This window comes from Hemitrygon akajei, unplaced genomic scaffold (assembly GCF_048418815.1).
Source record: "Hemitrygon akajei unplaced genomic scaffold, sHemAka1.3 Scf000033, whole genome shotgun sequence".
Taxonomy (NCBI): Eukaryota; Metazoa; Chordata; class Chondrichthyes; order Myliobatiformes; family Dasyatidae; genus Hemitrygon; species Hemitrygon akajei.
The window spans coordinates 11429917-11570819 of record NW_027331919.1 but is presented as its reverse complement, the minus strand read 5'-3'; the positions used below and the strand labels follow the sequence as shown (position 1 = coordinate 11570819).

General features: G+C 48.5%; 3 protein-coding genes and 1 long non-coding RNA gene across 4 annotated transcripts; all 4 read right to left on the bottom strand.

Moving 5' to 3' along the window:
- Positions 1–24457: 24457 nt before the first annotated feature.
- Positions 24458–55369, bottom strand: LOC140719892 (uncharacterized). The gene is made up of 9 exons (XM_073034818.1): positions 55303–55369; positions 52907–52975; positions 51799–51918; positions 45451–45570; positions 31297–31413; positions 29577–29948; positions 25935–26083; positions 25162–25223; positions 24458–24690 (listed from the first exon to the last, which is right to left on the bottom strand). The coding sequence occupies exons 1-9, from the start codon at positions 55367–55369 to the stop codon at positions 24495–24497; spliced, it is 1272 nt and encodes a 423-aa protein (XP_072890919.1). The 3' UTR covers positions 24458–24494.
- Positions 55370–63557: 8188 nt separating this feature from the next.
- On the bottom strand, positions 63558–75205 carry LOC140719862 (uncharacterized). Its single transcript, XM_073034785.1, has 6 exons — positions 75119–75205; positions 70285–70389; positions 66951–67385; positions 66029–66171; positions 65403–65467; positions 63558–64278 (listed from the first exon to the last, which is right to left on the bottom strand). The coding sequence occupies exons 1-6, from the start codon at positions 75162–75164 to the stop codon at positions 64089–64091; spliced, it is 984 nt and encodes a 327-aa protein (XP_072890886.1). The 5' UTR covers positions 75165–75205; the 3' UTR covers positions 63558–64088.
- Positions 75206–81308: 6103 nt separating this feature from the next.
- LOC140719852 (NACHT, LRR and PYD domains-containing protein 3-like) lies at positions 81309–104865 on the bottom strand. Its single transcript, XM_073034772.1, is given in 12 exon segments — positions 81309–81711; positions 81870–82037; positions 82198–82368; positions 82524–82694; positions 82850–82936; positions 84641–86200; positions 86202–86406; positions 91683–91748; positions 91847–92018; positions 97541–97707; positions 99446–99537; positions 104656–104865. Coding segments are annotated over 11 exon segments (2880 nt in total). The 5' UTR covers positions 99456–99537; positions 104656–104865; the 3' UTR covers positions 81309–81608.
- Positions 104866–129163: 24298 nt separating this feature from the next.
- LOC140719861 (uncharacterized) lies at positions 129164–130699 on the bottom strand. The gene is made up of 3 exons (XR_012097030.1): positions 130639–130699; positions 130299–130363; positions 129164–129280 (listed from the first exon to the last, which is right to left on the bottom strand). It is a non-coding gene; the product is annotated as an uncharacterized lncRNA (long non-coding RNA).
- Between the last annotated feature and the right edge of the window lie 10204 nt (positions 130700–140903).

Sequence of the window (140903 nt, the reverse complement as noted above, 5' to 3'; positions counted from 1 at the left end):
GTGTGTGATGGGACTGTGTTGAGGGAGATTCACTCTGTATCTGACACCGGTGTGTGAGGGAACGGTGTGGAAGGAGATTCACTCTGTGTCTGACCCCGGGAGTGGTTGATGGGACGATGTGGCGGGAGATTCTCTCTGTGTCTGACCCCGGTATGTGATGGGACGGTGTGGAGGGAGATTCAATCTGTGTCTGTCACGGGGAGTGTGTGATGAGACGTTATGGAGGGAGGTTCAATCTGTGTGTGACGCCGGGAGTGTGTGATGATTCCTGTGTTACTGTAGGATCCTCTCGTGCTGTGACACGTACCGCTTCCTCCCTTGAATTGATTTCCAGCAGCCTTGAGTCACGGTTTGAACATTCTTGAATCGCTCTGTAGAAAGATATTTCAAACGTGGATACGTAATACCGCCGGTCTCTACTTGTGACACAGTCCTTAAAACACGTTTGCTCTGGAAATCAGGAACATGGAACAGTGAGACAGAGTGAATCTCTCTTCACACTTAACCATCACACACTACCGCAGAGACTCATAGAGTGAATTTCACTCCATGCGATCCCATCACGCACACCTGAGTTCAGGCACAGAGTGAATCTCCCCCCCACACCGTCCATTCGCATATTACCAAGGATCAGGCACAGTGACCTTCCCTCAAAACCATCCATCACACACTCACGGATTCAAGACACAGAGTGAACCTCGAACCACACTTTCCTGTCGCAAATGCCTGGGAAGAGGCAAAGAATGAAGTTCCCTCCACAACGTCCCATCACAGATTCACAGGATCAGGCACACATTGAGGCTACCTCTACCCCCTCCCATTGATACACTCACTGGGTCAGACACAGAATGATCCTCGCGCCACACCATCCCATCACATACTCAGTGTGTCAGAAACAAAGCGATGCTCCCTCCACACCGTCCCATCGGAGACCCTTGAAGTGGATTGGGGTCCACTCCACAGCGCCTCGTCACACAGCCTCTGGGTCAGGCCCAGAGTCCAGAGTGGTTTCCTCCCCTCCCCCATCTCTCTCTCTCTCTCTCTCTCTCTCTCTCTCTCTCTCTCTCTCTCTCTCTCTCTCTCTCTCTCTCTCTCTCTCTCTCTCTCTCTCTCTCTCTCTCTCTCTCTCTCTCTCTCTCTCTCTCTCTCTGCTCCAACACACACAAATAGGTTTAGACTGCACGTGGTCAAATCACACGCTGTCGCGTACAGACACATAGTTAAGCTCCCTCCACGGTGTCCCATCACACATTCGCGGAGTGAGACTCCGAGTTAGCTGTTGTCACAGTGTCCAATCGCACACTCCAGGGATCAGACACAGGGCAGCTCATTCAGCACCGTCCGATTACTGACACACGGAGATAGACATGGATTGAAGCTCTTTCTCGCTCTCCCATGATACAGGCGCAGGGTCAAAAACAATGTGCGCAGTCCGCACCGTCTCACCGCACTCTCTCGGAATCAGATACAGAGGTAAACTCCCTCCAGTAACTGCATGGCCTCATCACACATTCCAGCGATCAGACGTGGAGTGAGGTTTTCTGTCACACACTTCCGGGGTCAGATTCTGGGTTTTACTCCATCCACACCGTCTCATCACACACACCCGGCGTCAATCACAGGGATCAGACAAATAATAAGTCTCCCTCCACATCGCGCCTCACACTCTCCCTGTGTCAGGGAACAGAATTTAGATCCCTCCACAAAGTCCAGTCACACAAAGCCTTGGTCAGACACAGTGTGAATCTCTCTCTCCATGGCACCATCACACTCTCCAGCGGTCAGACACGGAAATAAACTTCCTCAGCACACACGACAAATGTCAGAGAGAGAGTGATTCTCCCTCTACAGCTTCTCAACACACCACAGAGCAAAGTGTCAGACACAGAGGGAAGCTGCCTCCACACGGTCCCATCACACATACACCCTAGTCTAACACAGTATGAATCTCCCTCCTTACGTCCTATCGCACTTCCTGGCGAGTCACAGAGTGAGGCTTTCTTTGAACCGTCCCATCACACCCTCCCGTGTTCTCACACAAAGCGAAATTCCGCCCATACCCTCCCATGGCATATTCACGTGTCAGACTCCCTCCACAATATTCAGCCACACAGTCTGATGTCACGTGGACACTGTCCCAACACACTCCCGCTGTCAGACACAGATTGAATTTGGATCCATACTGTCCCATCAGACATTCCCGGAGTGAGACATAGAATGAAGCTGTAATGTTACGTCTCACAATCCCGTGGTCAGACACAGAGTGAATCCACCTCCACAACGTCCCATTACACTGTCCTGGATTAAGTGATGGAGTGAAACTTCCTCCATGCAGCCCCATCACACACTCACCGGGTCAAACACAGAGTGAATCACCCTCCATACCATCTCTTCACACACTCCCGAGGTCAGACACAGAGTGAAGCTCCCTCCAAACGGTCCCATCACACAATCCCGAGTCTAACACAGTGGGAATCTCCATCGTTACGTCCCATCACACACTTCCTGTCGAGTCACAGAGTGAGGATCTCTCTGAACCGTTCCAACACACCCCCCTGTGTTCACACACAAAGCGAAGTTTCGCCCACAAGGTCCCATGGCACAGTCACCGGCTCAGACTCCCTTCATAACATCCAATCGGATAGTCTGGTGTCACAGCGAATGAAGGACCCTCTGCACTGTCATATCACACAATCCCGCTGTCAGACACAGTAAAACTCCCTCCACAACTTCCCCTCACACTGTCCTGGATTCACCGATGGAGTGACACTTCCTGCACGCAGCCCCATCACACACTCACCGGCTCAAACACAGAGTGAATCACCCTCCATACCATCTCTTCACACACTCCTGATGTTAAACACAGTGCGAAGCTTTCTCTGTCCATGCCTGCCTGTGACGAGGAGCGGGTGAAAGAGGGAGATGATGTCTCACCTCTTCTGCTGGTCAACAATTCACAAATTTGAGCCTTGGTTTCGTTGACAGATCTGTACTTCGTTTCCATCTCAGTGAACTGGTGACGGAGATCTCTGTGCATTCGTTTAAGATCGGACAGATTCGAGTTGAGCACAGAAAGCTTGGATTTAACGGTTGAGTTTATCTCATGGTAGTTTCGGTCGCAGGTGAACGTAGACTGACGAATCTGTGACACTGAGAGAGATGGTGAAGGATGTTTAGCGTTTACAGTGACACGTGTGTCAGCGTCACGCTACCGAACTGGTCACAGAGAGTGTTGTGTCAGTGTCACGGTGAAGGGTGTCACAGTGAAGGATGTGCTGGTGGCACAGTGAGAGGCGTCGGCGCCACCTTGTGGGGCGTGTCTGTGTCACTCCGAGGGGTTATCAATGTTCCGGTGAAGGTTTTGTTGTTGTTACCATGGGGATCTGCGTCAGCATCGCGCGAGGAATGTCTGAGTTGCTTTGAGGAACGTGTCCGTGTCAATGTGATAGGAGATTCTGTGCCCCGGCGGGAGGTGTGCCGGGTCACAATGAAGTGTATCTCGATGTCAAGGCGAGGAAAATGTCAGGGTGAGGGGCCTTGTTTTGTCACCGTGGGTGGAGTATCTGTGTCACGGTGTGCCGTGTGCTGGTCTCACAGACAGGGGTGTGTCTGTGTCACGGTGAGGGATATGTCCTGGCCACGGTTTGTGTGAGAGGGTCACGCTGAGGTGTGTGATGGTGTCACAGAGAGTACTATGGCGGTGTCATTGTGAATTTAGCTGTCGGTATCACGTTCAGGGGTTTGCCTGTGTCAGGGTGAGGTGCGGGTAATTGCCTCAGTGAGCGGTGCATTTGTGTAATGTTGAGGGGAGATACCGTCACGGTATGGGGTGTTACAGTGACTTCTGAATCTTTGTCACGGTGCGGGGCGGAGTGGATCACATTGAGGAGCGTGAAGATGTCACGGTGTATGGTACTTCAGTGTCACGGTGAAGAGCGTGTCGGTGTCACTGTGAAGTGTGTTTCGGTGTCCCATTGAGGAGTTTATCAGTAACAGCGGCACGGGCATGTCGATGTTACTGAAGGGTACCATGCGGTCAGTGCGACTGCCATGTGCGTGTCACGGCGATGGTCGTGTCAATGTCGCGGTTAGGAGTGTATCTATGTCTCGTTGAAGGTCGGGATCGTGACAGCGTTGTTGTAATGGTAACTGGCGTGTCGGTGTCAGGACGAGTCTTGATTGTGTTACTGTAAAGGCCGTGTTTATATCACTGTTACTGTGTGTCCGTCTTATGGAACATAGAACATAGAGTAATACAGTACAATCCTTTCGGCCCACAATGTTTTGTCGACGCTTAAACCAAGCGTCCCATATAAACCCCCATTTCAAATTCCTCCATATGCCTGTCTAGTAGTCTCTTAAACTTCACTAGTGTATCAGCCTCCACCACTGACTCAGGCAGTGCATTCCTCGCACCAACCACTCTCTGAGTAAAAAACCTACCGCTAATATCCCCCTTGAACATCCCACCCCTTACCTTAAAGCCATGTCCTCTTGTATTCAGCAGTGGTGCCCTGGGGAAGAGGCGCAGGCTGTCCACTCTATCTATTCCTCTTAATATCCTGTATACCACTATCGTGTCTCCTCTCATCCTCATTCTCTCCAAAGAGTCAAGCCCTAACTTTCTTAATCTCTGTTCATAATCCATACTCTCTAAACCAGACAGCATCCTCATAAATCTCCTCTGTACCCTTTCTAATGCTTCCACATCCTTCCTCTAGTGATGGGACCAGAACTGGACACAGTACTCCAAGTGTGGCCTAACCAGAGTTTTATAGAGCTGTATCATTACATCGCGTCGCTTAAACTCTATCCATCGACTTATGAAAGCTAACACTCCATAAGCTTTCTTAACTACCCTATCATACTTGTGAGGCAACTTTCAGGGTTCTGTAGGCATATACCCGCAGATCCCTCGGCTCCTCCACAGTACCAGTTATCCTGCCATTTACATTGTACTCTGCCTTAGAGTTTGTCTTTCCAAAGTGTACCACCTCACACTTCTCCGAGAGGAACTGCATCCGCCACTTCTCAGCCCACTTCTGCATCTTGTCAATGTCTCTCTGCAATCTTTGACAATCCTGTACATGATCCGCAACAGCACAAACCTTCGTGTCGTTTGAAAACTTGCCAACCCAGACTTCCACCCCCACATCCAGGTCGTTAATTAAATTCACGAAAAGTAGGGGTCCCAGAACCGATCTTATTGGGAAACCACCAGTAACAGCCCTCCAATCCGAATGTACTCCCCCCACCACGACTCTCTGCTTTCTTCAGGCAAGCCAATTCTGAATCCACCTGGCCAAACTTCCCTGGAGTCCATATCCTCTGACTTTCTGAATAAGCCTACCGCGTGGAACCTTATCAAATGTAGGTTCCGGTAAGTTTTGTTTCGTTAGTTTAGAGTAGAGAGAATGTCAGGCAGGATGTGGAATGCTCTTCTTGCAGGATGCGGGAAGTCAGGGAGACCTCCGCTGTCCCTGACAACGACACCTGCAGGAAGTGCATCCAGCTGCAGCTCCTAACAAACCGCGTTAGGGAACTGGAGCAGGAGCTGGATGACCTTCGGATCATTCCCGAGAATGAGGAGTTTATAATTTGTCGGTTCAGGCAGGTAGTTACGCCAAAGAAGCAGGGCACAGGTAATTGGGCTATCGTCAGGCGAGGAAGGGGGGAAGGGCAGACAGAGCAGGGATACCCTGAGCCCATTCCCCTTAACAACATGTATACAGATTTGGATGCTGTTGGGAGGGATGACTTACCTGGGACAAGCTGCGGCTACCGGATCTCTGGCACTGAGTCTGGTTCTGCAGTGAAGAAGGGAGGGGGCAGATGAGGAGAGCGGTAGTGATAGGGGTCTCGATAGTTAGAGGTACAAACAGGAGGTTCTGCAGTTCTGACGGACACTCCCGGATGGTTTGTTGCCTCGCGGGTGCCAGGGTCAGGGATGTCTCTGATCTCGTGCACAGCATTCCGAAGTGGGAGGGTGAGCAGCCAGATATCATGGCTCTCATCGGTACCAATAACGTAGGAAGAAAGAGTGAGGAGGTCCTGAAGAGTGAGTATAGAGAGCTTGAATGGAAGTTAAAAAGCAAGACCTCGAGGGTAGTGATCTCAAGATTGCTTTCTGTGCCACATGCCAGTGAGGAAAAGTGTAGGATGCTCTGGAGGATACACACGTGGTTGAGGAACTGATGTAGGGGGCAGGGTTTCAGATTTTTGGATCTTTAGGACGTCCTCTGGGCAGGTGGGACCAGTATAAGAGAGACGGTTTACACCTGACCTGCGGGGGACCCATATCCTTGTAGGTAGGTTTGCTAGTGCAATTGGGGAATTTTAAACTGGATTTAAACCAGGTGTAAATAGCAGGGTTGTCTGGGGTGGTAACAATCTGCAGTGTGCATATTTAAAAACAAGGAGTATTTTGAGGAAGGCGGACGAGCTGAGGGCGTGGATTAACACATGGAATTATGAGTTTATAGCCATTAGTGAAACTTGGCTACAGGGGGGGCAGGATTAGCGGCTTCATGTTCAAGGAATACGATGTTTCAAAGGTGGTAGAGCCAAAGGGATGAAGGTTGGGTGTTGGAATTGCTAGTCAGAGAAGATTTTACAGCAGTGCTCAGGCAGGATAGATTAGAGGGCTTGTCTACCGAGGCCATCTGGGTGGAACTGAGAAACAGGAAAGGTATGACCACATTAATGGGATTGTATTATAGAACACACAACTGTCAGCGAGAATTGGAGCTGCAAAACTGCAGAGAGATGGCAGACAACTGCAGGAAGCATAAAGTTGTGATAGTAGGAGGTTTTAATTTTCCACATATTGATTGGAGCTTCCATACTGTTAAAGGTCTAGACCGGTCAGAGTTTGTAAACTGTGTTCAGGAAAGTTCTTCAAATCAATTTATAGATGTACCAACTAGATATGATGCAATATTAGATCTCCTATTAGGTAACGGTTTAGGACAAGTCACGGTAGTGTGTGTAGGGGAACACTTTGTATCTAGTGTTCATAACATCATTATTTTGAACTTGGCCATGGATAAAGATAGATCAGATCTTCCAGTTGAGATACTAAACTGGAAAAAGGGCGAATTTGAAGAAATGAGAAATGATCGAAAAAGCGTGGATTGGAACAGGTTGTTGTCCAACAAGGAAGTGATTGGTAAGTGGAAGGCCTTCAAAGGAGAAATTTTACGAGTGCAGAGTTTGTGTCTTCCTGTCAGGATTAAATGCAAAGGGAATAAGAATAGGGACCTTGGTTTTCGAGGGATATTGGAAATCTGATAAAGAAGAAGAGATAGATGTATGTAAGTTATAATCAAGAAGGAGAAAATAAGGTGCTTGAGAAGTGTTCAAAGTGAGTGATAAAATTGGTCCTCTTGAAGAACAGAGCATTCGGCTATGTATGGAGCCAAAAGAAATGGGGGAGATCTTCATTGCTTTTTTTTTTAGCAAATGTATTTACTAAGGAACTGCAAGGAGTCTATGGAAATAAGGCAAACAAGTAGTGAGGTCACAGGCCCTCAACAGTTGAAGAGGAGGATGTGCTTGCTGTCTTGAGGCAAATCAGAGTAAATAATTCCCCAGGAACAGACAGCTTGTTCCCTCGGACCTTGAAGGAGAGTAGTGTTGAAATTGCAGGAGCCCTGACAGATATATTGGAAACTTTGGTATCCACGGGTGAGTTGCCGGAGGATTGGAGGGTAGCTCATGTTGTTCCGTTGTTTAAAAAAAAACTGTAAATGTAATCCTGGAAATTATAGGCCGGTACGTTTGACGTCAGTAGTAGGGAACTTATTGGAAGGAGTACTAAGAGATAGGATCTACAGACAGGAATTTATTAGGGAGAGTCAACATGACTTTATGCGTGGTAGGTCATGTTTAACCAATCTATCAGAGTTTTTCGAGAGGGTTACCAAGAAAGTAGATGAAGAGAAGGCAGTGGATTTGACTACATGGACTTCAGTATGGTCTTTAACAAAGTCCCGCAAGTGAGGTTAGTTAGGAAGATTCAGTCGCTAGGTATACATAGTGAGGTAGTAAATTGGATTAGACATTGGCTGAATGGGAGAAGCCAGAGAGTGTTAGTGGAGGATTGCTTCTCTGAGTGGAGGCCTGTGACTAGTGGTGTGTCACAGGGATCAGTGCTGGGTCCATTGTTATTTGTCATCTATATCAATGAACTGGATGATAATGTGGTGAATTGGATAAGCAAATTTGCAGATGATACAAAGACTGGTGATGTAGTGGACGGTGAGGAAGATTTTGAAAGCTTGCTGAGGGATTTGGACCAGCTGGAAAAATGGGATGACAAATGAAAGATGGAGACCCTAATGCAGACAAATGCGAGGTATTGCACCTTGGAAGGCAAAGAAAAACTAATGTAGAGCAAACAAAGGTAAATGGTAGGGCACAGAGGAGTGCAGAAGATCAGAGGGATCTGGGAATACAGGTACATAATTCCCCAGAAGTGGCGTCACAGGTAGATAGGGTCGTAAACAGATCTCTCGGCAAATTGAACTTTATAAGTCAAAGGACTGAGAATAAGAGTTGGAATGTAATGGCGAGGTTTTATAAGACAGTGATGAGGCCGAATTTGAGTGTTGCGTGTAGTTTTGGTCAACTAATTAGAGGAAGGATATTAATAAGGTTGAAAGACTGCAGAGAAGGTTTACTAGGATGTTGCCGGGACTTGAGAAACTGAGTTACAGAGAAAGGTTAAATAGGTTATGGTTTTATTCCCTGGAGTGTTGAAGATTGAGCGCTGATTTGATAGAGGTATATAAAATAATGGTGTGTATCGATAGAGTGAATGCAAGCAGGATTTTTCAACTGAGTTCAGGGGAGAAAAAAGAAACAAAGGACATGGGTTAAGGGTGAAATGTTTAGAGGGCTCAGTAGCGGGGGCTTCTTCACACAGAGAGTAGTGGGAGTGTGGAATGAGCCGCCATTTGAAGTGGTGAATTCAGGCTCACTTTTATCATTTAAGAAAAAGCTTGGACAGCTATATGGATGAGTGGGTTATGCAGGGATATAGTCTAGATGAAGGTCAGTGGTACCAGGCAGTAACAATGGCTCGGCACAGCCAAGAAGGGCCGAAAAGCCTGTTTCTGTGCTGTAATGTTCTATGGTTCTTGATTGTCAGTTGTGTGTCGGTATCACGTTGAGCGCTGTGTTGATGGGGGTTGTGTCGGGATCACGGTGAGGGATGTGTCCTAGTCATTGTAAGCGGCCCGTCAGTACAACAGTGAGGGGTGTCTTGGTATCAGAGTGAAGGTGTTTCGGGTTAATGTTGGGATTGAGTCGTTGTTACAGTAACCATTTTTATTCTCTGCGGCTTGGTCGTTCTGACCGGTGTTAAACTCACCATGAATCCTCCAGCAGATACCCGTGATAATGAGGGTCGCTGTTAAAACGCAGATTAGCCATATGCTTGAGTCTGATCGGTCACTTCCCATGTCGTCTGTGGAAAAATCGTTCCTTGACTTTGTCAATAGTCATTTTCTCTGATCATGTCCACCCCTGCTCTTCCCAATCTCTGAATTCAAATCAGTATCTCCACTCCTGAAGAACAGTGAAGGGAAATTACAGAAACGAACAGGCCCTTCGGCCACAATTTTCTGCTATACCGGTGAAGTCCTTTCGGCCTAAGCAATGTACATCTCCCTCCAATCCCTGCACACGCTCCTGCCTGTCACCGTTCCAGAGAAATACACCGTCTGTCTGGTCTCCCTGTATCTCTCATAATGATATAGACCTGTATCTCCTCCCACCTCAGTCTCCGCCGCTCTAGACTAATACACCGTCTGTCTGGTCTCCCTGTATCTCTCATAATGATATAGACCTGTATCTCCTCTTACCTCAGTGCCCACCGCTCTAGACTAATACACCTTCTGTCTGGTTTCCCTGCATCTCTCATAATGATATAGACCTGTATCTCCTCCCACCTCAGTCCCCGCCGCTATCGACTAACACACCGTATGTCTGGTCTCCCTGTATCTCTCATAATAATAATTGTGGTGGATAATTGTTTATCGGGATGGAGGCCGGTGACTTAGTGGTGGATAATTGTTTATCGGGATGGAGGCCGGTGACTAGCGGTGTGGATCAGGGATCTGTTTTGGGCCCAATGTAGTTAGTAATATACATAAATGATCTGGATGATCGGGTGGTAAAGATTAGTAAGTATGCCGATTATACTAAGGTAGGAGGTGTTGTGTATAATGAGGTGGGTTTTCAAAGCTTGCAGGGAGATTTATGCCGTTTAGAAGAATGGGCCGAACGTTGGCAGATGGAGTTTAATTCTGAGAAGTGTGAGGTTCTACATTTTGGCAGGAATAATCCAAATAGAACATACAGGGTAAATGGTAGGGCATTGAGGAATGCAGTGGAACAGAGAGATCTAGGAATAACAGTGCATAGTTCCCTGAATGTGGAGTCTCATGTAGATAGGGTGGTGAAGAAGGCTTTTGGAACGCTGGCCTTTATAAATCAGAGCATTGAGTACAGAAGTTGGGATGTAATGTTAAAATTGTTCAAGGCTTTGGTAAGGCCAAATTTGGAATATTGTGTACAGTTCTGGTCACCGAATTATAGGAAAGATATCAATAAATTAGAGAGAGTGCAGAGACGATTTACTAGGATGTTACCTGGGTTTCAGCACTTAAGTTGCAGAGAAAGGTTGAACAAGTTAGGTCTCTATTCATTGGAGCGTAGAAGGTTGAGGGGGGATTTGATCGAGGTATTTAAAATTTTGAGAGCGGTATATAGAGTTGACGTGAATAGGCTGTTTCCATTGAGAGTAGGGGAGATTCAAACGAGAGGACATGATTTGAGAGTTAGGGGGCAAAAGTTTAAGGGAAACACGAGGGGGTATTTCTTTACTCAGAGAGTGATAGCTGTGTGGAATGAGCTTCCTGTAGAAGTAGTAGAGGCCAGTTCAGTTGTGTCATTTACGGTAAAATTGGATAGGTATATGGACAGGAAAGGAGTGGAGGGTTATGGGCTGAGTGCGGGTAGGTGGGACTAGGTGAGATTAAGAGTTCGGCACGGACTAGGAGGGCCGAGATGGCCTGTTTCCGTGCTGTAATTGTGATATGGTTATATAGTTAATGATATAGACCTGTATCTCCTCCCACCTCAGTCTCTGCCACTCTAGACTAATAAACCGGTTGCCTCGTTTACCTGTGTCTCTCGTGATGGTACAGACCTGTATCAGTCTCCCCACAGACTCCGCCGGTCTGGAGGATTGCACAGTTGGTCTGGTCTATCTGCTTATAGATTATACTGTCTATTCCAGGCAGCGTCCCAGTGTATTTCTTCTGCATGCTCTCCGAAGACCCCCACACTCTTCCCGTAAATGGGGACCAGACCCCAATGTATGCACTCGGAACCGTTAAACTCTGTCCCAATTCGTATCTGTCATTACGCTCGTTTCCCCGACTCTCCACAGTATTCACAATGTGTGTATCCCAACAGTGTACACTGAAGTCGCCCTCTCACTCAACACTTCCCACCGTTGACGGTCTGGGCCTTTCCTTTGGGCACGGAGTTTAAATGGCGCTTGTGCTTCAAATTACCCGCTATACCTTTGCAGGAAAATAGCCTCTCCCAATCCACTTTTTACAGAGGAGTTTGGCCACAAGAATATTCTTTTCTGGTGTTTATCCCCGTTCAGCCTCCTGACTATTACCCAGTTTCCTCAGTCCTACACGGTGGGTCTAACTCCTTCACAATATGCCCTCCTTATCACCCCCTCAGCTGCCCCAATAACCCGGAGTTCATTCAGTTCCAGGTCCAGCTCCTTAACCCCGAGTGTTAGAAGCGGCATCCGAATGCACTTCTCACTGGTGAAGTCATCAGAGACACTGGAGATCTCCCTGCCGTCTCGTGTCCGACAAAAGGAGTTTTCAAAGCTCCGGCCAGACATTGCCTACTGCTTCAACTGTCCGATTATAAGGAAGGAAACAATAAATTCACTGAAAGAAATCTATAAACAGTTATTTGCCTTCTCTCACCCTGTACTCTCCTTGAAGTTTGAAAGAGCGAAAGCACCAAATCCCCACGATAACACTGCCCACTCCAGTAATGGCCTCTCCGCTTGCACCGGCCATATATTTATTTGCTCTTGCTAATGAATCCCGGACTCTGAGTAGTTGCTGTTTAAATGCAGATTCTTTCTCTAATTGTTGCTTTTCATGGCCACTCGCCGAGCCGTGTGAGTGACATTTATCTGGCTCCTGATCTCTGTTTGGAGACACCGAAATCACCTGCCTCTCTGACTCAGACTCAGAGAGAGGGTCACTCCATACCATCCCATCTCCCTCACGGAGTCGGACACAGTGAGACCTCTCCCACAATGATCCAGTACAAGATTCTCTGGTTAAGCATGCAGTGAAGATCTCTCCACATTGTGCTATCACACCCGTGTACAGACACAGAGAGAAGCTCCCTCTTTCTCGTCCCAAATACATTCTGGGCGTCAGTCAAGAAATGAAGCTTACTACACAACGCTCTAACGCACACACACCCGGAGTTAGACACTGAGTAATTCTCCCTCCACACCGTCGCATCACACACTGCCAGGGTTCAGCCACAGAGCGGAGCTCCATACACACTGTCACGTATCACTCTCTTGGGATCAGACATTTTGTGAAGTCCGCCCCTTTCCCCATGCTCCATCCAGGCTCACGCTATCGGGTTTCAGAAAATAAATGCCGAAGCTCCCTCCCCTCTCACCATCGCCAGCACTTCGGCGTTCCAGCAGAGTGTGTGTGTGTGTGTGTGTGTGTGTGTGTGTGTCTGTGTGTCTGTGAGTGTGTGTGCGTGTGTGTGTGTGTGTTTGTGTTTGTGTGTGTGTGTTTGTGTGTGTGTGTGTGTGCGTGTGTGTGTGCGTGTGTGTGTGTGTGTGTGAGAGAGAGAGAGAGAGAGAGAGAGAGAGAGAGAGAGAGAGAGAGAGAGAGAGAGAGAGAGAGAGAGGATGCTGTGTAGAGAACAGAGGCCGGAATGGTTGGACAGCGCTTTGCTGGGAAGAGGTGATGAGATTACAGCCACTGCAGGAAGTTGGAGTGGAACCACATGATCGGATCAACCGCACAGAGCACTGGAGAGTTTGAGAAGCGAGAGGTCGATATTCGGGTGGAAACAGGGAGGAGTGACAACAGACCTTAACTCTCCCACTCCCTCATCAATCTTCGCTCTGAAGACAGAGCAGGAGGGGTGCCGTCGAGTGGGTCATGGAGGCATGGAGGGGTGCATTGGAGCTATGTGATAACGGAAACGGGCTGGGTTGTCGGAGAGGGCTGTGTGCCGCATGCGCGGAAGGATAAGGAGGTGGTTTCGTTACGCAGACATGGAGTTTTGTTAGCGAGGAGACGGCCAATAGAGGCGGGGAGGTGTGTGTCAGTATTATGACGCAGGCCGTGACGCTGTATCAGTGTCACGATGAAGGACGTGTCGGTGTCACGGTAAAGGGTGTGTCGTTGCTGAGGTGACGCGTGTGTCAGTCCTTTGGCAGACTTTTAGTACACTAAAATCCCTCTCTCCTTTAACACTTCTCACTATTCACTGTATAGGTCGTTCCATTCTACACTGAGATTAAACTGCGCTTGGGTTTCAACTTAACAAAAGCACCTTTACCAGACAAAAAACAACTTGGCCAAATCCACACTTTGCAGATTCATTCTGATCGAAGGTAAAATTCGCCATTCTCCAATTTAGAATCCAAACCCAAGGGCCGGACCAATCCTTTTTCATAACCTCCTTGAAATGAATGGCAATTTGATCACCAGATTAAAGGCGATCCATTGCACAAACCTGTGACACCTGGCTTGTCTCATTCCGCAGTAGGAGATCAAGTATTGCTCTCTCTCTCTCTCGTTGGGACTTCTCCGTACTGATAAAGGAATCTTCCCTGAACAATTTGACAAACTCTCTCCCACTGGTCTTTTGGCATTTTGGGACTCAGTTAACACGTGGAAAGCTGAAATATCCCGCTATTAGAATCTTATACTTCAGCAACAGTCTGCGATCTCTCTACAGGTTTGTTTATCCTAATCCAGCAGAATGTTGTCTAGACTACAATGTAGCCTCATGATCACGGCCATACATTTCTTATTCCTCATTTCCATCGATAAAGCCTCACTTAGACGAGTTCTCTTGTCTGTTCTGACTGTGAACTGCGTGACATTTTCTCTGCCCAGTCATGTCACCCCTTCTCCTGCAATTCCTTCCGCTTTCCCACGCCTAAAAATACGGAACCCCGAAATTACGCGCTGTTCCGCTTTCTCCTCTTGCAACCACGTCTCAGTCATGGCCGGAATACCATATCTCAGTGTGTGGATCCCTGCCCTGAGCAGCTCAGCTGTGTTTCTTTAAAGCTCGTGCTTTGAAATAACCCTTTGATTCCCGTCTCCGTCTGAGGTCTTTACAACATCTATCTCCACACCAACTCCGCTATCTGCTCTGGAACTCTGAATCCCATCCCCCTGCTATTCGAATTCACCAACTCACACGAAAACTCTCATGTCCAGTGCTGGCAAACAATCAGTTCCCCTCCAGTTTATGTGCAAACCGTCCTCCATCTCTTTTGTACAGATCCCACCTTCCTTTGAAAAAACACAATGATGTCAAATTTTGAAACTCTCCCACCTACGTCAACACTTTAGCCACGTGCTAATCTGTAGGGTCTTCCTATGCCTGGCCTCACGGGGACGGGCAGTTGTCCTGTCCTTTAATTTGATTGGTAAATCCCTGATCTCACTCTGGAAATCCACCACTATATTCATACCGATGTCCTTGGTACCGTTATGGACCAGGACCTCTGGCTGCACACTCACCCATTTAAGAATCATAGAGAAGGAATGGTGTGCTGAGGGAAGAGGAAGGAAGGGGAGATAACTGGAGGCCACAGAAAGGGCGTTCTAATTGCAGCCTTTGGAGAAAAACTTGTGAGTTACCATTTCCTTGCTCCCTACATCTGATCGGAGTCTTTTTAAACACCGAAATTCACTGACCCATCACTATGAGTCAGAGACAGAGCGAGATTCCCTCCGTACAACACCATCGCACAGGCCTGGAAACATACACAGAGTAACGCTCCCTGCGCAACGATCCATCACAAACTCCCGGGGTGAGACATGTGAAGTAACTCCCGCACCATCGCAGCACACTCTACTGGAGTCAGAAACAGTTCGCAACCCTCTCCCTCCTCCGTTCTCCCCACTCACCCATACCCAGCCTTTCGGCGTTCCGGTGGTCTCGAATTGTGTGTGTGTCTCTCGGAGATGGTGAGTGTGTGTTTGTGACCAGTTGGTGTACTGCGGGAAGAGGAAGGAAGGGGAGGAGAGAGGAGGCCAGGGAAAGGGTGTTACGATTGCAGATCCTGATACAAGTGGTGTGCAACCACATGACCAGCCTGTGCATAGAGAGCATTGGAGAAGCTCACAAGATATCGTGGAAAGGGGGAAGTGTAATACTAAACGTCATCTCTTCCTCATACTCCCCACAATTGCCTGAGACACATAGAGAGGGGAGAGTAGGGAGCTGAGGAGGGGGGCGTCGTAGATAGGGAGTGTTTAGCAGTTGGAGTGTATCACGAAGACGGGGAGGGGCGTAGGGAACGCCCGGCATGATGGAGAAGGTGCAATGTACAGGAAAGTCACTGGGTCACAGAGACGGGGTTGCATGTAACCGAGGGATGGATGACAGAGACGGGAGTAGTGTAGTAGAGATAGTGTGGCACGGTAAAGGGTACAGAGGAGACAGGGTAGTTAAGAAAGCTTATGGGGTGCTAGCTTTCATAAGTCGAGGGACAGAATTTAAGGATCCCGAGGCAATGATGCAGCTGGATAAAACTCTGGTTAGACCACTCTTGGAGTACTGTGTCCAGTTCTGGTCGCCTCACTATAAGAGGGATGTGGAAGCATTGGAAAGGGTACAGAGTAGAATTACCAGGATGCTGCCTGGTTTAGAGAGTATGCACAATGATCAGAGATTAAGGGAGCTAGGGCTTTACACTTTCCAGAGGAGGATGAGAGTTGACATGATAGAGGTGTACAAGAAATTAAGTGGAATAAGCAGAGTGGACAGCCAGTGCCTCTTCCCCAGGGCACCACTGCTCAGTACAAGAGGGCATGGCTTTATGGTAACGGAAGGGAAGCTCAAGAGGGATATTAGAGGAAGGTTTTCTACTCAGAGAGTGTTTGGTGCGTGGAATGCACTGCCTGAGTCAGTGGTGGAGGCAGAGACACTAGCGAAGTTTAAGAGTCTACTGGACAGGTATATGGAGGAATTTAAGTTGTGGGGTTATATGGGACACAGTGTTTGAAGGTCGGCACGACATTGTGGGCCGCAGGGCCTGTAATGTGCTGTACTATTCTATGTTCTATGTAACTGGGAGTTGTGTAGGAGTGGGAGTGTTTGATGGAGTTGGGGAGGTGTTTTGGAGAGGAGGGTGTTATGTTTACGGGGAATAGTGTTTTAGAGTTACAATGCAGGTCGTGACTCTGTCGCCTCACAACAGGAAGGATATACAGATAGAATTCATGGTTAGACTCTTGGCTCTGTGGAGGATCAGAGAGATCTGTGGACTCTGTGTTTGAGAAAGCCTATGGTGTATTGGCCTTTAACAATTGTGGGACTGAATTCAGGAGCCGGGAGGTAATGTTGCAGCTATATAGGTCCCTGGTCAGACCCCACTTTGAGTACTGTGCTCAGTTCTTGTCGCCTTACTACCGGAAGGATGTGGAAGCCATATAAAGGGTGCAGAGGAGATTTACAAGGATGTTGCCTGGATTGGGGAGCATGCCTTATGAGAATAGGTTGAGTGAACTCGATATTTTCTCCTTGGAGCTACGGAGGATGAGAGGTGACCTGATAGAGGTGTACAAGATAATGAGAGGCATTGATCGTATGGACAGTCAGCGAGATTTTCCCAGGGATAAAATGTTTGACACAAGAGGACACAGATTAAGATGCTAGGGAGTAGTTACAGAGGATATGTCAGGGGTAAGTTGTTTTACTCAGAGAGTGATGAGTGCGTGGAATGGGCTGCCGGCAATGGTGTTGGAGGCAGATACGAAAGCGTCTTTTAAAAGACCTTTGGATATGGAGCTTAGGAAAATAGAGTGCTATAGGTAAGCCTAGTAATTTCTAGGCTAGGGACATGTTCGGCAAAAAATCATAGGCCGAAAGACCAGTATTTTGCTGTAGGTTTTCTATGTATCTGTGTATTCATGGATATTCACGTATAGTTGAATGACGATTTCTCTTGGATTGCATAGAAACCGTATTTTATGCACCGGTCGCAACTTCCGTGAAAGAGAATCCAAAGATCCAGCTGTCTGAGTTCCTCATTCCTGCTCCAACACCTTAGTCACGTGTTAATCTGTATTATCCTCCCTTGCCTTCTGAGCCACTGAACTGATCTCATCGCTGGAGTCCTGACCTGTCAGACATATTTCTAATTGTACATCAGCACCGCTCTCCTCCCACCCAGAAGTAGGAAAAGTGGTATACGTGTTATTGAGGAGATTGCCCACAGCAGGCACTCTGCACTGGGCCTGGCTTTTAAACCGGTTTCATCCTCCTGACTGTCACCCAGTTTCCTGTGAACTGCACATTGGGTCAAACTAACTCCCATATGTCCCCTCTATCAGCTCCTCAGTTTAACGAATGATCCCGAGATCATCCCGTTCCAGTTCCAGACCCTTAATGGGGACTGTTCGACACTGCATCTGGATGCCCTTCCCACAGATAAAGTCGTCAGAGACACTGGAGGTCTCCATTTCGTGCCACGTCTTACAAGCGGAGCTTTCAACTCTCCTGCCAGGCATGTGTTCTGCTTTAACTGTTCAATTATAAAGAAGGAAACAATCAATATACTGAAACCAAACCTACCAAGTGTTTGCACCTGCCTTATCTTTATTTTCCCTTGCTAATGAAACAGTTTCGTTGAATTGTTGTTGGTAAAACAAATGCGAGGGGCTGCTTTTGAAAACACACATTCTTCCCGCTCCTATTATCTGATTGGAAGCTGTCCCAACGGCTCCCTTCATACACCAGCATTACACACTCCCGGGGTCAGACACAGAGTGAATCTCCCTGCGCACCGTCACATCACACAGTCCCGGGGTCAGACACAGAGTGAATCCCCCTACACCCCGTACCATCACACACTCCTGGGGTCAGACACAGAGAGAATCTCCCTCCGCACCGTCCCATCACACATTCCCGGGGTCAGACACAGAGTGAATCTCCCTCCACACCTTCCCATCAAACACTCCCGGGGTCAGACACAGAGTAAATCACCCTCCACACCGTTCCAACACTTACTCCAGTGGTCAGACACCAAGTGAATCTCCCTCCACACCGTTCCAGCAGACACTCCCGGGGTTAGACACACAGTGAATCTCCCTCCACACCGTCCCTTCACACACTCCGGGGTCAGACACAGAGTGAATCTCCCTCCACACCGTCCCATCACAAACTTCCGGCGTCAGAAACAGAGTGAAGCTGCCTCTACACCGTTCCATCACACATTCCCGTGTTCACACACAAATTGAAGGTCCTTTCACACCGTCCCATCACAGACTCCGGTGGTCAGACACTGAGTGACGCTCAATTAGCAACGATCCATCACACCACCCATGGTCAGACACGGGCTGAGGCCCCCTCCACACTCTAACATCACATTTTCCCTGTTGCAGACACAAAGTGAAACCTCCTCTTCCTCGTCTCGTCACGCACTTACGGTTCAGAAGTTATGTGCCGGTCCCCTCCAACCATTCATTTCGAGAGGACTGGAATGTAGAAAAGAGGATGTAATTTTAAGACCTAATAAGGAACTATGAGGCCACGTTGGCAGCATTGTGAGCAGGTTCTTATCCCTTATCGAACAAAGTATGTGCTCCTATTGGAAAGGGTTCAAATCAGATTCACGAACACGATTCCAGGATTGGACGGCTGGTCATATGAAGGCAGTTTGATTTCTCTAAGGACTGTGCTCGCTGGAATTCAGTGGAATGTGTGATCAACTATTGAAAGCTCTCGGATGGTGAAATGCCATGGCAGAGTGGATGTGGAAAGATTTTTTTTCCTCTTTTAGGGCAGTCTAGGACCAGAAGACGCAGCTTGGAATAGAGGACATCATTTATAATGGATATGAGGCGGATCTTCTGCGCCAGAGAGCGGTGAATCTGCGGAATCCAACACGCTGGCAACGGTGGAGGCCGAGACATTCGGAACCTTAAGGCTTTTTTGAAAAAATTCTCATTATTCAAGGCAGGAAGGTGTAGCTGGAGAAGACGGTAGACTGGAGCTGAGAGGAGAATGGATCAGCCATGATGAAATGGCGAGCAGTCCCGATGCCCTAATTCTGCTCCTATGTCGTGTGGGTTTAATTGAAGTTCCTGGGTTACTGTGTGTCAGCAACTCAAAGGATCTATAGTGGATCCAACACGTTCACGCAAACACAAATAAGTTGTCACGTGGCCGAATGAACTTCCGGAACGTCCAGTCCCCGGACTTCGGTTACCTGTCGCTGTCCCTTCAAAACTGAGACTCGCAATTATTCACTGACACATTTCTTCATGGAAATTTAGAACCAAAAGTCATCTTGCCGAGCACTCACTACTCAACCGTATGAGTTCCATTTCTCGACTACTGTTTGTCATGTCGTCTTTGGTTTGTGTTAGTTTCGTCTTGTTTACTTCGAGTCTGGTTCTGAATTAATTCCAGACCTTCCTCTGCAGTAGAGTTCAACACGATCCATAGCTGTCTTATTGCAGAAGGGATCACAGCTTTAGGATTTGAGGACATGCGGTCTCTCATTGATACTTCAATGGATTTACGGTGGAGAGCGTTCTGTCATGTCGCATCTCCGCCTGTTGTGGGGTTTGCAACACACAGAACCGCAGGAAGCTACAGAGGGTTCCGGACTCAGTCAACACCCCTCCCCACTATCCATGACATTTTCAAGAGGCCATGCCTTGAAAGTGCGGCATCCATCACGGAGGACAACCCGCCCCCCCCCACCCGGGAGAAGCTCCATGCTCGTTGCTATCATCAGGGAGGAGTCACTGGAGCCTGAACACCCACACACATCGATTTAAGGGACAGCTTCTTCCCCTGCACCATCACATCTTCGAACACATGAGCATTAACTCGACATTTGTGTTGTATTTACCATCTATATTTAATTAACACTAATTTTTCATTTTACGCATACTGTTGTAGCGAAAGAACAAATCCCAGTCCTTATAAGTTACACATAATACATCAAGTAGTGATTCCGGTGTAAAATATCCGATGCGGGTGGACGGGACATTTGACACGCAGGGCTACACCGGTCTGGGCACTGAGTACGGGAGCCGGGAGGGCACGTTGCAGTTGTACAAGACACTGGTGAGAGTTCATACACTGAGTTATGAAGAGAGATCAGGAAGGTTGGGATTTTTGTCCTCACAGTCTTGGGGGTGAACATTCGTTGCTGAGAGGCAGAGACAGAGTGAATGCGCACAGAATCTTTACCAGGGGTGGGGGAATCGAGAGAAAGAGGGTATAGTATTGATCTGAGTGGTTAGAGATGGGTGCGAGAGATCGGGGAGTCGGAGGAGTTCGAGTGAACAGAGGGGAGGGAGAGAGTAGGATGGTGAAAGGGAGAGCAAGGGGAATGGAGGGGAAAGAGTTGTGCAGGGGGAGCGGAGAAAGAGAGCGGGTGAGAAAGGGCGAGGATATAGGGGAGGAGAGAGCTGGGGACAGAGAGGATGTCGAAGTGGCGAACAACGGGACATGGGGACATTATGAGAAAAAAATGGTACATATGGGGAGATAGGTTTGTGGGTGTGTGGTGGGGAGAATGGGGTTGCAACAAGAGGAAGAGAATATATTACGAGGGAGGGTAGAGAAGATGAGGCGGGAATTTGGGACGATCGGGTGAGTGAGTGGAGGAGAGAGAAGGCGGAAAAATACGAGGTAGTCACTTGATTCAAGTCGGTCCCAGGGTCTATTGACAGAGACCCTGGAACTTTACAGGAATATCCCAGCACAAAGGTACAGCCTTATCGCAGACGAAACGTTGAGCCCGATTGCAATGGCAACCCCGTACGGACGAGTCGCACTCACTACAGGCGTACATTCCTGAGTTAATCCTGTACAAGAGACCAGCTGCCACATTGCTGTCGGAGAGCGTTAAACATGTTCAACAGAGACAAAACAGCTCCAGACGACACCCGAGACCATCGCCAAACTATTGCCATTAAACCGCCCTCTCCTCACAATCCTTTGTCAGTCTCCAAACTAATCCCACGATTTCCCTATTTCCCCACTGCCTCACTGTCTCCGCACAGTCCTGTGTCAACCTCCAAACTAGTCCCAAAAATCCACTCTCTTCCCACAGCTCTGTATCGGTCCTCAAACAATTCCCACTGACCCACTCTTTCCCCACACTGCCGATTGACTGCAATTTTGCCCCCCTCAACAGCCTCTCCTCAGTACACATTGCCTCTGTTTGTAACCAGTTACCTCATCTTCAGCACTATTGTCAGCCAATGCCGATCCTTCTGCATTGAAATATATGCAGCCCAGGACAATATTTGCACTGACCTCGACCATCTGAATACTACGTCTGTTTGAGTTTTTCCCACAGTCCGCCTCGACAGCCTCTCCAATAATTGTTCTGACACTCTGCTTCCGATCTCTCTGGAACTAGTTGTCACCCATGAGTGTATGCAATTAGAGATGTATAAAATAATGAGAGGCATTAATCGTGTAGATAGTCAGAGGCTTTTTTTCCCCCCAGGGCTGAAATATTTTCCACTAGATCACATAGGTTTAAGGTGCTCTGGAGTTGGAACAAAGGAGACGACAGGGTTAAACTTTTTGCTCAGAGAGTGGTGCGTGCGAGAAATGGGTTGCCGGCAACGACGATGGAGGCGGATGCGATACAGCCTTTTAAGAGACTTTTGGATAGGTATATGGAGCTCAGAAAAATAGAGGGCTATGGGTAACCCTAGTAATTTCTAAGGTAGGGACATGTTCGGCTCAACTTTGTGGGCCGCAGGGCCTGTATTATGCTGTAGGTTTTCTATGTTTTTATGTTTTTTTCAAACTGTATAATCTTGCCGGATCTTGCCTGAGTAGCACGTGGCTCGAGTTTGAAAACTGAGATCACTACCCTGGAGATCCTGCCTTTAACCGAACTCCCTGTCCTCCCTCGTCACTGGTCCTACCTATGTTGTTGGTAGTCAAATGGGAAAGGATATCGCTTTCTCCCCACTGGGCCTTGGACGATCTGGACAATTGCAATACCTACATCATGCTGCGGTTTATTGAGACGCCCAGTTATTCAGCACAATCATTTCCTCAGTTCTTATCAACAAGCTCCACATCCCGGGCATTGCATCTCTCTCTCTGCAGCAGAATGTTTTACTTCCTCATCGGGAAACCACACTCGGCGTAGATCGGCCATACCAGCTCCGATCAACAAGTAGTGTTGAAGTAGCAGATTTGCACTCACAGACACTCACAATGACATCCACTGCCTCTCCTGTGGCCACTCGGTTTGTTACTCCCTCTGAGAACTCGAACAGGCTTGTCCGGCAAGATTCACACTCACAGACACTCAGAATGACATCCACTGCCTCTCCTGTTTCCACTCGGTTTGTTACTCCCTCTGAGAACTCCAACAGGCTTGTCCGGCAAGATTCGCACTCACAGACACTCACTGTGACATCCACTGCCTCACCTGTGGCCACTCGGTTTGTTACTCCCTCTGAGAACTCTAACAGGCTTGTCAGGCAAAATTTGTATTCACAGAAACTATGCTGACATTCACTTTTTTTCTTATTCCTTTCAAAGGACCCCAAACCTTATCCTTAGTAACAGAGACTGATATATTTTCTCAGCCAGGTGATGCTCATTTTGAAAACGACTTCATCATCCAACTTCACACTCACTGTTGCTAACTTACATGCCCTTCCCTTGATTTTAATGTAGTCTCTCGTCCGCCGCGGATGCCATATGAGAACTTCTCTATCTCTGGGGCATATCTATCCCGCGCCTTGTGAACTGTTCCCAGAAACTCCACCCAACGCTGCTCTGCCGTGATCGCCCCCAGTAAACTCCTCCAATCCACCTGGCCAAGCTCCTCTCTCATGCGTCTGTCATTCCCTTCATTCCATTGTGATAGAAACATAAAAGTTTAAAAAAGCAAAAAGTAAGAGTGGAGTGAATTGAAGCGAAGAAAATTCAAGTGTAAAGAGAGAAACATGACAAGATTTTAAAGGCACAATGAGTGTAAAGTCACTTTATCTGAATGTCCGTAGTTTTCCAAATAAGATCGGAGAACTTGTACAAATTAGTACAAATGGGAATGATTTAGTGGCCATTATAGAGACGTGGCTGCAGGGTGAAGAGGATTGGGAGTTCAGTATCCAAAGACATCAGGTAATACCGAAAGATAAGCAGGAAGGTCAAGGAGGTGGATTAGCGCTCTTAATTTAGGGTGAGATTAGAGCGACAGAGAGAGACAATATACGGTAAGATTTGAGGAGCAGAATGCTGAATCCATCTGGTTCGACATAGCTCATTCATTCAAACACGAAGAAGGTGCCATGTTCCCGACTGAACATCCGGGTTTCGGCACGTCCATTCCCCAGAGTGTGGTTCGCTGTCACTTTCCTTTGAAGGCTCAGACTGCCAATTATTGTCTGTCAGCATCCCTCCCCTCCACCGAGAACATGTTCAACAAGGAATGTCTCGGGAAGACCACATCCATCACCCAGGAAATGACGGTGAAATTCCCCGGACTCCCGCCGGGAAATACCCTGTGCTCATCGGTACCATCGTGGAGGGGGTACAGACGTCTGAAACCTCAACAATTTACAAACACTTGCTTCCCCTCCGCCATCAGATTGCAAAAGCTCTCTGAACACTTAAGCACTCCCTCGGTATTCACCTTTATGCAGTATTTATTAATTTTCCCAATTTATGTTAATTTTACATCTTTGCAGATTGTTGAGTTCACGTTTAAGTTGTAGAAGACGCTGGTGAGGCCGCGCTTGGAGGGCGGTGTTCAGTTCCGGTCGGCCTCCTGTAGGAAAGATGCCACTGAGGTGGAAAGAGTTCGGGGGGAGATAAATGAGGATGTTGCCGAGGCTCGAGGCTCTGAGTCATGGAGAGAAGACAAGAAGGATGTCTCTATATTCCTTGGAGCATGGGTATGAAGCGCGGAGGGGTACAGAGAGGGTGAATGTGCACAGTCTTTTCCCCTGGGTTGGGGAGTTCTGAGACAGAGTGCACAGAATTGAGGTGAGAGTGTGTGGAGAGAACCGAGAGAGGAGAGGCAGAGACTGGGGTCCGAGGGGGACAGGAGGGGCGGAAAGGGAGTGAGTTAGAGAGAAGGGTAAAAAGAGAAAATCAGTGGAAAGGGGAAGATGTAGAAAGGGTTTGAGAGTTGGGTAGATTGAATGGGGAGAAGTGAGGTGTCGTCAGTTGATTGAAGTCGGCCCCATGGGCTGTTGACAGAAACCTCGGATCTCTTCAGGAATATCCGGGGATAAATGTGCCGATTTCTCGCAGATGAATCTGTGTTTCCATTTGCAGTTATAACTCCCGTACGTGCCGCAGTTACTGCAGCTGCTCGATCCATAGGACATCTTGTACAGAAGTTCAGAGGCCACATTCCTGTCAAAGAGGTTTAGTCAATTTCAATAGAGGTAAAACAGCTCCAGCAGACCACCGGAGACGTCGCCAAACAAATAACTCTGATCTGCGCTCTGCCCACAGCCCCCTGTCAGCCTCGGAACTAATGCCATGATACCGCGCTCTCCCGACAGCCCCAGGTCCATGGCCGTACGAATCCCATTACACCGCGCTCCCCTAAAATCCCGAATAATCTCCCAAATTAATCCCACTTCCTCACACTCTCTGGACAATCCTCTGTCAGTCATCAAACTAATCCCACTGTTCCACTCTCCCCACAACACCGAGTCTTTCTCCAAACTGAACTTACTGATTCCCTCTCTCCCCACAGAACTGTGTCAGAACTCAAACTAATCCCACTGTCAACTCTCTCCCCACGACCTCGTTTAAGTCTCCAAAATAATCCTACTGACCCGCTCCCACACCACAGAGCTGCAACAGTCCAAACCTCACCTGTCCGCGCATTTTCCAATCCAGTATGATACAGATCGAGAGACAGCATTAGAAACAAAAATCTGTGAAATGAAATCACTTCAGTTAATGTTTAGAACCAGACTCTCTCAATGCATATCCATGTGAAGGGACGGTACAGAGAGGGAAACACCCAGTGACTGAGCTCGGGAGTGTGGAGTGAGCTTCACTCTGAGTCTGACCCCGGGAGTGTGTGATGGGACGGTGTGGAGGGAGCTTCACTCTGAGCCTGACCCCGGGAGTGTGTGATGGGACGGTGTGGAGTGAGATTCACTTTGTGTCTGACCCCTGGAGTGTGTGATGGGACGGTGTGGAGGGAGATTCACTTTGTGTCTGACCCCGGGAGTGTGTGATGGGACGGTGTGGAGTGAGCTTCACTCTGAGTCTGACCCCGGGAGTGTGTGATGGGACGGTGCGGAGGGAGATTCACTCTGTGCCTTACCCCGGGAGAGTGTGATGGGACGGTGTGGAGGGAGATTCACTCTGTGCCTTACCCCGGGAGAATGTGATGGGACGGTGTGGAGGGAGATTCACTACGAGTCTGACCCCGGGAGTGTGTGATATGACGGATTGGAGGGGAATTCACTCTCTGTCTGACCCAGGTAGTGTGCGACGGGCCAGTGTGGAAGGATCTTCCCAGGAGGGTGGGGGGGGGGGGAGAGAGGGGGGGGTAGGATTGTGTGGAGGGAGAATCACTGTGTGTCGCATCCCGGGATCTCCTGATTATTGATATCTTTTCTCACGGTAAGACATACCTTTTCCTTGTTTGAATTTATTTCGAGGAGCCCTGAATCAAGTTCTGAACATTGTTGCCTCGCTCCATCATAAGTATTTGCGGTCTTGGATATGAAATAACACCGGTCTTCATATTTCATCCAGATCTGGGGACACGTTTGCTCTGAAACTAAGGATAAATAAATCATGAATCTCCGTCCATAAATCCCGTTGCATCAACTGGGATATGAAAAAGTTAACCTCCCTCAACACCATCCCATCACACACTCCCGTGTTCAGTCACAGAGTGAAGCTCCCTCCACACCGTCCCATCACACACGCCCAGGGTCAGACACAGAGTGAAGCTCCCTCCACACCGTCCCATCACACACTCCTGAGGTCAGACACACAGTGAAGCTCCCTCCACACCGTCCCTTCACACACTCCCGAGGTCACACACAGAGTGAAGCTCACTCCACAACGTCCTATCACACACTCCCGCGGTCGGACACGGAGTGAATCTCCCTCCACACCGTCCCATCACACACTCCTGAGGTCAGACACACAGTGAAGCTCCCTCCACACCGTCCCATCACACACGCCCAGGGTCAGACACAAAGTGAATCTCCCTCCACACCGTGCCATCACACACTCCCGGGGTCAGACACCCAGTGAAACTCCCTCCACACCGTCCCATCACACACATCCGGTGTCAATGTGAAACTCCCTCCACATCGTCCTATCACATTCTTTTGGGTTCAGACGTGGAGCAAATCTCACTCCACACAGTCACGTCACTCATTCTAGTAGTCAAACAGAGAACAAAACTCGCTTTTTCCAAGCTATCACAGAGAGGTCAAACGCAGAAAGAAGCAACTGATGCATCATCTCATCAGAGAGTCAGGATCAGACGCAAATTGAAGTAATACAGTACCCGACCGTCCGCATCACGCAGTCCCGGCATCAGACAGTAGGTGTCGCTGTTTGCACACCGTCGCTTCTCACTTTCCAGATTCAGACACAGAACGAAGCTCCCTTGAATTTTCCAACTTCCAGTAATTCCCTCCCCCTCCCAGTTTTAATCACTGGAATTTAGAAGATTAGCGGGGGGGATCTTATTGAAACATATAAAATTCGAAAGGGGCTGGACAGGCTCGAAGCCGGAAGATTGTTTCCGATGTTGGGGATGTCCAGTACGAGGGGTCAAAGTGCAAAGCCTGTCAGGACCGAGACGAGGAAAAGCTTCTTCACACAGAGAGTGGTGAATCTGTGGAATTCTCTGCCACAAGAAACAGTTGAGGCCGGTTCATTGGCTATATTTAAGAGGAAGTTAAGTATGGCCCTTTTGGCTGAAGGGATCAGGGGGTATGGAGAGAAAGCAGGTACAGGGTTCTGAGTTGAATGATCAGCCATGGTCATACTGATTATCGGTGCTGGCTCGAGGGGCGAATGGCGAAATCCTGCACCTACTTTCTGTGTTTCTATGTTTCCCCATCCTCCAGCTCCCTATCAGATCCCTCATGGTTCCGCTTCCTTCTACTGTCCATAGTGCTTTTCCATTACATTCCTTAGAACCATAGAACACAACAGCACAATGCAGGCTCTTCAGCCTTCCATGTTGTGCCGACCAATACAATCCTTTAAAAAAGACTAAACTAAAAGATTAAACCCACACTACCCCATAACCGTCCATTTTTCTTTCATCCATGTGCTTGTCCAAAAGGTTCTTAAATACCCCAAATGTTTTAGCCTATTGGCGCCCTGGGAAACAGGTACTGACTATCCACGCTATCTATGCCTCTCATAATCTTGCAGACCTCTATCAAGTCTCCTCTCATTCTTCTACGCTCCAAAGAAAAAAGACCCCGCTCTGCTAACCTTGCTTCATGTGACTTGATCTCCTAACACCGCAACATCCATAGGGGAGGCTTATTTACCTTTCCTGCCTATCCCCTCGATGCTGCCCATAACTCTCATCTTGATCTTCCTTCTTACCGGTTTCACATCTGGCACCTACCATCTTTATCCTTACCACCCTTCCCCCAGGTTCTCTATAGAGACCCTGCCCCCACCCCTCAGTCCTGCCGAAGGATCGCGGACATAAAACGTTGGCTGTTCCTTTCCACGGAAGCTGCCCGACCTGCTAAGTTCATCAAGCGTGTTGTGCGTGTTGCTTTCACCGCAACATCTGCTGAGTATTTTGTGCTTAAGCTCCCTCCACACCGTCCTATAACAAACTCCCGGGCTCAGACACTAGATGCCGATCATATCCCACGGTCCCATCACATTTTCCAGTGTCAAACACAGAGTGTAAATCTCTCCATACAGTCCCATCACACACTCCCGGGGTCAGACACAGAGTTAATCTCCCTCCACACCGTCCCATCACACACACCAGGGGTCAGACACAGAGTGAATCTCCCTCCACACCGTCCCATCACACACTCCCGGGGTCAGACAGAGAGTGAATCTCCCTCCACACCGTCCCATCACACACTCCCGGGGTCAGACTCAGAGTGAATCTCCCTCCACACCGTCCCATCACACACTCCCGGGGTCAGACACAGAGTGAATCTCCCTCCACACCGTCCCATCACACACTCCCGGGGTCAAACACAGAGTGAATCTCCCTCCACACCGTCCCATCACACACTCCCGGGGTCAGACACAGAGTGTATCTCCCTCTACACCGTCCCATCACACACTCCCGGGGTCAGACACAGAGTGAATCTCCCTCCATACAGTCCCATAACACACTCCCGGGGACAGACGCTGAGTTAATCTCCCTCCCCACCGTCCCATCACAAACTCGAGGGGTCAGACACAGAGTGAATCTTCATCGACATCGTTCCATCACATACACCCGGGGTCGATGAGAAACTCCCTCCACATCGTCCTGTCACATTCTTTTGGGATCAGACGTGGAGCGAAGCTCACTCCACACAGTCAGGTCACTCATTCAAGTAGTCAAACAGAGAGCAAAACCCGCTTCTTCCGAGCAATCACAGAGAGGTCAAACGCAGAGAGAAGCTCGGGATGCATTTTCTCTTCACACTGTCAGGGTCAGACGCAAAGTGATGTAATACAGTACCCGACCAGCCGAATCTGACAATCCCGCCATCAGACAGTGGGTGTCGCTGTTTGCACAACGTCCCCTCGCACTTTCCAGGGTCAGACACAGAACGAAGCTCCCCTGAATTCTCCACCTTCCAGTAATTCCCTACCCTTCCCTTCCCGCATCCCAGTTTCACTCTTCCTCCTCCTCCAGCTCCCTATCACCTCCTTCATGGTTTTTCCTTCTTCTACTAAACATAGTGCTTCCCCCTAACACACCCCCGGGCTCAGACAGTAGATGTCTCTCCTTCCACACCGTCCCATCACATTTTCCAGGGTCAAATACAGAGTGAAACTCCCTCCACACCGTCCCATCACACACTCCCGGGGTCAGACACAGAGTGAAACTCCCTCCACTCCGTACCATCACACACACCCGGGGTCAGACACAGAGTGAATATCCCTCCAGACCGTCCAATCACACAATCGCGGTGTCAGACACAGAGTCAATCTCCCTCCGCACTGTCCTATCACATACTCCCGGGCTAAGTGATGTAGTGAAACTCTCCACATCTTCCCTCCTCACCCCCTGTTATATTGAGCAGTTGAAACGGGGGATGTCGTCTCACCTGTTCTCCTGGTGAGGTATTGGCAAATCTGAGCTTTGTTTTCGGTGATGTTTCTGTACTTCATTTCGAGCTGATTGAACTGATGACGGAGATCGCTGTGCGTTCGATTCAGCTCCGAGAGATCCGAGTTGAGGACGGAAATGTTGTTTTCGAGGATAGTGAGGTTGTTGTTCATAGCGGAAAGATTATTTAGACAGATTCTCTGAGAGAGATCCAGGAGGGAGTTCTCGGATGTCCTGGATTCAAGGGTGGAGTTCAACTCATGGACTTGCTGTTGACATTGGCGTTGGGTCCTGTTCATCTCCTGATGTTGTTCCCAAAGTCTCCGGGTGTTTCGCACGGAGGTGATCAGTGACTGACGAGTCTGTAATACTGAGAGTGATAGTAAAGGGTGTCAGTGAAACGGTGTGAGGTGAGTCTGTGTCAGATGAGGGGAGTGTCTGTGTCACAGTGAGAAGTCTGTCTGTGACGAGGTCTGAGGAGTGTCGATGTCACGGTGTGTGGAGTGTCGGGTTCACACTGAGGTATGTTTCTGTGTCACAGTCAGGGGTGTGCGAGTATCACAGTGATATGTCTGTTTGTGTCACAGTGAGTGGTGTGTGAGTGTCACAGTGAGGGGTGTGTGAGTGTCACAGTGATATGTCTGTTTGTGTCACAGTGAGGAGCCTGTCGATGCCACGATGTGGGGAGTGCTGATTTCACGCAAAAGGTTGCATCATTGTCACGGAGAGGTTTGTGCCGGTGTCACAGTGAGGAGAGCGTCGGTGACACGGTGAGGGGTGTGGTGGTGTCACTGTGAGGGGAGTATCAGTGTTGCGGTGTGGGTTGTGTAAGTGTCACGGTGAGAGGGAGTGTCGGTGTAATGGTGTGGGCTTGATGGTGTCACGGTGAGTTGCATGTAAGTGTCATGGTGAGAGGTACTTCGGTGTCACAGTGAGGGGAGTGTCGCTTTTGTGTCACTGTTCGCAGTCTCGGTGTCACTGTTTGTAGTCTCGGTGTCACGTTCAGGGAAGTAGCGGTGTCACAGTAAAGGGAGTGTCGGTGTCACAGTAAAGGGAGAGTCGGTGTCACAGTGAGAGGGAGTGTCCATGTCACAGTGAGGGGAGGGTCGCTTTGGTGTCACTGTTCGGAGTCTCGGTGTCACAGTAAAGGGAGTGTCGGTGTCACAGTGAGAGGGGGTGTCCATGTCACAGTGAGCGGGACTGTCCATGACGATGTCCCGGTGGGTTCTGTCGGTGTCACGGTGAGGGACGTGACAGTGTCAGCGTTACGATGTGGGGTAAGTGTCACGGTTAGGGGAGTGTTGGTGTAATGGTGCGGCTGGACAGTGTCACGGTGTTGGGAGTATCGGGAATGTTGGTGTCATGGATAGGGGAGTGTCGTTGTCACAGAGAAGGGTGTGTAGATCTCACAGTGAAGGTTGTGTCAGTGTCGCGGTGAGAGATGTGCCGGTGTCACGGCAAGTGTACTGTCGTGCACGGTGTGAGGGTACTGTCATAATAATGGTAAGGGTCTTCTCTATGCTATGTTGAGGGTAACGTCTGTGTCACGGCAAGGGTCTTGCCGCTGTCACGGTGAGGAACGTGTCGGTGTCACTGTGAGGGGCTTTTTGACGTCACAGTGAGGGGTGTGTCGTTGTCAGTGTGAGCTTTTTGCGCTAACATTTCATTCCACTCTGCTTGTTTACGGTATGACTACACCCGGAGCCCGTTCCACTCACCATAGATCGAGAGCCCGGCCACTATCGCAACGAAGCCGATCGTAACTGGGCAGAGTAGGCAGATCTTACGGCAGGATCTATTTCCGATGTTCTGTTTCGGCTCCTGTTTCTGCGCACCTGTAGAGAGCCCATTCAGCGTGTGTGTGAAATCAGCCATCTTCCCCACTGGGTCTCCCTGCCACCCACCATCCGCGCCCTATCCCTCCACCACGATCACCCCGTCCCTCTCTCAATCTCATCTACTTTCAGCCGTCATCACCGAGAATCCAAACTCCTTGACTTGGCAAAGGCTGACAGATGTCTGACGGATTCCAGAGATCAGACAGATCTCCCCTGAGCCTCCTCCGCTCCAGAGGAAGCTACCCATGTGTCCGACCTCTCGTTGTAACGCATGCCACCGAATCCCGGCAGAGTCCTGTTAAACCCCTCCGGAGGCTCCCAACGCCCTGACATCCTTCCGATAATGGGGTGACCTGAACTGTATACAATACACCTGATTCAGCCTAACTAGTGATTTTTGTTTTTATGAAGTTGCATTTTAACAGCTGAAATTTTAAACTCTGTGCCCCAACTGATAATGGCAAGAGTGATATAACCCTTCTTCGCCGTCCTATCAGAATGGATAGGATCCATGAACCAATGCATAGGACTACAGGATCCCGCTGCTAAACAACACACTTGAAGGTTTTGGCTTTAATAGTGTGTTATCTCTGAATATTTGAACTACCAAGGTGCAACATTTTAAGTTTGTCCGGGTTAAACAGCATTTAATATTCCTCCATCACATATCAGAAACTGATCCATGTCCTCCGGAATTAATTGCAGGTCCTCTAAGCGATCCACAACACCCATAAACGTATCATCTACAAACATACCAAACCACTCATCTACATTCCCATCCAGATCGTTTATATACATCACAGACAGGAGAGATCCCACCCACATCCATAGATACAGGTCACTTAATTGGAGCAGAAGAAGGTTACTCAATCACAGAATGCAGAATAAAGTATCGAAATTACAGAGAAATTGCAGTGCAGGCGGACTATAAAGTTCAAAAGCCACGAAGAGGAGGATTTGAGGTCAAGAGTACATCTTATCGTATTAGGGGTCCGTTCAATAGTCTGATTACTGTAGTGTAGAAGCTGTCCTTGAGCCTCCTGATACATGCTTTCGCATTTTCCAACCGATGGGTGGGTGCAGAGGAGAGAATGTTCGGGGTGGGTGGAGCCATTTCTTTGATGATGCTGGCTGCTTTCCCAAGGCAGCAGGAAGTGCAGTCAGAGTTCATGGAGGGGAGGCTAGTTTCGGAGCTGGGCTCAGCTCTTTCCACAACGCTCTGCAGTTTCCAGCGGTCATGGCCGGAGCAGTGTTTATATTTTTAGTGAGGAACCAGGACGTTTCATGAGAACAGGGTAGTAGAGATGGTGAACAGGGAAGACAATATTTTGTTCTTCACTTTGTAGACGACTCTGCAGAATTATGTGGGTCCCAGTGTCATAAGGGTGGGGGAGGGCGTTGGGAATGGACTCAAATGCCGGACACAGACACTGAAGTACTAGGAACAGGACGGGACAAAAGTAACGGACGGGACAGGTCGCAGACTAGGATAGGGAAGCAGGACCAGGACGTATGACTGTGGGCAAGGAGCCCACAGTCACGTGGACTCCGAACCCGTGACTGGATAAGGACCGAGTCTTGACTCGGGCTCGGACCCCAATCCAGGCGAAGACGTGACGAGGCCTGGGTTCTGGGAGATTGAGACTTGAGTTTGGGATCCTTGGTGCTCGAGGGTTGAGGCGGGGGTTCTTGGAAATCGAGGCTTTGGGCTTGGGGAGCTTGGGGCTTGAATAACTCGGAGGCTGGAGCTTGTAGGCAGACTAGGAACTGTACCTCAACACAGAGCCGGGACTTATCCTTCGACAAGCCGGGACTCCTCTTTAACAAGACACTAACATGAGACTGGACAGTACATAGACATGGAGCCTGGATTTATCCTTCGACAAGCCGGGACTCCTCTTTAACAAGACACTAACATGACACTGGACAGTACATGCACATGGAGCCGGGACTTATCCTTCGACAAGCCGAGACTCAACTTTCACTCCACACCAAGGTGGGGCAGGATCATCCGTCGGTAACGGCAGAACGGCCTGACTTACCCGACGAATGCAAAGACAAAACAAGACAGATTCCCCGCAGGGCAATCTGTCCTTCTCTCTGATTTATGGGAAGGATGTAATAGAGAAATGGAGGTCATTAAAAGTTGGAATTTTGATGGTAGAATATTTATATTCCTGTTAGGTTGAAAGGAAAGGTTAATGGTTTGAGAAAGCCATGGTTTTCGAGGGATATTGGAGACATGGTTCGGAAACAGAGAGAGAACTACAATAAATATTGGCAGCACGGAGTAAATCAGGTGCTCGAGGAATATAAAGAATGTAAAAAGAATCTGAAGAAGGAAATTAGAAAAGCTAAAAGAAGACATGAGTTTGCTTTGGCAAGTTATGTGAAAATAAATCGAAAGTGGTTCTACAGTTATATTGACAGCAAAAGGATAGCGAGGGATAACGTTGGTCCCTTAGAGAATCAGAGTGGACAGCTATGTGTGGAGCCGAAAGATATGGGGGAGATTTGGAACAATTTCTTCTCTTCGGTATTCACGAAGGAGAAGGAAATTGAATTGTGTAATATAAGAGAAACAAGTAGGGTAGTTATTGAAACTATGATGATCAAACAGCAGGAAGTACTGGCGCTTTTAAGGAACATAAAGGTGGATAAGTCTCCGGGTGCTGACAGGATATTCCCTATGACCTTGAGGGAAGTCCGTGTAGAAATAGCAGGGGTTCTGACAGAAATATTTCAAATATCATTCGAAACGGGGATGGTGATGGAGGATTGGCGTACTTCTCATGTGGTTGCATTATTTAAAAATAGTTCTAATAGTACACCTATCAATTATCAGCCTGTACGTTTGAGGTCAGTGGTGGGTAAATTAATGGAAAGTATTCTTAGAGGTGGTATATATAATTATCTATATAGACAGGGTCTGATACGGAACAGTCAGCATGGATTTGTGCGTGTTTGACAAATCTTATGGAATTTATTGAAGAGGTTACTACGAAAGTTGACGAGGGTAAAGCAGTGGATGTCGTCGAAATGGACTTCAGTAAGGCCTTTTACAAATTTCCACACGGAAGGTTGGTTCGGAAGGTTCAATCGTTAGGTATTAATATTGAAGTAGTAAAATGGAGTAAACAGTAGCTGTATAGGAGATGCCAAAAGAGTAGTGGTGAATAACTATTTGTCGGGTTGGAGTCCGGTGACTAGTGGTGTGCCTCAGGGATCTGTACTGGGTCCAATGTTGTTTGTCATATACATTAATGATCTGGATGATGGGGTGGTAAATTGGATTAGTAAGTCTGCAGATGGTACTAAGATAGGTGGCTTTGTAGATAATGAAGTTGGTTTTTAAAACTTTCAGAGAGATTTAGGCCAGTTAGAAGAGTGGGCTGAAAGAATGCAGATGGACTTTAATGCTGATAAGTATGAGGTGCTACACTTTGCTGGGACTAATCAAAATAAGACAAACATGCGCCAGGCTTTAGATGCCTCAGAAAGGACAGTGCGGGAATCAAATGTTTTGGGGCCCTGGCTCTGCTGATCAGAGATCGTGTCACCGCAACAGAAAAGGAGGAAGTCATTGCGGGATTGTCTACTGAGTCTGATGATAGAAGCAGGAAGGAGTTAATAAATCTACTTGGACTTTTTTATAGAGCACAGAATAGTTACACGATATTGAGGAGCAGATGGGGTGATCTATTCAGGAAAGGTGTAATAATAACAAAGTTGTCGTGGTGGGAGATTAGAATTTCCCGAATGTTTATTGGCATCTCCCTGGATCAAGGGGTTTAGATAGGATAGAGATTGTAAGGTGCCTTCAGAAAAGTTTCTTGACACAAATTGTAGATAAGCCTACAGGAGGAGAGGCTGTACTTGATCTGATATTGGAAAACGAACCTGGCTAGGTGTCAAGTCTCTTAGTGGAAGAGCATTTTGGAGATAGATAAAAAAGTTCTATCTCCTTCACCATTGCATTGCATTGCACCATTGGAACAAGCAGGTTAGGAAAGAGTTTAAAAACACAAACACGATGAAATCTGCAGATACTGGAAATTCAAGCAACACACCAGCAGGCCAGGCTGCATCTATAGGGAGAAGCATCATCAATGGGGACGGGAGAGGTTCTGAAGGGTCGTATGGTTGCAGGTGTTGTTCTCCAATTAAAGGAGAGTAGAGATAGCCGAGGCAATTATAGACCAGATAGTCTTACTTCAGTGGTTGGTAGGTTGCTGGAAAAGATCCCGAGAGGCCGGATTTATGAACATTTGGAGAGGCATAATGGGATTAGGAATTGTTAGCATGGCTTAGTCAAAGACAGGTCGTGCTTTACGAGCCTGATTGAATTTTTTGAGGATGTGTCTGAACACATTGATGAAGGGAGAACAGTAGATGTAGTGTATATGGATTGCAGCAAGACCTTGGATATGATACCCTATGCAAGACTTGTTGATGAAATAAGGTGTCAAGGGATCCAAGAGGACCTTGCTTTGTGGATCCAGAATTGGCTTTCCCACAGAAAATAAAGTGTGGTTTTGGACGGGTCATATTCTGTATGGAGATCGGTGACCAGTGGTGTGTCTCAAGGGATCTATACCAGGTAGTTCATTCCTGGATTTTATAAATTACCTGGATAGGGAAGTGGATTGATAGGTTAGTAAATTTGCTGATGACACAAAGGTTGGGGGGTTGAGGGTAGTCGGGACGGCTGTCATAGTTTACAGCGGGGCATCGATAGGATGCCAAACTGGGCTGAGAAGTAGCTGATGGAGTTCAACTCAGATAAGTGTGAGGTGCATTATTTTTCGAGGTCAAATATGATGTTAGAATATAGACTTAGGGAGTCTCAAGATGGCGCTCATGGAGTAAACCGCATCTAGGCTTTGCTCCAAACCTTTTACGTTTTTTTTAACCTACAAACACCCCTTAAACTTATTTTAAAGGGGTCTAAAAATATAGAATTTTTTTTTTAAACTATTTGAATTATTCTCAACTTGCTGAAATGTCTAAAGCAAAAGAACCGAAACAGACGAGAGAACCGTTAACTTTAGAAGTTGTTGTGAAGTTTATAGACGCTAAATTTGATGAGTTGGAGAAAAAATTACTTGGAAGATTCTCACAGTATGACGATCGTTTGAGATCACTCGAAGATAAGTTCCTGACCCTTTCACGGGAATCAAATGAACAACAAGCAAGCATTTTGGTTCTTGAAGAAGCTGCTCGTAAGAAGGATCGTATAATCGAAAAAATGCAAGAAGAGCAAACTTCGACGATCCAACAGAAGGATCTCTATAAAGCTAAAATTACTGATTTGGAAAATCGTTCTCGAAGACAAAATCTTCGGTTAATTGGAATCCCGGAAAAATTTGAAAGCGGTGATCTGACCGTTTTCTTCTCCAAATTTCTAGTGGATGTCCTGGGCGAAGAAGTCCTGGATAACCCCCCGTTAATCGATCGGGCACACAGAGTATCCAGATATCGGGCAGATTCAAGTCTGAAACCACGGCACATAATTCTCAGGATCCATTATCCTCACATTAAAGAACGACTGATTCATGCGGCTCGTAAAAAAGGTATGATAACCTATCAAAATTTTAATTTTCGCATTCTGGAGGACTATAGCCCCGAAGTACTACGGGCTAGGCTGGCTTTCAGATCGGTTATGTCGAATTTTCACCAGAAAGGCTACAAGCAAGCGTTGCTGTTTCCAGCACACCTGAGAGTCACCCTTCAAGATGGATCTTTTCGGCCGTTTAAATCGCCAGCGGATGCTCAAGGTTTCCTGGAACAATGACATTTGATCGGGCTGATCAATGTAATTTAGCCTACAGATTTGGATCTGTTATAGATTGACGTTTGGGTTCTTTTTTGATACGGTTCACATGTATTTCTTATATACGATTAAAGCTCTCTTTTTTCTACCGGGTTTATTCCGATTTTATATTTTTATATATTATTAACCGATTAATGTTGAAGATGACCTATTAGGGTTATTTTTTTCTCTTTTTTTTAAATCGATATACGCTCTTTTTTTTACATTTTTAGCATTTGAATATTAAGATTTGGAAGAATAAAATGGCGTTTCTTCTTCCCGACAGACTCCAGTGTTTGTAGCGTCATAACTGTTTTGATCTGTTTGAAAGTGTTAAACCTTCATTTATTGTTTTAATTTTTTAACCCTTTTGTTTATATACATTTATAACACTAATTTTATATTTTATATTTTAATTTTTCCTATATCAACCCTTTTTTTATAATGTGGGTTGTTTGTATTTTTTTAACTTTGTTACGTTTGAGTTGCTGTCTTGAGACAAGGGGGTAATTTTAGTATTAGATCGCTCGCTTGCCTCTGTTTGGCTTTTTTCCTGGGGTTTTGAGGGTGGTGGGAGGGAGAGTTTTCTTTTTTTTCTTTTTTCTGCTTGCTTTTTGCTTAGTTTTACTTCATGGGCTTATATGAAACTACAAAAATGGCTGCAGTGCTGTGACTTCCGGTTTCCCTTTGAACTTACTTCCCCCTTCCGGGTTCACGAGTTCACTTTTCTTTCAAACCTATATGTTAACTGTAATATGTATTGTCAATATGGATAAGACTATTAACTTTGTTTCTTGGAATGCTAATGGTTTAAATCATCTGATCAAACGGAAAAAAGTATTCAAAGTATTCCATAGAATGAATGCGAATGTTATTTTTGTACAAGAGACTCATGTTAGGAAGGTGGATAGTCAGAGGTTGTTTAGGTTTTGGAAGGGCCAACAGTATCACTCAAATTCGCAAGCCAAAGTGAGAGGTGTTTCTATTTTTATAGACTCATCAACTGCTTTTATACATTATGAAACAATTTCAGACCCGCAAGGTAGATTTTTGCTTATTACTGGGTTGCTTTTTAATCAAAAAGTTGTTTTAGTTAATGTTTATGCTCCAAATACTGACTGTCCTGAATTTTTTAAATGTTTATTTACATCCTTTCCTAATCTGAATCAATACAGATTGATAATGGGCGGGGATTTTAATTGTTGTTTAAACCCTTTGATGGATAGATCCAAACCCATTCAAACTTTTCCGAACAAATCGGCTTCTCTTATTAATTCTTTTATGATTGATTCAGCTATCTGTGAAATCTGGCGTTTTCTACACCCTAATGATAAAGAGTTCTCATACTTTTCCCATGTGCATCATAATTACTCAAGGATTGATTACTTTTTCATTGATCAGCATTTCCTTACAGATGTTATGGATTGCAAATACGACTCTATTGTTATATCTGATCATGCACCTTTGAAGTTATCTATTAAGGTGACGGATTCACATATTAGTACTAAAAGTTGGAGGTTTAATTCTGTTTTACTGCAGGACTCTGACTTTATTAACTTTATTAAACAGCAAATTGATTTGTTTTTCTCAATAAATTCCACAGCAGACATCTCTAGTGGAACTCTCTGGGATACTTTTAAGGCATATATTCGTGGACAGATTATTTCATATTCTGCCGGAGTTAGGAAACGAACTAATTCTAAAATATCAACATTAGTTGATAAAATTAAGGCAATTGATAAGATTTACGCATTGACCCCTAGTAAAGAACTTTATAAAGAAAGGGTGGAACTTCAAATGGAGCATAGTTTGTTATTAACCTCTTCGATTGAAAGTCAGTTAATTAAATCGAAAGCTCAATTTTATACATATGGAGATAAGTCTGGTAAATTACTAGCTAATCAATTGAAAATTGTTTCGGATAAGCGACAAATTACTAAGATTCGTAAACAAGATGGTACTCTGACGATTGATCACAAAGAGATAAATACAGCCTTTCAAGATTTTTATAATTCTTTATATCAATCAGAATGTACTAAAGACTCTTCTATAATGAGTGAATTTTTAAGGAAATTGAATATTCCAAAAGTAACTGCTGAGGATAGTGTATTTTTGGATACACCTATTACGGAGTCTGAAATAGAAAAGGCCATTTTCTTAATGAACTCGGGTAAAGCTTCGGGCCCAGATGGTTTTTCTGCAGAATTTTAAAAATCCTTTTCTTCTATACTTTCTCCTTGGCTTTGTAAAATTTTTAAAGATGCATTAAGTATAGGTAAACTACCACAATCTTTTTATGAAGCTTCTATTTCCTTAATTCTTAAAAAAGATAAAGATACCACTGAATGTGCATCTTATCGGCCTATATCTTTGCTGAATATGGATTTTAAGATTTTCAGTAAAATCTTGGCTATTAGATTAGAACATATATTGCCTCGGATTATTTCTGAGGATCAGACTGGATTTATTAAAAATCGTTATTCATCTTTTAATATTAGGAAATTAATTAATATTGCTTATACTTCTTCATCTAAAATCCCAGAATGTGTCATTTCCTTAGATGCCGAAAAAGCATTTGATAGAGTCGAATGGTCATATTTATTTAATACTTTGCAACATTTTAATTTTAGTTCAAAATTTATATCATGGATTAAATTAATATATCAGAAACCTTTAGCTTCGGTTTTCACTAATAATCAAAGATCCCCTTTTTTCAGTTATTTCGGGGTACAAGGCAAGGTTGTCCTCTAAGCCCTTTATTATTTGACATTGCTTTGGAACCCTTGGCTATAGCTATTCGCGAATCACCCAATATTTTAGGTATTACCCGTGGGGAGACGATGTATAAGGTATCATTATATGCAGATGATTTGTTATTATATATATCTGATCCTGAAAGATCTATTCCTGCTATTTCTTCTTTGCTTGCTCAATTTAGTAACTTCTCTGGGTATAAATTGAATTTTAATAAGAGTGAACTTTTTCCATTAAATATGCATACTTCAATTTATAATCGGGTACCATATAGAATTGTCACAGACTATTTTACTTATTTAGGTATTAAAATTACTAAAAAACATAAAGATTTATTTAAAACTAATTTTTTGCCTTTAATAGATCAAATTAAGCAACTTGCTAATAGGTGGTCTCCACTATCTATGTCTTTGGTAGGTAGAATTAATGCCATTAAGATGATGATACTACCTAAATTTTTATATCTATTTCAAGCATTACCAATTTTTATTCCTAAATCTTTCTTTGATATAGTTGATTCTATAATATCGTCGTATTTGTGGCAGAACAAAAATCCTAGGTTAGCTAAAAAATATTTACAGAAGCCTAAAAAGGAGGGCGGCTTGGCTCTACCAAATTTAAGATTTTACTATTGGGCAGTTAATATACGGTATTTGATATTTTGGATACAAGAATTGACTACAGTTGCTGGCCCACAATGGGTAAATTTGGAATGTAAATCTATGCAAGATTTCTCATTGATTTCAATCTTAGGATCTTCACTTCCCTTTTCGTTATTTAAAATGAATAAACAGATAACTAATCCTATAGTCAAGTATACATTACGAATCTGGTTTCAATTTCGTAAATTTTTTGGTTTGAATAAGTTTATACTGTCAAGTCCTATAACATCTAATTACTTTTTTCGACCATCTTCCATAGATCAAGCCTTTTATTTATGGAAAACAAAAGGTATAACATGTTTTCGTGATCTGTTTTTGGATGATAACATTATGTCCTTCGAACAGTTATCTAATAAATATAATTTATCTAAAACCCATTTTTTTAGATATCTACAAGTTAGAAATTTTTTATATAATGAACTAAAGTCTTTTTCGAAAGAATGTCCATTGGACATTACAGAAAGAATTTTAGCTCTTAATCCTTGTCAAAAGGGTCAAGTTGCTATCATTTATAATATGATTATGAATCTACAACCAGATATATCTGAAAAAATTAAGAAGGAATGGCAGGAAGAACTGCATTGCCTTATTTCTACTGAGCAATGGGAAAAAAATTTATTATTGGTAAACTCATCCTCTATCTGTGCTAAACATGCTCTAATACAATTTAAGGTTGTACATAGAGCTCATATGTCCAAAGATAAACTTGCTCGATTTTACTCGTATGTTAATCCAACCTGTGATAGATGTCATTCTGATATAGCTTCGTTGACTCATATGTTTTGGTCTTGTCCTTGTTTACAAAACTATTGGAAAGATATTTTTAATATTATTTCAAGAGTTTTAAATATTAATCTCCAACCACATCCTTTTACTGCAATTTTTGGCCTACCAATGATGGATAATAAGTGTTTATCCGCTTCATCCCAACGAATGACTGCATTTATTACACTAATGGCTAGAAGATCCATTTTACTGAATTGGAAAGAAGCCAATCCTCCAACAGTATTTCAGTGGTTTTCCCAAACTATTTCCTGCTTAAGCTTAGAAAAAATTAGAAGTGTGGTTTTCGATTCCTCAGTTAAATTTGAGGAAACTTGGAGACCATTTATTCAGCATTTTCATATGAATTAAACGGTCTGATCCTGAACCTTATTGTCACTATCCTGAATTGTGTGGATGGAGGTTGGGAGTCATAGGCACTACTGTATATATATAACATTATGCGATTGCCCATGTTGGTTAGTTTTTTTTTATTTAGTTGTTGTTTTTTTGGGGGGGGTTTCTCTTAATCATTTATATTATAATATGAGTTTGAGAGATTCTATGTATGGATCAATATATATTCGAATGTTAATCAATCTATTATACTCTCAAATGTCTTGTAACAATATTTTTCTTCTGTTTTTTTTTAAATTAATAAAAAGATTTGAAAAGAAAGAAAGAATATAGACTTAATAGTAAGTCTCTTGGCAGTGTGGAAGATCAGCGGGATGCTGGGATCAAAGTCCATTGGACACTCAAAGCTGTTGTACAGGTTGAACTTGTGGTTAAAAAGGCATACGGTGCACTGGTCTTCATCAACCGTAAGACTGCGTTGAAGAGCCAACAGGTAATATCACAGCTATATAACATTCTGCTCAGACCCCACTTGGTGTACTCTGCTCAGTTCAGGTCCCCTCACTCCAGGATGTATGTGGAAATTATAGATAAAAGTGCAGAGGAGATTACAAGGATCTGGCCTGGTTTGGGGAGCGTGCCTTAGTTGAGTACATTGTGTGAACTGGGCTTTTTCTCCTTGGAGCGACGGAGGATGAGATGTGACCTGATAGAGGTGTATAAGATGATAAGAAACATTGATCGCGTGAATAGTCAGAGGCTTTCTCCAAGAGTCTGAAACACTGACAGAAGAAAACACAATTTTTATGAGGTTAAAGGTAAGTACAGAACAGATGTCAGGGGTGAGTTTTTATTTTACTCAGTGAGTGGTAAGTGCGTGGAATGGGCTATCGCCGGCGGTGGTGAATACGAAGACGATAGGGTCTTTTAAGAGACTCCTGGAAAGGTACATGTTGCTTAGAAAAATAGAGGGCAATGTGCAACACGATGTAATTTCTAAAGTAGGCACATTTTCCGAACAGTCCGATGGGTGTGTACAGAAGTGAGAAGGTTCGGGTGGGTGGAGGAGGTTTTTTGATGATGCTGGCTGCTTTACAGAATCAGCAGTGTGTTTAGAAAGGGTTCATGGAGGGTAGGCTGGTTTCGGAGCTGGGCTCAGCCCTTTCCACCTCGCTCTGCAGTTTCTTGCGGTCATGGGCGGAGCATTATTTATATTTTTTAGTGAACCAAGACTTTTCATGAGAACAGGGTAGTAGAAATGGTGAAAATGGAAGACGATAAGACATTTCTTCCCCCTGGTAGACTACTCTGCTGAATGGGGGGGGGGGGGAGTTTAAAGACTGATATGACCGGATTGATAGACATAATGGACGCTTGACAAGTCCCGTATCATGATCCCAGATGGTAGATCTGTCTGGAAGATGGGAGAGAGGAATGTAGGGAGAGACGGAGAAGGAATGGAGCGGTGCAAATGGGCCGGAGAGGGAAAGGTAGTGAGCGTAGAGGAGAGAATGGGGAAGGAGATGACAGGTGACGTGAGATACAGGGAGAATTGTCGTGTGGATTTGACTGGGGAGGACATACGAGGAACTGGTAGTAGGTGTATCATACAGAGGTTTGACCAAAGCTATTAACAAGGGCTCAGATGGTAGACTGGTCTGGAGATGTTGTCGAACCCAAGGAGATCTGTCTGGCTAATTTGATTGTGGAGGATTGATCAGGTCGAGATGCTGGATGCAATGTACACAGATATTAATAACGTCCTAGATGGCATACTGCTCTGGGAGATGATGTGCGACACACGCAGGGATGGACGATTAGATATACGAATGGCTCGGCAACAAGGTCTAGGGTTACAGTTAATTTCTTAGACTGGAAGCCCGTCACTAGAGCTGTTCACGGGCGGTCGGTGGTGGGACCCGCGATCTTTCTCAACTATATCGACCATTTATAGCAGATTATACAATACACGGTAGGTGAGCTTGCAGACGACGTTGAAGTCGTTTTAAACAGTGAAGACAGTTATCTCTTACAGTGGGATCTCGATTCGGCTGGGAATTCGGCTGAACAGGAGAACATGCAATTTAGTTTGCGCTGTCGTATATTAGCAGGGCAAACAACAGAGTTGGACTTTCACGGTGCAGGTGAGGAAACTTGAGAATTGTTAAGGAACAGCGTGACGCAGGGCTACAGGTACACGGTTGCTGAAAGTGGAGTCACAGGTAGACAGTGACCCTGGGGCGTGATGTGGAACAGATGGACCCAGGGCTCGAGGTGCACGGTTGCCAGAAAGTGAAGTCACAGGTAGACAGGGACCCTGGGGAGTGATGTGGTACAGAGGGACCCAGGGCTACGGGTACACGGTTGCTGAAAGTGAAGTCACAGGTGGACAGGGACCCTGGGGAGTGATGTGGAACAGAGGGACCCAGTGCTCGAGGTGCACGGTTGCCAGAAAGTGAAGTCATAGGTAGACAGTGACGCTGGGGAGTGATGTGGAACAGAAGGACCCAGGGCTCGAGGTGCACGGTTGCCAGGAAGTGAGGTCACAGGTAGACAGGGCGGTGGGGAGTGATGTGGAACAGAGGGTCCCAGGGCTCGAGGTGCACGCTTCCCAGAAATTGAAGTCACAGGTAGACAGGGACCCTGGGGAGTGATGTGGAACAGAGGGACCCAGTGCTCGAGGTGCACGGTTGCCAGAAAGTGAAGTCATAGGTAGACAGTGACGCTGGGGAGTGATGTGGAACAGAAGGACCCAGGGCTCGAGGTGCACGGTTGCCAGGAAGTGAGGTCACAGGTAGACAGGGCGGTGGGGAGTGATGTGGAACAGAGGGTCCCAGGGCTCGAGGTGCACGCTTCCCAGAAATTGAAGTCACAGGTAGACAGGGACCCTGGGGAGTGATGTGGAACAGAGGGACCCAAGGCGCGAGGTGCACGGTTGCCAGAAAGGGAAGTCACAGATAGACGGGGACCCTGGGGAATGATGTGGAACAGAAGGACCCAGGGCTCGAGGTCCACGGTTGCCAGGAAGTGAGGTCACAGGTAGACAGGGCGGTGGGGAGTGATGTGGAACAGAGGGACCCAGGGCTCGAGGTGCACGGTTGCCAGGAAGTGAGGTCACAGGTAGACAGGGCGGTGGGGAAGACGTCTGACACGCCGCCCTTCATCAGTCAGGGCAATGAGTGCAGGAGTATGGAGGTCACATTGGAATTGTACAAGTCGTTAGTGAAGCTACACTTGGAGTAGTTTGTTCCGTTGCCGTCGTCTTGCTCCAGATAAGAAGCCACTGAGCTGGAGAGAGTGTAGAGGAGATTTAAAAGGACATTTTAGGAACTAGAGTAACTGAATTCTGGTGATAAGTTAGACCGGTTGTCAGTTTATACCTCGGAGCGCATAGGTGACCTTACGGAGTTGTATAAAAGCGCATGGGGCCCAGACAACGTGAATGCACAAAGTCGTTTTCCTCTTGGTTTAGAAAATCGAGAACCAGGGCCCACAGGGATCAGGTGACTGTAGAAGGTGGTGTAACTGGGGACACGAGTGAAACCTTTTCTTTTCTGATTGAGATGGTGGTCTGTCTATGGAACGAGCTGCCAGAGGAAGTGATCGATGTTGATGCATTAGAACTTGAACATCTGTGCGTATAGCATGTGACTCCTTCATACTGACGTTAATGCTGTGAACTCTGACCTGCTTCTACAGGCACTGATAGTCTGGCGGGTCCGGCGGCGACTGGAGTGTTTTCATCCTCATCGATGAGAAGTTCGTGTCTCCCAAGCTTCAGCACTGAGTAGGTGGATGTTAGACTGTCTGGGAGAGAAAGAGAGAGAATGTGAGGGAGGGTGAGAAACTGAAGGCCGTAGAGAATGATGGGAGTGAGGACAGGGAGACAGAGCAGAGAGAGGAGACACGGAGCGAGAAGGCTGAGAGGTAAGGAGAGAAGGTGAGGAAGAGGGGGAAGTGAGCGGTAAAGTCGAGGATTCCAAGTAGAAGAGAGAGGGCAGAACGGATCGATGTGGGGGGGGGGGGGTGGAGGGTGACAGAGTGATGTGATGGGCGAGAATATTGAATAAATTTGGGGCGACAGAGCAAGGCGAGAATGGGTGAGAATGTGGCGGAGGGAACAGAGGGATAGAGGTTTTGTGTGGATGGGGAGAGACCAGTGTGAGAGCGGCAGTGCAATGGAGGGAGAGAGGGGTAGAGTGAAGGGGGAATGGGACGGAGAAGGAGAGGGACAGAGTGAGCGAGAGAGAATTCATGCGAGAGAGGGTTGTTTTTCATAGTTGTATTATTTGCAAGCTTTCTACAATTTCCACACACTGGATATACGACGGTCTTCTGGGGACTAAAATGTTGTGGTGATTTTTGCGCTCCGTTCTGTTTCTTTGTGTCGTGGCTGCTTGCAAGAGGACGGGCGGTACGGTAACGTGGCGGTTTACAGTACCACAGACCCGGGTTCAACTCCCGCCACTGACTGCAAGGAGCTGGTCAGTTCTACCCGAGACGGATTTGCTCAAATCGCTGCCGGCACACAGATTGGTGGTGTTGTGGAAAGTGTAGAACATCGCTGATGGATTCAGTGGGATGGGGATCAGCTGTAGATGGGTGGAGAAATGGCACACGGAGTTTACTGCGGGTAAGAGTGAGGTTCTGAGCTCTGGACAGTCAAATGTGGAGGGACAGGAGACAGTTAGCGGCACGACCCTTCCCTATCGATGTAGAAAGGGATCACGGTTAAACATGTTAAACACATGACTTTAGACGGGCATTTGGCCACGTCCCTTTCATGGGAAGTACATTGACAAGATTGTGTTGACTGGAATTCGCAATGAACTGGGAATTTGGGCTCAGAGTTGGGTTGTGTGCAGACCTCAGAGAGCGGCGGACGCTGGTTGGAAGACCGTGACTCCTGGTGTAATGCAAGGATCCGTCCTACGACTGCTGCTGCTTGTGGCAAAGATGTGGATGGAAATCTGGATATTCAACTAGGCTTTGTGTGTTTACCATGTCCTGCCTCGTAGAGTTGGTGAAATGTTTTATGATTTCGAGGTATAGAGCAGAGACCACCCAGCGGAATACAGAAACAGGCCTACAATGTTGACCCGAATGCATTCACTCTGGTATTAGACATTTCATCTTTGTTAAAAGGTACTCTCTGTGGACAGTCTGTGTCTCTTGTGACCGTAGAAACCTCTGTCAGACCTCTCGTTCAACATCTCCGGAGGCTGCTCAAGACCCTCTAACCAAACCACTCATCTAAATTGTCATCCGGGTCATTCATAAACATCACAGACAGCAGAGGTGCCAGTAACATCCAGAGATACCGATCACTTCATGGCAGCGGAGCAACGTAAATCAATCACAGAATGCAGAATGTTACAGAATCGAGAATGTGCAGTGCAGGCAGAGAATAAGGTGCAGCGGCAAAGGGAAAGCAGATTGCGAGGTCAAGTGTACACATCATGGTAGAGGGTGGTTCAATAGTCTGATAACACTGGGGTGGAAGCTGTCCTTCAACCTAGTGAGACATGCCTTCGCATCTCCCCTCCGATGGAAGATCTGACTTTACTCCATGCACTTCTTTCACAGCTCTACCGCTCCGGGTCCCGTCCCCCTTGCAAATTACTTTAAACCCTCCCGAACCATGCTAGCAATCTGCAAGTTCACCAACCGCGTATTGTGTAATTTGTTACAAACGGTCGATATAGTTGACAAAGATCCTTGGTCCCTCCAGCGTTGCTGGAGGTGATTCTGTGATGCTTCTGGCTGCTTCATCGAGGAGTCAGGAATTATGGACGGAGTTCATGGAAGGGAAGCTGGTTTCCGAGATAGGCTCAGCTCTTTCCACAGCGGTCAGCAGATTCTTACGGTCACGGGTGAAGTGGTTTCAACATTTCGAGTGAGGAACAACGCTCAGCAGTTACTTGCGGTCACGGGTGAAGCAGTTTCTATACTGTGAGTGAGGAACAACGCTCAGCAGTTACTTGCGGTTACGGGTGAAGCAGTTTCTATATTGTTAGCGAGGAACCAGGGCGTTTCATGAGAACAGGGAAGTACACTTGCCGAATAGGGAACTCTATAACGCATTTAACGTTTCTAGTTGGTGGGCTACTCTGTAAACTGGTGGGAGGCACAGCGAAATTTGTCTGACTGATTTGTGCGCATTGGCAGAGATAATCAGTAAGGACGGAGAAGCAATGGAGCAGTTAGACAGGGAGGGCGAGGGGAAGATATGGAGTGTGTAAGATAGTGGGGGAAGGGAGATATTAGATTGCGTGAGACCGAGAGAGAGTTGTCGGATAATTTGACAGGGAGGACAGAACAAGCACGGGTAGTGGGTGTATCGTACGTAGAGTTGAAAAGGGCTATGGATAAATGTTCAGATAGTAGACTGCTCTGGAAGATGATGTGAAAGATCTCTGTCTGACTAATTTAACTGCGGAGGACTGATCCGGTCAGGTTGGTACATGTAATATACACAGATTTAACAAAGTCCCAGATGGTCTACCGCTCTGAAAGTTGGTGTACGAGAAAGGGAGGGATGGCTGACTGGATATAGACAATACACAATTGACAATAGACAGTAGGTGCAGGAGTAGGCCATTCGGCCCTTCTACCCAGCACCGCTATTCACTGTGATCGTGGCTGATCATACAATATAAAATTGACTCGGCGGTGGGAGCAAAGTTTGAGGGTTGAAGTTCGTTTCTCAGACTGGAGGCCGGTCACTAGCCATGAATACCAGAATGTCGCTAGTGGGACCAAGGATCTTTGTCAACTATATCGAACATTTGTAACAGATTGCACAATACGCATTTGATAAGCTTGCACTTTGTTAGCATGCTTCGGGAGGGTTTAAACTAATTTGCAAGCGGGATGGGACCCGGAGCGATAGTGCAGTGAAAGAAGTGCATGCAGTAAAGACAGATCTAACATATAGATAGGCCTTGAGGAAAGAGATGCAGAATAAAGGCTGTAAAGGTAGTAAGGTAGAAGGGCTAAAGTGTGTGTACTTCAATGCAAGACACATCAGGAACAAAGGTGATGAACTGAGAGCTTGGATGCATACATGGAATTATGATGTAGCGGCTATTAAGCAGACTTGGTTGGCACCAGGGCAGGAATGGATTCTCATTATTCCTGGATTTCAGTGCTTTAAAAGTGATAGAAAGGGGGTAGAGGAGGAGGGTGGCATTACTGGTCAGGGATACTGTTACACCTACAGAAAGGGTGGGTGATGTAGCAGGATCCTCTTTTGAGTCTGTTTGGGTGGAGGTCAGGAACAGGAAGGGAACAGTTACACTACTGGGGACATTTGTATAGACTCCCTGGTAGCAACAGAGATACCGAGGACCAGATTGGGAGGCAGATTTTGGAAAGGTGCAAAATTAACAGCGTTGTTATTATAAGTGTCTTTAACTTCCCTAATATTGATTGGCACTTGACTAGTTCCAAGGATGTAGATGGGGCAGAGTTTGTTAAGTGTGTCCAGGATGGATTCCTGTCACAGTATGTTGACAGGCAGACTAGGGTGAATGCCATGCTACATCTAGTATTAGTTTCCGAACAGGGTCAATTCACAGATCCGTCAGTGGGTGAGCATCTGGGGGACAGTGATCATCGCTCCCTTGCCTTTAGCGTTATCATGGAAAAGGACAGAATCAGAGAGGACAGCAAAAATTTTAATTGGGGAACGGCAACTTATGAGGCTATAAGGCTAGAACTTGCGGGTGTGAATTGAAATGATGTTTTTGCAGGGACTTCTAATGCGGACATGTGGTCGATGTTTAAGGATGTCTTGCAGGAAGTTTGGGATAAATCTGCCCCGGTGAGGAAGATTAAAAAAAAATGATAGTGTGAAGGAACCATGGGTGACAAGTGAGATGGAAAATCTAGTGAGGTGGAAGAAGGCAGCAGGCATGAGGTTTAGGAAGGAAGGATCAAATGGGTCTGTTGAGGAATATGGGGTAGTATGAAAGGAGCTTATTAAGGGACTGAGAAGAGCATGAAGTAGGCACGAGAAGGCCCTGGCGAGTAGGGTAGGCATTCTTCAATTATCAAAAGGATGACAGGAGTGAAGGGAGAACCGATTTGAGATAAAAGTGGGATGGAGGCTGTGGAAGTGAGCGAGGTCCTCAATGGACCCTTCGGTATTCACCACGGGGGGGGGGGGAACTTGATGACGATGAGGACAATATGAGTCAGGTTGATGTTCTGGTGCATGTTGATATTAAAGGAGAGGAGTTGTTGGAGTTGTTAAAATACATTAGGACGGATAAGTCCCCAGGGCCTGACAGAATATTCCCCAGACTGCTCCACGAGGGTAGAGATTGCTGAGACTCTGGCTAGGATCTTTATGTCCCTGTTATCCACGGGAATGGTACCGGAGGATTGGAGGTAGGCAAAATGTAATAGGGATAGTCCGGGTAATGATAGACCAGTGAGCCTTACGTCTGTGGTGGGAAAGCTGTTGGAAAAGATTCTTAGAGAGAGAATCTGTAGGCATTTAGAGAATCATGGTCTGATCAAGGACAGTCCGCATGGCTTTGTGAAAGGCAGAACGTGTCTAACAAGACTGATCTGTGTCTAACAAGAGTTCTGTGAGGAGGTGACCAGGCATATAGATGTGGTTAGTGCAGTAGATGTGATCTACATGGATTTTAGTAAGGTATTTGACAAGGTTCAACACGGTAGGCTTATTTAGAAAGTCGGAATGCATGGGATCCAGGGACGGCTGGCCAGGTGGATTCAGAATTGGCTTGCCTGCAGAAGGCAGAGAGCCGCGGTAGAGGAATTACATTTCGATTGGAGGGTTGTGACGAGTGGTGTCACACAAGGATCTGTTCTGGTACCTCTACTTCTCGTGATTTTTATTAGCGACCTGGATGTGGGGGTGGAAGTGTGGGTTGGAAAGTTTGCAGACGATGCAGAGGTCGGTGGTGTTGTAGATCGTGCAGAGGATTTTTCAAGATTGCAGACAGACATTGATGCAATGCAGAACAGGGCTGAGAAGTGGCAGATGGAGTTCTACCCGGAGAAGTGTGAGGTGGTGCACTTTGGAAGGACAAACTCCAAGGCAGAGATCAAAGTAAATGATAGGACACTAGGTAGTGTGGAGGAGCAGAGGGATATGGGGGTACATATACACAGTCCCCTGAAAGTTGTCTCACAGGTAGATAGTGTAGTTATGAAAGCTTATGTGTTAGCTTTCATAAATCAAGGGACAGAGTTCAAGAGACGCGATGTAATGATGCAGCTCTATAAAATTCTAGTTACGCCACACTTAGGGCACTGTGTCCAGTTCTGGTCTCTTCACTATAGGAAGGATGTGGAGGCATTGGAAAGGGTACAGAGGAGATTTACCAGGATGCTGCCTAGTTTAGAGAGTATGGATTATGATCAGAGATTAAGGGAGCTAAGGCTTTACTCTTTGGAGAGAAGGAGGATGAGATGAGTCATGATAGAAATGTACAAGATATTAAGAGGAATAGACAGAGTGGACAGCCAGCACCTCTTCCCCAGGGCACCACTGCTCAGTACAAGAGAATATGGCTTTATGGTAAGGGGAGCGAAGTTCAAGGGGAATATTAGAGGAAGGTTTTTCACCCAGAAATTGGTTGGTGCGTGGCATGCACTGCCCGAGTCAGTGGTGGAGGCAGATACACTAGTGAAGTTGAAGAGTCTACTAAACAGGCATATTGAGGAATTTAATGTGGGGGAGGGCGGTTAGGATTTTATAACTTGGCTTTCATGGGTGACTGACAGAGGTTTAAAAACCATGTGGGGCAAGAGAAGGTGAATGCGCAGAGTCATTTTCTATACACTTGCAGAATCGAGGATCAGGACTTACAATTCTGAGGTGATAGTAGAAAGAGATTTAACTGCAGACCAAAGTGATTTTTTTTTAAAATCAGGCGGTGCTATGTCTTTGTGAGGAACTACCAGAGAAATGGTCGATTCAGATGTATTGGTGCTTCTACACTTGTGCGTATAGCACGTGACCCCCCTCAGAATGGCGTCATCAATGTGAACTCTGACCTGCCTGATCAGTCACTGGCATTTCTCCTGGTCCTGACGCAACAGGAGGATATTCATCCTTAGCGATGGGAAGTTCATTTTGGCGAAGGTTCAGTTGAGAGTAGGTGGGGTCCAGACCATCTGGGAGAGAATGGAAGAGAATGTGAAAGAGAGACAAATAGAAGGGCAAGGGACAGGTAGAGAATGGGAGGGGGAGTGAGAGATGGAGACACAATATGAGGGAGATGAGGAAGTGAGTAGAGAAAGACGTGGAGGCAGAACATCAGAGAGAGGAATGGATGGAGAGAGGAAATAGGACGAGAGATGAAGACATACAAGAGATATACAATTGGCTCTGTGTGAGGAGCAAAGGTTTAATGTTGCTGTTCCTTTCTCGGACTGGGAACCCGTCACTAGTAGAAGCAAATGCAGTTTAAATCTGTTAAGTGCGAACTATGGTATTTCTGTCAGACACCCCAGGGTTGGACTTTCACAACGATCCGGAGGAACACTGAGGAGTGTTGGAGAACAGAAGGACCCGCGGTACAGGAACACGGTTCCCAGAAAGTGAAGTCACAGGTAGACATGGCGGTGAAGAATGCGTCTGAACGCAGACCTTCATCAGAATATCACTGAGTACAGGAATCAGGTGACCATGTTGCAGGTGTACATGACGTCGGTGAGGTCGCACGTGGAGTACGGTGTTCAGTGTTGGATGTTCTGTTCCCTGGAAGATGCAATCGAACTGGAAATGAGTGCACGGGGAGATTTACGACGGCGTTTCCGGGACTCCAGGGACTGAGTTAGGGAAAGGGGTTGGGTTGATTGCAACTTTATTCCTTGTAGCGCAAGGGGGGGGGGGGACCTTTGAGCGGTATATGAAGCCACGAGGAGCATAAACAGAGTGAATGGGTGCAATTATTTCCGCTAGACCTGGACAATCGACGGCCAGAGCGTGCAGGTATAAGGAGAGAGGGGGAAATAGATTCAACCGTTTGTTACCCAGATGGTGGTCAGTCTGTGGAACAAGCTGCCAGGGAATTGATGGACACGAATGCCTCACACACTTGGGCATTTGGGAGTATGACATGTGAGCCCTCCAGGATGACGTCGTTGTTGCATCACTGACCTGTTTGTATATTGATGAGGGGTTCGACTTTCCGAATATTCAGTTCGGTGTATGTGGACGTCAGCTGGTCTGCGAGAGAGAGATAGACAAGGAAGAGTGAGTGCGGTAGAGAATCGGGGACAGTGAGGTGCAGAGGGAAAGGAAGAGAGTACAGACAGAGAGGGAAGAGAAGGTTGGGGACAGCGAGCGGGATGACGGGAAAAAGGCAAGCATGGGAAGCAAGACGGAGTACAAAGACAGAGAGGCTGAAATGGATGGATGGAGTGGTTGAGAGAGGGGTGATCGAAGAGGGGCGATGGGCGGGAAAATGGAATAGAATGGGGGCAGAGAACAAGGAGAGATAGGGGAGAAAGGGGAGAAAGTGTGGTGAAGGGAGTGAGGTTGTCAGCGCGGAGAGTAGGATTCAGAGGCGAGACAGAGGGGTGAGAGAATAGAAAAGAAAGGGTGAAGAAATGTGGGAGAGGGCGGTTGGAAGAGACAAACGGAGTGAGAGAGTGAGGGAAAGAGTGTAGAAGGGAGAGCGAGAGTGAGAGACCGGAGGACGGTGACAGACGGAAGAGGATTGAGAAAGTGAGCAATGAGAGCGGGAAGAGATAATGGGGAAGAAGGAGTAGAGAGATGCTGGGAGATAGTTAGAGAGCAGACAGAATGAGCGCGCGAGGGAGGCAAGAAAGGAGGGAACGAGGGAGAGAAAGGGAGAGAGGTTTGGAGAGAGGGAATAGAGGGAACGGTACCGTGAGAGACATGGTAGGGGGAGAGGGGGTACGGAGAAGAGAGTGGTTGAAGGAGTGAGGGCGAGGGGAGGTGCGTTAGAGAGAGAGCAGCATGGGGAGAATGGTGAGAGAGCAAAGAGTGAGGACAAAAGAAGGGAGAGTGGATGAGATGGGAAAAGAGGGATCGACGAGAGAAGTGAAAGGAAACAGATGAATGAGCGTGAGAGAGAAAGAGAGAGAGAAGGTGGGACGAGATAAGGCTTGTGCAGAGTGAGAGGTGGGAGAGGAGAGCGGAGAGGCTTGAGGAGATTAAAATACATTTTAGAGGTCTCCCTCATCACGACATTTCTAATTGCCCTCTCTAAACACCACCCTTCCCACGGGGCTCATTATTCACCAGTCATTTCACAGCCCCGCCTCCTTTCGCCCGCTGAACGCTCCCCCCTCAGTCACCATTCCACCCCACCGCCCCGACCACGACACTTCCACAGCACTGCCCCTCCCATGCCGTTCCGTTCTCCCACATCACTCTCTCTACACCTCACTCCACACTGCTGCCTCTATACCGCCCTCCTATGCCGGTCGTTCCACGCCACCCTTCACAAAGCGCGCCACTGTCACTGACCCACCACCCCCTCACATTGCTCCTCCTAGTCGCCTCTCCTGCGCGCTGCCTCCGACATACTCAAACTGCGAATCATTAGGGTCAGCTGACAGTTTGCCCTGAGGTTTCACGACAGGAATGGACACATTACATGATCACAGTCAAGGCAAAAGTAATGAAACTGACCTCCATCTTTAGGGAACTGGGGCACAGAGAGGGTCCTGACTTTCGGCCCCACGTACGATACAGCACGTTCAGAAATTTGCTGAGGCTCTCTCATCATCGACGCAGCACGGACACCCGGGATTGGACACGGAGTGACCCTCCCTCCACACCGCACCATCACACACTCCCGGTGTCAGACACAGAGTGAATCTCCCTCCACTCCGTCCCATCACACACTCCCGGTGTCAGACACAGAGTGAATCTCCTCCACACCGTCCCATCACACACTCCCTGGGTCAGACACAGTGTGAATCTCCCTCCACACCGTCCCATCACACACTCCCTGGGTCAGATACAGAGTGAATCTCCCTCCGCACCGTCCCATCACACACACACAGTGTCAGACACAGAGTGAATCTCCCTCCACACCGTCCGAACACACACTCCCGGGGTCAGACACAGAGTGAATCTCCCTTCATACCATCCCAACACACACTCCCGGGGTCAGACACAGAGTGAATCTCCCTCCACACCGACTCATCACACAATCCCGGGGTCAGACACAGAGTGAATCTCCCTCCACACCGTCAAATCACACACTCCCGGGGTCAGACACAGAGTGAATCTCCCTCCACACCGTCAAATCACACACTCCCGGGGTCAGACACAGAGTGAATCTCCCTCCACACCGACTCATCACACAATCCCGGGGTCAGACACAGAGTGAATCTCCCTCCACACCGTCAAATCACACACTCCCGGTGTCAGACTCAGAGTGAATCTCCCTCCCCACTGCGCCATCACAAACCCCCGTGGTCGAACGCAGAAGGGTTTCCATCCATACTGTTCATCACACGCTTTTGGAGTCAGTCTCAGATTGAAACTCGCTCCCTCCGTCTTTCTGCCCCACTCACCTTGGGATGCAGCCCCTGCGGCATTTTTAGTGGGTTTCTTATTCATGTAAGTCTCGCTGTCGTCCATTCTGTCGAGGATTATCTGCGTCTCTGAGCTCAGAAAGGGGAAGCAACCGTTGTCAGAGGAAGCCTGTGTTGACAAGGGAGTCAGACCGACGCCAACAAACACGAGTTGAGCAGCTGATAAAGAGGAACCGAGAGCTGGGGGTGGGGAGGTGCCGTGGTGAGGGATTGAGAGTGTACTAGAGGGTGGTCGACAGAGATAAGAGTGGCGGTGGGAAGAGTAGTGAGAGTGAGGAGAAAGAGGTGGATGGAGAGAAGGGTGGCAGTGGGTGGCAGTGGACTGCGGGGTTTGAGGGAAGTGATGGGAGAGAGGTAGGAGTGAAGGGATAATGATGGAGATGAGAAAACGGGAGGGGATGAGGAAGATGGGTAGAGAAATAGAGGGGGAGGTGATTGGGAGAGAGAGAGAAATGTGGGCGCGTTTAACGTGAGGAAGAGAGAGAGAGATGAATTGAGAAGTGCGGAGAGGAGGGTAGGAAGGGGAGAGAGATTGTTACAGAGAGGAAAGCGGAGTGCTGCAAAGGGAGGGGTGAGGGAGAAGGAATGTAGACGATGGAGGGAGAGAGCAAGGAAGAGAGCGCCAGAGAAGTCGTGAAGGGGTCACAGCGGAGACGAAGATTAGAGGTGTCGAGTCGAGAAGAGGAAAAGGAGGAGGAGAGGGTACTTCCTTGCCGGTCCTCTATCGGGCAATCCCTCTGCCGCACCGAAGAACGGGAGAGGATGCCGAAAGTGTCGCGCTGATCCGGGGGATGCGGGAATGATTCACGGAGGTGGCGGAAAGTGAGTGAGTGATCCCGTGACCTCATTCCTCCCTCCCACTCGCTCACCCACACTTATATTCACCTCCCCTTCTCTCTCCTCCACCTCCAAAATCTGCTTTGTCCTCTCCTTGCCCCACCCCTTGCCTCCGTCCCCTTGGTCCCCTCCCTCATCTGTCTCCCTCCCTCTGTCGCCTTCACCTTCTCGCCCCACCACTCCCCTCCATTTCTCCCACATCCTACTCCCCTGCTCCTTCCCTTCCCCACACTTCTCGCCTCTCTCTCCACCCTCCCAATATCGCTCCTGCCCTCCATCCCGCCCTCTGTATCCGCTTTTCTACTCCCCACGATCCTCTCTCCCTCTTCTCTTTCTCCCTCCTCCTGTATCTCAACCTCCCTCCCTACTCCACCGCTACCTTACGTCACCTCTTTCACTCATTTCCCTTTCCCTAACCTCCCCTGTCCGCTTCCTCCCACTATACATATCTCAGCCCTTCGCCTTTCTCTTCCTGTCCCACTTCCCACACCCCACACTCCTCTCTCCCTCTCCCTTTACCCCACCCCTCCCTCTACCTCTTCCCCACCCTCCCTCATCACTCCCCTTCTCTCCCTACTCATATCTCCGCCCGTTGCATCCATCCCTCCCACCCTCCCTTCACCTCAGACAGAGGGACCGCACCCACCCACTCCCCCCACCCGGCACCCCTCCTTTCTCTTGTATCTCGCGTTAGGATGAGTTTCCGATTGTCCTCTGCTGTTCTTTGTGGAGAGGCGAGGAGAGCAAGTGGCGAGTTTTGCAATAGAGGGACGAATGGTGGTGCAGAGGATGAGGGAATGGAGAGAGGGGGAGGGAGGGACATGCAAGCGATATGTGAGGGCGGTAGGTTCATGGGAGTGAAGTGGAGAGAGGAGATGCGCGAGAGGGAATTAATGTTTCGAGAGGGGGAGGCAATCAGCAACGGGACAGGAGGAGATAAGAAACGGGGGGGAGTGGGAAGGGATCGCTGTCGAGTTATCGTGCGGACAGGTTGGAGCCTCGGATCAACATTGGGAGTGGAGTAGAGAGTGCAGGTGGGGCTGAACAATATAGGCAAGAACATTTCTCCCCCCTGCCTCGTGGGTCCCTCGCTCAGAAGGAGGAGGAGATTCTCAAAGAGAAGTTAGAGACAGACGGGGTAGAGTGGTGAGAGGGGGATGTTGGAAGTGAGGAGGGTTGCGGGTTGGCTAACATCTGGGAGAGATCTGCCTCGTCACCCTGTCCTCCACTCCTGCCGTCTCTGACTGTGGGTCTCTGCCTCTCTGTGAAGGCTCGGAAAATCCGGACGGAAATATCCTGGCGGATGGCGGCGCACGGCAAGGTGAGGGATAGAGTCGATTCCCCGGAGCCTCACTCTCCTACTCGCTACAACAACGTCGTCTGCCCTACCTCTTCTTCCACCCTCGCTGTCTCACTCTCCTCTCCATTTAAATCAGAAGTTTTTTTCCCACTCTGGCTCCCTCTCCCTATTCGATCTTTTCCATCTCACGGTTCCTCCCCTCTCCGTCCTCACGCTCCTTCCTCCCTGTCTCTCAGTCTCTTTCCGTGGCCGCCAGCCACGGATTCCCTATCCGTTTCACTTCCTGTCTCTCCCCCACAGGTACATCTGCATCTGTCACAGACCCTCCCTCTACAACTGTTTCTAACTTTCTCTTCCCCCTCCATATTACCCTTCTTGCCATCATCACCGTCTCTATCGTCTCCTTTCTCCCTCTACGACCACCCTTCTTCATCTCTCTCCCCATATTCCTCACTCTCCCCCGACTCTCTTTTACGCCTCTATCCCCCCTCTAACCATGCCCATGAGCCCTTTTCCCACTCCCTCTCTCTCTCCCACACCATTCCTATCCGCAACCTCCTTCCTTTCACCCCTCTCCTCACTCCCCCACTCTCACTTTCTCAAGTCCCTGCCTACGCTCTCAATCTGAGACCGTTTCTCTCGGTTTAAACTTATTATACGATTCGTTCTCTGCCTCCCACCTCTCTATCCTCCATGAATATCCCAAGCCTGCTTCAATTTCGTTCCTCCGTCCAGCTCGCTTACGCACTCTACACACTGTCTCCCTATCCCTATCTTTCTCACTGTGCTTTTCACTCAGCCCTCTCTTTCACTCTCCCCTCTCCCTTTCTCCACCACCCTCACTCTCATACTTACTCTCTTCCCAATCTCTTTCGCCCGCACTGAACTCGCACCTGACGGATATCCGATAACAAAGCGGCCCACTGTTCGGTTTCCTGGAAAGGCGCCCCCGCTGGACAGGTACGTCCTCGTCACCATTTTTATCATCGCAATCGGGATCGGTCACACTCTCCATTGTAAGTCAGATGCGCGGGGAAAAGAGAACGTATCTTTCGAAATGATGGACGTGCAGAGAGGGAGCAGGTGGGGAGTGTCCGCACTGGCGCAGGGAGAGAGAGTGAGACAGAAAGAGTGACACGGAGAAACTCATCAATGCCCATACACACATCCCGGGGGTCAAACGCAGAGTGAATTTCCCTATCCACCGTCCCATTACAGACTCCCGGGGTCAGGCAAAGAGTGAAACTCCCTCCACAACGTCCCATCGAACACTCCCGGGATCCGACACAGAGAGAATCTCCCTCCAACCTGTTCCATTACACACTGCCGGCGTCACACACAGAGTGAGTCTCTCTCCGCACCGTCCCATCACACACTCCCTGGGTAAGACACAGAGTGAATCTCCCTCCACACCGTCCCATCACACACTCCCAGGGTCAGACACAGAGTGAATCTCCCTCCGCACCGTCCCATCACACACTCCCTGGGTCAGACACAGAGTGAATCTCGCTCCACACTGTCCCATCACACACTCCCGGGGTCACACACAGAGTGAATCTCCCTCCGCACCGTCCCATCACAAACTCCCTGGGTCAGACACAGAGTGTATCACGCTCCACTGTCCCATCACACACTCCCAGGTCAGGCACAGAGTGAAGCTCCCTAAGCGTTGTCCGATCACACACACCCGGGGTCACACACAGAGTGTATCTCGCTCCACACTGTCCCATCACACACTCCCGGGGTCACACACAGAGTGAATCTCTCTCCGCAACGTCCCATCACACACTCCCGGGGTCAGACACAGAGTGAATCTCCCTCCGCACCGTCCCATCACACACTTCCTGGGTCAGACACAGAGTGAATCTCGCTCCACACTGTCCCATCACACACTCCCGGGGTCAGGCACAGAGTGAAGCTCCCTAAGCGTTGTCCCATCACACACTCCCGGGGTCAGGCACAGAGTGAATCTCTCTCCGCAACGTCCCATCACACACTCCCTGGGTCAGACACAGAGTGAACCTCCCTCCGCACCGTCCCATCACACACTCCCTGGGTCAGACACAGAGTGAATCTCGCTCCACACTGTCCCATCACACACTCCCGGCGTCACACACAGAGTGAATCTCTCTCCGCACCGTCCCATCACACACTCCCTGGGTCAGAAACAGAGTGAATCTCCCTCCACACCGTCACATCACGCACCTCCGGGTTCAGACACAGAGTGAATCTCCCTCCGCACCGTCCCATCACACACTCCCTGGGTCAGACACAGAGTGAATCTCGCTCCACACTGTCCCATCACACTCTCCCGGGGTCAGGCACAGAGTGAAGCTCCCTAAGCGTTGTCCCATCACACACTCCCGGGGTCAGGCACAGAGTGAATCTCTCTCCGCAAAGTCCCATCACACACTCCCTGGGTCAGACACAGAGTGAACCTCCCTCCGCACCGTCCCATCACACACTCCCTGGGTCAGACACAGAGTGAATCTCGCTCCACACTGTCCCATCACACCGGGGTCAGACACAGAGTGAATCTCGCTCCACACTGTCCCATCACACACTCCCGGGGTCACACACAGAGTGAATCTCTCTCCGCAACGTCCCATCACACACTCCCTGGGTCAGACACAGAGTGAATCTCCCTCCACACCTTCCCATCACACACTCCCTGGGTCAGACACAGAGTGAATCTCGCTCCACACTGTCCCATCACACACTCCCGGGGTCACACACAGAGTGAATCTCTCTCCGCACCGTCCCATCACACACTCCCTGGGTCAGACACAGAGTGAATCTCCCTCCACACCCTCCCATCACGCACCTCCGGGGTCAGACACAGAGTGAATCTCCCTCCGCACCGTCCCATCACACACTCCCTGGGTCAGACACAGAGTGAATCTCGCTCCACACTGTCCCATCACACACTCCCGGGGTCAGGCACAGAGTGAAGCTCCCTAAGCGTTGTCCCATCACACACTCCCAGGGTCAGGCACTGAGTGAATCTCGCTCCACACTGTCCCATCACACACTCCCGGGGTCACACACAGAGTGAATCTCCCTCCGCACCGTCCCAGCACACACTCACTGGGTCAGACACAGAGTGAATCTCGCTCCACACTATCCCATCACACACTCCCGGGGTCAGGCACAGAGTGAAGCTCCCTAAGCGTTGTCCCATCACACACTCCCGGGGTCAGAAAAAGAGAGAAGCTTCCTCTCTGCCCGCTTTCCTCTCTCAGCAATCAACAGCGCTTCGGCCTTCCTGTGGTCTTGAACTCTGTCTCTGCCTCAGAGATATTATGTGTGTGTCGCCAACTGTAGAGCAGGAGGATGGGGTTGGTAGCGGAGGAGAGGGGAGGGCAGTGAAGGGATGTTGAGTTTTCAGTCACTGGTCGGGGGTGATGAGAGGGAGAGAGGCTCAAATCCAAGAGATCGATACCCAGTGGAAGGAGAGCGTGATAGCACCAGACGTTAACACTCCGCCATTACACTCGTATTTCTCTGTGAAAACAGACAGAGAGGCGTTTGAACCGGCCTGACGGAGCCGTGGTGCAGTAGGGGAAGAGGCGCGTTTCGGGGAATGAGGATCTTGGAGGGAGTGGGTGACAGAGAAATACAGGGTGATAGGTGATACAGGGGCTGGCGGAGACAAGGAGGGGTAAATTTAAGGGATAAGGTGACGGAGGACTGTAGAGTAGGGCGGAGAGTCCGAGACAATACTCAATCTCCCTCTGCTTCAGTCGGAATTTCCCCCCGCTTCAAACGGGGACAATCACACCAGTGCCCGGGAAGAGTAGGGAGAGCTGCCTTAACAACAATTGCCCAGTGACTCTCACAGATACTGTGATTGAGTGTGTAGAGAGGCTGGTCATACCCAAAGTCAACCCCTTCTCCAGCAAGGACATGGCCACTATAATGTGACGAACTCCACTATAGGTTTACCGCGGATACAATCTAATTTGCTCTCCCCTGGACCATGGACCACCTGGACTATTCAACACCACCGTCAGGCTGCTGTTGACTGACAACAGCTCGGCGTTCAGCAGAGAAGCAGTTTCAGCGACAGGTTACTATCGATGCAATGCTCCTCAGACAGGATGAAGAGGTCAATACTCCCCAATGCCATTAGGCTTTACAATTCAACCGCCAGGACTTAAGAACTTTTTAAAAGCTATTATTAATGCTTTTTGAGATAGTGATTTAGATGCATATCATATTTTTTACTGAGTTAAGTATTGTATGTAATTAGTTTTGCTACAACAAGTGTATGGGACATTGGAAAAAAAGTTGAATTTCCGCATGGGGATGAATAAAGTATCTATCTATCTATCTATCTATCTATCTATCTATCTATCTATCTATCTATCTATCTATCTATCTATCTATCTATCTATCTATCTATCGATCTATCTATCTATCTATCTATCTATCTATCTATCTATCTATCTATCTATCTATCTATCTATCTATCTATCTATCTAATCCTCCTTTCAGATCCTGGGCCAGTGAACCTCCCTCTGTAACTGGATGATGGACATCCTCATCGGGAAACCTCAGTCAGTTCAGATCGGCTGTGACGTCACCGATCTACAGGTCTGGTCGAGGAAGCAGAGAGGCTACAGAAGGGTTCAGAGAGATTGGGCGAATGTGGAAAGAAGCGGCGGGTGGATCACAGTGTCGGAATGTGTATGGCCAAGCACTTTGTTAGAAGATATGAAGGCATAGACTGTTTAATAAATGGTGAGAGAATTCAAACACATGAGTTCCAAAGGGACTTGGTAGACATCGTGCAGGATACCCTAAAGGATAATTTCCAGGTGGAGTCCCTGCCGAGGAAGCCAAATACAATGTTCGCATTCTTGTCGAGAGGATTAGAATATGAAAACAATGATGTAGCGTTGAGAATTTATAAAGCACTGGTGAGGCCTCACTTTGAAATACTGTGAGCGGTTCTGTGTCCCTTATCTATACCGGCCAGATGAGCTTGCATTGGGAAGGGTTGAGAGGAAGATCACGGGAATGATTCCGGGATTGAAACGCTGATCAGATCAGGAGCGTTTGATGGCTGGAACTCAGAAGAATGAGGGGGCGGCGGAGAGAGGGTTGTTGTTGAAATCGATCGAATGTTCAAAGGCTTCGACAAAGTAGATGTGGAGAGAAGGTTCCCCGTGGCGAGACCGGTGGACCCACATCGGAATGGAGATCCGTCCTTTTAGAACGGAGACTGGGAGGCATATATTCAGCCAGAGTTTGGTAAATATGTAGAACAGGTTACACAGGCGGCTGTGGAGTCTGACTTTAGATATATTGAAGTCAGAGATTGACAGATTGTTGATTACTCAGACCATGAAGGAGTACGGTGAAAAGGCAGGAGATTCGGGCTGAGGGGGACCTGGATCAGACATGATGAAATGGCGCAGCAGACTCGATGGCCTAATTCTGCTCCTATATCTCATGGTCTGATTTTAGGTTCCTGTGTTGCCGGGTGTCAGCATCTCAGTGGATCTGTCCTGGTGGGACCAACACATTCATGAAAACACGGAGAACGTGTCATGTTCCCGACTGAACAGCGCCAGGCAACCAAGTGTCGGCACGTCCATTCCCCGGAGTGTGATGAGATGTCACTTCCCTTTTAAGACTCAGACTGACAATTATTGCCTGTCAACATTGCTTCATGGAAAGTCTGTCGTTGACGTCCCCGTGCTGAGCACTCAGTGCTCAACCGTAGGAGATCCACTTCGAGAACTATTCTTTGCGATATAAACTTCAGATGCATTTGCTGTCGTCTTGTTTATTTCGAGTCTGCGTTTCAGTGTATTCCAGACCATACTCTACATTTCCCATCACCACCATAGATCTCTCGTTACAGAAGGAATTACAACGTTAGCCGTTTGAGAAGGTTTGGTCTTTCATTGAAGACGAACAAATGATCGCTGGGAATTATTGCATCGCCTCCTGGTACGGCGGCTGCAATGCACAAGGTAGCCAGAGGCGGCAGCAGGATGCTGACTCAACCAGCTCCATCACGGGCACAACCCTCCCCAACATCGAGGACATCGTCAAGATGCGGTGCCTCGACAAGGCGGCATCCATCGCTGAGGCCGCTCGCCCAGGGAAAAACTCCCTGTTCATTTCTACCATTGGGGAAGAGGAACAAGAAACAAAAATCTCAGAGATTGAGAAACACCTTCTGCCCCGCCGGCATCATATTTTTGAATGTATGACACCGCGTCCACATTTTTGCAGTATTTATTCTCTTTTTGCATCTTACATTAATTTTGCATTCTTGCGACGTACTGATCATGCAAAGATACAAAGCCCAGGGCGGATAAGTCACAGATAATGAGTCAGGCGGTAAACATCCTATACAGTCCTTTGATACTGGGAGCGGGAGGCCTGAGAGTGACGGGAAAGAACATGGGGATCAGATAAGGGGAGATGGCAGGGGAGGAGTTATGAGAGAGCGAGAGTTTGGAGGGACGAGGGTAAAGAGAGAGCGAGATGCTGAGTAAGAGTGCCATAGGTAGAGAGAGGAGATTAGTGTAGGGGCAAGAGGCGGAGCGGATGGGTTTGTCAGAGTCTGGGAGAGAGCTGGAATTGGGGTAAGAGAATGATGCCACTTGATTTAACTCGGTTCCCCGGGATTTTGACAGAGATCCCGGATCTTTTCAGGAATATCCGGGAACAAAGCTGCAGGCTTCTCACAAATGAAACGGTGCTGATCATTTTTGCAACTTCCAAGCCAACTGAATTTACATTCACTGCATTCGAACTTTCCAGCGTTCACCTTGTACACGACGGTCGAGGACGCTTCCCTGTCAAGGGGAGATAAACAATTTCAAAAGGGACAACACAACTCCAGCAGACAGCCCGGTGTCAGTCCCCTGAATACTCCCACTGTCTCAATCTCTCCTCACCGACCGGTGTCAGTCCCCATAATACTCACTCTGACCCTCTCTCTCCACACATATCTGTTCCAGTTTCCAAAATACTGTCATTGACCCATTCTCCGCAGCGCAGTGTCAGTCCCCGAATAATCCCTTGCCCAACACTCTACTCACTGCGCTGTGTCTTTCCCCAAAATAACCCCACGATCACATCTTCTCCCCGCTGTACCCTGTCCCTCCTCAAATTACTCCCAGAGCCGAGGCCTCTCCCCACGACCTTGTCTCCGTTCCGAAGATACTCCCACAGACCCACTCTCTCCAAAGGAACCGTGTCTGTCCCCAAACTAATCACACTGCTCCACTCTCCCCACAGCCCTCTCAATCCCCAAAATACTCACACTGATACACTCTCTGTCCCAAGGCCTCAAAGCACTCGTACATCCTGCTCTCCACCCACAGCCCCGTGCCAGTTGCCAATATGATCCCACTGTCCAACCTTCTGCCTGCAGACATGTGCCAATCACCAAAACACTCTCACTTTCCACTCCCTTCCCACAGTCCATGACAGCCCACAGATTAAACCAACTGTCCGCTCCCTACCAAGAGCCCGTCTCGGTCCCCAAACCAACCGCATTGACTAATCTCACCCCACAGAGATTAGACACCCACCGTGTTAGTCTCAAATTAATCGCAGTACTCCACTCCCTGTCCCTCCCCAAATAGACCCACCGCAGCATTTGCTCTCCACGGACCCATGTTAGTCCCCAAAATAGTCCCCCTTTCCACTTTACTCCCTCAGACTGCGTTCGTCTCCAAATTAATCGAACTGCCCAGTCTGTTCCTGCAGGGGATGCAAGGCCACAGAATAATCCTACCGCCTTACACTCTCCCCATTGACCTGGTTCTGTCCTGAAAATATCCCCAGTGATCCAGCACATATGCATCCCCCAAAAGCACCACGTACCCCACTTCCCCCACAAACTTGTGTCAGTTCTCGAAATAAATCCCATTGCCCAATCCCTCTCCGAAACCGACATGACCCCAACTCTCACCCGGCTTTGCATGTTCCGATCCAGTATGAACTGTCTTCTCCGCGGACAGCGTTGTTAACAAAATTCTGTGAAGTTAAATTGCCATCATTAATGATTGAAATCGAGCACAATTTAAGGAGCATCATTTTATGTCTGACCTGGGGACTGTGTGATGGGACGGTGTGGAGGGAGATTCACGCTGTGCCTGACCCCGGCAGTGTGTGATGGGACGGTGTGGAGGGAGAGTCACTCTGTCTGACCCCGGGGTGTGTGATGGGACGGTGTAGAGGGGGATTCACTCTGAGTCTGACCCCGGGAGTGTGTGATGGGACGGTGTGGAGGGTGATTCACTCTGTGTTTGACCCTGGGTGTACATGAAGGGTCGGTGTGGAGGGAGATTCACTCGTTGTCTGACCTTGGGAGTGTGTGTTTGGACGGTGTGGAGGGAGATTCACTCTGTGTCTGACCCCGGGTATATAATTCGGCTGTGTGGAGGGAGATTCACTCGTTGTCTGACCTTGGGAGTGTGTGATGGAACGGTGTGGAGAGAGATTCACTCTGTGTCTGTCACCGGGAGAATGTGATGGGACGGTGTGGAGGTAGATTCACTCTGATATGGATATTTCTTCTGTCAATCTGTCACATACCTCTTCCTCGTTTGAATTTATTTCAAGAAGCTTTGAAGCAGAGATAGAACAAAGTTGCTTCGCCCCCTCGTAAGAACTTTCAAACGTGGAAATGAAATAACACAGGCCTTGATTTCTGATCCAGTCCTGGGAACACACTTTATCTGGAAATCAGGAACAAGGAACAGTATAGTCAATTACGTCAGCTGAGAGTCAGATACAGATAGAGGATAACTCCACACCGTCCCATCACAGAACAGTGGAGTCCAAAACGGAGTGAATCTCCCTCCATACCATCCCCTGACACACTGAAGTAGTCAGGCAGAGTGTAAAATCTGCTGCACACCGTCCTATCACACACACTGATGTCAGACACAGAGTGCAACACAGCCGTCACCGTCCCATCGCACACTCCCGTGGTTAGACAGAGTCAAACTGACTCGTCACCGTTCCATCACGCCCTCCCGCTGTCACACAGAGTAATGCTCCCTGCACTCAGTCCATTCTTAGACTCCCGTGGTCACACAGAATGAAGCTCCCTCCACACATTTCCATTATAGACTGTCGGGTCGGCCACAGACAGAATTTCTATCCACACTGTCAAGTCACACATACTCGTGGTCAGACAGAGAGCGCAGCTGCTAACAGAAACACCGGGTGTCAAACGCAGAATGCCAGTCCCTATGCAGCAATGCCAGACGCTGAGAGAAGCTGCCTCTGTAGCGCTGTATCATGCAATCCCGGGTACAGACACTAGGTGGCACTCTCTCCACCTGTCCATACACTCCTGGAGTGGGACATTGGGTGTCGTTCCACCCACACCGTCTCATCACACACACCGGGAGTCAGACTGTGAGTGTCTCTCCAATCGGACCTTCTCATTGCACATTCAGGAGATCGGCCACAGGGTATAGGAGCGGGAGAATGGCGGATGTTCTCTCACCTTTTCTGCTGGTCAGCAGCTGGCAGATTTGAGCCTTGGTTTCGTTGAGAGTTCTACACTTCAGTTCGAGGTGACTGAAGTTGTGACGGAGATCGGTTTGCGTTTGATGCTGATCGGAAAGATCGGTGCTCATGACCGAGAGGTTGCTTTCCAGGGCGAACAATTTGTTTTCAAGGATGGAGTGGTTTCTTTCGAGGATAAACAATGTATGTTCGAGGATGGAGACGTTGTTGCTTGGGACGGAAATGTTCTTTAGACAGGTGCTCTGGGAGAGATCCAAGACGGAATTATCTGATGTCATGGATTCCAGGGTTGAGTTCGGCTCGTGGATTTGTACTGGACATTGGCACTGGGTCCTGTTCATCTCCTGATGTTGCTCCCAAAGTCTCAGGTACTTTTGATCGGAGGCGAGCAGAGACTGACGGATCTGTAACACTGAGAGAAATGGTGAGGTGTGTGTCTGTGTCACGGTGATTCACGAGTCGGTCAACAGTGAGGGGAGTGTGGGTATCACGTTGTGGGTTGTGTCCGTGTCGTGGAGAGGGGTGTGTCTTTGTCACGGAGAGGAGATTGCCAGTGTTACGGAAAGGCTGTTTCAGTGTTCCTGTGAGGGATGTGTCAGTGTCACGGTGAAAGATGACTTCTCGTCACTCTGAGATGAATTTCTGTTTGATGGTGACGGGCGTGTCGGTGACATGGTGAAGTGCGTGTAATTGTCACGCTGCGAGGTGTGTCGGTGCCTGAAGCATTGTTGCAGCGACCGACTTTTAGATATCTGTATCAGCTGGATGAAGAATGACCCGCAACACCCAGGTTATTCCCTCCACTCTAACACTGGATCACTCACACAATGGCCGCTCCGGTTAAGTCTAACTCGTTGTTAGCCATCGCAAATTGCCCAAAAAATCGCTATGACAGAAGACTGCAAAAAGATCCCAAAAGGCCGGGTCAGGTTTTAAACCTCTTTCTGGCTCTCTGGAAAACAAGCGACTGCTCGCGATGACTTAAGCCCGCCGAAAAGTGCCATAAGGCCCCATGCATATCTTAAATCTCTTGCTGGCTCAGCACAGATCAGCTGGCAAAGTATTTACTGACTCTCCCTGTTTCATCCAGATGTTTTCACCTCCTTTGAGAAGACAACTATGATCAGAGAACTTCAGATTCCAGTTTAAGATCATTCTGGTGAATCTGACAGATTTCTGGCAAGGCGACAACCGCCTGGCACTCACCGCCAGTAAGACGAAAGAGCTTATTCTGGACTTCAGGAAGGTTAAGACGAAGGAACACATACCAAAATTCATAAAGGGATCAGAACTGGATAGAGTGAGCTGCTTCAAGTTCCTGGGTGTCAAGATCTCTGAGGATCTATCTGGTCCCAACATATCATTGTTGTTATAAAGAAGGCAAGACAGCGGCTATAATTTATTAGGAGTTGAAGGGATTTGGCACGTCAACAAATGCATTCCAAAACGTCTATAGTTGTACCGTGGAGAGCTTTCTGACAGACTGCATCACTGTCTGGCATGGAGGAGCTACTGTACAGGACCGAAAGTAGCAGCAGAATTTTCTGAGGCTTGTCAGCTTACAAAGTACCCAGGACAATATTAGTGAACGTTTTCCCTGGAAGGCAGAGACCATTATTAAGGACCTCCAGCAGCCAGGTACGCCCTCTTCTCACTCTTACAATCAGGAATGAGGAACAGGAGCCTGAATGTAAACACTCAGTGGATCAGGAATAGATCCTTCCCCTCCGCCGCCCGATTTCTAAATGGAACCTGAACACTTGGACACTACCTCACTTTTTAATATATCGAATTTCTGTTTTGCTCGATTTATCATCTATTCTATATACTAAAATGTATCTATCTATCTATTTATAATTATTTATTTGTTTGTTTGTTTAACTATTTATTTATTATTCTATGTTATCTATTAACTTGTAGCGGAAAACAAGGCATGTAGGCTGATAGAGAGGCTTGGCATTGTTGGCAAAATAAATGAAATCAAACCATTGGAGAGTATTGACAGAGGATCGTCAGGTGCAGAATCATTGTGGATCGAGTCACGGAACTGCAATGTTAAAAAGCCAAATATATCAAAGAGGAAATGAAATGTTTCTCCAGATATATAGAGTGTAAAAGAGAGCCGAGAGTAGATATTGGATCACTGGAAAATGATAGTAATGGGCGACAGGGTGATGGTGAAGGAACGGAATAAATATTTTGCTTCAGTATTTACTGTGAAAGGCACCAGCAGTATGCCTGAGGTTGGACACAGTCTGAGGACAGAAGGGAGTAACGGAGCCATGTGTAGAGAAGGTGCTGGAGAAAGTGAGGGGTGTGAAGGTGGATAAGTCATTTTAAATAGATTGTCTACACCCAGGGTTCTGAAGTGTTGGAGACAGTCTGAGGGCAGAAGTGAGTAACGGTGCCATGTGTAGAGAAGGTGCTGGAGAAAGTGAGGGGTGTGAAGGTGGATAAGTCATTTTAAATAGATAGTCTACACCCAGGGTTATGAAGTGTTTGAGACAGTCTGAGGGCAGAAGTGAGTAACGGTGCCATGTGTAGAGAAGGTGCTGGAGAAAGTGAGAGGTGTGAAGGTGGATAAGTCATTTTGAATAGATTGTCTACACCCAGGGTTCTGAAGGAGGCAGCTGAAGAAATCGTGGGTCATCACTCAGGCTTATTCAAGAAGAATTGGATTCTGCCCTGGTTCCGGAGACTCGGAAGTTGCAGGTGTCACTCCACCCCTCAACAACGGAGAGAGGCAGAGTTCTCTGAAGGTGAATATGCTGGTTGAGTCTGTGGTGAGGAAGGAAAATGAGACGCTAGCATTGATTTCGAGCGGACCAGAGCACAAAAGCAAGGATCTCATGTTGAGTCTTTATAAAGCCCTGGTGAGGCCTCAGGTGGAGTATTATGAGCTGCTGTGGGTCCCCTTATCTAAGAATGGATGTGTTGACGTTGGAGATGATTCAAAGGAGAATCACCAAAATGAATTCAGGCTTGTCGAATGAAGAACATGTCATAGCTCTGGGCCTGGACTCACTGGAGGTCAGAAGGGTGAAGTGGGAATCTCATTGAAACCCATCGGTGACACGAGGGTTCTGTGTCCGTGACCGTGTCACTGTCAGGGTGCTATTGTTGTCACGTTGATTGGCGAGTCGGAGTCAGCATGAAGGGGTGTTGGTGTGGGGCGTATCAGTGTCACGGTAATTAGCGTGTTGGTGTCAAAAGTGAGGGTTGTGTCGGCGTCACTGTGAGATTTTACGTGGTCACCTGAATCCACTCCGTTTCTTTACCGTCTGACTCCACACGGAGTCTGTTTGTCTCACCATGGATCGAGAGCCCGGCAACTATCGCGACGAGGACGGACGTAACGAGGCAGAGTAGGCAGATCTTACGGCACGGTCTATGTCTCGGCTCCTGTTCATGTGCAGCTGTGGAGAGACCATTCAGCGTGTACGTGAATTCAGCCGTGTCCCCCAGTGGGATTCCCTTCCACCCGCCACCCGCGCTCTCTCCTTCCACCACGATCACCCCCTCCCGCCTCTCTCAATCTCATCCACTTTCCAGCCGGCGTCTTTGACAATCCCAAATCCTGTACTCGGCAAAGACTGTCTAATGTCTGATTGATTTTTCGTAGTTGTAAATTGTTCAGAGATTGGTAAATATTTGAATAAAGATTTGATGATAAATGTATTGTGAATACTGAGCTTTCGACTTTGAGTTGGCCTGCCCACACGAGCCAGAGGAAGTGACGCATGGGATTTATTCTCGCTCGTGGTCTGAGACTAATCGTGTTCCGCAGTGACCTGCCCGGGACCTCTGGCATTTTTGATGTATCGGACAGACAAGGATGAAACTGGAATTGGGTGGGTTGTAAACTTGCGAATCGCCCAAAGTTTGGTGATATTGTGGACTGTGTGGAAGATCGCCCACGGATTCAGTGGGATATCGATCAGTTGTAACTGTGGATGAGGAAAAGGGAGATGGAGTTTAACCCGGGTAAGTGTGAGGTTTTGCACTTTGCCAAGTCAAATGTAAAGGGGCAGGGCAGGGTAAGAACAGAGTTAACGGCAGGTATTTTAAATGCCGACCTGCAAAGGGATCTTGCGTTGATGGTACAGGTAGGTAGGGCGTTAAAGAATTGACTTCTGACGGGCCTTTGTCTTTGTCCCTCTCATGCGAGATTCATTCACAAGCTTGCGATGCACGTCAGTGACAAGTGGCATTGGGCACGGATCCGCACTGAGACCTTTGCTGTCTGTGGGGAAAACTCGGATGAAAACCGGGATAATAATCTCGGCTTTGCCTGTTCAGGGCATTCCGCCTGGTAGACTTGGAAACTGGATTATTCTTATCACAGAGAGAAGGCCGAGCAAGCAGTTCAGCACATAACAGACTCACAGTATTTTCTCGAGTACATTCCCTTCTGTTACTGGGCATTTCAACTCTGAGTAAAAAAAAAATAAGGTGCTGTCAGTCTACTCTGTCTGTGTCTCTGATAATCTTATAAACCTCTGTCCTATCTCCTCGCATCTTCCGCCGCTCCAGGGAAAACAACCCAAGTGCCGGACCTCTCGTTGTAACACACGTCATCGAATCCGGGCGGCGTCCTGTTGACCCTCTCTGGAGGCTCTCCAAAGCCCCGACATACTTCCGATAATGTGGTGACCGGAACTCTACACAATGCGCCTGATACAGCTCAATCTGAGCATTATAATGTTGCATCATAACCTCCTGACTTGCTGACATAACGCCCCGACTAATAAAGGTACCATGGCATTCGACTTCTCAAACATCCTATCAAACTGTGTAGCCACGAGCAATGACACTGGGCCCCAAGATCCCACTGCTCTGGGCGTTGGCTTTAATAGTGAGCCTTCTCTTCGCATTTGTCATACCAAAGAACAAAATTTTCCGTTTTTACTGGGTTAATCTGCATCTGCCCTTTCTCCAACCCATATCTGTAAATGATCCATATCCCAGTGAATATCCCAGTTTGGGCTCCTTATTTAAGAAAGGATGTGCTGACATTGGAGAGTGTTCAGAGAATATTCACTAGAATCATTCCGGGAATGATAGGGTCAACATATGAGAGGGTAACATTTGAGGAACGTTTGACCGCTCTTGGACTGTACTCCTTGGAGTTTAGAAGAATGAGCGGGGACCGCATAGAAACATATCGAATGCTGAAAGGCCTGGACAGAGTGGATGTGGCAAAGTTGTTTCCCATGGTGGGGGAGTCTAGAACGAGAGGACATGACTTGAGAATTGCAGGGCGCCCATTCAGAACAGAGATGTGATTTTTTGTCCAGAGGGTGCTGAATCTGAGGTGAATTTGTTGCCACGGGTGGCAGTGGAGGCCAAGTCATTGGGTGTATTTAAGGCAGAGATTGATAAGTATCTGAGTAAACAGGGCATCAAAGGTTATGGTGAGAAGACGGGGGAATGGGACTAAAGGGGAGATTGGATCAGCTCATGATGAAATGGCGGAGCAGACTAAATGGGCCGAATGGCCGACTTCTGGTCCTTAGTCTTATGGTCTTCTGGAATATTTTCCACAGCACCACTTATCTTCGGCCCATTTGCAAACCCACTAACCCACTGATCTACATTGTCTCCAGATTATTTATATACATCACAGACAGGAGAGATCCCAGTTACATCTATAGATACAGGTCACTTTATTGGAGAACAAGGCAAATCAATCACAAAGTGCAGAATAAAGTGTCACGCGTACAGAGGAAAAGAGGTGCAGGCGGACAGTGAGGTCACGATCAGGGAGATTGTGAGGTGAAGAGTCCATCCTATCTTGCTAGGGGACGGTTCAGCAGTCTGATATCAGCCGGGCATCAACGGCCCAGATGGTAAACTACTCTGGAGGATGATGTGGAGCCCATGGAGATCTATGGGATCCATTTGGTTATCGAGGACCCAAAGGTAGGGATGGTAGATGTAATGTGCATAGATTTAAACGACGGCACAGATGTCTTGACTTACAGACATTAAATGTCGATGGTCCTTTCCCAGGGTAGAAGCCCGTCTTAATGGTGTTCACCAGGGAAACTCGGGTGGATCCAGTGATCATTGTGAACTCTATTTACCATTTGTGGCAGATTATACAAGGTGCGGTTGGTAATCTTCAGACGGAACTAACGTTGGTTGCTTGGTAAACTGAGAATATAGCTATCTCAATAGTGGTATCTCGATTGGCTGGGGAGCTGTGCCGAGGAGGTAAACGCAATTTAGAATAGAGAAGTGCGAGCTATCGAATTTCAGTATGACAACCTAGATGGCACATTGGGGAGAGGGGACTCCAGGAAAGTGATGTAGAACAGAGGGACCCAAGATACAGGAACACCATTCCTTAAAAGTGGAGTAACACGTAGGCCGAGAAACTAGGGAGTGTTGTAGATCAGAGGGACTCAGGGGTACAGGGCCACGGTTCCCTGAAAGTGAAGACATGGGTAGACAGGGACCATGGCGAGTGTTGTAGAACAGAGGGACACAGGAGTACAAGGATACGGTTCCCTGGAAGTGGAGTCATGGGTAGACAGGGACCATGGGGAGTATTGTAGAATAGAGGGACCCAGGGCTACCGGGACACTGTTCCCTGGAAGTGGAGTCACGGGTAGACAGGGACCATGGGAAGTGTTGTGGAACAGATGGACCCAGGTGTACAAGGATACGGTTCCCTGAGAGTGGAGTCAGAGGCTGATAGGAACCCTGGGGTGTGTTGTAGAACAGAGGGACCCAAGGCTACAGGGACATGGTTCCCTGGAGGTAAAGTCACAGAGAGATGGTGCGCTGAAGAAGTCAAAGAAGAGTGGGGAACGAGTGGGAGAAGATGATGGAAAGGGGACCGAGAGGGAGAGACAGATGGAGTGAAGAGTGACAGAAGGTGAGAGACAGGAAGAGAGGAGGGAGAGGACGGAGAGAGAGAGAGAGCTGTAAAAGGGGAGAGTGGAGAAAGGGGGAAAGGAGGAAGAGGGGGTGTGGGTGAAAGAGGAATGAAGGGGAGAAGGAGGGGAAGAGAGAGGAGAGAGGGGATGACAGAGGGGGGAAATCGGTGTGGGAAAGGAAGAGAGGGGAAGTGAATGGACAGTGTAAGAAAGAAAGGAACAGAGAAGAGGAGAGGGGAACAGATAAAGGGAGAGTGGGGAGGTAGGAAGCAGAAGTGGAAAGAGGGAATAGTGGGATTAGAAACGAGAGAGAGTGGATATTAAAATGTTATCGAAATCTCCCCCTCATCACCGCCTCTCCCATTCCCGTTCGCATCTAAACATTCCTTCAATGGTTCTTCTAAATCACCTGTCATCACCCAGTGATCACTCCTCACTGTCCCTTCCCCCGCAGCGTCCCTCCAACGACATTCACACCACGACCCCCTTCCCACGGCATTTTCTTCTCCCACGCCACCCTCTCCTTACATCTTTGTTAACGCTGCCCCCACAGAGTCACTGCCACGGCGATCCCTACACCCCGTTCTTCCACACACACACCGCCACCCGTTCACTGTGCTCCCTCTTCAATCCCGCTCTCATGAGTTCCCTCTCAATCAGGGAATCACTCCTGTCAGCTCCACGCTTGTGCTGAGATTTCTCAACAGCATTGGACACGCCACCTAAACACAGCCCAAGCAACGAAGATGAAACTGACGTCCATCTGTCCGGAGACGGGGCTCAGGCAGGGCCGGGAAATTAGGTCCAACGTACCACACACCAGGTTCAGCTCGGCACAGTGCAATGAGGGTCGGAAACAGAGTGAATATACCTCCACCCCGTCCCTTCACACACTCCCGGGGTCTGACACAGAGTGAATCTCCCACCACACCGTCCCATCACACACTCCCGGGGTCCGACACAGAGTGAAACTCCCTCCACACCGTCCCATCACACACTCCCGGGGTCAGACACAGAGTGAATATCCCTCCACACCGTCCCATCGCACACTCCCGGGGTCAGACACAGAGTGAATCTCCCTCCACACCATCCCATCACACACTCCCGGGGTCCGGCACAGAGTAAAGCTCAGTCCACAGCGTTCCAGCAAACACTCCAGGACTCAGCCAGAGAGCTAAACTCCCTCCACCTGTCCGATCAAACGCACCCGTGCTTAGACACGTAATGGAGCTCTCTCCCTTCATCTTTCTGCCCCACTCACCTCTGGAAGGAGACCGTGATTCCATCTTGGCGAATTTTGCATTCATGGAAGTATCGCTCAGTCCTCCTGTCGAGGATCCTCTGCGTCTCTGAGCTCAGCGAGGGGAAGTAACCGTTGTCAGAGGATGCCCGTGTTGATAAGGGGATCAGAGCGACACAAACAAACACCGGATGAGCAGCTGATAAAGAGACCAGGGGGAGGAGAGAGATTGAGGATGTTGGGGAGGGTGATCGAGTGAGTCGAGGGTGGCGCGGCAATGAGTAGTGAGAGTGGGGAGATAGGGGGGAGGGAGAGAGATTGGTGTTGCCGGAGAGAGAGAAGCGGCTAACAGGGGGCAGTCTGGTTGGAGAGAAAGAGAGCAGGGGGAGTGTGAGGCGTGACCTGGGAAAGTAAGAGATGGAGACAGCAAACGTGAGGATCGGGAGACTTGGAGAGGGACTGAGAGACAGAGGGAGTAAAGAGAGGGCGAGCAAACGGGGGAAAGAGAGATTAAGAGATGGAATGTGAGGAACGGAGAGGAGAAGGGGGACGAGAGGGAGAGCGGGATGGGTGAAGAGGGGCTCATGGAAGGGAGGAGTGAAGGAGAGAGAATGACGATGGAGGGAGAGAGTTCTCGAATGAGCGGGACAGAGAGGAAATAATTTGAGCGAGTGGAGTGGGGAGGGAGGGGACTAGAGACAGAGAGGACAGGAGCAATGAAGTGGAATTGGAGGGAATCTCGGTGAGATTTGTGTCACTAATACAGAGAATCCATGGTCCTGGAGATTTACATCGCCCCGGCGGTTCCTGGTTTGATCGTCGGACGCTTCCACTGCTCCGGCTCATCCCCTCTGTCCATGAAAAACCGCGGCCCCGGGACAAACACCCAAATCCCACCGAGGTGAGTGAGGAACACTCACCCTCCCCCCTTCTCTTGCCGTCTCTGACTGTGTGTCTCTGTCTCTCCGTGAAGAATCACAAAACCAGGACAAGTACATCTCGGCACACGGAAAGGTGAGGGCCAGAGTGGAGTCCTCGCCTCCTCCCTCCGCAATTCCCTACCCGCCTTCCGGCTCCTCTGTATCTTCCTCTCCCGCTCCCCTCGTTTTACCTCCCCTCTCCCTTTCTATTCTCACTCTCTCTCCACCGTGTCTCTGTCTCCCGCCTCCCTACCCGCTACGCCATGTTTATCTCTCTCTATCTCACCCTCTCTGTCTATTCTCCTCCCTCACCGTAACAGCTCTATCTCCTCCTTCTCTGTCTCTATATCTCTCTGCATTCTGCCCACACCGTAATATCACTGTAACATCTCTATCACCGCCCCCCCCCCCCCCCCACACACACACACTATCGCTGACCCAGCTATCTTTATCAGGCAGTAGCAAGCCCAGGGAACTGGAACATCAGCCGATCATTGGCTGAGGAATGGGGATGAAACCTGGGTCAAGTTCCTACGCTGTCCTGGATTTGTTTCCTGGGTTTCTGCACCTAAGTTACAGGGAAAGGTTGAACAAATTAGGTCTTTATTCTTTGGAGCATAGAAGGTTGAGGGGGGACTTGATAGAGGTATTTAAAATTATGAGGGGGTTAGAGTTGACATGGTTAGGCTTTTTTCTTTGAGAGTAGCGGAGATTCAAACAAGAGGACATGAGTTGAGATTTAGGGGGCAAAAGTTTAGGGGTAACACGAGCGGGAATTTCTTTACTCATAGTAGCTGCGTGGAACGAGCTTCCAGTAGAAATGGTAGATGAAGGTTCGATATTGTCATTAAAAATCAATAGGTATATGGACAGGAAAGGAATGGAGGGTTATGGGCTGAGTGCAGGTCGGTGGGACTAGGTGAGATTAAGCGTTCGGCACGGACTGGAAGGACCGAGATGGCCTGTTTCCATGCTGTAATTGTTATAGGGTTAACCTCAAACTCCATGACGCAAAAGCCTTCACAGAACACATCAGCTCGGTGGATGAAAACATTAAATTTACACCGGACGCGTCGAGAACAATGGACTGCCTTTTTTTAGACTGTGGAGTCCTTATCAAAGGAAATGGACATCTGGATATTGAAGTTTACAGGAAACCAACACGGACAGATCACCATCTACGGTTTGACTCTGATCACCCATTAGAACATAATTGTGGGTTATCAGAACAGAACATCGCGGCGCCGAGTGTAAGCCCACCAATATTACAGCTAAAGACAGGGAGCGCAGGTATTTGAGAGAAGTCTTGAAGGCGTGCGCTACCCGGACTGGCCATTCGTCAAGACAGCAACAACAAAAATAAACATCAGGGACGTCAGCCCAGCAGACAGCCGTAAGCAGCAAAGCAAACGGAAAAACAGAGTCTTGCCATCCGAAGCTGGAGCTTCAGAGAAACTCAGAAGGGTTTTCAACTACCACCCCTCCTTCTCCACTCCCTCTCCCTCCATCCCACACCCTTCTCTTTCTCACCATCCCTATATAACTTTTTCAACCAACTACCTCTCCCTATATCTCTGTGTCCTCTCTCTCTCAAACTCCTGCTGTCACATGTTGACTATCCTGTTCTCTCCCTCTCCAGCTCGTTCCGTCTCTCTATTCTCTCTATCCCTCTGCCTTTCCATCTCACTGCACTCCTCACTGGGCCGTCTCTGAATATCTCCCCTCTTCCTTTCTCCCCTATCCTTTCAACCCTCCTTTATCTCTTCCCTCTCTCTCCCATTCCCAAAGTTAGTGTCAGGCTTTTTCTATTCGTCCAATGGGATCGCAGGTGATAGGCACGTCTTACATAGAAACATGGAAAACCTACTGCGCAGTACAGGCAATTCGGCCCACAAAGCTGTCCCGAACATGTCCCCACCTTAGAACTACCTACGGTTTACCCATAGCCCTCTATTTTCTAAGCTCCATTTGGCCATCCAGGAGTTTCTTAAAAGACCCTATCGTTTTCGCCCCCACCACCGCCGCCGATGGCCCATTCCACGCATTCACGACTCTCTGCATTAAAAAATTCCGACATCTCCTCTAAACCTACGTCCAAGCACGTTAAAACTATACTTCTCATGTCTTGTCTCATCCACTTAATTTAATATCCCTCAGCAGAGAGCAACTCCTTCAATTATGGAAGCAGTGGATCAGCTGCGTGAAGCTCCTGCTGAACCTTTCACACTGCGGAATATCAATATCCACGAATCGACATTGATCGTTGTGTTCATAAAATAACGTGGAAATCCTTTCTCCGTCATGCAGTTAGCATTGAGCATTGGGAATGTATTCATCACCTCATAACGTTGCTGGAAATTTGAATTCAATTGGAATAAATCAACAGAATAAAATCCCTCCTCCCACTTTGTCTGGGAAGTTGCAGCGACAGGGACATTTCAGTTGTTTCAGTCGGGATGTTCAGGTGTGTAAGCCTACAGACCGGTCTGCTCCGGACCAACAACGACTTGACCTGCTGCAATTTCTATCTGCGTTTGCACAGCTGTGTACAGTCCGTCGTTGCTGATGTTTACACAATATAGTTACTGTTCTATAGATTCGCTAAGTATACCCGCACAAAAAAAAAGAAAAAAAAAATCTCGGTGTTATGTAAGATGACAAGTAGGCACTCTGATAATAGACTTTACTTTATGCTGGTGGAACACAGCAGGCCAGGCAGCATCTATAGGGAGAAGCGCTGTCGACGTTTCGGGCCGAGACCTTAAACGTCGACAGCACTTCTCCCTGTAGATGCTGCCTGGCCTGCTGTGTTCCACCAGCATTTTGTGTGTGTTGTTGTTTGAATTTCCAGCATCTGCAGATTTCCTCGTGTTTACTCTGATAGTAGATTTTACTTTGGAATTTGAACTGGAATGTCAAGGCTTTGAAGACGGTGCAGACGAGTTTATAAGGGCATGGACTATAACATGAATTTGGATAAACTTGGGTTATTTTCTCTGGAGGGGAGGAGAAGGAAGGTACAGATTACAAGTTCATGAGAAGCATGGACGTAGTAAACGGACAGTATATTTTTCGCAGTTGAAATATCAAACAAAAGAGGGCTTACATTTTAAGTGAGACGTGACAATTGCAATCGGGATATGGGGGGTAGTTTTTTTTAACGCACTGTAGATCATGCCTGGAATACGTTGCTTGGGATGGTGGGTGAAGAAGGTACATTAGGGATTTTAAAGAGATACTAATATAGGTACAACTGTTTACATTAAGCGGAGGAAGATTTAGGGTAAGTTATTTTTTAATAAATTCCCACAGAGAGAGGGGAAGTCAAGAATGCCCTGCCGAGGGTTATTATGGAGCACATGCATGAAGAACAATTAAGAGACTCTCAGAAAAGCACAGGGACGACAGAAATATGGAAGTTTATAGGCTGTGAGTGGGGAGAGGTATGAGGTAGTTCAGGCGCAGTGGAGGGATTTAGGGGGCTGGCGCAGGTAGAGTGCTGGGGTCAGCGAGGAGAGTTCGGCAGGAGAGCCGAGTGAGTTGCGGTGGTGGGGGAAGGGGGTGTTTCGGGCATGCAGAGTGCGGGCCGGTGGTGGGAAGCGAGGAGAGCGCAGTCGCCGGAGGTGGGGAACGAGATCCTGGGCATTATACTCTTAAGGCAGATACATTCCAGATTTTTAAGAGACTTTCATAGGTATGGGGAAGATGCGACAATGGAGAGTAATGGGCTGTGCAGTACGGAAGGGGTGTGACACCGCAGCAGCGAGAGAGCGCGGATATGGTGGGTGCAAGATAAGCGCGGCATACTATAACAAGGACAGTAGGCCGGTGGCAGGTGCAAAGAGTGAACCCAGGCGCAGAGGCGTGCAAGTTGAGCAGGCGGATGGGGGCGGGAGAGCGTGGGGAGTTAGCGAGGAGAGCGCAGGTTAGGGAGCGAGGAGATAATGGGAGAGTTATCGAGCGAGGAGAGCGCGGGTTAGGGAGCGAGGAGATAATGGGAGAGGTATGGAGCGAGGAGAGCGCGGGTTAGGGAGCGAGGAGATAATGGGAGAGGTATCGAGCGAGGAGACGGCGGGTTAGGGAGCGAGGAGATAATGGGAGAGGTATCGAGCGAGGAGAGCGCGGGTTAGGGAGCAAGGAGATAATGGGAGAGGTATGGAGCAAGGAGAGAGCGGGTTAGTGAGCGAGGAGATAATGGGAGAGGTATCGAGCGAGGAGAGCGCGGGTTAGGGAGCGAGGAGATAATGGGAGAGGTATCGAGCGAGGAGAGCGCGGGTTAGGGAGCGAGGAGATAATGGGAGAGGTATCGAGCGAGGAGAGCGCGGGTTAGGGAGCGAGGAGATAATGGGAGAGGTATCGAGCGAGGAGAGCGCGGGTTAGGGAGCGAGGAGATAATGGGAGAGGTATCGAGCGAGGAGAGCGCGGGTTAGGGAGCGAGGAGATAATGGGAGAGGTATCGAGCGAGGAGAGCGCGGGTTAGGGAGCGAGGAGATAATGGGAGAGGTATCGAGCGAGGAGAGCGCGGGTTAGGGAGCGAGGAGATAATGGGAGAGGTATCGAGCGAGGAGACAGCGGGTTAGGGAGCGAGGAGATAATGGGAGAGGTATGGAGCGAGGAGAGCGCGGGTTAGGGAGCGAGGAGATAATGGGAGAGGTATGGAGCGAGGAGAGCGCGGGTTAGGGAGCGAGGAGATAATGGGAGAGATATCGAGCGAGGAGAGCGCGGGTTAGTGATCGAGGAGATAATGGGAGAGATATCAAGCGAGGAGAGCGCGGGTTAGGGAGCGAGGAGATAATGGGAGAGGTATCGAGCGAGGAGAGCGCGGGAGGCAATCAGACTCTGTGAGACTGTCCTTCATTCGGCTGGAAGGAGATGCTGTTGTGCCGTGAGTGGATCAGGACCGCTGTCTCAGTGCACTGGGTGCGCGGTGCCGCGGGAATCTCAGGTCTGTGTTCGTTTCTCTAGTCTGACTCATCCGACAGGGAGTTACAGCGGTTTATTGATTTCATCGTGATAAACGTAAATTAAACAATGTGTGAGCTGCTCCCGACTCACTCGCAGTCGCACACAATTAACTGACCGGCGACAACGAGTGACAGGTTGAATAATCAGTCCCGTTTCTCACCGTCACTCTGTATCAAGGAAACGATGATTATAAAGTCACACCAGGACAGTGTCCGAGATCGCTGCAGACCCAGGGTTACTACCAAGGCGCTTGCTAATTTAACATAATTACAGAGGCAAATTGCCGAATGAACTGTCCTCAGCCCAAAGTGACAAAAACGATCCCCTTCCCGGATAATCCCTCCCGGGACAGTGGTGTTCCAGACTGACAATGACTTCCGGTTTAATTCCTGTCTGTGTAATTTCCCTGTTCCCCTTGGCGAAACCTGCAATAGGACATCCGGCGGAAGCAGGGCCACTGCACTGTAGACGGAAGCACTCGGTACGGGACTGTCTCTGACGTCAGAGCACACTCCGCTGGAGCCGGAGTCTATTGGAAATAATTCTGGAGCACGGCCGTTAAAGGCGACTGTAAAGGCAAAACTGGGAAATCTGCCTGAATGCACCCATCGCGCGGGCGAAAATCTTCACAAATTCCGATGGTCAAATATCACTCTGAGTCCAGGTCTGCTTTCCTGGAGAGTCGTCAGTTCCTTCTCTCCAGCTTGACTGAACTTATTCTCCACCAGCCTGAAACAGATGGGAGAATAAAGATGAAATAAACAGATTACACAACAGTGTCAGTAACAGGGGACTGGGGCTAATGATTCAACAACACTCACAGACAAATATCACCAGAAAACGCACGCATCCGCTGTTTGTTAATCATCTTGAACCTTAACACTTACACGATCCGCTCCAGACTCGGGAGTGCTAGTATAAGGAGGCGAAGAGCGGGGATAGATCGGTCTGTGAGCCAGTTTGATTCCAGGTTCAACCGCGTTATTAATCGGTTTATAATGATAGCTGAAACGAGATCCTCGACGCCAGAATCTGATAGATGGACACCAGTCAGCCTGATGAGAGAGAGAAAGAGAGAGAGGGTGAAGGACACAGAGAGACAGGAGACGGTACAAATCCCCAGTGTTTAACAGTAACACAATTACTGATCACATTAATGTTCAGTGTCAGACACCCAGTGACTGTAAACACTATCTCCCACAGTATGGCACTTACCACAGTCTCTGAATTTTACATTCCGGGTTCCTCAGAGCCGCAGACAACAGTTTCACCCCTGAATCTCCCAGTTTATTATCACTCAGGTCCAGCTCCGTCAGTGATCGATTTGTAATGAGATCGCTGGCGAGATCCTCAGCCCCAGAATCTGTCAGACCGACTTTGTTCAGCCTGGAGATGAGAGAGAGTGAGAGTGAAGGACACAGAGAGACAGGAGACGGTACAGATCCCCAGTGTTTATCAGTAACACTATCACTGATCACATTAATGTTCAGTGTCAGACACCTAGTGACTGTGAACACAATCTCCCACAGTCTGGTACTTACCGCAATTTCTGTATTTTACACTCCGGGTTCCTCAGAGCCGCAGACACCAGTCTCACTCCTGAATCTCCCAGTTCATTATCACTCAGGCTCAGCCCCGTCAGTGATGGGTTTGTACTGAGAGCGGAGGCGAGATCCTCGGCCCCAGAATCTGTGAGACCGACATTCCCCAGCCTGGAGATGAGAGAGAGTGAGGGTGAAGGACACAGAGAGACAGGAGACGGTACAGATCCCCAGTGTTAATCAGTAACACAATTACTGATCACATTAAAGTTCAGTGTCAGACACCCAGTGACTGTAAACACAATCTGCCACAGTCTGGTACTTACTCCAGTTTCTGTATTTTACACTCCGGGTTCCTCAGAGCAGCAGACACCAGTCTCACTCCTGAATCTCCCAGTTTATTCTTCCCAACTCTAAACACAAACAGACAAGTTGATGAACAAAGTGATTCAAACCGTGGGTCTGAGGGAATTTCTCTCACTCGGATATTTCAGGAAACATTAATCCCTTCGGTAAATCACTGATCGGAGTTCCCATCACTGTTAATGTCCCTCACTGCCCAGCTCCAGGGGATTCACCCAATGTCAGTAATTTAGTCTGTCGGATGACACTGTAAACTCCACGTATTTTGTCTCATTCCCTGAATGTTAGAAAAGTGTTCCTGACCTGAGAGGTTCGGAAGGAGCAGGGTTGAAGGGTGGGAGGAAGTCCCACAGTGAGAAAGATTTGTGAATGTGGAGAGTGTCGATGGGAGTTGGTGGGGGAGATCCCACCTGAGGTAAAGGGATGTGAAGTCTGAAGCTGCAAAAGGAAGGGGGATGGGGTAGAGTGATCCCACAGAAGAAAGGAAAACACATCCTACAGAAGGAAGGGGATCTGGAAGAGATCCCAGAGGAGGATGCCGATGGGAAAAGATAATCCTACAAAACGAAGCAATTCAGAAATAGATTTCAGGGGAGTGGTGCGTCTGAACTGAGCTCCACAATCGGTAGAGGAGTTAACCGAATGGGATCCGGGTATCTGCTAGTGAGCCGTCACACGGTTAGACTGAGGGTGAGAGTCACACACGGGAAAGGGTGGGGTAGGACAATCTCTCAATGGTATTTCTTTCCTTCTCACCGGGGCAGTCTGCTGATGGTCTCTTGTTCCTGACAGGGAAGGCTGTGTGAAGCTCTGAACCATCAGCTGCAGTCAGTGTCGGTCTGGGTGTCAGTAACAGTGAGAAGTAAGAATGTCAATGGACGTGTCACAGGCAGCGAGAAACAGGGCCATTCCTGTGATTTACTACCATTAAACCAACGGCCGTTATTCACTGAAGTCACCAACATCCCACAAAGCCTTTATATCCTTGGGTAATTACAGACCAGCCCTGTAGTTATTTGTCACATTATTTGATTTACTGCAATTTATATATAACCGTATAGCAATTACAGAACGGAAACAGCCACTCGGCCATTCTAGTACGTGCCGAACACTTACTCTCACCTAGTCCCACTGACCCGCACTCAGCCCATAATCCGCCATTCCTTTCCTGTCCATATACCTATCCAATGTTGCTTTAAATAACAACACCGACCCTGCCTCTACCACTTCTACTGGAAGCTCGTTCCACACAGCTAATGCTCTCTGAGTAAAGAAATTCCCTCTCGTGTACCCTTAAACTTTTGCCCCGTAACTCCTCTTGTTTGAATCTCAATGCAAAAAGCCTATCCACGTCAACTCTATCTATCCCCCTCCTAATTTTAAATACCTCTATCAAGTCCCCCCTCAACCTTCTACGCTCCAAAGAATAAAGATATAACTTGTTCAACCTTTCCCTGTAACTTAGGTGCTGAAACTCAGGTAACATTCTAGTAAATCTCCTCTGTACTCTCTCTATTTTGTTGACATATATTCTATAATTTGGTGACCAGAACTGTACACAATACTCCAAATTCGGCCTTTCCAATGCTTTGTACAATTTTAACATTACATCCCAACTACTATACTCAATGCTCAGATTTATACAGGCCAGCGTACCAAAAGCTTTCTTCACCACCCAATCCACAATTTTACCAAATTTGAAACAACAGAATGGAACAGTTTCATAGTTCCGAGTGAGAGATAGATCAAGTTACCTCAACTCCTGGCACTTGTGCAGCCCGGGTCCCAGCTGCTGGATTCCTTCACACTGAATGTTGCATTTCTCCAGGTTGAGATGTTTTATTGTATCACAGAGTCCAATGACATGAGACAGGACCGCGCAGTCAATCGGGGTCAGTGTCATTCCACTGAATGAAAGTGTGTCCACGGATTCTAGTGCGGACTGAGCCAGTCCACGATTCTGAGACTCAAACAGGTAGTGCAATGTGTTCAGGAGGCGCCTTTTACCAGCTTCACTCCATGTGTTTCCACTCTGGCGTTTAACCTCCTCCATCACCCAGTCAATCACCCGGTAGGTTGTTTGATGCGCAAATGGACCCAGAAATTCCTCCAGTCCCCGAGCTGTCATTGGGTTGGAGAGACCAGCAACAAATCGAAGAAATACCTCAAATCGCCCATCTGTCGTGTTGTGGGCTTCAGTGAGGAATTTCAGGATATCCCCGGGATGTGGATTCAGGAATTGTGCGACTGCAGCTACAAACTCTTGGATGGTGAGGTGTGGGAATGTGTACACCACGCTCTGGGCAGAATCCTCTCTCTCCAAAAGCTCCATCAGGAACCCGGACAGGAACTGTGAAGGCTGCAGATTGAACTTGATCAAATCTCCATCTGTAAACACAATCTTCTTCTCGGACACTCCTTTGAAGGCCATCTGACCAACCCTGAGTAACACATCACGGGGGTTCTCAATCTCACGGCCGTGGTTTTTCAGCATGTTGTAAGTATAGTAGGAGTACAGTTGGGTGATGGTTTTGGGAACTCGCTGCGGGTCCCTAACTCTTTGTGTGAAGAAGGGGCCCAGTGCCAGAGCGAGGATCCAGCAGTAAGAGGGGTTGTAGCTCATGGTGTACAGGATCTCGTTCTCCTTCACGTGTTTGAAAACAGCTGCTGCCACTGTTTGATCTTCAAAATACCTCATGAAATATTCCTTCCGTTCCTCACCAACAAATCCCAGGATTTCAGTCCAAACACTGATCTCAGCCTTTTCCAATAAATGTAATGCAGCGGGACGGGAGGTCAGCAGCACTGAACACCCTGGGAGCAGCTTGCCCTGGATTAAACTGTACACAATGTCAGACACTTCACACCGCCACTCGGGATCTGGGCACTGGTGCTGGGGTTCTGTGTCTCTCCGACTGTCCTCAAAATCGATTCTGTGCTTGAATTCATCCAAACCATCGAATATAAACAGTAATCCCTCTGGTTTCTTCCAGACCTTTCTCAGTGAATTCCCAAAGTATGGATACTGTTCCAGAATTAGTTCCCTCAGGTTTATTCTGCAGTCAATGGAGTTTAAATCTCGGAATTTGAAACAGAAGACAAAGTGGAATTGTTGGTATATTTTCCCTGTGGCCCAGTCGTAAACAATCTTTTGTACCAGTGTCGTTTTCCCGATCCCCGGGACTCCGGCCATTGCTACCGAGCAACCCGAAGTTAATCGTGTGAAGAATCTTTTCATTTTGTCCCGAAAACTATGTGAGTAACTATTATGAAATAGATTAGCAATGTGGATTTTCTCCAGCTCTTTACGGAAACATCTTTCTCCACTCCTCGTGGTCTCTGCCTCTTGCCAGCAGCTCATGTTCCACCAGTGTCCGATCTCGAACAGTAGAAATGACCGTGAGCTCAGCGTATCGATCAACCAGCTGGAAAACCTTGACCTTCTCCCTCATCAGGATCGTGTTCACTCTCAGTGTTTCAGTCTGTGTCCGCAGAGTCTCCATGTGCTTCTGTCGAACATCTGAGGACGGACAGAAGTAGGTGGTCAAAGCCTGATCTGATGAACACGGAACACCCACTTATTTCCCCTAATTTTTTTAAAAAAGGCATTGTTTGGGTGAAATCGGGAAATCAGAGATCAGAGTGTGTGCAAATGAACGATGTCCCAGAAAAGTCTCTGATCTCATTCAGATCCGCTGTTCATGTTTGCAGCTTCCCTGGTGTTCCAGCGAGCATCAAGTGGACACGTGATTCTGGAGAGGAGAGTGTTGTGTGGATTTGGTGGTTCCACTGCTTTGACTGCTCAGCTTCTGCTGAACTCTGAAACACTGCAGACGGTAGCAGTGGGTGTGGGGGTTGTACCGTTTTGGATACTGTTTGTGGGGATGACCTACCAGCTACAAGTTGCAGTGGTGGCGTCTCTGGCACCGAGACTGGATCCTCAGCTCAGATGTGAAGGAGGGAAAAGAGGAGAGAGTGAGTAGACAGATGTCGTGGTCCAAGTTGGGACCAATGACGTGGATAGGAAGAAGGTGGAGGTCCCGCAAAGAGTGTTTAAGGATGTAGGTGCAAAATTGATGGACAGGACTTTCAGGGTTGCAATCTCAGGATTAGCGTGCGACGTGCTAGTGAGGTTAGAAATAGGGAGATAATGCAGCTAAATACGTGGCTAAGGAGTTGCTGTAGGAGGGAGGGCTTCATGTTTCTGAAAGATTGGGCTTTGTTCCAGCGAAGGTGGGACCTGTTTCGACGGGACGTGTTGCACCTGAACTGGAGGGGGACTAGCATCCTTGCGGCAAGGTTTGCTAGTGCTGCTCAGAGGATTTGGACTAGACTTTCGGGGGAGGGGAACCAGAGTGTCAGAGCACATCCTGAGGTGTTAAAGGATACTGATCATGCGAGAGCTGCAAGTATAGTACAGCCAGATCTAACATATAGAGTCTTTGAGGAAAGAGAAGCAGAATAAAGTGTATAAAGGTAGCAAGGCAGAAGGGCTAAAGTGCGGGTATTTCTTTGCAAGAAGCGTCAGGAGCAAAGGTGATGAACTGTCAGCTTGGGTACACACATGGAATTATGATGTAGTGGCCATTACAGAGACTTAGCTGGCACCAGAGCAGGAATTGATTCTCAATATTCCCGGATTCCAGTGCTTTATAAGGGATACAGAGGGGTGTGGGGAGGAGGGGTGACATTATTGGTCCGGGATACTATTACAGCTACAGAAAGTTTGGGTAATGTAGCAGGAATCGCTTTTGAGTCAGTATGGGCGGAAGGCAGGAACAGGAAGGGAGCAGTTACTCTATTGGGAGTATTCTATAGGCCCCCTGGTAGCAGCAGAGAAACCGAGGAGCAGATTGGGGGGGGGGCAGATTTTGGAACCGTGCAATAATAACAGGGTGTTATCATGGGTGACTTTAACTGCTCGAGTACTGATTGACACTGATTAGTTCTGATGGTTTAGATGGGGCAGAATTTTTTAAGTGTGTCCAGGACGGATTCCTGTCACAGTATGTTGATAGGCCGACTAGCGGGAATGCCATACTAGATCTAGTATTAGGTAACGAACCGGGTCAATTCACAGATCTCTCAGTGGGTGAGCATCTGGGGGACAGTGTACACCGATCACTGGCCTTTAGCATTATCATGAACAAGAATAAAATCAGAGAGGGGAAGATTTTTTTTAATTGGGGAAGGACAAGTTATGAGGCTATAAAGCTAGAACTTGCGGGTGTGAATTGGGATGATTTTTTTTTGCAGGGAAATATACTACGGACATGTGGTCGATGATCAGGGATATCTTGCAGGATGTTAGGGATAAATTTGTCCCGGTGAGGAAGATTAAGAATGGGAGTGTGAAGGAACCATGTGTGACAAGTGAGGTGGAAAAGCTGGTCAGGTGCAAGAAGGCAGCATGGTTCGGGAAGCCACGATGAGATGGTTCTATAGAGGAACAGAGGGTAGCAAGAAAGGTGCTTAAGAAGGTGCTGAGGAGAGGAGAAGGGGGCATGAGAAGACCTTTGCGAGTAGGGTAAAGGAAAACCCCAAGGCATTCTTCAATTATGTGAAGAACAAAAGGATGACAGAAGTGAAGGAAGGACCGGTTAGAAATAAAGGTGGGAAGATAAGACTGGAGGCTGTGGAAGTGAGCTAGGCTCTCAATGAATACTTTTCTTCGGTATTCACTAATGAGATAGAAACTGATGACGCTGAGGACAATATGAGTGAGGTTGATGTTCTGGAGCATGTTGATATTAAGGGAGAGGAGGTGTTGGAGTTGTTAAAATACATCAGGACGGGTAAGTCCCCGGGGCCTGATGGAATATTCCCCACGAGCCCAGCGAAGATATTGCGGAGTGTCTGGCTAGGATCTTTATGTACTCGTTATCCACGGGAATGGTACCGGAGGGTTGGAGGGAGGCGAATGTTATCCCCTTGTTCAAAAAAGGTAGTAGGGATAGTCCAGGTAATTATAGACCAATTAGTCTTACGTCTGTGGTGGGATAACTGTTGGAAAAGATTCTTACAGATAGGATCTATGGGCATTTAGAGATTTATGGTCTGATCAGGGACAGTCAGCATGGCTTTGTGAAGTGCAGATCGTGCCTAACAAGCCTTATATAGTTCTTTGAGGAGGTGTCCCGTCATATAGATGAGGAGAGTGCAGTGGATATGATCTACATGGATTTTAGTAAGGCATTTGTAAAAGTTCCACACGGTAGGCTTATTCAGAAAGTCAGAAGGCATGGGATCCAGCGAAGCTTGGCCAGGTGGATTCAGAATTGGCTTGCCTGCAGAAAGCAGAGTGTCATGGTGGAGGGAGTACATTCGTTTTGGAGGTTTGTGACTAGTGGTGTCCCTCATGGATCTGTCTGGGACCTGTACTTGTCTTCATTTTTATTAACAAATTGGATGTTGGGGTAGACACTTGGTGGTGTTGTGAATAGTATAGAGGACTGTCGCAGAGAGACATTGATAGGATACAGAAGTGGGCTGAGAAGTGGCAGATGCAGTTCAACCCGGAGAAATGTGAGGTGGTACACTTTGGAAGGACAAACTTCAAGGCAGAATACAACTTAAATTGCAGGATATTTGGTAGAGTGGAGGAGCAGAGTGATCTGGGGGTACATGTCCACAGTTCCCTGAAAGTTGCCGCACAGGTAGATAGGGTAGTTAAGAAAGCTTATGATGTGTTAGCTTTTATAAATCGAGGGACAGAGTTTAAGAATCGCGATGTAATGATTCAGCTCTGGTTAGGAAACACTTGGAGTACTGTGACCCGTTCTGGTCGCCTCAACTAGGAAGGATGTGGAAGCATTGGAAAGGGTACAGAGGAGATTTACCAGGATGCTGCCTGGTTTAGAGAGTATGGATTATGATCAGAGATTAAGGGAGCTAGGGCTTTACTCTCTGGAGAGAAGGAGGATGAGAGGAGACATGATAGAGGTATACAAGATATTAAGAGGAATAGATAGAGTGCACAGCCAGCGCCTCTTCCCCAGGGCACCACTGTTCAGCACAAGAGGACATGGCTTTAATGTAAGGGGTCGGGAGTTCAAGGGGGACATTAGAGGAAGCTTTCTTTACTCAGAGAGTGTTTGGTGCGTGGAATGCGCTGCCTGAGTCAGTAGTGGAGGCAGATACACTAGTGAAATTTAAGAAACAACCTGACAGGTATATGGGGTAATTTAAGGTGGGGGGGGGATGTTACATGGGTGGCAAGGTTTAAAAGTCAGCACAATATTATTGGCCGAAGGGCCTGACAGTTGTATACTATTCTGTGTTCTATATTCTATGCTTCTTCTTTGACTGACCGGAATGTCTGTTTAGCAAACTCATAGATTTCTCCAGGTGCACAGCCGAAGACCTGGACGGTAAAAAGGTGTTCTGAAAAAAGCAAATGGTTATCCGTCCGCCAGCCACAGCTCAAGGAGTGTCGCCTGAACTCTGACAGTCTCGAAACATGCCTCTAAAGACAGGTATTCAGGCTCTCAGTGTCATGGTCCGGTCCGTGAAATCAGCATTCAGGTTCACGGTCCGGTCCCGTTCCTTATTCCAGGTTTTCCGGTTATCTCTATTTTCTGTTGAGGCAGCTTATTCTCGTTTGGGCTTGCCTCATAAATAGCTTCGGGATTCATCATCTGGCTGCTGCATTTCTCCTGTCCAAACCCCCTGTCTGTATCCCTTCCCTTCAACTTCCGCCTGGAGACCTGCCTTGCCTCGCCTTGCCTCGCCTCGACTCTGCCTGGAGCCTTTCCTTGTCTTGCCTGTGTCTGGAGCCTCGCACTGTTTTCAACTCTCTGTCTATGTCCACGCCTTCGCTAGGTCGGTTCGGCCGATTTGCCGCTACCTAGCGTTGGGAACTATGGCGTCGTGTGCAGCGTTCTGCGTAATGAGTCCCGGCCTTGCGTCCCGTACCCAAGGAGGGGTCCAGGCTCTGTGTTTTGTGTAATGAGTCCCGGCCTTGCGTCCCGTACCCAAGGAGGGGTCCAGGCTCTTGGTTTTCTGTAATGAGTCCCGGATTTGCGTCCCGCACCCAAGGAGGGGACCTGCTCTGTGTTCTGTGTTATGAGTCTCGGCCCTACGTCCTGTACCCAAGGAGGTGTCCAGGCTCGGTATTCCATGTTCCTGTCTCTTCCTCGACTAAAGCTCGAGGTTCTTGTCATGTCCATGTGCCTCGCTCAACACAGGAGTACCTTGCCCAGCCCGGTGCTGGGACTCCCTCGTCCTTTGCTGGGGTTCCCTTGTCCAGGAGTCTCACGTCCAGTCCTGTTGTCTCTCCCTCGACCAAGGTTCTGGGTTCTCATTACGTCATGTGCCTCGCTGAGTACAAGAGTACCTTGCCCAGCCCTGTGCTAGGATTCTCTCATCTTGTGCTAAGTTTCCCTTGTCCCGTCCAATAGTATCTGGTCCCGTCCTGTTGCCTCTTCTCGTCCTGTAGCCTCGGCTTGCCCTCGCCTTGTTTTGGAGTCCGAGCCCGAGGCAAGACCCAGGTTCTGGGAACTTGTCCAGTCTCTGGCTCGGAGTCCAAGGCCAGACTCCTAGTTCCCAGTTCCATGTCCTGGTTCCGCTATCCTTGTCAAGTCCTAGCCCAGGCCCGGAATCGTTGTCTCGTCCGGGGCCTGTGTCATGTCCAGCGTCCTTTCCTCCCCATTTCCCTTGCTTCCTTCTCAGCCTAGTCCTGTTCCTGGTAGTTCAGTGTCTGTGTCATGCTTTTGGGTCCACTCCCAATTCCCCCCCCCCCCCCGTATGACTCTCAGAGCGAAATAAAGACTTTGAAATGTCCTTTCCATCGCTTACCTTTCAGATGCTTGGGCACTTCAGATAAACCCCGCTCAGTGTCCATGTAGGCGAACTGGCCGTCACCTGTTCAAACAGATTAAACTGCATGAGGTCTGTACTGTGTAATACTGGAAATTCATCAGCATTTACATCTGCAACACACAGTGTATTGTTCACCCTACCATGTTCCCGTATTTCATTCAGTATTCTGCTCAGCTTCGGTAAATGGTGATGTAGTTTCACAAAGGATTCCCACATCACCCTCCGGGCCCCCGGACCCTTCTCCATTACCAGATCCAGGAGGAGTTTGGAAGCGCCCGCTCGGTTTGCCTTCTCCACCAGCTCAGTCACGCTCTGTAATGAACAATGGGTAATACATTGAGTAGCGGAGGGGTGGGTACAAATCAACCCTGAACATGGACAGACCCACCACATTCTACTCACTGTAGATCACTCACAACCATTGAAGTGTTCATAGCGGGGTAAAGATTTTAAAAGATGCGAGCGGGGCCAGTCAGGAGTTCCTGCACGCCACAGATGGCGGGGTAATTATCCACTTGACGAATTTTAAGCGGAGCACACATAGCGTGAGTGAGCCAGAAATAGAGTGGGGATTTGAGGTTTTGTGTCAGAGAGGGTTCAGTGCGGAGAGGCGGAGGCTTTAGGTAGATATTGGGTAATACTTTACCTCTTTTTCATGATTAGAACAGTGGGAATGCCAGGCAGAATAGTGGAATGCTCTTCCTACAGGGTGCAGCAAGACAGGGGTAGCCCGACTACTGCCCCTTCAGGCATTTCGTCCAGCTGCAGCTTCTTACAGACTGTGCTGAGGAATTGGAGCTGGAACTGGATGACCCCACGATCACTCAGAATGCTAAGAGGTTGACTGACAGACTGTTCAGGGACGGAGATATACCCAAGGCGCAGTCCATATGTAATTGTGTAACTGTCAGGAGGGGGGAAGGGGATAGGCAACCACTAACGAAAACCCCTCTGTAACAGGTATATATATCATTGTGCTTCGGGGTATTGCCCAGCAGAGGAAAGCCACTGCGATTATGCCTCTGGCACAGAGTTTGGTTTTGCGACTCAGAAGGGATGAGAAGTGGTGAGCTGCACTGACAGGGGCAGTTCAATGGTCAGGAGAACAGACTGGAGATTCTTTTTACGAGAACGAGACTGTTGAATGCTGTCTTGACAATGTCAGGGATATCTTCCATCGAGTCTGACACATTCTTAAGGGCAGGATGAGTTGCCAGCGGTCATGGTCCACGTTGGCACCAATGACAAGAGTAGGAAATGTGATGAGGTCCTGCAAAGTGAGCTTATGTCATTAGATGCTAAGCTAAAGGGCTGGAACTCCAGGGTTGTGTTCTCAGGATTGCACGTGCGAGTGAGGTCTGAAGTAGGACGATAATACAGTCTAACGTGTGGCTGATCAGATGTTGCATTATGGAGGGCTTTAGATATTTGGATGATTGGGCTCTCTTCCAAGGAAGATGGGACATGGAGAGAGGTGATCGTTTTGCACCTGAACTGGAGGTGGACTGATAACCTTGCGGGAAGGGTTGTTAGCGCTGCATAGGGATAGGGGAGGTGTTAAACTAGAGTTGCAGGGGGATGAAGAACAAGAATGGATGATGGAGTGGCTGTGTAGGAAACATGTTGTTAAGCCATCTTCCAGAGTCAGGACACTAAAGGGTGAACATGGGAAACTAATGCTCCGAGTTGTTTATTATTTCAATGCAAGGATTGTTGTAGGAAAGGCAGATGAACTTAGAGCGTGGATCAGCACATTGAATTACAACATTGTAACCATTGATGTGATTTGGTAGGAAGAGGTGCAGGTCAGACTGATCAGCTTTTCTTTGCGATACACGTGATTCCATAGAGCGGGAGGAATTAAAGAAGGAATTGAAAGATACTTTGCCGGCTACAGAAAGAGTTTACAAGCTGTGATACTTGCCAAAGGGGGTGTTACTAAGTACTGACCATGCAGGGTGCCCTGAAATTTGCATGGCACTGTATCTATTCAGGATATACACAGAGTATTTAGAGTGAGGCAAAATTGTAGTTAAATCATGGACGCTATATTAATTACAGATGAGGAGGTATTCGCTGTCTTGAGGCAGATTAGGGTGGACAAATCCCCGGGGTTTTCCTTCGCATCTTGTCTGAGGCTAGTGCAGAGACTGCAGGAGCTCCAGCAAAGAAATTTCAAACGTCCGATGCGAAAGTGTTGAGGGATAGATAATGTTCTGCTGTTTGAGAAGGCTGTAGGAATAAGCCAGGGAATTACAGGTCGGTGAACCTGACACCAGTGGTAGTAAAGTTATTGGCAGCTATTCTAAGAGACTCGATATGAGTATTTGGATGGACAAGGATTGATTAGGAATTGTCAATATTGATATGTACCTGGTAGATCCTGTCTAACCAATCTTATCGATTCTCGGGTCAGTTACCAAGCATGTAACGAAAACACGTCAGTGGATGTTGTCTACATGAACTGCAGCAAGGCCTTTGGCAAGTCCATCATAGGAGCCTGGTCAGTACGATTAAGTCGCTTGGCATTCATGACATGGCAGCAAGTTAGTTTAGATATTGGGCTTGTGAGAGAAGCTAAGACAGGTAGTGGAGGTTTGCTTTCTGACTGGAGGCTTATGAGTAAGTGGTGTGCTTCCGGGACCAGTGCTGAGTCTGTTGTTGTCTGTCATATATATCACATATTAAAACTCTGGATGATACTGTGGTAAACAGGGCCAGCAAATCCGTGGATGACACCAAAGTAGGGATAGCGTGGAAGGTTATCAAAGCTTCGAGAGGGACTTGGAACAGCTCGAAAAGGATGGATTACAATTGTCAGTTAGAATTTAATGAGCGCAAGTGTGAGGTTTTGCATTTTTTGTGGGCAAACCATGATAGCACGAAGACATTTATTGGTAGGGCATTGAGCAGTTTGGTAAAACCAAGGTATCAGGGAGTAGAGATCCAAAATTTCTTGAAACTGTTGTCAAAAGTAGATAGCTTTGTAAAACATTAAGGGCTTAGGTCTTCATAAATCAAAGTTTTGAATACAGAAATTGGAATAGAGGCAGATTTATTAGAGTTGTTAGGGAGGGTTTAAACTAATTTGGCGGGGAGTTGGGAACCAGAGTGTTAGGGTTGAGGACGGGGAAAACATAGATGATAGAAAGGATATGGCAGGAGATAAGGACAATAGCAGCCAGTGGCATGAGTTACATGGTAATAGACGCGTGGTGCTGTTAGAACAGGGAGCAGCAAATGCTGGACTGAAAGTGTTATACTTGAATGCACGCAACAAAAGTAATAAAATGGACGATCTTGAAATTCCGCTAAGATTTGCAAATATGACATAGTGGCCATCTCTGAAACTTGGCTAAAGAATAGTTGCAATTTTGAGCTGAAAGTCCAAGGATATATGCTATATCAGAACGATTGGATAGTAGGTAGAGGGGGTAGTGTGGTCCTGTATACATGAAATAATATTAAATCATTAGAATGTGTTGAGATAGGATTTGAAAGTGTAGAAACTCAATGGGTTGAGTTAAGACATAGCAAGTGTAAACGGACCATAATGGCAGTTGTATAGAGGCCTCCAAACAGCAGCCGGGATGTAGATTACAAATTACAGCAGAAGATAGAAAAGGCGTGTCAAAAGTGCAACGTCATGATAATCGCTGGCGATTTTAAATGACAGTGGATTCTAAATACCAGACCACAACTGGACATCAAAAGTGGGAATTTGTAGATTGTCTGAGAGATGGCCTTTTTAGAACTGCTTGCTGTTGAGTCCACTTGGGGATCGGCTGTGATGGATTGGGGGTTGTGCAATGATCGGGACGTGAAAAGAGAGCTTAAGGTTCAGGAACATTTAGGATTCAGTGGTCAGAATATGTTCGAGCACTTTGAAATTTGAGAAGAAGAATTTAAATTCTAATCTGTCGGTATTTCAGTGGAATAAAGGAAATTATAGTGGCATGAATGGGGAACTGGTCAAAATTGACTGGAAAGAAACACTAGCAGGAAGGACAGCAGAGCAGCAGTGGCTGGGGGTTACGCGAAAATAAGGAGGGAAAGACAAGACAGCTATATTCCAAACAAGAAGAAATTTTCGAATGGAAGAAGGAGTCTACCGTGGCTGGCAGGTGAAGTCAGAGCCAAAGTGAAAGCAAAAGAGAGGACATACAAGGAAGCCATAGCCCGTGGGAAGATAGAGGAATCAGATGCGTTTAAAAGCTTGCAGAAGAAAACTAAGAAGATCATTTGGCAGGAGAACATGAATTATGAAAGGAAGTTGTCGACTAATGTCAAAGAAGATACTAAAAGTTTTTTTTTAAGTATATAACGTGTAAAGAGAGATAAGGGTCGATATGGGACCAATAGAAAATGACGTTTTTAATATTGTAATGAGACACGCAGAAATGACAGAGGAACTGAATGTGTATTTTGCATCAGTCTTCACAGTGGAAGATGTCTGCAGTATAGCCGACATTGAAGAGTGTCAGGGAAGTAAAGAATGTGCAGTTTAAATTACGACTGAGAATGTGCTCAGGAAGCTTAATGTTCTGAGGGTGGATAAATCTCTAGTACCTGATGGAATGCACCCTCAGGTTCAGAAGGAAGTTGTTGGAGACATTGTGGAGGTATTAACAATGATGAATAGTCGATAGATTCTGGCATTGTCCACGATGACTGGAAAATTGCAAATGTTACTGCTCTATTTAAGAAGGTTGGGAGACAGCAGAAACGAAACTATAGCCCTGTTAGCTTGACATCAGTGTTTGGGAAGTTGTTGGAATCGATTGTTAGGGGTGAGATTACGGAGTAGCTGGAGGCACAGAAAAAGTTAGGTCAGTGAGGACTAGATGGGTCAAAGAGCCTGTTGTTGTACAGTGGAGTTCAATGTCTACGACTAGGTCGAAGTATGAGAGGGTCGTTGTTGATTTTCCCCGGGGTAACTGTTGATGAACCACAGAAGGTTCACACTTCACTCCCAGGCTCCATGAGGTGTCCAGTGTCAGCAGACAGCTGGGAATTGGCAGTGAGGAGCAGACAGCAAATTCTGACCTTTTGTGCACGTGTGGTAATGTTGAGAAAGAAGTTTGGATTGAAATTGTCGGCTGTCTCCTGTGGAATGTCGAGTTTGGTATGGTCTGGCTGGCAATAGGTGAATGCACTCCAGTATCAGAAGGACGACTGGAAAGCTGTTTATTTGTAATTCTGCAATAGCTTTAGATGCTTGGAATATTTCCAGTGATACTGATTTTGCACTTTTCAATGTTAGTAGTACATGTGGTGGTAGTTACAAACTCATTGTGGAACAGTCACAAGGATCAGAACGGAACTGAACCATGAGGCATGTTGGGATATTAACCAACAAAACGGTTCAGCAGTTTAACAGAGACGATATTCAGCTCTGCCTGGTGAATTGATGATGGGGTTTAAGGTAGACTCGAGAAATGAGCTGTGAAACTATTCACTATATATTTGATTTGTGGGACACCCGGGGGTTTTCAAGAGAATACAGGCTAATGAATGGCCCTTAAGGTCGAGCATTGGGAGCATGATGTGATGTCAGACAGAGAGGTGTAAAGTAGTTCTCTGTCCGTCAAGTGTCACACACTAGAGTCACCTGTCAATCCTAACCTGTCCAAAATTGAATGTGTTCAGAAAACTGGTCAGAGGCTTGTATTGGTGAATAAAGGCTCAGTATATCCGCAAACGAAAACTCTTTTCTTGATGTTGACCACAAACATTGAAGGATTTTCATAGCCCAGAGGTGCAGTTACACGGGTTCTGTCGGTCTATGATAAATTCAGTAGAATCTACACTCAGTGTACTTCCCTCTCACTTACGTGATACTCTGGCCCGGTGAAGTGATGATCATGTGTTAACATGAAGCCGACTCCCTCCACACCCTCCTCAATCGCCTGCTCCAGTCGCCCCTTGTAGAATCTCGTCAACCGGAACAGTTGGTGATCCTCACAATTTGACAGGAAGGCGGAGATGGCGGAGTTCAGATCTGTAGTCAGTCAAAGAACATAAAATAGTAGATGTACCATGCGCAATGAGACACGATGCCAAATTAAACCAATCCCATCTTCAGGAACATGGTCAATATCCCTCCGTTCCTGGCCTACGCATGAGTTCAAACGCTTCTTAGATGCTGCCGAGTGTCCGTTTCCAGTCCCTCCCTCGGCAGCACATTCCAGAAACTGATCTATCTCTGAAGACAACATGTTTCCTAGATCCCTTTTGACCTTTCCCTTCTAACCTTAAGCCTATTCGCTCTGGTATTTAACATTTACCACGAGTTACAGATTATTTACCTTAGCTATGACTATCATGAATTCATACATTTCTCTGAGAAAAGGTCTGTGTCCACAGGTCCAGAGAAAGCAACCCAAGGTTGTTCGACCTCTCTCGGAAGCCAATATTCTGTATTCATTGCGAAACACATTTGCACCCTCTCCAGAACCTCCACATCATTCACGTGATGTGTTTATCAGATCAGTGCACAATACTGATTTTTTTTCTTAACCAACGTTCATCCAGCTACAACACAATTTTCAAAAATACATACTCACACCACCACTTGTCGTTGCACGCTACCAATTGTGTTGCCAATTCCAGGAAACTATGCACATCCATCACATGACCCGTCCGTACATCAATCTTCCTAACGGTCCCAGCATACACTGTGCACATTGCTCGCGAACTTCACCTCCCAACGTTCAACTCCTCATATTTGCCCTAATTAATTGTACCTGGTGACTGTCTGTTCATATTTATAATTGGATGTTGAATATTTCGACAACAGTCTCAAATATACACGACACCGCCAACTTCTGTAAATCGACGAATCAGTCCACCCATGTGATTATGTAATCGTTTTGAGTAATGCATAGTTAATTATTAATGTATTTACATCACACACGACACATGGCGAAGCAGTGACCCTTGCGGACACGGCTAGTCACATACCTTCACCCAGAGGAATGCTCCTCCAGTCCTGACTCTACTTTATGTCAGCAAGACATCTTTGAAATCAATGTACAAAGTCTCTGCTTAACATTCCTCCAGCGGAAATGTCGATTGTTGATTTCCCTCTAGAGATGCTCCCTGACCTGCTGTCCGTCCAGTATTGTGTGCGTTGCCTTCTCTACTTACCCTCTTGTCTCAATTTTATCTCATTCACTATATATTGGTAGCGCACTCAGATTCCCTGTTTAAAATTTCTCCTGCTCGCTGTCTCCTGCACAGCCACAGAAAATAGACTGTGGGAAACACCCCGCACCTCCACTGTCAGACAACCCAAAAATCCGGGGAGAATTCACCATTTCCCTTCTAAACGAGAAAACAACATCTGTTTCTCTCACTGGCTGTCGGAGGCGTTTCGCACATCAGGGCGTACCTAATACTGACAGAAATTTCATCTGCTCCCTGGACCGTTACATTGCGCGCTGTTGTACTCCTGTCTGAGTTACCCACACCCACCTTATTCAAGAGCTCCTTCTCCTTTCAGTCAGGTGAAGATTAGCCTGGAGTTAATCGACTATTTCCGTTGTTAGGTCCCTGCGCTGGACCTGATGAATTGTTCCATTGCTCAAGGCGCTTTACTAGTGCGATCAATGACCCCGTTTGTTATCACTTTTTGTGCCCCTTTAGCGCCCACGTTTATTACTGTGAATTATTGATGATTTGACTAGACGTGTACCATGATGACAGAGTTTTAATGAGAAAAAGCCCAGTGAGCATACCTGTGTCCATTCTGACTCTGACTGACGTTGGTTGCTTATCGTCGGCTTGTCCGCCTTCCGGGTGGAAGAAAGCACCACCTGCTGGCGATTATCTGAGTTACACAAATAAAACAGAGAGAGTCAGTTACTCTGCCCTTCATAATTTAAAACACTTCTGTAAGGTCGCTGCTCAGTTTCCTACATTCCATGGAGGAAAGACTCAGATTAGCATCCTCCCCAGCACTGAGGCCTTCTGGCCCTGACAACACACTCGCAAATCTGCCCTGCACTGCTTCCACTTTAATCAAGCCTTTTCAAACGGATTGGCTGGAACTATGATTTGTACTGCAAAGACAGTCTCACCAACGACTTATACAACGGACCTATAGTGGTTAACGCAACTCTTTACAGTTGGAACTACCCGGTTTCAATTTCTGAAAGTTTATGAGAGTTTGCATGTTCTCACCGTGATCGTTTGGTTTTCCTCCGGGTGATCCAGTTTCACCCCAGTCTTAAGACGTGCAGGTGGACAGCTTGTAAATTGTCCTGTGACAAGACTAGGGTTAAATCAGGGGACTTACTGGGCACATGTTATCTCAAAGAGAATAGTGTCCCAACTCCTGCACTCAGTACCCTGACTGATGAAGGACAGCGTGGCAAACACCCCTTCACAGCCCCGTGTCGCCGCAGTGAGTGAACTCATCAGTCCCTCTGGTCTCTGACAATCTCAGACCAGGAGCTCCCAACTCCGGCACTCAGTACCCTGACTGCTGAAGGACAGCGTGGCAAACACCCCTTCACAGCCCCGTGTCGCCGCATCGAGTGAACTCTTCAGTGCCTCTTGTCTCTGACAATCTCAGACCAGGAGCTCCCAACTCCTGCACTCAGTACCCTGACTGATGAAGGACAGCGTGGCAAACACCCCTTCACAGCCCCGTGTCGCCGCAGTGAGTGAACTCATCAGTCCTTCTGGTCTCTGACAATCTCAGACCAGGAGCTCCCAACTCCTGCACTCAGTACCCTGACTGCTGAAGGACAGCGTGCAAACACCCCTTCACAGCCCCGTGTCGCCGCCGTGAGTGAACTCATCAGTCCCTCTGGTCTCTGACAATCTCAGACCAGGAGCTCCCAACTCCGGCACTCAGTACCCTGACTGCTGAAGGACAGCGTGGCAAACACCCCTTCACAGCCCCGTGTCGCCGCATCGAGTGAACTCATCAGTCCCTCTGGTCTCTGACAATCTCAGACCAGGAGCTCCCAACTCCTGCACTCAGTACCCTGACTGTTGAAGGACAGCGTGGCAAACACCCCTTCACAGCCCCGTGTCGCCGCATCGAGTGAACTCTTCAGACCCTCTGGTCTCTGACAATCTCAGAACAGGAGCTCCTTGTTGCAATATTCAGAATGAAACTGAAGACCATCAGGAAAACCTACGGACCAGAAGTTTGATGTTGATCGCATCCCTCAAGAACATGACGTGGAGGTGAAGAACAGATTTCTGGATTAATCTTGGTGGAGAGAAAGCCGGAAGAACTATGGATAGAAGTGAGGATCGTTATACAAGAGGTGCCAACAAAAAGTATTGCAAACACAATGGAGGCCGGGAAAGCAAATTGGCTTTCTGCGGAGGCTGAGCAGTGAAGAGACGTGAAGGCCAATGGAGATTGGAACAAATGCTTCCAACTGATCACAAAGTTAAAGAAGATATCAGGGAAAGATGCGGACACTTCCTTAAAGGAGCGATGTAAAAAAAACTGAAGAAGCCAACATTAGAAAAATAAAACGAGATCTATTCAAGAAGATTTCATAAATTAAAGAACATTTCATGCAATAATGAGCATAGGAAACGTCAAAAAAAAGGAAGGACTATATCGAAGCAAATATATCAAAAAGAAATGGCAGGAGCACCTAGAAGAATTGTACAGGAAATATCCCAGTAGCAAAGACACCTGCAGTGACTTCCTCGTCGATCCAGAGCCAGATATTCTGGAAAGTGAAGTCGAATTGAAAACTTTGCCAACAATAAGGCTGCAGGATGAAACAAGAATTCAGTTGAATTGTTTAAAAATTTAAAAATGCTATGCTGTGAAAGTGCTGCATGCAATTTGCATGCAATCTGGTAAACCTAAAAAATGGCCTTCAGATTGAAAAAAAAACAGTTTATATCCCAATTCCCAAGAAGGGAAATGTAAAGAAATGTCATATTAACGAACAATTTCACTAATTTCACATGCTAGCAAGGTATTGTTTAAGATCATGCAAGCAAGCCTCCAGCAATACATGGAACGACAACTGCTGGATGTACAAGCTGGTTTTAGAAGAGTTAGAGGCAGTTGCGCTGTGCTCCAAATTGCTAACTTACGCTGGACAACAGAGAAATCGAGAGAATTCCAGAAAAGTATTTATCTGTGTTTTATTGACTATTTTAAAGCCTTCAACAGTGTGGACCACATAAACTGTGGCAAATCCTTAAAGAAATGGGGATACCTGGACATCTGATGTGCCTTATGAGAAACTTGTACGAAGATCAAGAAGCAACAGTTAAAACTGACCACCGAACAACAAACTGGTTCAGGATTGGGATACAAGTGCGATAAGGCTGCATACGGCCACCCTGCTTGTTTTATTCCTATACTGAACACATCATGAGAAATGCTGGCATCGAGGACTCAAAGTGTTGGAATCAACAGCCAGATAGACAGACAGACAGACATACTTTACTAACCCCGAGGGAAATTGGGGTTCGTTGCAGTCGCACCAACCAAGAATAGTGTAGAAATATAGCAATATAGAAACCATAAATAATTAAATAACAGTAAGTGGAATAAGTGGGATCAGTCCAGGGCCAGCCTATGGGCTCAGGGTGCCTGACACTCCGAGGGAGGAAATGTAAAATTGCCGGATGAAACATTAACAGCCTCAGACATGCGGGTGATGCGACCCCAATGGCTGAAAGTGAGAAGGATCTGCGGAGGTTTCAAATGAACGTGAAAGAAGAAAGTGGAAAAGTTGACTTGTTCCTCAATATTAAGTATACCGGCCAGCCCTATCAATTTCGTGGTAATAAATGGAAAGGAACTGGAAACAGTAACAGATTTTGTCGGTTCAAAGATTTCTATGGATGGTAACTTCAGCCAGGAAATTAAATAGCTCTTGTTTCCGGACAGGGCAGCAATGGGAAATTTAGATAAAATTCTGAAACGCAGAGACATAACATCGTCTACGAAGAACCGTAGAGTCGGGTCTATGGTATTTCCAGTTGCGATGTATGGCTGTGAGAGCTGGACTGTTAGTGAGGCTGAATACAAAATAATCGACGACTTTGAACTGAAGGAAAGTGTTAAGAGTGCATTAGACAGCAAGAAGATCGGACAAGCCAATATTTGAAGAAATGGAGCCAGACTGCTGACGAGGAGGCTTGAAAAGCTCAAATGAGTTGGCCACGTGTGGTGCGCGCGAGGGCAGTGGGCGGGGCAATGAGCTGGTGCGCGCGAGGGCAGTGGGCGGGGCGGTGAGCTGGTGCGCGCGAGGGCAGTGGGCGGGGCGGTGAGCTGGTGCGCGCGAGAGCAGTGGGCGGGGCGGTGAGCTGGTGCGCGCGAGGGCAGTGGGCGGGGCGGTGAGCTGGTGCGCGCGAGGGCAGTGGGCGGGGCGGTGAGCTGGTGCGCGCGAGGGCAGTGGGCGGGGCGGCGAGCTGGTGCGCGCGAGTGCAGTGGGCGGGGCGGTGAGCTAGTGCGCGTGGAGCAGTGGAGACTGTGGAGTCAGTAATGGGGAAGGAAGAGCGCGTCCCTCGGTCCAGGACCGTGCTGGCTAGCTCACTGAATTAGTCAAAATTTCGATACGTTAATACAGCTGGGGCACACATTTAACACACAAAGCTGAACCCAATTTTTTTTCCAGTCAACGCAAGAAAACGCATAATTGGACCACCCGGCCCCTTGAAACTGCTGTGCAGATAATGAGATCACGGCTGAACTGATCTAACATTGCATTCCCTATGCCTCCATGTGCATCCCTGCAACACGTCAAGCCCGTTGTTTATCAACAATCTCGGCCTTCAACAGAATTATGGTCTTTGCTTCCACTGGCCATTGAGGAGAAGAGTTCAAAACACCCTCAATCGACACAGGAACAATAGATGTGTTGGTCTGAAATAGGAAATTCCAGAAACGGAGAAGGTGCTTGCTGTTTGCATCTCGCACCCTTGCTCTGAAATTGGTGGGGGCTGATCTTAAACTTCACCTGACCGGTGGAAAATGTCACTCGTGCAAACAGAAAACAGCAGGAACACAAAGAACACCAGCAGCAGAAGTAGCTTAAAAAACCACAAATATCTCCTTGTTCGCTGATCCAAAGCACAGACAACTGGTTAGTTGGAATAAATATGGGAAATAAATATCACACGTTGAATTGTTCTCAGGTTAATTCCCCAAGAACATTCTGACAATGTGGGTACTGTGGGCCATTTCTTAGAATGGGCCCACCGCCCCACACGGAACTTTCGTAACCATGGCAACACGCAGAATGCTGGAAGGAACTCAGCAGGTCAGGCAGCATCTATGGATAGGTGTAAACAGGCGGCATTACGGAACCAGACCCTTAATCAGGACTGGAATGGAAAGGGTAAGAGGGCAGATGATTGACTGATTTGGAAGGTGGGCCTTGTTGTTCTGTGAGACTCGGTGCTCAGGGTCTGTGTGTAAGCGGCTGCCCGTCGGTGCGCGTTCCTCAGAACAGGGAGCGGCCGTTCCGCTGAAATCAAATCCAACCGATTCGACAAGACACTGTGGTTCAAATGTGAAGGAAGTTTAATATTGTATTTAACCCTTTCTGCTGCAGGGAAGAGCGGTGGAACCAATGGTGCGATGTTAAGAACACTACCTGTGGTCTCCAAGGTGACTGTACTGTTTTTCCATAGATGCTTCCTGGCCTGCAGAGTTCCTCCAGCTTTGTGTGTGTGTTGCTCAGATTTCCAGCATCTGCTGTTTTCTCTTGTTCGAGAGAGATCGGTGACGGGTCGCTGCCCCGTGGGATATTTCATATGTTTCTACCAGGGTGAAAGATTCCTTCTGCTCGCACTCAGTATTACCCAGCTCGCGTCTCTTAATCCATCTGGACAATTGACTCGTTAGCACGAACACGTCAGGACTCTCTTCTCCCACGAAATTCACTCCCGATCCCGAACAGAGCCTCGCCTCGCTGAATAGTTGTGAAGAATAATAGACAACACTTACCTCTGATATCGTAACCGGTTGGTGTTCAGTGTGGTCCCGGAAAAACGCAGTCTGATATCCGGGTGTGACGGACAATGGTCCGGGAACCGGTTTGTTCTTGCTGTACGGAGAGTTGAGTCTATGCTGCTGCTCCCGAGGACATTCGGCTGTGAACCGATGGACAGGGCCGGGTGAGCCGGGGTAGAGCGGGACAGACGTGGTCCGGGTCACACCAACTCTCACCGGCTCAGGATGGGTCTGACTGCGGGAGGAGGCGGGAGTGGGATCAATGTAGCAACCCTAAAGAGGAAAACAAACAGGCTGCGTTAAACTTTCTGTCCGGGTTTCCGTGTAGATCGCTCCTTTTTCTTTCATCGCAACCAGTGGGGCGGAGTTTCTCTGTTTAACCCAGCCAGTCCCAGGCTAAGAATTTGATCCAGCCCGGTTTCTGGGAGGGGCTGAGTTTCTGCTCCCTGTGTGTAAACAGGACTGCCCAGTGTAGGTAGTTTCAGCTCCAACGTCACTCACCTGTTCAGGTGCAGGAAGCCGCCTTTCTGCTGAAATTAATCCAAACACCTCCGACCATATATATTCACACTCAACTGTAATAAATCTGGTCAAAGATTTCCTCAGCGCCTCTCGATTCAGGGGAATTGATTAACTCTAACACTAGAGATTATTGCAGTTCCTTGCGGACAACTATTATTACAAGAAACCCCCTCGCCCACGGTTAACAGCGGTTTCTTTTCACAAGCAATGTTTGTTGGTTCACACCCCGCCGGTAATACTTGTGGAATTGGTTTCCGGCCATTCCAAATGGACAGACGTTTTCCCGGGAAAGGTCTCCTGGACCGGTTTATTTAAAACAAAATCCTTGAAGAATATTTTCAAGCCAACTGCAGACGGTTCGAGTTTGAGATAAACATAAGGTGCTGGAAACTGGCGGCAAACAGGACAACAACTGTCACTGGTAATGTTGCGCGTTCGGGACCCTGGGTTAATCATGTTAGAGATTATCTCGCTCTTCCCTGCAGCAGAAAGGGTTAAGTACGACATTGAAGTGACTTTCTTTGCGCCTGCAGGAGGGTGTTTCTTTTTTTCTGACCCGGTTGCATTTGATTTCTGGAGAGGGGCCGCTCCCTGTTCTGAGGAATGTGCGTGAACAGGCAGCAGCTCACACTCAGACCCTAAGCACTGAGTTTCACAGAAGAAACACCCGAACCTTCAAATCAATCCATAATCTGTCCTCTTCCCCCTTCATTTCCAATTTCACTGATGGGTCTCTGCTTGTAGCATCGACATTATCCAGTTCCGTAGATGCTGATCCCGGCATCTCCAATCTTGGCGTTATCTGTAAATCTGCTGATCCAGTTGAACACGTTATCATCCAGATTGTTGGTTTTGATGACAAAGAACAGCCGAGCCGGCGCTGATCCCTGCAGCACTCCATTGTTCACAGGCCTCCAGTCAGAGAGGCGGCCATCTACGACCACATCGCTGCCTCTCCCACCCAACCACTGTCCAGTTCAATTTACAGCCTTATTTTGAGTGTCCAGCAACTGAAACGTTTTGACTAAGCTCCCAAGTGGAACCTTGGCAAATGCCTTGCTAAAGTCCACGTCGGCAGCATCCACTGTCTTGTCTTTTAGAAGAACGCTGAGGCTCGACCTACCAGGCACAACGCCATGCTGACCATCCCGGATCAGTCAACGTCTATCCACATAGTCACAGATCTGGTCCCTTAGAATAGTTTTCAATAACTTTCCCACTACTTACATCAGGATCCCCGACCTCCAATTTCCTGGTTTATTTTTGGAGGTTTTCTGAAGCAGTGGATCCAGTCCTCCGCTCCCTCACATGTCGCAATGGATAATTTAAAGATCTCTGCTCGGGCCCTGCAATTTCTGCACTTGCCTCCAGACCATGCAGGGGAGGACCTGGTCAGGTCCTGGAGATTCATCGTCCCTAATGTGCTTTGACAGCAAATAACTCCTCCTCTCTAATCTGAATGGGGTCCATCTATTACATCAAGTCATTTTACAGTTTGGGCGTCCCAGTGCATATGAGAAAAGTTAAAATCACCTCCCAAACACAAAGTATGTTTCTACAACAGACTGTAATCTCTCAGCAAATCTGCTGCACTAAATCCCACAGACTGTTGGGCTGTCTGTAATATAGCCCCATTAATGTGGTCGTGTCTTTCTTATTCCTCAGTTCTGCCCATAAAGCCGCGCCAGAGGAGTTCTCCAGTCTTTCCTGACTGAGCACTGCCGGGACATTTCCCTGCCACCCCTCCCCCATTTCAAACAACAGAAACCCAGAGCAGCCAGTCCTGCCCCTCCTGCAACCAAGCCTCATGAATGGCTACAATGTCATAATTCCACGTGTTGATCCATGCCCTGAGCCCATCTGCCTTTCCTTCAATACTTCTGGCACTGAAATGTACGCAGCTCAGAACATTAGTCGCACCGTGGTTAACCTGCGATTCCTGACTTTGTCTGTGGTCCTAACAACATCTGTTTGCGAAACCTGGATAAGTACATGGATGGTAGGGGATGGAGAGCAGTTCAATGGGGCTTGGCAGACTAATAGTTTGACAGGGAGACCGGGAACCCTGCACAGCAAAACGCAAGGTGTTTGATATAATGACTGTAAATCATGCACGGTAAAGCTCCCGGATTGGGATATGGTGATTGATAACAGCGCTCAACGAGATAGAGACTGGAAATCGCGTCTGGTAATAGTCCCCATGTGGGTTACGGAGATTGGGAACCGTGCATGGTAAAACACCCGCTCAGGGATGGAGACGGGGAACAGTGGGCGGCAAAACTCCCCATGACGAATCGCGAGACAGGGAACCGTAACCTCACTGTGGATTTGTTCAGTGACTTGTGATAGTCCTTGACTGACATCCTTTCCTCTATGAATAAATTAATAGTTTGTCTAATAATTCTGACCAGACTCACTGACTCTCTCACTCATCCATGTCTCTTTCACTCTGGTCTCTCCTGTATTCATCCCCCTCTCCCCTCCCAACTCACCACCATTCACACTCACCCCTGCTTGCTCGCCACCCGCTCGTACTCACCCTGCTTTCTGCACCGCACACCTTCAGTCCTACCTCGAACCCCTTCCTCACCCCTCTTTCATTGGCAGCATTCTCAGTCACCCATTTTTCTTCGCCGCTCATCTCAGTCACCCTCCATCTTCACTGCATAGTCCACACCGCACACGCCTGTCAACCATCTTACTCATCCCTCTCTCCTCACCTCCCCAATCACTCAGCCCTTCGTGCACACTACCCTGTCCGTCACCCATCCCACCACACCCCCACGTACTCAACACTCCTCCCTTACTCCCTCTCTCACCTCACAATCCTCAGCCCCTCTCTCTAACTCACACAATGTCACTCCATCTTTACTCCTATCCCTCACACTCTCCCTTGGGCTCACACAGCACCTTATTCCTTCCTCTGTCTCCTCCTCTCTCCCATTTCTTTCAATCTCCACACCTCTCTCCCCTTCTCACTCAACCTTTCACCAACCGCCCACTCCATTTCTCTCCCTTTATCTCTCCCCCTCGCCAGCTCTCTCTCCCATCTCTCTATCTCCCTCTCCCTCCCCTTTTCTCTCTAACCCTCCCCCTCTGAGTTTCTGTCTCCCTGCTGTCTCCCCTTACACTCACTTTCATCTTCATCCTGTTCACACCTCACTCTGCTCCTGCCCCTCACCCTCACCTCGACAGCACTGAAACGATTCGAGGAATCTGTAACTGGGAACGCGGCAGGTTCCAGCTCCGAAGTGATGTCCTTCACATTAAGGGAAGTCGCGATTGGGAGAGCCATGGACTGATTTATTTAAAAGATCTTTGGAGATTATTTTAACCCAACTGCAGACGATGCGAGTCTGAGGTAAACACAAGATGCTGGAAAGTTGCAGCGAACAGGGCAGCAACTGTAAATGGTAACGTCACGGGTTCGAGACCCTAGCAAATGTTCTTTAAAACACGTTAAAGTTTCTAACACTCTACCCTGCGGCTGAAATGGTTAAATACAATATATAAAGTGACCTTGTTCACACCCGAAGGAGAGCGAATTGTTAAACTGATTAGATTTTATTTTTGAAAAGAGTCCTTCCCTGTTCTGAGGAATGTGCCCGGACCAGCAGAGCGGGAACGCAGACCCTGATCTCAGAACAACAACCCGCATCGTCCAGGTCAATGATCTGGTCTCTTCCCCCTTCCTTTCCAATTCCACAGAGGCATCTCGGCCCGAAACATCAAATTATTATTCAGTTTCATAGATGCTACTTGACCTGCTGAGTTCCTCCAGTATCTTGAGTGTGTTCCGTGGGTACGAAAGATCGGCGAGAGGGAGCGTGTGGTGCAGTGGGACGGGCAGTGTGAAACGACTTCAAGCAATCTGCACTTTTGGAATATTCTTGGGGAATTAGGTGTGAATAATTCAACTTTTGATAATTATTCTGGGCCATCATTTAATCAGACTGTTGTCTGCATTATGGATCGGAGATCGAGGAGTCAAAGAGTCATAGAACAGTACTGCACAGAAACAGCGCTTCGGCGGAGAAATTTAAACTGCCTAATCTCACCGGTCTGAGTGTGAGCCACAGTCCACCATAACCCTACCAACCAAACGATCGCTTAAACAGCGACATCGTGTGCGCATGCACTATCTTTGCTGGCCGCTCCTTCCATAACCGTCTGAGCCAAGAGGTTTCCGCTAATGTTCCTCTTAAACTTTTCATCTTTCACCCTTCACCCATGACCTCTGATTGCAGTCCCAGTGGAGAAAGTTTGCTTGCACTTATCCTACCTATCTGCCTCATAATTTCGAATACCTCGATCAAATATCCTCTCAATCTTCCAACCTATTCAATTTGTCCTTTAACTCAGGTCATTCAGACCCGCAACATCCAAATAGCTACAGTGTCATGTAGATTGTTGCTTTCGATGACGAAGACCAACCGAGCCAGCACTGATCTCTGCAGCTTTTCACTAGTCACAGGCTCCAGTCAGAGAGGTAACCAGATGTTGCTACTCTCCGGTTTCTCCCACCAAGACAATGTCTCACCCAGTTTACTGAATGCCTTGTGACTGGACCGTCATGAGAGTCCACCCATGCGAGACCTTGGCAATTCCTTTCTAAATTCGATGAAGAATATCTCCACTGGCTTGACTTCATCAACTTTTGTGGTAGCACCCTCAAAAGTATCTATAATATTGCAGAGGCAAGACCAAGCACGTACTACGTCATGCTGACTATCCATAATCAGTCAATGTCCATCAAATAATTCATATATCCTATCCCTTAGAATAGCTCCCAATATCTTTCCCACTACTGATATCAGACTTACCTGCCTATAACATTCTCACAGAGCTTTAGACCTTTTCTGAAACAGAGGATCCTCTCTAATCCACATAGGATCCAGGACCTCACGACATATACACACTCTGTATCCTTGTCCCGAGTAAATTCAGATGCAGGAAATCCATTTCTTCCATCTCTTCATCTCCCCATTCTCCTTTGGCTCCATGTATGGTTTACTGTTCTGATCCTTCAGAGGACCAATACTGTCCCTTGCAATCCTTTTGTTCTGATCTGTATAATCCGTTAGTACTGGCCTTCACCCAAAGCGTTCATTTAGCACACTTGATTTCTTTCTAAGTGTTAACTTGCATTTCGTACACTCGATCATTACCTATCTGCCCATAACTACTGTGGTGGGTATGGTAACATCTGTGGTACTGTATGGGTATGGTAAAATACTGCGGTAAAATCATCCTTTTATCGCGTAACCAGAGACTCAACATCTCTCTCAAAAGAAAAGTTTCCTCAAACCACTTACCTTTTATTCTGATAGGCACATATATACTTCATACTCTCAAAATGTTACCTTTGAATGTCTCCCGCTTATTAGAAAGCCTTTGCCAGAAAAAAGGTCTGTCCTTTCCACAGTGTAATTTCTGATACCATCAAAATTTTCCTTTCCAAATTCTAATCTCAACCCACGCAGATACCCTTTTCCATATTTGCTTTGAATCTGGTGGCATTGTGATCACGAGATGCAAACAGTACCCCTACACACCCCTCTCTCCTTGCCGCCCACCTCACTCATTCCTCTCTCCTTGCCGCCCACCTCACTCGCCCCTCTCTCCTTGCCGCCCACCTCACTCATTCCTCTCTCCTATGCTTCCCAATCACTCACCATTCTTGCTCACTGCAGTTCTCTGTCACCCTTCCCATTCGCCCGCCTCGTCCACAACCCTTCCTCTCCCTCACCCGACCCTCCTCTTACCCCTCTCCAACTTCTACACTCTCATCCTGCCCCTCCTCCGCCTGCTCACTCCATCAAACCGCACTCTCCTCCTTTCCATCAGCCTCTCACTCCCCCTTACTCTCAAGGTTACAGGAAACATTTAAAAATTACTGGCAACGGTAACTGGGAACATAGCCAAGTTAATGTTGCAGTAAGGAATGCCACGGACTAATTATTTGAAGGAATCCTGAAAATACTTGTAGAATACTTGCAGATGATGCGAGTCCGAGGGGAACGTAAAATGCTGGAAACTCGCAGCAAACACTCGCAACACGGTAACGGATAACGTTGCGGGTTCGAGACCCCAGGTTCTTAAGACAAATTAATGGTTCTATCGGCCTTCCCTGCAGCAGAAATTGTTAAATACATTATAAAAGTGAATGATTTCACACCTGAATGACAGTGAATTGTAGAACCGGTTGGATTTGGTTTCAGCAGAAAGGTCGCTCCCTGTTCCGAGGAATGTGCGGGTCCAGCAGATGAAAACACACAGACCCTGAGCTCCGAGTTTTACAGAACAACCCCGCATCTTCTAAATCAGTCCATGATCAGCCGTTTTCACTCTTCCTTTCCAGTTCCCCACTGAAAGTCTTGGCCCGAAAGTTCGACTTATTTATCAGTTTCAAAGATGCTACCGTTCCTGTTGAGTTCCTCCACAATTGTGTGCGTTACCATGGTTACGAAGATAAGCGTGTGGTGTAGCAAGAAGTGGCACCTTGAAAAGACTTCAGAACATATACTAGTTCTTAGAATATTATTGGGGAATATAAGCTGTGAAAAATTAAATTTCTGCTAACTTTTTCTGATCTTTGTTTAATCAACCCGTTTCCTCTGTTTTGAATCAGAGATCAAGGAGACATAGGAACGTAGACGGGACTTGAGAAACTAAGTTACAGAGAAAGGAGGAATAGGTTAGGACTTTATTCCCTGGAGCGTAGGAGAAAGATGAGTGATTTGATAGAGGTGTATAAAATTATGAGATAGATAGAGTGAATGCAAGCAGGCTTTTTCCACTGAGGCCAGGGGAGAAAAAAAACAGAGGTCATGAGTTAAGGGTGAAAGGGAAAAATTTAAAGGGAACGTGGGGGGGGGGGGGGCTTCTTCACGCAGAAAGTGGTGGGAGTGTGGAATGAGCTGCCAGATGAAGTGGTGAATGCGGGCTCACGTTTGACATTTAAAAAAAACTTGGACAGGTACATAGATGAGAGGGGTTTGGAGGGATATGGCCCAGGTGCAGATCAGTGGGACTAGGCAACAACATGTTTTGGCACAGCCAAGAAGGGCCAAAAGGCCTGTTTCTGTGCTGTAATGTTCTGTGGTTCAAGAACCAGGCCTTTCGGCTCAGCCACTTAAACTGCTTCATTCCTTCGAACTGTACCGGGCCAAAGCCCTCCGTTTCCCTTCCATCCAAACTATCTCTTCATGTTGAAATCGAACTCGCATGGACATGTGTAGCTGGAAGCTCGTTCCACACGCCTAGTGAAGATGGTTCCTCTCATGGTCTCTTTAACCTTTTCATCTTCAACCCTTAACCCATGACCTCTTGCTTGTAGCTCCACGCAACCTCAGTGGAAACCGACTGCTTGCATTTATGCTATCAACACCCCTCATTTTGACTACCTCTGTGAGATCTTCTTCATTCAGAGGAATGCAATTCGAATCTATTCAAGAAATGCTTAAATACAATATTAAAGTGATTTTGTTCAGGGTCGAATGAGAGCGAATCGTCGAACAGGCTGGATTTGGTTTCAGCAGGAAGGCCGCTCCCTGTTCTGGAGAATGTGCAGGGCCAGACAGCTACTGACACACATACCTGAGCCCCGATTCTCACAGAAAAACAACCCGCATGTTCCAAATCAATCCATCATCTGGCCTCTTCCCAGATCGGCGAGAGGGAGCGGTTCGAGCAGTGGGCGGGGCAGTTTGTAACCACCTCGAAACATACCCAAGAATATCCGCGAATTTTCTTCGTGAATTTAGGTGGAAAATTTCAACTTCTGATATTTACTTCTGTGTGATCAACCTATGGTCTGTTGTGGATCAACGACCAAGAAATTAAAAAGTCAGAGTTAAAGTGTCAGAGAAAAGTACAGCACAGAATTAGGGCCTTTGGCCGAGCTTTTTAAACTGCCTACTCCCATCGACCTGTACCGGGACCATACGGATCATACCCCTACCCTCTAAACTATCTCTTAAACGTCGAGATCGAGCTCACATAAACCACTCGTTCCGGCAGCTTATCCCACACTCTCAGCACCCTCTGAGTGAAGAAGTTTCACATCGTTCCCCTTTATGTCTGCACCTTACACCGTAACCAAACACGCCTGGTTGTAGTCCAGCCCCATATGAGCGGACCAGACCTATCTTTTATGCATATTTACTTTGAGTCTAATGGCATTCGGATCACTGACTGGAAAGTGTCCCCTACGCAAACGTCTCTCATCGGATCTCTCTCGTTTCCTACAAACAGATCAAGTATTGCACACTCTCACGTTTGTGTCTTCCAGGGTCTGATGTACTAAACTAACCGGAACACATTCGACAAACCCTACTCTCCCCAGTCCTTTTACAGTGTGGGATTCCCAGTCAAAATCTGGAAAGTTAAAATCACCTCTCATCACCTTTTGTTTCGTTCAACAGTTTGCGATCTCTACTAATTCATTCGTCGAAAACCTTTGGACAGGGAACACCTCACTTGGTGAGTTCTCCAGTGATCTGGCAGTCCGATTCGCATTCCCCTGGTTATTAAAATTACACCACCTCTCTCCCCCCCCCCATACCTGGCGTGCAGCACTAACATACCGCCGCTGGGACATTAGTCTCCTTTCAGTTCAGATGCAAGCCGTCTTTTCTGTACCAGTCCCACCATCACTGAACCTATTCCGAGATATAACAAATGACTCCTCTGTATAATCCTCTATTTCACTTTCATTCATGTGTCGCCTAAACTCCCGTAATCTCTCAGCCAAGTACACCAGCTCTGGCAGCATGTGCGAAGCCCGGAGCATTCTCTGTGCAAGCAAAAGGGGGAAAAAAAGACTTACATCGGAAATCCCCTCTACAATTTCCTCCAGTTACCTTAATGTTATATCCCTCGTATTATCCACTAATGGATTAATGGCCGGCAAAGCATTGTCGGCCGAAGGGCCTGTACTGTGCTGTATTGTCCTATCCTCTATGATCATCATGACTGGAGACAAAGAACACCCTGCAAAAACCTCTGACACCTGACTTGTTTCGTGCCCTGGTAGGAGATTAAGCGTTGTTCTCTCTCATTGGGACTTCTATGTACTTATTACGGAATCTTCCTTGAACATGTTTGACAAACACTGTCCCACTGGTCCTGTTTCAGTATGGGACTCAGTCAACAGGTGTAAAGCTGAAATCACCTCCTAACACAATCTTACGATTCTGACGTCTTGACTGCTTTATTTTGTTGTTTGTAAACTTCTGACCCACTGGAATTGTGATATAGTCAATTGATAGTGAAATAATCTGAATGTAAACAATTGCTGGAAGAGTTACACGTGCTATGCACAAAGCAAATGTTTTCAACGTCTTGGCTAAACTATAGTATGCGAATGTGAAATCTGTGGAGTGTTTAAACAATGTTTTAATGACTTCACCCTGGGTGTATGTAAACTTCTAACCCACTGGGAATGGGATGAAAGAAATAAAAGCTGAAATAAATCACTCTCTCTACCATTAGTCTGACATTCCGCATTCTGTAAATAGAGTAGTGATCCTAACTGATCTAAGACAGGGGATATTTCCTAGGATTAAATGTCAGGAATTGGGAAAAAGTGAGCATAAATATATTTGGCTAAGGTGTACGTAAACTTCTGACTTCAGCTGTGTGCTTTGTGCCGTGTGTGACTGTTTCTATTGTGCTTAGCTGCTTGATCCTGGCTGTATTCATGGGCATTTCTTTGTGATAGAATTATAATAAAACAAATTGAGTTGAAACGAAATTAAATGAAAACGTCTCGTCGGTAGAGGTCGCACCTTCCGTGAAAGAGAGCACAGTGATTCAGATATATGAAGACCTCTTTCCAACCCTAACTCTTTAGCTACATGTTAAACTGAATGTTCTTTATAATTTTGGGCACGCCTGCACATACATAAGTTTGCAGAACCGGATTCCTCTTCTTTCCTATATACTGGTTCCTATAACATAGAAACATGGAAACACAGAAAACCGACAGCACAACATCCGTCTTTCGGCCCACAAAGCTGTCCCGAACATGTCCTTACCTTAGATCTACCTGGGCGTTACCCATAGACCTGTATTATACCAAGATCCTTTCACCTATCCAGGAGTATCACAAAAGGCCCTATCATTTCAGCCTCCACCACCGCCTCCGGCAGCCCATTCCACGCACTTGCCACTCTCTGCGTCAAAATAAAATGACCCTGGCACCTCCTCTGTATGTACCAATTTCCAAGCACCATAAAACAATGTTCTTTTGAGTTTGCCATTTCAGCCCTCGGAAAAAAAAGCCTCTGTCTATCCCCATGATCAATGCCTCTCATTATCGTGTACACCTCTATCAGTTCACCACTCAGCCTCTGTCGCTCCAAGGAGAAAAGGTCGAGTTCACTCAAACTCATAAGGCAGGCTCCCCAATCTAGGCCATATCGTTGTAAATCTGGGGACCACATACCATTGAGGAATCTCCTTCTCGTCCACAATATCTCTTTTCTGTTTCCCTAACAAAGAACACTCTATCGATACAACTCGCCACATCTCACTCCATTCCTTTCTGAGCCACAGAACCAGAGTCAGTGCCAGAGACCTGACCGGTGAGACTTTCCCCTGCTTGGTCATTTGCACCTCTCTCCTCCCATCCAGAAGTATCCAAAGTGGTCTACATGTTGTTGAGCGGGTTGGCCACAAGGGGTCTCTGCACTGGCTCTGGCTGTTTAACCTCTTTCACCTTTCTGACTGTCATCCAGTTTCCTGTATCCTACACCTTGGCTGTAAATACATCTCTATATATCCTAACTATTCCCGCTCAGCTTCCCGACTGATTCCTAGTTCATCCAGTTCCACTTCCAACTCTGTAACGCAGAGTGATAGAAGGTGCAGCTGGATGACCTTGTTACAGGGGAAGTTGTCAGGGACTCTGGAGGTCTCCATGCCCTCCCACAACCCGCAAGGAAAACAGTCAACTCTTCTGTCAGGCATGCTTATTGCTCTTTCTAACTGCAATTACAAACGAAACAATAAATAAATTGAAAAACACATTAGCCAACATTTTTGTGCCTTCTGTCACGCGAGACTCTCCTCCTTATCGCATGAAATTGGTAAGCCCTCCACCTTTCACTCAAATACTGTTTACTCTAACAATGGCTGCTGCAATTGCCCAACTCTTTAATCCGAGATATGCCTCCTCTGCTCTGGTTCATCACACGGATACAGATTCAAACAAAGAATGAAATTCACCCCACGCCGTCCCATCACCCAGACCCGGGGTCAGGCACAGATTGAAGCTCCCTTCCCCCGGTCCGGTCACGCACTCCGGGGATCAGAAGCTGTTTTCCTCTCACCATCCCCATCACTCCGCCGTTCTAGTAGTCCTTCATTGTGTGTCTGTCTCGGAGACTGTGCGTGTATTCGTGTTCAGATTGTGAGCAGTGAAGAGCAGAGAAGTGGGAGAGGTTGAGGGGAGGGAGTAGGGACGTGGTGTTGAGACAGTGGTCACTGGGAGAAAGTGGTGTGGAACCGCAAGACTGGCCTGTCCACACAGAGCAGTGAACAGGATCAGAACCGACAGATCGACATCCGGAGGAGGGGGTTGGGTGTTGTAACACCAGACGTCACCTCTCCCCCTTCCTCCCCGGAATTCCATATGAACAGAGGAGTATAGAGGAGCCACAGGGTTGATGGAACCGTGGAGAGTGTTGGGGACGGAGCGGGTCAGGGAGACGGGAAGAGGAGATGGGGAAGGAGGAGATGACGGAAATGGCAAGGCGTGCGGGAGACGGAGGGTTGATGAAGACGGGGTGTGTAAACGAAGATTGCGGTGATGGAAATGAAGGTAGAGGAAATGGACATCCGGTGGAGGGTGTTGTGGTGTGGTGGTGTAACTCCAGACGTCACGTCTCCCTCTTCCCCACAATTCCACATGAACTCAGAAAGGGAGTGCGGTAGAGGAGGGAGCGAGTTGACGGAAACGTGGAGGCAGTAGGGGACGCAGCGTTTCAGAGAGACGGGGAGAGGCGTTGTGGAAGGGGGATAACAAAGACAGCGTGAGCTGTAGGGGACAAAGCAGTAATGGAGACGAGGTGTGTAGAAGGGAAAGTATGACAAAAACGGGGGAGGATGTTGACGTAGAGGATGTTGTGTCTGAGTGTGGCGAGGTTGGTCGTCGGGGAACAAGGGATTGACGACGAGGGGAGTCGTAGGGGAGGAAGGGGCTGACAGAGACAGGGTAGGGTGCAGGCCCTGCTGGTGGTGACAGGGACTGGCGGTGTGTAGAAGAGCGAGGGGGTCATGGAGATGGGCAAGGATGATTGGAAGGGACAGAGTGACCGGAACCGAGAGTGGGGAAGAGCGAGGGACTGACAGAGACGGAGGAGGGGATGGGGAGGAGAGGTTGGAACAACTGACGTGTGTAGCGGTGCACAGGAGGGAGGGAGTCACGGAGTCGGGGAGGATTTTAGTGGAGGGGAACGGTTCTGATGTCGGGGAGGGAGGAGATGACCGAGACGAAGTGGGTTGCAGTTGAGTAAGTACACGAGTTGGAAAGTCACGTTGCTTTTTAAAAAAACATTAGAGAGGGACACCATGTTCGTCTCTGCTCTCCCCCTTCTCTTCTGTAACCTCTATTTTCTCGGCCGATGTAAGAATCATCCTTCAGCTGAGTGAACCCTCGCAAGGCATCGAGTTCCGAATGTGTACCTGGTAGGGCACTGAAAACCTTTGCCACCAACAGGCTGGATTGTTCAGGGACTCGGTGGTGAGGAAGGCTAATAAAAGGTTCGCATTCATTTCCCGGGCAAGGATTTAACTTTAAGGCTCTGGTGTGGCCTCATTTGTAGTGTGCTTCCCTGTCACATTCACTTTAAGACTCGGACTGCCAATTTCTCCCTGTTACAGTCCTCCCTGGAATGTCTGTAATTAAATGGATTGTGCTGAACACTCAGTGCTCAACCGTAGGAGATCCATTTCCAGCACTGTGGGTTGTGATTGACACTTCGGATGCAGTTACCGCCGTCGTTTATTTTGAGTCTGAGTCTGAGTTAATTCCAGACCTGACTCGGCACTTGGGTTGACACCATCCATAACTCCCTGGCCACAGAAGTTATTGTGACGTCAGGAGTTTGTGACGATTTGGTCTCTCATTGAACACGAGTAAATGTCTATGGATGTCCGCTGGGGGGCGCTCTGTCCAGTCGCATCACCGCCTGGTGTGGAGTCGACGACGCCCAGGGTTGTCAGAGACTGCAGAGGGATGTAGACTCAGCCAGTCCCGTCAAGGGAAACACCGCATCCTCTGTCTCGTAGTTGAAACGGTGTTTATCACGATTGCAAGACGAACTCTTCCTGGACGATTTGCATTCGGTGCATTCGAACTTTCCAGAGTTTATCTTGTACATGACATGAGAAGCCACTTTCCTATCAAAAAGAGTTAGACAATCTCAACAGCAGCAAAATAGATCCAGGAGGCAACCCAGAGAGTTTTCTGGAAATATTCCCACTACTCCACTCTCTCCACGGCCCGGGTCAGTCTCTAAACTAATCTCACTACACCGCGATCTCCACGCAGCCCCACGTCAGTCTCCAAACTATTCCCACTACACCGATCACTCTCCACGACCCCTCGTCATTATCCAGACGAATCTCACTGCATCTTTACGGGATTCAGCGGGTCACCGGGACGGGTTGTGGCGGTGGGAAGACAGGAGATAACGGAGAGTGTGGAGAGAGGGAGTGTGTCACGAAGACGGGGCAGCTTGTAAGGGAGGGACGGTGCCGGGGTCGGGAGTGGCGTAAAGGTGAGAGTTTGTGACGGAGAGAGGGAGTATTGCAGGAGAGCGAAGATAGATAATGTTGGGGAGGACTCTTGGAGAGGGAGAGGATTGTGCATACGGGGCGGACTGTGTCCTTGCTAAAGTGAAGAGCGTGACGGTGTGTCGGTATCGTTGGACGGTGTGTTCGTGTTATGCTGCAAGGCGTGTCGGTGTGCCGGCGTCACGATGAGGGGCGCGTTCATGTCCCGCTGAGGGCTGTGTCGGTGTCACGGTGAGGGGCGCGTTCATGTCCCATTGAGGTCTGTGTCGGTGTCACGATGAGGGGCGCGTTCATGTCACGTTGAGGGCTGTGTCGGTGTCACGGTGAGGGGCGCGTTCATGTCCCGTTGAGGGATGTGTCGGTGTCACGGTGAGGGGCGCGTTCATGTCCCGTTGAGGGCTGTGTCGGTGTCACGATGAGGGGCGCGTTCATGTCCCGTTGATGGCTGTGCCGGTGTCACGGTGAGGGGCGCGTTCATGTCCCGTTGAGGTCTGTGTCGGTGTCACGGTGAGGGGGTGTCTGTGTAGTAGTGAGGGCTGTGTCGGTGTCACGGTGAGGGCTGTGCCGGTGTCACGGTGAGGGGTGTGTCTGTGTAGTAGTGAGGGCTGTGTCGGGGTCACGGTGAGGGGTGTGTCTGTGTAGTAGTGAGGGCTGTGTCGGTGTGACGGTGAGGGGGGGTGTGTCTGTGTAGTAGTGAGGGCTGTGTCGGTGTCACGGTGAGGTGGGTGTCTGTGTAGTAGTGAGGGCTGTGTCGGTGTCACGGTGAGGGGGGTGTGTCTGTGTAGTAGTGAGGGCTGTGTCGGTGTCACGGTGAGGGAGGTGTCTGTGTAGTAGTGAGGGCTGTGTCGGTGTCACGGTGAGGGGGTGTCTGTGTAGTAGTGAGGGCTGTGTCGGTGTCACGGTGAGGGGGGGGGGGTGTCTGTGTAGTAGTGAGGGCTGTGTCGGTGTCACGGTGAGGGAGGTGTCTGTGTAGTAGTGAGGGCTGTGTCGGTGTCACGGTGAGGGGGGTGTCTGTGTAGTAGTGAGGGCTGTGTCGGTGTGACGGTGAGGGGCGCGTTCGTGTAGTAGTGAGGGCTGTGTCGGTGTCACGGTCAGGGGTGTGTCTGTGTAGTAGCGAGGGCTGTGTCGGTGTCACGGTGAGGGGGGTGTCTGTGTAGTAGTGAGGGCTGTGTCGGTGTCACGGTGAGGGGGGTGTCTGTGTAGTAGTGAGGGCTGTGTCGGTGTGACGGTGAGGGGGGTGTCCGTGTAGTAGTGAGGGCTGTGTCGGTGTCACGGTGAGGGGGGGGGGTGTCTGTGTAGTAGTGAGGGCTGTGTCGGTGTGACGGTGAGGGGCGCGGTCGTGTAGTAGTGAGGGCTGTGTCGGTGTCACGGTCAGGGGTGTGTCTGTGTAGTAGCGAGGGCTGTGTCGGTGTCACGGTGAGGGGGGTGTCTGTGTAGTAGTGAGGGCTGTGTCGGTGTCACGGTGAGGGGGGGGTGTCTGTGTAGTAGTGAGGGCTGTGTCGGTGTCACGGTGAGGGAGGTGTCTGTGTAGTAGTGAGGGCTGTGTCGGTGTGACGGTGAGGGGCGCGTTCGTGTAGTAGTGAGGGCTGTGTCGGTGTCACGGTCAGGGGTGTGTCTGTGTAGTAGTGAGGGCTGTGTCGGTGTCACGGTGAGGGGTGTGTCTTGTAATAGTGAGGGCTGTGTCGGTGTCACGGTGAGGGGTGTGTCTGTGTAGTAGTGAGGGCTGTGTCGGTGTCACGGTGAGGGGGGTGTCTGTGTAGTAGTGAGGGCTGTGTCGGTGTCACGGTGAGGGGGGTGTCTGTGTAGTAGTGAGGGCTGTGTCGGTGTCACGGTGAGGGGGGTGGGTGTCTGTGTAGTAGTGAGGGCTGTGTCGGTGTCACGGTGAGGGGGGTGTCTGTGTAGTAGTGAGGGGTGTGTCGGTGTCACGGTGAGGGGTGTGTCTGTGTAGTAGTGAGGGCTGTGTCGGTGTCACGGTGAGGGGTGTGTCTGTGTAGTAGTGAGGGCTGAGTCGGTATCACGGTGAGGAGGGTGTCTATGTAGTAGTGAGGGCTGTGTCAGTGTCACGGTGAGGGGGTGTCTGTGTAGTAGTGAGGGCTGTGTCGGTGTCACGGTGAGGGGGTGTCTGTGTAGTAGTGAGGGCTGTGTCGGTGTCACGGTGAGGGGTGTGTCTGTGTAGTAGTGAGGGCTGTGTCGGTGTCACGGTGAGGGGTGTGTCTGTGTAGTAGTGAGGGCTGTGCCGGTGTCACGGGGAGGGATTTGTCTGTGTAGTAGTGAGGGCTGTGTCGGTGTCACGGTGAGGGGTGTGTCTGTGTAGTAGTGAGGGCTGTGTCGGTGTCACGGTGAGGTGGGTGTCTGTGTAGTAGTGAGGGCTGTGTCGGTGTCACGGTGAGGGGGATGTCTGTGTAGTAGTGAGGGCTGTGTCGGTGTCACGGTGTGGGGGTGTCTGTGTAGTAGTGAGGGCTGTGTCGGTGTCACGGTGAGGGGAGTTTCTGTGTAGTAGTGAGGGCTGTGTCGGTGTCACGGTGAGGTGGGTGTCCGTGTAGTAGTGAGGGCTGTGTCGGTGTCACGGTGAGGGGTGTGTCTGTGTAGTAGTGAGGGCTGTGTCGGTGTCACGGTGAGGGGTGTTTCTGTGTAGTAGTGAGGGCTGTGTCGGTGTCACGGTGAGGGGGGTGTCTGTGTAGTAGTGAGGGCTGTGTCGGTGTCACGGTGAGGGGGGTGGGTGTCTGTGTAGTAGTGAGGGCTGTGTCGGTGTCACGGTGAGGGGTGTGTCTGTGTAGTAGTGAGGGCTGTGTCGGTGTCACGGTGAGGGGGGTGTCTGTGTAGTAGTGAGGGCTGTGTCGGTGTCACGGTGAGGGGGGTGGGTGTCTGTGTAGTAGTGAGGGCTGTGTCGGTGTCACGGTGAGGGGTGTGTCTGTGTAGTAGTGAGGGCTGTGTCGGTGTCACGGTGAGGGGGGTGTCTGTGTAGTAGTGAGGGCTGTGTCGGTGTCACGGTGAGGGGGGTGGGTGTCTGTGTAGTAGTGAGGGCTGTGTCGGTGTCACGGTGAGGGGTGTGTCTGTGTAGTAGTGAGGGCTGTGTCGGTGTCACGATGAGGGGTGTGTCTGTGTAGTAGTGAGGGCTGTGTCGGTGTCACGGTGAGGGAGGTGTCTGTGTAGTAGTGAGGGCTGTGCCGGTGTCACGGTGAGGGGTGTGTCTGTGTAGTAGTGAGGGCTGTGTCGGTGTCACGGTGAGGGTTGTGTCTGTGTAGTAGTGAGGGCTGTGTCGGTGTCACGGTGAGGGGGATGTCTGTGTAGTAGTGAGGGCTGTGTCGGTGTCACGGTGAGGGGGTGTCTGTGTAGTACTGAGGGCTGTGTCGGTGTCACGGTAAGGGGTGTGTCTGTGTAGTAGTGAGGGCTGTGTCGGTGTCACGGTGAGGGGGGTGTCTGTGTAGTAGTGAGGGCTGTGCCGGTGTCACGGTGAGGCGGGTGTCTGTGTAGTAGTGAGGGCTGTGTCCGTGTCACGGTGAGGGCGGTGTCTGTGTAGTAGTGAGGGCTGTGTCGGTGTCACGGTGAGTGGTGTGTCTGTGTAGTAGTGAGGGCTGTGTCGGTGTCACGGTGAGGGGTGTGTCTGTGTAGTAGTGAGGGCTGTGTCGGTGTCACGGTGAGGGGGGTGTCTGTGTAGTAGTGAGGGCTGTGTCGGTGTCACGGTGAGGGGTGTGTCTGTGTAGTAGTGAGGGCTGTGTCGGTGTCACGGTGAGGGGTGTGTCTGTGTAGTAGTGAGGGCTGTGTCGGCGTCGCGGTGAGGGGGGGTTTCTGTGTAGTAGTGAGGGCTGTGTCGGTGTCACGGTGAGGGGTGTGTCTGTGTAGTAGTGAGGGCTGTGTCGGTGTCACGGTGAGGGGTGTGTCTGTGTAGTAGTGTGGGCTGTGTCGGTGTCGCGGTGAGGGGGGTGTCTGTGTAGTAGTGTGGGCTGTGTCGGTGTCGTGGTGAGGAGGGTGTCTGTGTAGTAGTCAGGGCTGTGTCGGTGTCACGGTGAGGGGTGTGTCTGTGTAGTAGTGAGGGCTGTGTCGGTGTCGCGGTGAGGAGGGTGGGTGTCTGTGTAGTAGTGAGGGCTGTGTCGGTGTCACGGTGAGGTGTGTGTCTGTGTAGTAGTGAGGGCTGTGTGGGTATCACGGTGAGGGGTGTGTCTGTGTAGTAGTGAGGGCTGTGTCGGTGTCACGGTGAGGGGTGTGTCTGTGTAGTAGTGAGGGCTGTGTCGGTGTCACGGTGAGGAGGGTGTCTGTGTAGTAGTGAGGGCTGTGTCGGTGTCGCGGTGAGGGGTGTGTCTGTGTAGTAGTGAGGGCTGTGTCGGTGTCACGGTGAGGGGGGTGTGTCTGTGTAGTAGTGAGGGCTGTGTCGGTGTCACGGTGAGGAGGGTGTCTGTGTAGTAGTGAGGGCTGTGTCGGTGTCACGGTGAGGGGTGTGTCTGTGTAGTAGTGAGGGCTGTGTCGGTGTCACGGTGAGGGGGGGTGTGTCTGTGTAGTAGTGAGGGCTGTGTCGGTGTCACGGTGAGGGGTGTGTCTGTGTAGTAGTGAGGGCTGTGTCGGTGTCGCGGTGAGGGGGGTGTCTGTGTAGTAGTGAGGGCTGTGTCGGTGTCACGGTGAGGGGGGTGCCTGTGTAGTAGTGAGGGTTGTGCGGCTCGTTCACTGCCTATATCGAGACGACGTTCCCTAAGTTTCTCAATGCAGCCTCATATTCCTTCAGCTACACTGCCCCCTGAATTTCCCATCCCATGAGTTCAAAGCACTTTTTGCCCCTCCTGTAGAGCCAGTGAAACGTCTCCATCGATCTGCCCTCCCCACCGTCTCTGGTATCTCAGTACAATCACCCACCAGTCTCTGTGTGAATAAAAAACTTGCCAACCTCATCTCCTTTGAACTTACCCCTCTCACATCAATGCATGCTCTGTGGTATGAGACATCTTCATCCTGGGGTAAAGCACCCGCTGTCTGTTCCATCTGTGTCGCTTGTCGCGATATAGACATCTACCAGTTGTCCCCTCAGCCTTCGCCGCTACAGACAAAAGAAACCAAAAATTCCGGCTACTGCCCACAGATAGTGCTCTGCATTCTGGGCAGCATCCTAATGAATCCCTTCTGGATCCTCTCCAAAGACCCCCACACATTTCCGTTATCGGAACGTCAGAAATTAATCAGGGAGCTTCGACTCGTCAAACACAGTCCCAACTCCTATCTGCTCCACCCTGGGGTTTCCCGGCTCTCTTCCCCAATCACAATGTGTGAACCCCAATCCTCTACATTAAAGTCCCTCTCTCCTTCAACCCCTGCCATTATTAAACTACGGGCCCTTCCCTTCCACGCTGAGGTTAAACAGCTCCAAATTAGCAGGCACATATTTGCCAGAAAACAACCTGGCCGAATCCACACTTGCCAGATAATTCTGGACCCCAATAAATTCGGCCTTCATTCAATTTAGAAACTAAACCCGGTCCGAAATATCCTTTTCCATAATTACCTTGTATCTAATGGCATTATCATCAATAGATGATAATGTGGTAGCCTGCACAAACTTCTGTCAACTGCTTCCTCCCATTCTATCGCACTCTCCCGTTGGGAATTTTTACCTACTGATTAGGGAACTATTTGACAATCCATCCCACTGGTCCTTTCACAGTATGGGACTCACAGTCAATACCGAGAAGGAAAATCACCGAATATCACAACCTAATGTTTCTTTACATATTTGTTCCTCTGAATCCCCGTGACTATTAGGTGATTGATAATATGACTCCATGATCAAGTTCATACCTTTCCTATTCCTCAGTTCCTCCCAAAAACCCTCTTTGACGAGTTCTTCAGTCTGTCCTGACTGAGCACCGCCGCGACATTTTCCCTGACTGTAAAGCCGCCCCTCACCTTTGATTTATTTGCTCATTAGCGCGACTAAAACAGCCGAATCCGGGAATATTAAGCTAACGGTCCTGTCTCTCCTGCAACCAAGTCTCAATACTGGCTACAATATCATACTTCCAGACTTTGGTCCCTGCCCTGAGCACATCTGCCTTTCGTACAATACTTCCTGCATTGAAACGTACACAGCTCAGAACATGGGTCCCAGCTGGATCAACCTTCTTCTTCCTGACTTTGTCTGAGGTCTTAACTACATCAGTCTCAACAACCTTTCTTCTATCTGTGATGGCATTACGGTTTTCACCCTCCTGTAACTCTAGTTTTATGCCCTCTTTTATGCCAGGAAATCCCGCTGAGATATTATTTCAGCTCAAGTTGTTGTGTAAACTGAGAGAGTTGCTCGCTGGCAGAGGAAGTGAAGGAGCTGCGCACGGCAGGCCGGTGTGGCGTGGCCTCCAGGCAGGAGTCTGTGCTGCCCCCCAGTGTTCGCTCGGCAGAAGACAGGCACTGTTGTGGTCGACTGCAGATATCAGTGGTATTCAGTTGACCCAATGCCTCCAACTGCGTTGGTAGTTTTTTCTATTTTATACATATTTTTGTGCCTTCTGCACTGTTTGAATGCTGACAATGTGTTTTGCACCTTGTTTCTGGGGTAACGCTGTCTCCTTTGGCTGTATTCATGGATGTTCATGTGTCGTCCTGACCTGTGAGATATATCTCCATTTGGCCATTTTAACCTGTCTCTCCCGACCAGAGGCATACAAACTGGTGTACCTGTTATTGAGCCGCATGACCACAGGAGGTCGCTGTACTGGGCCTGGATGATTAACCCCTTTGAATCTCCGGGATGTCACCCAGTTTCCTGCGAACTGAACATTCGGTCTATTTTCCTCCCAATATGATCTGTCAGAGAGTCATCGTATAACGACAAGATGATAAAAGGCATTGATCGTGTGGATAGTCAGAGGCTTTTTCCCGGGGCTGAAATGGTTGCCACTAGAGTACACAGGTTTAAAGTGCTGGGGAGTAGTTACAGAGGAAATGTCAGGGATAAGTTTTTTACTCAGAGAGTGGTGAGCGCGCGGAATGGGCTGCCAGCAACGGTGGTGGAGCCGGATACGATAGGGTCTTTTAAGAGACTTTTGGATAGGTACATAGAGCTTAGAAAAATAGAGGGCTATAGGTAAGCCTAGTAATATTTTTAAAGGTAGGGACGCGTTCGGCACAACATTGTGGGCCGAAGGGCCTGCATTGTGCTGTAGGTTTTCTATGTTCCTATGTTTCTATCTTTATTTTCTCTTGCTGATGAACCCGCCTTGCTGAGTTGTTGTTGTGCAAACAAACGCGGGGTAATGGTTTATAATGCACACATTTCCCAGTTCCGAACTCTGTTTGGAGGCTGTCCCATGGGGAAAATATATATGAGTCTCTGACACCATCAGTCAGACGCTGAGCGAGTCACACTCCATGCCGTCCATTCACAGACTCCCGGAGTCAGACACTGAGTGAAGCTCCCTCACCAACATTACATCACACAAGTTCGGAGTCCGAAAAAGATTGAAGCTCCCTCCACGCTGTCCCAACGTTTCGGAAAAGGAGTGAAGCTCCCACTCACAGTCGTATAACGCACTTTCGGTGTCAGCATTGAAAGAATCTCCCTCCCCACCGTCCCATCACACACTCCCGGCGTCAGACACAGAGTGAATCTCCCTCCACACCGTCCCATCACACACTCCCGGGTTCAGACACAGAGTGAGGCTCCCTCCACACCGCCCCAGCTCACTCTCCTTTGGTCAGACACAGAGATAGGCTCCCTCCACACTGTCCCATGGCAGACATAACGCATTTCCGGAATCAGAGAGAGAGTGAATCTCCCACCACACTCTCCCATCACACACTGCCGGGGTCAGACACAGAGTGAGGCTCACTCCACGCCGTGCTAAAACACACTCCCCGGATCAGACACAGTGTGAAGATTCCTCCACACCGTCCCGTCACACACTTTCCGGAGGAGACACAGAGTGCAGCTCCCTCCACGCCGCCCCAGAGCAGATCCCCGGCATCAAACACGTGATGCTCCCTCGACACTGTCCCATAACATTATTTCTGGTACAGACACAGAGTGAATTCCCTGTTCCCCATCCCTTCACACATTCACGGTTCAGAAATTTAGTTAAACTGCATCTATCTGCCCAAAACCCGCACAATCGCATCACACACTACCCAACCCCAAATAAGTGCCCAACCTCCTCCGTCCTCCACTCTCCCCTCTCGGCAAGCCCCAGCGCTCCGTCACCCCAGTCGCCAGGAAGTCTGTCCCGGATACTGTGAGTGCGCGTGACAGGATGTGTATTATTCAGCACGCACGTGCTCCCAGTTTTAATCACCGACTCCAAATCCCGGGCTGGGGTCCGTCCCTCTGCAACTGGATGATAGACTCCCTCATCCGGAAACCACAGTCTGTAGCAACGTTACCGAGCGACAGGTTGTGCTGAGGAGGGGGGAGGGGCTGCAGAAACGCTCAGACAGAATAGGATAGGAGAATGAAAATGGACGCGGCAATAGAATAGAGTGCCGGGAATCGTATGGTCATGCAATTAAAAAAAAACAACATACAATCGTAGAATGTTTTCTGAAGGGAGGGATCTTTTTTATATTCTATACCTTCACAGAATGGTCTGGGTCAATTTTGAGCCGGCCCACGAATCCCCTCATAACAAGTGTCGAGACAAAAGTTTGAACAGCAGATCTGTTTAGTATGTATAAATAGCATATCTAACGTTAATAAATGAGTGATGAATATTTAACTAATTTTTCAGAGATTCAAAATCAATTTCAATAGATTAGGGTCAAATTCGACCCGGAGCTGCCTCAGTGTACAAACATTTGTAGCACCTGTACAAAAGTATAAACCTTCAGGGCGTTTTTACTGTTGTCACATGTGAAAACGGGTCAAACATGACCGGCACAGTATGTAAGGGTCAAAAACAATCTGCGGTGCAGAGGGATTTGGGAGACTTCGTGCAGCTTTCCCAGAAGTTTAACCTGCAGCTTGAGCCGGCGGTGAGGAAGCAAATGCGATGACAGCATTCATTTCGAGAGGACTGGGACGACGTAAAAGCAAGGACGTCATTCTCAGACTCAATACGTCACTGGTGAGGTCACATTTGGAGTTTTGTGAGCAGGTCTCGATCGCTTATCTCACAGGGTATATGAGACGTTAGAGAGGGTTCACGGGAATGATAACGGGATTCGACGTGGTATTATTGGAGGAGTATTTGACAGCTCCGGGAGACAGCTTCTTCCCCTGCACCATCACATCTTTCAACGGAGCAGCAAGAACTCGGGTGTTTATTAATATTTGCAACTTGCATTAATTGTGCATCTTTGCTCCGTACTAATGCTTCAAAAGAACAAATTCCAGGGGTTATAAGCTTCAGATAATAATTGAAATAGCGATTCCGGTGGAAAACATCCGATGGGGTGGACAGGACACGTGGCCCGCTGGTCTTCACCAGTCACACCGAGTACAGGAGTCGGGAGGTCACGTTGCCGTGGGACAAGACGTCGGTGAGACCGCCCTGATTTAGGAAAAATGTCAGTGAACTGGATATATTGTACAGGGAGTTCTACGGGAAATATTGACGAAACTCGGAGGACTGAGCTATGGTTGGAGGGAAGGTTGGGACTTTATTCCCTGGAGCGTAGTTATAACCTTACAGAATACCATAAACCCGAGTGGGGCACAGACAGAGGGGATGCGGACAGATTTTCACCCAGGGTTGGGTTATCGAGAACCAGACGGCACCGGATTGAGGCGAGAGTGTGTGGAAAGCAGAAAGAGAGAGAGAGATCAGGGAGACGGAGGGTTTAGAGAGAATGGAGAGGGGAGAGAGAGAGTGCCTGGGGGAGAGAAGTGGAGAGAAGTGTAAGAGGTGGGCAGAAGGAGCAGAGAAAGTGCGGGCGGAGAAAGTTCCTGGAAATAAAGGGAGGTGCGGGGTAGAGAGAAAGGTAGATGGAGCGGGGAAGTGCGGAACCGGGTGAATGGCGAGAAAGAAGGGGATAGACGGTAAGAAGGGTTTGTCGATGTCTGGTGGGGAGAATATGATGGCGACAAGAGGAGCAGATGAAGTAGGAGGGAGGGGCAGAGAAGGTGGGAGGGAATTTGAAAGGGTTTAGGAGTGAGAGAGAAGGAGGAGAAAATGGGTGTAGTCACTTGATTCATGTCGACTCCACTGGCTGTTGGCAGAGACCCTGGATCTCTTCAGGAACATCCGGGAACAAGGGTGCCGATTTCTCGCAGATGAAACGCCGATCACGATCACAAGGGCTACCTCTTACGTACGACTCGCAGTATATGCAGACGGACGGCCCCGGGGACTCATTGTACAGGAGGGCCAAGCTCACATTCCTATCCAAGAGGGTTAAACAATTTCAACAGAGACAAAACAGCTCCAGCAGAGAACCCGAGCCGAGACCGTCCACAAGCTAATCCCATGAAATAGCTCTCTCCTAACAGCCTGTCAGTCCCCAAACTCATCTCACTCAACCAGTCTCTCCCCACAGCCCCGTGTCAGTACCCAGACAAAAACCCAGTCCCAATGTCTCCCCACAGCCCTGTGTCCCCCAATCTAATCCCACCGAACTTCTTCCTCACCACAGTCCACTGTCAGTCCCCATACGAATCGAACAGGCCCACCCGCTCCACTCTGATCTGTCTCAGTCCCCGAACAAACCCCACTGTCGCACCGTCTCACCACAGACCAATGTCTGTCACGAAATGAATCCCAATGTTCCACACTCTTCCCTCAGCTCTGTGCCGGACCCAGGTTAATCCCGTTGCCCCTTCCTCTACCCAGAGCTTCCTGTCAGTCTCCGAACATAACCCACTACACCGCGCTCTCCCCATAGCCTCTGGTCCGCCTCCAGACTTATTCCACTGGCACCCTCTCTCCCACATCCTTGCGTCAATTCACAAACTAATCCCTTTAACCCACTGTGTGCCACCGCCCTGTATCAGTCTCCAAACTAATCCAGTTTTCCTTCTCCGGCCCCTCATATCTAAGACACTCACTAAACTAATCCGAGTGTTGCTCCCTCTCCTCACAGCCCGGCGAATATCTCCAAAATAACCCCATGCACCGCGCCCTCTTCAGCGACATGCGTCAGTACCAGAATAATTCCTGTGTACTGATCTTTCGCCGCTGCACCTGCCAGTTTCCGAAATATTCCTACTGCCCTGTCCTTCCCCGACAGACACGTGTCGGTCCCAAAATGCTCCCATTGTACCATCCTACCCCAGTGAATCACACAACCCTATACCTACGTCAGTCTACAAACAAATCCCAAAGCGCCTCCCTGTTCCCACAAAACCACTTCATTAAGTAAACAAACCCATCCCCCACCCCAGAGATCAGTCCAAATCTCACCCGACTTCGCATTTTCCAATCCAGTATGCATAGGTTAGATACAAAACTCTGTGCGATACAAAACTCTGGGGAAATAAATTTATTTCATTAATGCCAAGAATTGAACATTATCTACGTAGCTTCTCTCTGTTGATTACAACAGGAATCTGTGATGGTTGGTTCACTCTGTGTCTGACCCCGGGAATGTGTGATGGGACGGTGTGGAGGGAGATTCACTCTGTGTCTGACCCCGGGAGAGTGTGATGGGACGGTGCGGAGGGAGATTCATTCTGTGTCTGACCCCGCTGGTGTGTGGTGATTCCTGTGTTACTGTGGGACCTTCTCGCTCTGTGACACATACCTCTTCATCCCTTGAATTGATTTCCAGCAGCCTTGAATCACGGTTTGAACATTCTTGAATCGCTTTGCGGAAAGAAGTTTCAAACTTGGATGCGTAATAACACCGATCTTTATTTGAAACCCAGTCCTCGGAAAACGTTTGCTCTGAAAATCAGGAACAAGGAACGGTGACACACCCGGCTGACACACAGAGTAAATTTCCTTCCATGCGGTCCCATCACGCACACCTGAGGTCAGGCACAGAGTGAAGCTCCCTACACACTGCCCCTCGCACACTCCCTGGGTCAGCCGACAAAATTTAGATCCCTCACACGCAGCCTTGGTCAGACACAGAGTGAAGCTCCCTCCACACCGTCCCATCACACAATCCCGGGGTCAGACACAGAGTGAAGCTCCCTCCACACCGTCACATCACTCACTCCTGGGCTCAGACACGGAGTGTAGCTCCCTCCACACTGCCCCTCACACACTCCCGGGGTCAGACACAGAGTGAAGCTCCCTCCACACTGCCCCTCACACACTCCCTGGGTCAGCCGACAAAATTTAGATCCCTCACACACAGCCTTGGTCAGATACAATGTGAATTTTTCTTTCCATGGCCACATCACACACCTCAGCGGTAAGACTCGGCGGAAATAAACTGCCTCAGCACAGACGGCATATGTCAGAGGGAGAGTGATTCTCTCTCTACAGATTCCAAACACATCACAGAGCAGAGTGTCAGACACAGAGGGAAGCTGTCTCCACACGGTCTCATCACACACTTCCGAGTCTAACACGAGTCCCCCCCCTTTCGTCCCATCGCACTCTCTAGCGTGCCGCAGAATGAACCTCTCTCTGTACCGTCTCACAACACCACCCTGTGTTCACACACAAAGTGAAGTTCACTCACGGGGTCACACTCCCTCCACAACATCCAATCACAGAATCCGGTGTTACATAGAATGAAGATTCCTCTGCGCTGTCCCATCACAAACTCTTTGAGTCAGACACAGACGCTCTCTCTCCCTACGATCCCATCACACACTCCCGGGGTCAGACACAGAGTGTATCTCCCTCCACACCGTCCCATCACACACTCCCGGGGTCAGACACAGAGTAAATCTCCCTCCACACCGTCCCATCACACACTCCTGGGGTCAGACACAGAGTGAATCTCCCTCCACATCGTCCCATCACATACTCCCGGTGTCAGACACAGAGTGAATCTCCCTCCACACCGTCCCATCACACACTCCTGGGGTCAGACACAGAGGGAACATCCCTCTGCGCCGTCCCAACACTCACTCCCGGAGTCAGACACGGAGTGAAGCCCTCTCTGTACCGTAACGTCACAAACAGTGAAACTCTCTGTGCACGGTCCCATAACACACTTCAGAGTTCAGACATGGGTTGAATCTCTCTGGGCATTTCCCATCAGACAATCAGACACAGAGTGTAGGTGGAGTCATACCGATCGACAAAAGAATCCCCGAGTCAGATACAGAGCGAAGCTGTTATGTTACGTCTCACAATCCCGTGGTCAGACCCAGAGTGAATACACCTCCACAACGCCCCATCACACTCTCCTGGATTCAGTGATAGAGTGAAACATGATCCACGCAGCCCCATCACACACTCACCGGGTCAAACACAGAGTGAATTACCCTACACACCATCTCATCACATACTCCGGATGTCAATCACAGAGTGACGCTTCCTCTCTCCATGCCTGCCCTGTGATGAGGAGCGGGTGAAAGAGGGGGATGATGCCTCACCTCTTCTGCTGGTCAACAATTCACAGATTTGAGCCTTGGTTTCGTGAACAGATCTGTACTTCGTTTCCATCTCAGTGAACTGGTGACGGAGAACGGACAGATTAGAGTTGAGCGCAGAAAGCTTGGATTGAAGGTTTGAGTTTAACTCATGGTAGTTTCGATCGGAGGTGATCTTAGACTGACGAATCTGTGACACTGAGAGAGATGGTGAAGGATGTTTAGCGTTTACAGTGACACATGAGTCAGCGTCACCCTACCGAACGGGTCACAGAGAGTGTTGTGTCAGTGTCACGGTGAAGGGTGTCACAGTGAAGGATGTGCTGGTGTAACAGTGAGAGGCGTCGGCGCCACCTTGAGGGGCGTGTCTATATCACGCTAGGGGGTATATCAACGTCCCGTTGAAGGTTTTGTTGTTACCATGGGGGTCTGCGTCAGTATCGTGCGGGGCATGTCCGAGTTGCTGTGAGGAACGTGCCGGTGTCACTGTGATAGGAGTTTCCGTGCACCGGCGGGAGGTGACAATTACGTGTCACGGTGTCATGGTGTGGGGTGAGCTGGTTGCAAAGTGAAGGGTATGTCAGTGTCACGGTGAGAGACATGTCATGGCCACGGTGTGTGTGAGAGTGACACGCTGAGGTGTGTGTCGGTGCAACGGAGAGTTCTTTGTCGATGTCATTGCGTCATTGTGAATTAAGCTGTCGGTATCTGTTAAGGGGTTTGCCTGTGTCAGGGTGAGGTGAGGATAATTGCCTCAGCGAGCGGTGCATCGGTGTTATGTTGACGAGTGATACTGCCTTGGTAAGGGGTATTACAGTCGCGTGTGAGTCTTTGGCACGATGCGGTGCAGAGCGGATCACGCTGAGGAGCGTGAAGGTTTCACGGTGTACGGTACCTCAGTGTCACGGTGAAGAGCGTGTCGGTGTCACTGTGAGGTGTGTGTCGGTGTCCCTTGAGGAGTTTATCAGTGACACGGTCAGGGCCATGTCGATATTACACTGAGGGGTACTTTACCGTCAGTGTGACAGCCACGTGTGTGACAGCGATGGTCGTGTCAGCGTCGCGGTTAGGAGTGTATCTGAGTCTCGTTGAAGGTTGTGACCGAGCTACGGTAACAGCATTGTTGATGTTATGGTGAATGTTGTGTCGGTGTCAGCATGAGTCCTGATTGTGTTACGGGAAAGGCCGTGTTTTATTACGGTTTGGGGTGCGTCCGTGTTATAGAACACAGAACATAGAACAGTACAGCACAGTTCAGGCCCTTCGGCTCTTAAACGCTGCCTCCCATATAACCCCCATCTGAAACTCCTCCATATCTCTGTCTAGTAGGCTCTTAAATATCACTGGTGTGTCTGCGTCCACCACTGACTCAGGCAGTGCATTCCACGCACCAACCATTCCCTGAGTAAAAAACCTTCCTCTAATATCCCCCATGAACTTCCCTCCCCTTACCTTAAAGCCATGTCCTCTTGTACTGAGCAGTGGTCCCCTGGGGAAGAAGCGCTGGCTGTCTACTCTGTCTATTCCTCTTAATATGTTGTATACCTCTATGATGTCTCCTCTCATCCTCCTTCTCTCCAGTGGGCGAAGCCCTAGCTCCCTTAATCTTTGATCATAATGCATACTCTCTAAACCAGGCAGCATCCTGGTAAATCTCGTCTGTACCCTTCCCAATCCTTCCACATCCTCCCTACAGCGAGGAGATCAGAACTGGACACCAGTACTCCAAGTGTGGCGTAACCAGAGATTTATAGAGCTGCATCATTACCTCGTGAATCTTAAACTCTACCCCTTGACATATGAAGCGTTCTTAACTACCCTATCTACCTGTGAGGCAACTTTCAGGGATCTGTGGACACGTAACCCCTGTTCTCTCTGCTCCAACACACTACTAAGTATCCTGCCATTTAGACTGTACTCTGCCTTGGAGTTTGTCCTTCCAAAGTGTACCACCTCACACTTCTCGGGATTGAACTCCATCTGTTACTTCTCAGCCCACTTCTGCATCCTATCAATGTTTCTCCGCAATCTTCGACAATCCTTAACACTATCCACAACACCACCAACCACTGTGTCGTCTCCAAACTTGCCAACCCACCCTTCTACCCCTACATGCATGTCGTTAATAAAATCACGAAAAGCAGAGGTACCAGAACCGATCCTTGTTGAACCCCACTAGTCACGGACCTCCAATCCGAATGTACTCCCTCCACCACGACACTCTGCTTTCTCCAGGCAAGCCAATTCTGAATCGACCTGGTCAAGCGTCCCTGGATCCCATGCCTTCTGACTTTCTAAATAAGCTCTGCCTCGTGGAAGCTTGTCAAATGCCTTACTAAATTCCATGTATATCACATCCACTGCACTATCCTCATCTATATGCCTGGTCCACCTCCCCAAATAATTCTGTCAGGCTTGTTAGACACGATCGGCCCTTCACAAAGACATGCTGACTGTCCCTGTTCAGATCATGATTCTCGAAGTGCCCATAGATTCTATCTGTAAGAATCTTTTCCAACAGCTTCCCCACCACAGATGTAATGCCCACTGGTCTTCAATCACTCGGGCAATGCCTACGAAATTATTTGAAGAAGAGGACAATATTCGCCTCCCTTCAATCCTCCCGTGCCATTCCCGTGGACAACGAGAACATAGCGACACTTGTCAGAGGCTCAGCAATATCTTCTCTCCCCTCGCAAAGCAGTCTGGGGAATATTCCGTCAGGCCCCGGGGACTTATCCGTCCGAATATATTTTATCAACTACAACAGCTCCTCTCCACTAAGATCAACATGTTCCTGAACATCAAACTCCCTCATATTGTTCTCACCGTCATCAAGTTCCCTCTCATTGGTGAATACCGAAGAGAAGTATTCAATGAGGACCTCGCTCACTTCCACAGTCTCCAGGCACATCTTCCGACCTTTATCTCAAACCGCTCCTGCCTTCACTCCTGTCATCCTTTTGTTCTTCACATAATTGAAGAATGCCTTGGGGATTTCCTTTACCTTTCTCGCCAAGGTCTTCTCTTTCTCCCTTCTTTCTGTACACTTTCCCTTCTTCACTTATTTCCTTGCTACCCTATGTTCCTCAATAGACCGATCTGATCCTTGCTTCCTAAAGCTCATGTATGCTGCCTTCTTCCATCGGTGTTACGGTAAGGGGGGGGTTTGGTTTCACTGTTGCGTTTTGCAATCTCATTATATTCCACTCTCTTTATTTAAGGTCTGTCTCCATCCGGAGACCGTTCCACTCACCATAGATCGAGAGACCGGCCACAATCACGATGAAGGCGGCTGTAACTAGGCAGAGTAGGCAGATCAGACGGTACGGTCTATTTCCGATCTTCATTTTCGACTCCCGTTCTTGCGCAGCTGTGGAGATACCATACGACCATAAGATCACAATAAATATTTAATAAGACCATAGGAGCTACTTAATGAATACTTTACTTCAGTATCTTACTGATTTTAGTGATGACTTGCAGCAGACTGCAAGGCCTGAGCATGTAGATGTTAAGAAAGAGGATGTAATGGAGCTTTTGAAAAGCATCAAATTGGATAAGTCGCCGGTACCGGACGAAATATACCCCCGGTTACTGTGGGAGGCGAGGGGAGAGATGGCTGAGGCTCTGGCGATGATCTCTGCATCATCAATGGAGACGTGGGAGGGTCCAGAGGATTGGAAGTTTGCGGATGTTGTTTCTTTATTCCAGAAACTTAGAAGAGATATCCCAGGAAATTATAGACCAGTGAGTATTACCTCAGCTGTTGGTAAGTTGATGGAGAAGATCCTGAGAGGCAGGATTTATGAACATTTGGAGAGGTATAACATGTGAAGCATTTGTCACCATGGCTTTGTAAAGGGCAGATCGTGCCGTCCGAGACTGATCGCATTTGTGTGGGGATGTGACCTAACACATTGATAAGGAAGAGCAGTTGATGTAGTGTATATGGATTTCAGCAAAGCATTTTATAAGGTACCCCATGCAAGGCTTACCGAGAAGGTAAGGATGAATGGAATCACGGGGATATGGCTGTGGATCCACAACTGGCTTGAACACAGAAGGCAAAGACTGTTTGTAGACGTGTCATATTCTGCATGGAAATCGGTCACCAGTGGAGTGCCTCAGGGATCTATTCTGGGACCCTTATTCTTCATGACTTTTATAAATGAACTAGATGAAGATGTGGAGGGATGGGTTCGTAAGTTTGCTGATGACACATTGTGTGGAGGTGTTGTGGATCGGTGGAGGGCTGTCAGAAGTTACAACGGGACATTGATAGGGTGCAAAACCGGGCTAAGAAATGGCATATGGAGTTCAACATAGATAAGTGTAAAGTGGTTCATTTTGGTAGGTCAAACACGATGGCAGATTATAGTATTGATGGTAAGACTCTTGGCAGTGTTGAGGATCAGAGGGATCTTGGTGTCCTAGCACAAAGCAGCTGCGAAGTTTGACTCTGTGTTTAAGAAGACGTACGGTGTTTTGGCCTTCGTCAATCGTGGAATAGAATTTAGGAGCCGATAGGTAATGTTGCAGCTCTATAGGACCCTGGTCAGACCCTACTTGGAGTACTGTGCTCAGTTCTGGTCGCCTCACTATAGGAAAGTCGTAGAATCCATAGAAAGGGTGCAGAAGAGATTGACAAGAATGTTTACTGGATTGGGGAGCATGCCTTATGAGAATAGGTTGAGTGAAATCAGCCTTTTCTCCTTGGAGCAACGGAGGATGAGAGGTGGCCTGATAGAGGTGTACAAGATGAGGAGAGGCATGGATCGGGTGGATAGTCAGAGGATTTTTCCAGGGACTGAAATCGCTCGCAGAAAAGGATATGCTTTTAAGGTGCTTGGAAGGAGGTACTGAGGAGGTGTCCTTTTTTTTTTACTCAGAGAGTGGTGAGGCTGCAGGAAGCGGTGGTGGAGGCGAAACCGATAGGGTCTTTCATTGAACTCATGCATGGCTACATCGAGCTTAGAAAAATAGAGGGTTCTGGGTAAAGCCTTGGTAGTTCGAAGGTAGGGACGTGTTCGTTTCAACTTCTTGGCCGAAGAGCCTGCATTGTGCTGTATGTTTTCTATGTTTCAGTGTTTCTATATACATCACAAACAGGAGAGGCCCTGCAGAATAAAGAGTCACAGTTACAAAGAGAGGGCAGTGCCGGCAGACGATAAGGTACAAGAGGCCAGGACGATGTAGATCGTGAGGTCGGGAGTCCGTCTGATCGTCCTAGGTGGCCGTTCTATAATCCGATTGAAACGGGGAATAATCCTGGTGTGACGTGCTTTCGTACCTTTCTCCCCGATGGGAGGGAGTGCGGCTGGGTTGGGTGATGGTCTATGGTTATACTGGCTGCTTCACGGAGACAGCAGGACATGTAGACAGTGTGCACGGAGAGAACAGGTCAGATTTCCATCTTTGGAGTAAGACAGCAGAACGGCTGATTAGGGCCGTGCAGTAGACGTGAAGGATAGGGACTTCAATGAGCTATTGTTGGACTGCTCTGTATAAGGGGGTGGTGCCAGGGGAGATTAGACTGACCGATTTGATTGCAGAGGACCTGTTTGTCCTGATTAATTCATAAAATGCACACTGACTTTAACAAGTATTGTTACAAGGACCCAAATGGTAGAGCACTCTGAGAAATGGAAGAAAGGAAGGGAGGAACGAAGAAAGAAAGGAGCGGTGAGAGAGGGAGGGAGGGGGGAGATTCTGAAGGTGGAAGATGGAGGAACGAGAGAGATACTGGATGGCCTGAGACCAGACAGAGTTGTCAGGGTAATATGATCGGGAAGGACGGATCCGGTACGGGGAGTAGATGTAATCTACCTAGACTTTAACAAGGTCTCAGATGGTACACTGCTCAGGAAGATGATAGTACGGGAGTCGGGAGGTCACGTTACAGACGTACAGTGACGCCGCTCTTGTTCAGTGTTGCTCGACTTTTATAGGAAAGGCCACGATGCAGGAATATTTATGAGGATGTTGGACTCGAGGGAGTGAGGCATGGAGAGATGTCAGGCAGGTCGGGATTTTATTCCTTGTATCGCACCGGTGACCTTACAGAGTTGTATAAAACCTCGAGGTGCACAGGCAGGGTGAACAAGCACAGACGTTCCTCAGGTCCGGGGTATGAGGAACCAGAGGGCAGAGGATTGAGGTGAGAGTCGATGGCGTGGAAGGAGAGAGCTATGTGAGGGAGTAGTGTTAGAGAAGAAGAAGGTAGACAGGGACGAGAGGGGTAAATAGGAAGTGAGAGTGAGAGCATAGGGGTGGAGAGAAGGATGGAGAATGGGGCGGAGGGGAAGAGTGGGGATATGGGCAGAAACAGGGGAATAGATGGGGAAACGTTTGTAGTAGATTAGTTGGGGAGAATCGAGAACCGAGTAGTGGAGGCGACTGGGGTAGGAGAGGGGCAGAGAGAGAGGGGTGGGTAGAGTGGGAAGATGGGGGAGTGAGAGTAGAGCAGAGAGAATGACGAGAACGAGAATGTTGCCGGATTGGAGGGAGAAATTTATGGATAGAGATCGGTCAGGTTGGGACTTTAATTCTTGGAGTTTTGGGGTAACCATACAAAGGTGTATGAAACCACGAGTGGTGAGGGCGTACAGTTATTTTCCTCAGACTTGGAGAATCGAGGACCAGAGCGCACAAGTCTAAGTTGAAGGAGGAATGGGATTTAATTGTGGCCCGTGTGACAACCTTTCATTACCCAGATGGTTGTCAGTCTACGGAACGCGCTGACAGAGGAAGTGGTCCAAGCAGATGGAGTACAAGCACTTGGGAGTATGAGACTGACCACTCCAAAATGACGTCATCACTGTGAACTCTGACCTGTTGGTGCAGTGGTTGACAGCCCGCTGGGTCCCGAGGAAATGGGAGGATCTTCGTCCTCATCGATGCGGGGTTTCTTTTTCCGAAAGTTCAGCTCAGAGTAGGTGGAGTTCAGACCGTCTGGGAGGAAGAGAGAGAGACAGGGCGGTTAGGAAGAGAGTGAGAGCGGTAGGGAATGGGGGAGGGAGTCGGGGAGACAGAGAAGAGAGAGAGGGGCAAGTGAAGGGAGAGAGGGTATGAGGTAGCGAGAGAGAGGGTGAGGGAGAGCGGGGAGAGAGAGAGGACAGAGACGTGGAGACAGAGAGAAGGAGAAAACGATGGACAGAGAGGGGAGAGCGCGATGTGGGCATTGGAGAGGAAAATGCGAGAGAAAGAACGGGGAGAGAAAGAGAGGGGAAAGACCAAGCGGGGAGAGCGTCGTGGAGCGGGAGAGATGGATGGAGAGAAAGACAAAGCGTGGAGGGGAGATGAGCGGCAAACCGAGACAGAGAGAGATAGGAAGAGCAGGCGGGGTTGACGGGGATATAAGAGTGAGCAGAGAGAGAGCGATAGAGAGGGAGATCGAGATTGGTAGAGACGGTGACTGTGATAGAAGAGAGACCGGAGGGAGTGGGGGCAATGAGAGACGAGGAAGTGTACGGGACAGTTGGAGACAGTAGGGGAAATAGTGTGAGGGAGGGACAGGGGATGGAGGGAGAGTGGAGACGGTGTGATAGGAGGGGAAATAGGGAAAAGAGAGTGGTGTTAGAAAAGGGAGAGGGGGTTAAGGTTTAATACGGCACTCCTTCTCCGCGTCTAACAAACAGTCCTGCTTCCTCACTACAACAACACGAATCTAACAGATCTCCACCACCCATTCCCCACATCGCTTGCTCCTCGTTGCGCCTTCCTCTGCATACCATGCCATCTTCCCACAGCACTCCCTCCACACTCCATCCCACGGCGCTACCTCTAATCCGCCCTTCAGCAGGGCGCAACATTCCGCACCGATCGTCAAACAGAGAATCCACCCCCCCCCCCACCTTTTCATCTCTCACGCGTTCCCTCCGTGTTTTTCTCAAACAGGGAATCTTTAGGGTCAACTGGACGTTTGCCCTGAGATCTCTCGACAGGATTGGACACGTCACCTAAACAGGGACAAATTAACAAAGATGAAACTGACCTCGATCTGTCCGGACTCGGGTTGCCGAGAGGGTCTTGAGATTAACTTCCGCGTACAGCACATCTGGTTCAGCTGGACACAGAAGATTGAGGGTCAGACATACAGTGAATCCCCCTCCACACGGTTCCATCACAAACTCCTGGGGTCAGACACAGAGTGATGCTCCCACCCCATGGTCCTATCACACACGACTGGGGTCAGACACCGAGTGAAGTTCCCTCCACACTGTCCTAGGGGGCCGTTCGATAATCCGATAAAAACGGGGCAGAAGCCGTCCTTGAGACCGGTGGGACGTGCTTTCGTAACTTTCTCCCCGATGGGAGTGAGTCGGGCTGGGTTGGGTGGGGGTCTATGGTTATCCTGGCTGCTTCACGGTGACAGCAGGAAATGTAGAGAGTGTCCATGGATGTAGACATGTAAGATTTCCATCTTTGGAGTAAGACAGCAGGGCGGCTGTTTAGGGCAGTGTACCAGACGTGATTGATAGGGTCTAATGAGCTATTGTTGGTCTCCACT

Coding starts and splice junctions, on each gene's coding strand:
- LOC140719892 (XM_073034818.1), bottom strand. CDS start 55,369: ATGGACGACAGCGAGACTTACATGAATAAGAAACCCACTAAAAATGCC. Junction 52,976..55,302: donor CGCAGGGGCTGCATCCCAAG/GTGAGTGGGGCA, acceptor TCTCTCTCGCAG/ACCAGCTGACGTCCACATAC. Junction 24,691..25,161: donor ATTGGAAAATGCGCGGACAG/GTGAGGTTTGGA, acceptor CCTCTTTGACAG/GAATGTGGCCTCTGAACTTC.
- LOC140719862 (XM_073034785.1), bottom strand. CDS start 75,164: ATGAATGCAAAATTCGCCAAGATGGAATCACGGTCTCCTTCCAGAG. Junction 67,386..70,284: donor TGCCGGGCTCTCGATCCATG/GTGAGACAAACA, acceptor CATTTCTCTCAG/TGTTACAGATCCGTCAGTCT. Junction 66,172..66,950: donor GCTGCTGACCAGCAGAAAAG/GTGAGAGAACAT, acceptor CCTGATTTCCAG/ATAAAGTGTGTTCCCAGGAC.